The following is a 144,179-nucleotide window of genomic DNA, read 5'->3' as shown; positions in this document are numbered from 1 at the left end:
AATCGCTTATTAGTCAATCATCCATTATGTCCACAGCCTGTAAAAAGTGCAAGAACTATGTTAAGAGGTAATATTTCAAACAATGGATTTGTTGAAATCCTCTGAAGTAAAGCTGAAAGTCTACTCTTCAGTTACATCTTTATGGCTTTGTTTCATATCCATTGTACTGGTGTACACAGGTGAAGTAGTGATAAATTGTCACTGTTTAAAGGGCACCTGTCATCATGCTGCCCAAACCACCGGTAGCATAACCAGATACTGACTGCTCTACTTCAGTCAGTTGCCACATGTCAGAGGAAACATACTTTGAAAAGCCGGCCAGGGACCATGTGTCTCAGCTAACTAGTCTGAGGCATGTCCCCGGTGGCTTCTCCATGACCTGGATCAGTTGACCAACATGTCCCTTCCTATTAGTCACAATGATAAGGGTGGGGAGAAGCCAGTGGCAAGTTGCCTCAGACTAGACATTTTAGGCATTGTCCCAGGCTGGCTTTTCCAAGTATTGTTGCTCCTTGTAGTTTTAAAGTTATTTGCTTTACTAGTGATCATGTAATAGGTTTGTTTAGTAGATCCGCTTATGCTTCCTAGTGTCTGCATTTTGCTGTTCTTGCTCATGTGCTGTAACAGTAATATTGCCCACATGACGCAGAACTAAGAATTTGTAGGAAGGCAGCATCACGTGTAGAATAATCCACTCACAATTGCGAGGGATCACATGGAAACATAGACATTTATTCTTATCAGTATTTCTATTTATATTCTATTAGATAACCATAACAAATTCACTTTGTGGCACTATCCCTTTAAATTGGTGTGATTTATTTTTAACAAAACTTAAAGGGTTATTCCCATCTCCAAGATCCTATTCCAATATGTCATAGCTGTAATATTAGCAAATACCTCCAGTTAGAAAAGTAGTATAGTTCTCCTGATATATCCATGTCTGTTGTCTCATGTGCAGGCATTTTAGCCTTAACCATTGATACCTAAGCTATGTCCATACTAGAAAAAGGATTTTTCTTAAGAAATTTCTTAAGAAAATTTCTTGAGAGTGAAGGATTAGCGCACCTGCGTTAAAAAACGCACCAAAAACGCACCTGCGTTTTTACCGCGATTTGGTGTGTTTTTTGATGCGTTTTCGGTGCGTTTTTACCGCTGGTTGCTCCCTGCGTTATTGTGCCATTATCTATGGTAACTAACGCAGTTAGCTGCAGAAAAGAAGTGACATGCTCATTCTTTTTCTTAAGAAAATTCTTTCAGTAGATTTTCGAAAAAAAAAACCGCAGTGTGCGCACAGCTAATTTTTTTTGCCATAGGTTTGGCTGGGGAATGTCTGCAGAAAGGTAACAAGAATTTCTCAAATTTCTGCAGCAAAAACGCACCAAAAACGCAGGTAAAAAATGCAGTGTGTGAACATAGCCTAAGACCACGAGCACCTAAGTACCTGTCACTATTTGAGTGGTCATAACCATGCATACCGAAGCTGCAATGCCCTGCACATGATGTAAGAGACATGTCTATATCAGGAGAACTATACTACATTTCTGATTGGAGGTATTTGCTAATATTATTATTACTCCTACTACAGATTGGGATAGGATCTTGGTAATAACCCTTTATCGGGGAAATGCAAGCTTAAGAGTCCTTTGAAGTTTCACCTCCAGTTATAGACTGTTAAACCCCGTCAAGGGGAGCCTGTCACTAGATTAAGATCAATACATATAACCTCGCATCACCAATAAGGTGCTCAGGAGAAATTAATAAACAATAAGTAGACAAAGTACTCCGGCACTCACAAATGTCCCAGTAAGAAAACCAACAAGAAAAAAATTGTGTTCAATTTTTGTTTTTATTCTGTGTGATAATTATGACAAAGTCCGAAAAACAAGTCTGACGTTTCGGCCCCTGGCCTTTATCAAAAGCCGGACTATCAGATGGACCAACAGAGAAGACCTCATTTCCTGGGACTGATTTCTCCCTTCAGCTGTCACATGCTGCTTTACTAATAGGATTCTTGTTACCCAATTCCCTGTACATAACGGATTTATAATAAGACATTTTCCATTACTATTGCTATGTGATGATTACTTATCCAGACATCTTGGGCACCAGTACCCATTGAACATTAAGGCATTAGAATCCCCGGCTCCTCCCCGTTGGATTAAAACATATACCTTCACTGACCTATTGCAGGCTCGACTGATACTCTTGTGAACCAATCCCCATTTCTTACCTTCTCTGTTGGTCCATCTGATAGTCCGACTTATGATAAAGGCCAGGGGCCGAAACATCAGACTTGTTTTTCGGACTTTGTCATAATTATCACACAGAATAAAAACAAAAATTGAACACAATTTTTATCTTGTGGGTTTTCTTACTGGGACATTTGTGAGTGCCGGAGTACTTTGTCTACTTATTGTCACTAGATTAATGCTGCCTAAACCATGCCTTAATTGCAGCAAGGTATGTCTTTCTCTGAAATGTTGCAGAGAAAACAGTTAAGCGATCTGGCTGGGTACCGAAGCCAGAGATTAGACTAAGGGTACTTTGCACACTACAACATCGCAGGTGCGAAATCGAAAGTGACGCACATCCGGTGTCGCTGTCGACATCGGAGTATGTGAATAGTTTTTACTACGATTAACGAGCGCAAAAGCGTCGAAATCATATGATCGGTGTAGCGTCGGTCTTCCTGCGGCAGCACACATCGCTCTGTGAGAAACCGCAGGAGCGAGGAACATCGCCTTACCTGCGTTCCGGCTCCAATGAGGAAGGACAGAGGTGGGCGGGATGTTTGTCCCGCTAATCCCCCCCCCTCTTCTTCTATTGGCCGCCTGCCGTGTGACGTCGCTGTGACACCGCACGACCCGCCCCCTTAGGAAGGAGGCGGTTCGCCGGCCAGAGCGACGTCGCAGGGCAGGTGAGTGCATGTGAAGCTGACGTAGCGATAATGTTCGCTACGGCAGCTATCACAAGATATCGCAGCTGCGACGGGGGGCGGGGACTATCGCGCTCTGCATCACTACCATCGGCTTGCGATGTCGTAGTGTGCAAAGTACCCCTAAGTCCGACGTGGAACTTGCTGGTTTTTCCTGCATCGCTTAAGATTGTCATGTCTTGTTCTACAGTAGAGTCTTATCAATCACGTGGAATGGGAAGAAAGGGAGTCTAGGACTAGTCTCGTCTCACCTTGTGGTATTCAGTCTACGTTTTTTATCATACAGCCATGCTCTCTCTGATTCATGCTTTCCATGGTTTGGGCGGCATGAATCAACTGACAAGTTCCTTTTCATAGTGCAGCTTACAAAACCGTAATATCCTTATGAAATTGCCCTCTACTTAGCAGTGATCATAAAATATTAGATTAGTGGGTTGGAAGTCACCAAACGCTTTTAAAGTTACAAAGCCGTTTTTTTCCTGAAAAAAATGTAGGAAAAAGAAAAGGATTTGAACTGCAATGTTTTTTCATGTGTATAAATCTATACATACAGAAAATATCTGTATTATCAATGGCTGTAGAACAGTGAGTACACACTAATGAGGCTCTGTAGTGCTCCACAGCGCCTTTGCTAGGTTTAAAAAGTTCTGCAATACAATCATTTACTTGGCTGTTAGAAATGAAAATGACAGCATGAATCCATCTGGAAAATAAGGCTGCTTTCACACCTCCGGTTTTTCCTCTGCGGCACAATCCGGCACTTTGCAGGAAAAACGCAACCGTTTTTTTTGCTGCCGGTTGCGGTTTTCCTGCATAGACTTTAATTAGTGCCACATTGTGCCGCATGGGCTTGCGTTCCGTCCGTTTTTTGCCGCATGCGGCAGATTTAGCCGATGCGGCGGCCGGATGGAACGTTGCCTGGCACGTTTTTTTGTGTGGCAAAAAAAACGCATCGCGCCGCGTCCAGCCAATGCGGCGCATTTTTCAATGCATGTCTATGGACGCCGGATGCGGCGCGATGCGGCAAAAACCGCATCCGGCCGCCACATGCGGTTTTTGCCACTGCGCATGCTCAGTAGCATGCCGCAAGCAGCAAAAACCGGACGGGCCACATTTAAAAAACTTATTCAAAGGATGCGGCTTTTTCGCTGCATCCGTCATATCGGTTTTAGAGCCGGACTGGCCGGCTCTGCACCTACCGGATGTGTGAAAACAGCCTAAGGAAACTCTCTTCAGACAGGCTTTCACTTGCAGCCTTGTAATGAAATGCAGAGTAAGCCCGATAGAAATCCCTCTGTCTAAATAATGTCTTTGCCCTCTGACAGTGCACAGTTGCATTCAGGTCCTGGAAAGTTTATCAGTTTATGGATTCCAATGATATCAGACTATTAAATTGACCCTATGCCACTAGAAAGACGCTCAATTCTTATTAGGTCCTAATTGGCAATGCAGAACAGCATTTTTCTAATGGACTACGTCTGCTCTACATCACCTTAAGGGGAGTCACAGGCGCTTTGTGAACCATTGGCCAAAAAGTTCAGTGCATCGTACTACCTACTTGCTGTCTTCTCATCTTCTTACTTGATTGACAGCTCTGGCTTCATAGATCCTGAGGAGGACAGAGATAGATGGAAAGATGCACTGAACTGTTTGATCCAAGGGTGTACTGACCTTAGCTAAGTTTGAACAGTCATTTTGTGCTGACCGTGTCCCTTTAACATTACCAAGGTTTCTCCTTATCAAGTGCTGTAATTAAGAATAATATTAAAGCATGCAGTGTCAACACTTACGGCTGTAGGAAATCCCCATTATATTAGTGTATTATTCCAAAATGAATCCATAACCAGTGCTAGGTACTAAATATTTGTGAATATTATAAGCTTTGCTTGATATTTAGCCTACAATATTGTACTCTGCAATTTCAGTATCAAATTATGTTTCGTGTAGCATTTTATGCTCAAACGGGGATCAAATAATAAACATTTGGGTGTGACTAAGAATATCCCCCATTATTTGGTTTGATCTAGTCACTGTAGAGCTGATTTTTGCTATCCTTGCTTATGATCTAGTGGGTAATGTGTGCTCACTGGTGACGATGGTTGGATTAACACCTATACTGACCTCCGCTGCGAGCACCATTCCAGCAGCACTGGTTCTCCCAGGGCTTGTGTGACATAATAGCTGTGGCCAATCAGCGGCCACTTTACTGTCATCTCCTTCGGACAAATCCAACCTCTGGAGAAAGTCAGAGAGCAGCCCCTGCGCTCAATTCCTCTGGATGTCTGGTTAGTCTGAACGATGGGGGCATGAAGTAGCTGCTGAGTGACCTCAGGGGTCCTGTGACGTTATGAACCAATGCCAACACTGCTGGAGCCGCCCACACCGGAGGTGAGGAGTATCTGTGTTAACCCCTATGCGCCCCCCGAGTAAAATATTATTGGACTATTAGACAACACCCGTACTGTGGGCACCCCTATTAATGTTTTTAGATACTAGCTAGTAAATTAAGAACCCTGAAGTTTTAGGGTTTTGTTTTTTTGTCAATATCAACTCCGCTATTTCCGTAATTTCTAGTGCAGTGAAGGTTTTTGAGCCCTGGGACCAATAGAATGCTCTTCACTTTACAGGGTTATAGGGAACCTATTATCAGATTCATGCTGCCCGAACTATGGCCAGCATGACTTCGACAATTTGGGGGCAATTCATAAAGGCTGTCAGAGTACATGTGAGTCTTAATAAGCGCTTGCTGGAGTACACTGACCTGATTGATACCCAGCGTGCACGGTCGCTAGATTAGCCACATAGCTGTTCAGGACCGGCAAGTAAACAGTACAAGTCACAATATTATTGCACAGCTTCCAAGGTGCCTAATAAATATTTCAGCTTAAGGTGTTTGCGCCAGATTTCTGGTATAAGCATATTAAGGAATCCGCTCCTATGACTGTGTCCCATTTGACTAGTCCGAGGTGAGGGGCCTTCTTTAGTAAGAAATTTTACAGAGTTGCTTATTGTCATGTGTGCTATTGATTTATTAAATAAAAATCAGAATGATGGTTACCCTTTAAAACTTCAGTTTATTCACATTCTTGGTAAGACCATCAAAATAAAAGTACTCTACATGTTTCACACCGTTCTTTAAATATAGCACCAATGGAGGTTTAGGTCTGCACTTGGTTGTGGTCCACAACTTCTATCCACATTGAGTCTTTGGTGCCCCAGTGAATATAAATACCTAGTGGCATATCTTTACATAGAAACAGTAAGCTTAAAGGGAATTCGTCACCAGGATTTTTTTTTTTTTACCTGAGAACAGCATGATGTAGAAGTAGAGTCCCTGATTCCAGTGATGTCATTCACTTTACTGGTTTCTGCAATTGTGATAAAATCACTTTCATCTGCTGCAGATCTACCACTTCCCTGAGAGTGAGCGCTTTATAACCCCGCCCACATCACTGATTGTCTGCTTTCTGCCCATGCGCAGTGTATATAGAAAGCAGCCAATCAAGTGTTGGGGGCGGGGTTGGACTTCATGGGAAGGTTTACTAGTCCTCAGTCCTATTTTCCTGCTGTTTCAAACAGTAATGTTATCAAAACTACAGCAAGCAACACACTAAATGACACATCGCTGGAATCGGGGTCTCTGCTCCTATATTGGCAGTGGCAAAAACGTAGTGACAGATCAAAGACTGTCTGGCTCCTGAAACCCCAGTGATCAAGTTTTATCTCTGGGGAACTCTTGTAGCAATGGTTTGATTCTTCTCCAACCCCGTCATGAGGAATTCATCATTAGTAGTGTTGAGCAGATCTGGACCGGCAAAATCCGGATCCGCACAGTTTGATCGGCAGATCTGAGTCCGACCCGGACGCGGGATTCCGGGTGCACGATCCGGAATTTTTTTTTTTCTCTTCTCTTCTCTCTCTTTCTTCTCTCTCTTTATTCTCTTCGCTCTCTCTTCTCTCTCTTTTCTTCTCTCTTCTCTCTTCTCTCTCTTCTCTCTTCTCTCCTCTCTCTCTTCTCTCCTCTCTTCTCTCTCTGCTCTCCTCTCTTCTCTCTACTCTCCTCTCTTCTCTCTTCTCTCTTCTCTTTCTTCTCTTCGCTCTCTTCTCTTCGCTCTCTTCGCTCTCTTCTCTCTTCTCTCTCTTCTCTCTTCGCTCTCTTCTCTCTCTTCTCCTCTCTTCTCTCTCTTCTCTCTCCTCTCTCTTCTCTCTTTTCTCTCTTCTCTTCTCTCTTCTCTCTCTTCTCTCTCCTCTTCTCTTCTCTCTTCTCTCTCCTCTCTCTTCTCTTCTCTCTTCTCTCTCCTCTCTCTTCTCTTCTCTCTTCTCTCTCCTCTCCTCTCTTCTCTTCTCTCTCTCTTCACTTCTCTCTCCTCTTCTCTTCTCTCTCTCTCTCCCCGGATTCCGCTTCCCATTGCCATTTATGACCCCGGATTTCGTATCGGATCCGGACTTCTTTGTCAACCCGCCGCTGATCCGCCGGACCCGGATTATTCACAGACCACTCAACTCTATTACAAGATGCCCATTGACATGAATTGGTCCTCTGTGTAATGCATGAACATACTGGATTCTGTTTGTAGTACTTCTGTCCTAGTGGTACAAGCTGTGTCCTGTGCACAGTATTGACGATTGCTGGCCTACACGCTTGTGCACATGGGCGCTTTTTCGCATGGACTGAATAAAATTGTAGTATGCGTTATTCTCATCCATTTTATGGACAGAATATTGCATGTATTGACCGGCAACTCCCGCATCCATCTACGATGTGGATGAGCACACGACCCAGTCACATTCATGATTTACAGATGTCACTGGCCAATAATGACAACTTCACCTTAAGGTAGCCGTGCCTGACTCCGCAGTGCCCAATGAGATACAACTGATCACAAGGCCTCTTATCTGCAGGACTCCTTACAATCCGCCCCTTTATTAGTATTGTTTCCGTATCAATTTGCGGTAATAGTTATTTCTAGCTTTTTATCCTTTTCTATTTCACGATCACTGATATTTAGGTCCTACTGTGTTGTAGATTCATGTGGGGGTTTTTTTGTGTTTGTTTTTTTTACCTAAGTGGATGTGTAACTTTCTCTGTTTCCATTTTTTTTTCTTTTTTACATGTCATCTAGTGAGAAACTCAAATTTCTTGTGTTTGTACTTCAGTTTACTATGTAATTTACACATTAGACTGTTGTATCCATATTAAGCTGTGTAATAACATAAGTAAAACGACTGCTATAATGCTTTTCTGTCCCTTTAGATGGAAGAGGATAAGGGTTCAGTCAGCTCAGCATTTGACTTTGCTGAAAACAAGCGCAGAGAGTCGGACAATAGGCAATTGCTAGCTGATGCATCAATCCAGCATTGAGCAGACTAGGTAGTACTCAATCTGCACTGTGATCTCTAGTCACCCGTGGTCCCTTGTGTGACATGCACTTAATTCAGTGCTGGCATGTATTTGTCATGGTAGAAACACTGTGTTCCAGCCACATTTAGTCATTTTAGAGAACATTACCTCCATATTTGTGAATTCATTCATTGGTGGACTTGTGCTCCCTAACCACATTGTGTGCTTTAACATCTAGACAGCATGTCGGACTAACAGTTTTCTGTGTAATACTGAAATGTATTGTATACGGTTTGTTAGTAATTTTTGGAGGTTTTTTTCATTTGGATTATTTTGAGATTTTCACACATTTTCTAAAGTTTTTTTTAAAAATGTTACTGACTCCACAACCTTTACAGTATCATTAGTGTTTCTTAAATCGTTAAATAAAATCCTTAGGGTGCGTGCCCACGATCAGTGTTCGCAGCATTTTGGATGTAGCATGTTTTCGCTGCATCCAAAACGCTCCATTGTACAGTACAAGCACAGTGGATGGATTTCTAGAAATCCCGTGCCCACTGTGCTTGTTTTTTCCGCAGCAAACATTGACCTGCGGATCATCTTTCCAAGCTGCAGTATGTCAATTGTTTGCTGCGGAATCGCATGCGTCCTCCGTAGGGAGAACACAAACAAAAGACCACTGAACCCTGATTGTGGGCACAGGCAGCTGCGGTCTCCTGTGCTCTCCTGCGGAGGTAACTCGCGGCCCTGCAAGTCAGGACCCGGTGTGTCCAGGACGCAGTGAGTCCTGATCGTGGGCACATGGCCTTATTCTGGAACTCCTGTCTACATCATGCACAGACGTGTGTGCGGTTCCCTGCTAAGACGTTATTGTGGATCCATTTATGTAGCATGTGTATATATAGAGCATAGATTGTAGGCTCATCCTTTATAAAGCCACAATTGCTGGCATCATTTTTATTCCCTTGGAACATTACTTCAGCACAATCTCTTTACAAAAGAAGGTGGCATTAAAACTTGCTGTCCAGATTAAAGTTAGCTAACAGTTCATGGAATTAGATATGACCTTAGTTAGGTCATCAGTATGTTATTGGTGGTCTTACACCCGACACCTCCACTGATTAGCCGATAACTGCTTTTAATGGTCGGGTGTAAGCCGTGTACAGAGCTAAACAACACAGATCCGTACATTGTTTACCACTCGCTCGTGAGTACTGCACCTAATTTCCTAATGCAAGTATTTGGGAGATAAAGTACATTTTTTGGCAATGGCCACTAAACACCGTTTGCAACTTTGGTGCTCCACTCTGTGCATTACTCATTTTGGGCCATTGCTGGAGCCGATGCCAATCTTATATCTCCCATGGATACATCATCAATCTGTGAGTTCTGGACAACTCCAAGATAGAAAAGTAATTTGATAGCAGGTTTTTGCTATGCAGTCTGTCAGCACCATGAGGTAGGGACAGAGACCCTGATTCCAGCCATGTATCACTTAGTATACTGGATGCAGCAGTTATGAGAGTCCGTTTTTTTCTGCTGCAGATCTAGCAGAGCACAGTTGTTGAGTTGTGTATAACTCCACCCACACCACAGATTTCTGTGTACATTGTATAGTGACAGAGCTGCTAATCAGTGGTGGGGAGTGGTTGGACTAGGATGCACATGCCAAGTTGTCCTGAAGTGCTTAGTCTCCTACTGATAAAATACTGATTGTATTGATAAAGCAAAACACAGCCCAGTAAGTGACACATTGCTGGAATCAGGGTCTCTGCTCCTACATTATGCTGCTCTCAGTTTACATTCAAAAACCTGGTAAGACATTCCTTTAATAAATTGGCCATATACAAAAGACTCCTATGGACAACAGCTATCTCCCCTGCCCACATTACGAATACTTTCCCAGCTGAGCTTAAGAAAAGGTAAGATAAAAGAATAAAATGATTAGATGTTTAACATTTACAATGCCCAAATCATTCTTCCCCCAACACAGTCTGTCACGGAAGAGTCGGTCACAACTAAAGGTACCGTCACACTAAGCGACGCTCCAGCGATCCCACCAGCAACCTGACCTGGCAGGGATCGCTGGAGCGTTGCTACACGGGTTGCTGGTGAGCTGTCAAACAGGCAGATCTCACCAGCAACCAGTGACCAGCCCCCAGCCAGCAGCGAAGCGTGGAAGCGCTGCTGCGCTTGGTAACTAAGGTAAATATCGGGTAACCAACCTGATATTTACCTTGGTTACAAGCGCACAGGGAGAGCCAGAGTACATATCGGGTTAATCACCCAATGTGTAGTCCAGCTACTATGTAGGGAGCAGGGAGCCGGCACTGACAGCGTGAGAGCCGCGGACGCTGGTAATGAAGGTAAATATCGGGTAACCAAGGAAAGGGCTTCTTGGTTACCCGATATTTACATTGGTTACCAGAGTCCGCAGAAGCCGTCTCCAGCTGTCTGCACGTTCAGTTGTTGCTCTGTCGCTGTCACACACAGCGATGTGTGCTTCACAGCGGGACAGCAACAACTAAAAAATGGTCCAGGACATTCAGCAACAACCAACGACCTCACAGCAGGGGCCAGGTTGTTGCTGGATGTCACACACAGCAACATCGCTAGCAACATCGCTGTTACATTACAAAAGTCGTGCCTCAGCAGCGATGTTGCTAGCGATGTTGCTTAGTGAGACGTGGCCTTTATACATGTCACATGATCAGCCTGTCCCATCAAATAATCAGTTTTGGCTTCCTTTATTCCTTGTCTGGTACCCCCAAAAAGTCACTAGTTGTACCAATCTGCATAGGGTCACATTGACCCCATGGTACCAAACAAGGGGTAATGTGGATGGGGACTCTTACAAGCACATTAATATATAAAGTGTAAAGAAACAACCATAAAATGGAAATTGTGTTTACAATCTGTAGAAGGGCTGTTCATCTCTAAACACGTTCCCACTAACGGTTCAGGGATTTTTATTTATTTTTTTAATACACCTATCTAGCCATGTGAAGTGATTTTGCCTTGACTGAGCCATGAATATTCCCAGATTGCTCAGAGTTGATTTTGATGTCTTCCTAGTGTTGTTGCTGCTGTGGAAAGAATGATCTCTGGCTGGAATTGGTTCAGTTTCTGTAGGAGCATCACCTATACGTGTACTGTGTGCCTACTATCATCCGCACACACCGTACACCCCAGGTCACGCATGGTGCTGCTCGGTTACTGCCTGTTTTATACCTAGAAGAATGGCTTACGGCCATCAGGAGCGTACTTTATACTAAATGGTCCCTTCCATCTTCTACAATGAGTCCCGCCGTTGACTTGCTGTGGATTTTCTTTGCTGTTTGTCCTGAATTTCCAAAAAAAGAGGCTATCTAATTGTTTAAGGAGCCTTGTCTAGTGAATGACCCGCGCCTGACAGCATGGCTGCCGGTGCTGTAATAGTATGCTTGTTTGTTTTAGTTTTTTTTTACCTTTTTGTGTGCTATTTGCTCTATGGAAAATGTGTTTAAAAGTCTATTTCCCTTTGTAGGTACTTACGCCATTATTTTTGACTATGACTTAATGTGATTGTAAGATGTGTATTTTGTGAAGCTTTTATTTCCCTTTCAGACATGATTTCTTATATGTTTCTCTAGCTGATGCCAGTAGAAGTGCACTTGTAATGGCCCACTGCTGTCACATTTCTATCTCCTCCTCAGCTTACTGAGACAGGATCAGGTATCAACTGCTTGGACTCAATGTGCTGCTACACAGGCGGGGAGACGGCGTGCGTGTCTTTTAGAAGACTGCTGGACCGAGAGATGGGGCGATGCACTGCGCCACGGGTCACCAGGTGTGGAACCTCTCTAAATAGCCTTTGCTGCCAACGCTTCTCCTATAAACTGGAAACTGATGAACCTGCAGCTTTAGATGACTGAGGGAAATCTCTCTTGGGGGTTTAATGAGAAATTCAATGCTCATAGTATTGATAGCAAGGTGGAGCGACATGGGTTGGTGAACTGTTCTTACTCTTCTTTCATTTCTGATGTCTTCTGTCCCATTGTTATATCTGAGACATCTGTGCTGTGTGTCTTTCCATTGTCTGACCTTGTCTTTCTGTTTTGCTGGCACCTTGGCATATTTCTGTAATGGGCAACATCTCTGTGACTCCTGGGATTCTCAATTGAACATTCGTGGCTTTGGCTCTTGATACACAAAAAGATTTATTTCTTCTATCAATATGAAAAGCTCTTGATTTGGTTCAAAAAGCGCAAAATACATAGAATAATGTCCGAACGGCAAATGTAAAGACATATTATGAAGTCTTTTGTGTACCTTCTTGGTGTATAGTCCATATCTTATTCCCTGCTTAAATATGATGTTTGTGATTCAAGAAAATAATGTTGGTTAGATCTGTTACGGTAAGTGATATTCACACTATAAGTTACTGCGGGGTTATACCATAGTTAATTTAGTCAGTGTTTACCTACTGTACACAACATATCTGTCCCAGGGATGATATCCAAAGGTGTCAGCGTAGGGTTATGTTCACACGGCTTACAATGGGATGCATTTTAAAACGGCACATTTCTGAAGCAGACTGTTGGGTTTCTGTCCCATATACGCAGCATAGCCACACAAGAATTGGCCCTATTGACATTCAATAGATAATTCCTTGCATTTCTGACTTAACTAACGTAAATGTGTCTGAAAAACGGGGGAAAAAATCTGCAATTTGGACTTCCAATGGAAACTCTTCAAAGGCCTATGGACTGGATGCGTAGGATATGGATTTTACATGCTCAATCAATGCTGTGTGAACATAGCCTAATGCTGCCCAGAAATTTCTAGAGTTACATTATTCAGATGGGGAACACGTTAGTAGTGGTCTTATTGACCTCAGCATCCAATCAGGCTATGCTTTAAAGTTGAACCCCGATTGGTTGTTAATAGCATGAAAGCCATTTTTAGCCTGAGTTAAAGGGAATTTGTCACTAGGTTTTTGCTCCTCCATTTGAGAGCAGCATAATGTAGAGACAGAGACCCTGATTCCAGTGATGTCACTTACTGGGCTGCTTGCTGTCATTTTCATGATATCTGTTTTCTAGCATCATTTGAATGTAGAGCAGGGTTCTAACGAGCTCATGCATCTGCTGGAATACCTGGCAGCACGCCAAGTAGTCCTCTAATGATAATCCCCTGCTAATTAAACAGTGATTTTATAAAAACTACACTGCGCAGCCCAGTAAGTGACACATCACTGCAATCAGGGTCTCTTTTCCTTCATCACGCTGCTCTCAGATTAGGTGGCAAAAACCTGGTGACAGTCCCTTTAGTTGGTGACAGCAGTTTTAAGTTTCTATGTTCAGCCCGTGTGTAGAGGTCAGGTTTACTGTCAATTCTGTCTGTCGATGTATGTTTCCAATGAGCAATATGCAAATGTATTTTTTTTGTTTGTTTTATATTTAGATCATTACATGTTATAAAATGCATATTTTTATTTTCCATGACTATATGTGTAGCTCAACATCAGCAAGAGGAAATATTTATATAAACATGTTAAAAACAAATTGTAATTTTTTTAGTATTCTTATCTTATATCTCCATTTTCATAAATAAATTCATCTTTACAAAGTCGCAAATGCTGTTTTGTTTGGCCAAATGGAAAAGCGGTTTCCGGTGGTTTGTGAACATTTGCTTGCAACATTTCAGTCTTTCACTTCTGGCTTCTAATTCTCTGATTTCTCATGAGGTCTTACACTTCTTTATGGTTCCCACAGAGCTGTTATTCTGAGCCTATTTACCTTTTCTGGTGATGTCACTGCAGATTTGACTCGATTATTTGCTGCAAGCGTCCCATTGGTACATGGTACACGTAAATCTAATACACAGAATGGAGGCTGTATAGATCCATACAAACCTATGCTGAAAACTAACTGCAAGTCCAGAATGAATATTCGTCCCTGCTCCACTTTCTGTATAAAACGTGCCTTCACCAGACCGGCGTAGTATAACTACTCTGTGGATTCTGTAGCGTTACATTGAAATGGATCATCAAAACTGGAAACTATTTTCTGTGTAGTGTCTTACTACTACAGTCCAGGGTCCACCTGTCTAAAATATCAGAGCAATGAATGTCAATTATCTGCATGGCTTTCACAGACACAGATTTCACTGGAAATATTCTTTTACAGAATCAATTATCTAGGGCGCTCATTGATTTAAGGTGTAATACTCTTTCCTATAGGCTGAAACATACATGCAGTCTGGAATAGATTTTTGAGCCAATGCTGAAAGCGGGTCCAGCAGGAAGGAGGAGTAGATGTCCATCCTTCATACATTGTTTGCCATTCTCATTATTAGGGTATGTGCACACAATCGAGACCTTCTGTATCCTGGACGCAGTGTGTCCTCTCCTGCAGGGCCGTGAGTGCTCTCCGCTAAGAGAGGGTCCAGCAGGAAGGAGGAGTAGATGTCCATCCTTCATACATTGTTTGCCATTCTCATTATTAGGGTATGTGCACACAATCGAGACCTTCTGTATCCTGGACGCAGTGTGTCCTCTCCTGCAGGGCCGTGAGTGCTCTCCGCTAAGAGTGGGTCCAGCAGGAAGGAGGAGTAGATGTCCATCCTTCATACATTGTTTGCCATTCTCATTATTAGGGTATGTGCACACAATCGAGACCTTCTGTATCCTGGACGCAGTGTGTCCTCTCCTGCAGGGCCGTGAGTGCTCTCCGCTAAGAGTGGGTCCAGCAGGAAGGAGGAGTAGATGTCCATCCTTCATACATTGGTTGCCATTCTCATTATAAGGGTATGTGCACACGATCAGGACCCTCTGTGTCCTGGACGCAGTGTGTCCTCTCCTGCAGGGCCGTTAGTGCTCTTCGCAGGAGATCAAGCTGCTTGTGCCCACGATCAGGGTTACAGGCCGCTGCAGTCTATCTTCTGTTCCCCCTCAGAGAACACTTGCGGCTCCACAGCAAACAATTGGCATGCTTGCGGCTCCGGAGGCCGCACCACGTCATTTTACTCTGCGGGCAGTGCACTCACATTGGACATGGGATTTCTATAAATCCCATCCACTGTGATTGTACTGTACATTGTACATGCTGCGTCCAAAACGCTGTGAACCCGGATTGTGGGCACGAATCCTAACTATTGGCTCCAAACTGCTTGTGTGTTTTTAGCCACGTGAATGCTTGCTTTTGCAGAATTGGTGTTGGGAAGCTTTTGACTATAATGATGTGGTTCAAGAAATTTATACAAATTTTTTCCTGTATCATGTTGAACAATATCTTTTATTTGCATACTACATAATAAGGTTCAATCTAGTCTAAAACCATGCTTATACTGGAGCAGCCGACGCATCTTTCACCCACAAATGATCTGTTATATAGTATGCAACACTTGGGTAACTTTCTCTCTGGTTGCATGGATGCCACCCTGTTTTTAAAGGACAATTGTAGTGCTTTATAAATGGTCCACTCCTAGAAAATTAGGTGAATTAGCTGGTTACCTGAATATGTTTTTGTAAGTCCAGAAACTGAAACATGAAAGAGAACATCTTACCAACCCTTTTCCTTAGTAGAAGGATTACACTTCAGCTATTCAACAGCTCTGGCTTATGATTTTATCATGACACCTGCACTATACGAAACTGGGTAAGATTTTGCCGATTCATTCCTTTGAAAGCGCTAGGTGGCAGGAAAACTTAGAAAATGGCTTGCACTGATTCTTTGAAAAGAGCCTGTCACTTAGCATAAATGTTTATTTTGTTCACCTATTCTAAAGGCCACTGGCAGTTTTCTTTTTTTTTGTTCCTGCGCCTCTGGACACCCTCTTCCTTCTTTGCCAATTTATTTGATGATGACATCACCCTCGTTAGCAAGATGAGAATTATGTACAGGACAGAAAAAGGATGATAAAGCAGGAAAAAAAATGTAGTGTAAGTGACAGGTCCTCTTTAAATTCAGGATGAGCCTGTTTTCCACCCTGGCTTACAATGCATGTATTTTCTCATTTTAAGTGCCTGCATTAAGTTTTTGTGACTCCAAAAGAATAGTGTGCCTCTGGGAACAGATCCTACACCTCTAAGTGGACTTTTTACATGCATTACAGTTGTCCTTTATTGTTCCATTTGGTTACCAGTGCATTTGAACACTTGACATTACCAGTTTCTTGTATTATAGCATTTTAGATGATTCCACTGACCTTTTCCTTAGGTATAACAAGGAGGCATACTCATGACTTTTATAGCCTAATGTGTTCAACCCCTTATAGCTCCACTCTGAATGCCAAAATATATGGAAATCTGTTTTGTCTAATGAATAGAAGTGACGTGGTACATTGCAGAACTGGACCACTATCAAAAATTCAGAAGGTCTGTATCGCCTTAAAGGGGTCGTCCCGTGAACAAAGCACATTTTAATCAAAAGATCCTAAATAAAAATACGCTCCACATTTGGAGGTGTTTAAAAATAAAGTAACTGTGCTGAGATCTTATATTTATTTTACATATATATATATATATATATATATATATATATATATATATAGTGCTGTGCAAATTGATTGGGACAAAGCATTTAAGTAAAATTGTAAGTTGGTTACCAGTCAGTGATTCAAACCTGTTTTAACTGCTTTGAACAGGTGTGAGTGTACAATCTTGAGTAACAAAATGTGGTTTGACTGGTTTTAGTCACAAAATAACAGCTAGCTGCCCCCTCAGCTTCAGTTGCGAGCTTGTTTCTGTGACGAGTGGTTTAGTGTAGTTTTTCTCTGTGTGATTTGTGCCTATAAAAATGGATGTTACTCCACGGAAGAGGTCTAGAATTATTACTCTTAATGAACATACAAGTCTGACTCTAAGATACCGTTTGTATTGGAAAATCTACCGTTTCAAGAATAACTCGCACACATAATGAAACTGGATCGTTTTCTCCAAAACAAAAAGGGAAATGTGGAAGAAAAAGGAAAACGACACCAAGAACTGATAAAACATTTATCAGAAATAGTAAAATGAATGCAAGAAAAACAAGTAAAGACCTCCAAAGAGACTTATTTGCTGCAGGTATTGATATTAGCGATTCGACTGTACGGAGCAAGCTTCTGTAAGTTGGTCGGAGGGCAACAAGGCCAGTAAAGAAACAACTTCTGACATCTCCAATGAAGGCAACACAACTCGCATGGGCAAAAAAGTATAAATCTTGGACAACTAGCCAGTGGAAAAAGGTAATTTTCAGTGATGAAACCCATCTTTTTGTTCAAGGGTACAGAGCAAGTGTTGTTAGAAGAAGCAAAAATGAACCATTGCGAGCTGATCAAATTCAACAAACTAACACACCCTCAAAAACAGATGTTTTGGGGCTTTTTTACAGCTGATGGTACAGGGAGCTTATTTCCTGTTGATGGTATGATGAATTCATCCAAATACATAGACATTTTAAAACGTTTTATTGTGCCATTCATGCGTAAATTTGAAGGGACATTCCAACAAGATTTGGCTCCATACCACAATTCCAAGTGTGTGAAGAAGTTCCTGGAAGAAAATAAAGTAAAAGTGCTGGACTGGCCTGGCAATTCACCAGACTTAAACTGGGGTCACACTAAACGACAGCGACAACGACGTCGCTGTTACGTCACCATTTTCTGTGACGTAGCAGCGACCTTGTAAGTCGCTGTTATGATCGCTGCTTAGCTGTCAAACACAGCGACGCAACAGCGATCATAACATCGCTACATGTGCAGAGAGCAGGGAGCCGCGCACACTGAGCGCTGGCTCCCTGCTCTCCTAGCTACAGTACACATCGGGTTAATTACACGATGTGTACAGCCGCGCACACTGCTTAGCGCTGGCTCCCTACTCTCCTAGCTACCGTACACATCGGGTTAATTACACGATGTGTACTGCAGCTACATGTGCAGAGACCAGGAGCCGGCACTGGCAGCGTGAGAGCGGCGGAGGCTGGTAACGAAGGTAAATATCGGGTAACCACCTTGGTTACCCGATGTTTACCTTGGTTACAGCTTACCACAGCTGCCAGATGCCGGCTCCTGCTCCCTGCTTGCTTCATTTCGTCGCTCTCTCGCTGTCACACACAGCGATATGTGCGTCACAGCGGGAGAGCGACGACCAAAAAATGAAGCTGGACATTCAGCAACGAGCGGTGACCTCACAGCAGGGGCCACCTCGTTGCTGGATGTCACACACAGCGACAGCGATGGGACGTCGCCGCAACGTCACAGAAAATGGTGACGTAGCAGCGACGTGTGTGACACCACCTTTAAATCCTATAGAAAATTTGTGGAGCATTGTGAAGAGACGTCTTGGCAAAATGGACTGTACAACCAAAGAACACATGATAAACCGTGCCATACAATTGTGGTTCCTTGATGAAGAACTGAAGAATTTATGCAACAACTTGGTAGAATCATTGCCAAAACACATTGAAAATCTCATATTTGCCAAAGGGAGGACATATTTCTTACTGAAATTGGCATGTAACAGTGCATTATAACATTTTATTATTAAATATTCAAAAATGTGTCTTTTTGCTTTGTCCCAATTACTTTGCACAGCAGTGTGTGTATATGTGTATATATATATATATATGTATATATATATATGTATATATATATAATATGCGTCGCTGCTATGTACCGTGTAATGGCTGTTTGGGACCGTGCAGGGACATATTTCGACCCCACATGTCTTGTCCAGGGGAGAACGCAAAAGCATATATAGTCAGGACAGGATAGAATTCGAAGTTACTGTTTTCTCTGAAGTAAAAAATTTTCCTGCCTTTTTAAAAACTTTTTACCTTACAGAAAGAATCAGCTGCTATCCCATGCAGTTCTGTCTATTTTATGCTTTACTTTGTCCCCTAGTCAGGAGCTGTGGTGTGTGCCAACCATGTTCCGGTGCACATTTATCGCTGCATAGAAACCTGTGTTTTTCAACACATTCAATTGTGGAACTTATTATTATTATTATTCCAAGATTAATTTATTAAAATGTACTTTGTTTATGGGACAACCCTTTTAAGAACTTAGAACCTTGACCAGCTTTGTAAATTCTGTGCCTTTTCAGCAGTTTTCTGGTGTTGACTGCCATTTAGAACGTTCACCATTCTGATAATCATAACTATTAGCTGTCATGATTAGTCATTACTAATGGCCTAGCTGAGCTCCATTACTGTAGTGGTACAGATTACAGCGCTCAGTCTGATGCAATGATTATATAGACCTAGCTCTCTACAGACAGAAAGCTGTGGACAACAATACAGGCTAAAATGCAAAAGCAATACTAGACGAATATTATATGCAGCTATACTGTCATGGCCGAAAGTGTGGGCACCCTTGAAATTGTTCCAGAAAATTAAGTATTTCTCCCCAAAAAATTCTTGCAATTACATGTTTTGCTGTGTACATGTTTATTTCCTGTGTGTGTACTGGAACAACCTGAAAAAAATAACAGGAAAATAAGGGCAAACTGGACATTATTTCAAACAAAACTCGAAAAATGGACCTGACAAAATTGTTGGCACCTTCAACTTAAAATTTGGTTGCACACACTTTGGAATAAATAACTGCAATCAGTTACTTCCTATAAATGTCAACAAGTTTCTTACACCTCCCACCTTGAATTTTGGACCAATCATCTTTTGTAGACTGCTCCAGGTCTCTCATATTTGAAGGTTGCTTCTCCCAAAACAATTTTAAGATCTCTTACAGGTGTTTAATGGGATTTAGATCTGGACACATTTCTGGCCACTTTGGAACTCTCCAGCGCTTTTGTTTCCATCCATTTCTTGGTGTTTCTTGATGTACGATTGGGGTCATTATCCTGGTGGAAGACCCATGACCTAGGACGCAAACCCAGCTTTCAGACACTGGGCACTTCATTGTGACACAAAACCTTTGGTAATCTTCAGATTTCATGATACCTTGTACACAAGTCATTGCATCTAGTGCTAGAGGCAGCAAGACCTCTTTGAACCTCTGTCATATTTGACTGTTCTTTTCTTTGTAGGCCTCAATTATTTTTTGGTAAACAGTAGAATGAAGTGCTACAACAAAAAGCTTTGTCTCGTCTGCCCACAAGACTTTCCAGTAGAATTTTGGTTTAAATACATTTTGGCAAGCTTCAGTCTAGCTTTTTTATGTCTCTGTCAGCAGTGGGGACCTCCTGGGTCTCCTGCCACAACATTTAATTTATTTCAAATGTCGATAGGTTGTTCCGACACTGATGCACCCTAAGCCTGACAGACAGCTTATATTTCTTTTGAACTTGACTGCTTATCTACCACCCGGACTATCCTGCATTGCGACCTTTCATCAGTTTTTCTCGGCCATCGACATCCAGGGAAATTACCTACAGTGCCATGGGCTGTAAACTTATGTTGCGCACCTTGGTCAAAGGAACATTAAGATCTCTGGAAATGGACTTGTAACCTTGAGATTGTTTATATTTTTCAACAATTTTGGTTCTCAAGTCCTCAGACAGTTCTCTTCACACAGAGCAAAGATTGTCAACTTCTCACTTAATCTGATTTCAGGTGTGATTTTCATATTAGGCTAGTTTCACACTTTTTTTAAATGGCATCCGTTGCATTGCGTTGTGTGATGGATGCAACGGATGTGTTGCATATAGTGGCGCAACGGATGCTGCAAAACAATGGAATCCATGTTTTTTTGGCTTTTTTTTTTTTTTTTACCGGCGGCAGACTATTGTGAACGATCAGCTGATCGCTCCCAGTAGCCGGCCGCCGGGTGATCAACTGATCGCTCCCAGTAGCCGGCCGCCGGGTGATCAACTGATCGCTCCCAGTAGCCGGCCGCCGGGTGATCACCTGATCGCTCCCAGTAGCCGGCCGTCGGGTGATCAGCTGATCGCTCCCAGCGCCGGGTGATCAGCTGATCGCTCCCAGCGCCGGGTGATCAGCTGATCGCTCCCAGCGCCGGGTGATCAGCTGATCGCTCCCAGTACGGGGGCGGTAAACTGATCGCTCCCAGCACGGGAGGGTAAACTGATCGCTCCCTCCGCCGGGTGATCAGCTGATCGCTCCCTGCGCCGGGTGATCAGCTGATCGCTCCCTGCGCCGGGTGATCAGCTGATCGCTCCCTGCGCCGGGTGATCAGCTGATCGCTCCCTGCGCCGGGTGATCAGCTGATCGCTCCCTGCGCCGGGTGATCAGCTGATCGCTCCCTGCGCCGGGTGATCAGCTGATCGCTCCCTGCGCCGGGTGATCAGCTGATCGCTCCCTGCGCCGGGTGATCAGCTGATCGCTCCCTGCGCCGGGTGATCAGCTGATCGCTCCCAGTGCCGGGTGATCAGCTGATCGCTCGGCCGCCGAGAATGGGGGCGGAGTGCGGAGTGGGTGGGGCCATGGCGCTGAGGATAGGTGAGTGTGTGTGTGTGTGTATATGTGTATATATATATAGATATATATATATATAGATATATATATATATATATATATATATATATATAGATATATATATAGATATATATATACATATACATACGGAGTGGAGTGCGGGAGGGGGCGGAGCCAAGCGGGGAAGTGTCGGGCTCCCTGCACATGTGGCCAGGGTAAATATCGGGTAAAGCACTTTCCTTGGTTACCCGATATTTACCTTGGTTACGGGTGCAGGGAGCCAGAGAGAGCATGCGCAGTGAAATCCTAAGGATTCCGCTGCTCAAAAAACGTTACATGCTGCGTTCCTCCCGCTGGGCGGAAGCAACGGAGCGTCGCCCAGCGGAAGCAACGCAGGTCCTTTTGGCACAATCAGTCATCCATACAAGTCTATGGGAAACGGATTCCGCTGTTTTCCAAAAGGGCGGATTGTGACGGAAGGAAAACAACGCAAGTGTGAAAGTACCCTAAGCCACACTTGTTACTTACAATAGGTGAGTTTGAACGAGCATCACATGCTTGAAACAAAGTTATTTATCAACAATTTTGAAAAGGTGCCAGCAATTTTGTCCTCCCCAATTTTGGGGTTTTGTGTAAAATGAAGTCCAGTTCTCCTTTTTTCTCTGTGTTTTTTTTTTTTTTTATATATATACAATACACATTCGTGAAATAAACATAAATATAACAAAACGTGTAATTGCAATAATTTTCTGGAAGAAATACCTAATTTTTTGGAAGAATTTTAAGAGTACCAACACTTTCAGCTGTGACTGTACATGTACAGAGTTACTAAAATTTTTATTTATGTAGAAAGTTATGCTTATATTTAGAAAATGTTGAATATTTTAAAGTTTTTTACAATTTACTACCAACTGCTTAAAAATGTGTGTACATTCACTGCAATGAATGCATTGATTTATGGTTCCTTATAAATTAGAAGAATAACGCTATCATGGTAAAAAATGTTTCCAGCACTTAATTTCAAGAGTCCTTCTCCAATGAAGACGACAAAGACATTTTTTTATTCACAGGTTTCTAGATTGCCCATTTGTTTCTTTTTGTTGCTTTAGATCTTGGAGTGAAATGGACCCCTACTATTCAAATGACAGAAGCATCTTGACACTTTCGGCCGTGGATTCGACTACATGCTAAAGAGCAGATCTTATTGGTACAAATCTTGCCAGTCCTGTAAATAACCGCCTTATATTTATTACATCTGAAATATGAGCTAATATGAAATAACACATACCTCTATTACATGGAATACCATTAGTGCTTGTGTAAACTTGCACTGGTTATCTGACCTTACAATAGGGGGTTCCATTGATGTATCTTTTGCACTTTGATGAAGAACGAGGACAGCCATATATTGCTTATTTCATACATTAAACAATATATACGGTACATGCCATCATGTTTCCATCTGACAGTGATCAAAAAGACTACTTTTTGTGTTCTATTTCTACGTGGTGAGCTATCATATTTATGTGCAATATGTGTGGACGTGCTGTATGCAGGCATATTTATTGATCTGAGGTTTTTTTTTTTTATAAAGCCAAATGTACTGTTATTGCATAACCAAAAATTCATTAAGGTAGATATATAGTGCCACTATGTTTGCTGATAAATTCTTTACTGTAAACAACACACAAGGGAAATAAGTTTTCTCTCAATTTATTTTACAGATTGGCTCACTATGTAATTGGGATAGTTTCACATGGCCCTCATGAAGCTAATTTTAGTGCTGATATTACACCTGCAGTACCTATATCTCCTGTGGGTAGTCTATATCTAGAACCCTGTTGTGGTCCAAATTTGGTTTAGTTGAACCACAGTTTGCCTAAAAGTTTCAGCTGTAAAGACCTGAAATGTGGCTTTATTACATTTGTATGAAGGCCCCTAATGTACTCGCAATGTGGACAGGACCCTGTTTTGTTCTCTTCTTAAATGTTACATTTAACGACTGTCTGTTGTGTAATTTGGACAGTTCTTTTCACAAATTCATTAAGCAGTGTTTCTCCTGGCATCATAACACTGACCATGTACTAAGTAGACATGCAAAGAAATCTTCATATAATTATGTGATACTTAAAATCAAATAATACAATGAATCCGGCATTGTCATTTTGTCCTTGACTTTGTGTTACACTGTAACAAAGCAGATACAGTCGGTATGGAAAGTATTCACACCCCTTTAAATTTTTCCCTCTGTTTCATTGCAGCCATTTGGTAAACTCAAAAAAGTTCATTTTTTTTATCATTAATGTACACTTTAAACACCATCTTAACAGAAATGTAGACATTTTTGCAAATTTAATAAACAAGAAAAACTGAAATATTACATGGTCATAAGTATTCAGACCCTTTGCTCAGTATCGAGTAGAAGCAGCCTTTTGAGCTAGTACAGCCATGAGTCATCTTGGGAATGAGGCAACAAGTTTTTCATACCTGGATTTGAGGATCCTCTTCCATTCTTCCTTGCAGATCCTCTCCATTTCCGTAAGATTGGATGGTGAACGTTGGTGGACAGCCATTTTCAGGTCTCTCCAGAGATGCTCAAATGGGGTTAGGCCAGGGCTTTTTCTGGGCCAGTCAAGAATGGTCAGAGTTGTTCTGAAGCCACTCCTTTGTTATTTTATCAGTGTGCTTAGGATTATTGTCTTGTTGGAAGGTGAACCTTCGGCCAAGTCTGAGGTCCAGAGCACACTGGAAGAGGTTTTCTTCCAGGATATCTCTGTACTTGGCCGCATTCATCTTTCCTTCAATTGCAACCAGTCTTCCTGTCCCTGCAGCTGAAAAACACCCCGATAGTATGATGAGCAGCAGTGCCTGGTTTTCTCCACACACACACCGCTTAGTATTATCACCAAAAAGTTCTTTCTTTGTCTCATCAAACCAGAAAATCTTATTTATCATAGTCTGAGAGTCCTTCATGTGTGGTGTTTTTTTGTTTGTTTTTTTTTGCAAACTCCATGCAGGCTTTCATATGTCTTGCACTGAGAAGAGGCTTCCGTCAGGCCACTCTGCCATAAAGGCCTGACTGGTGGAGGGCTGCAGTGATAGTTGACTTTGTGCAACTTTCCCCCATCTCCTTACTCCATCTCTGGAGCTCAGCCACAGTGATCTTGGGGTTCTTCTTTACTTCTCTCACCAAGGCTCTTCTCCCACTATTGCTCAATTTGGCTGGACGGCCAGGTCTAGGAAGAGTTCTGGTGGTCTCAAACTTCTTCCATTTAAGGATTATGGAGGCCACTGTGCTCTTAGGAACCTTGAGTACTGCAGAAATTCTTTTGTAACCTTGGCCAGATCTGTGCCTTGCCACAATTCGGTCTCTGAGCCTCCTTGGGAAGTTCCTTTGACCTCATTATTCTTATTTGGTCTGACATGTACTGTGAGCTGTGAGGTCTTATATAGACAGGTGTGTGCCTTTCCAAATCAAGTCCTATCAGTTTAATTAAACACAGCTGGACACCAATGAAGGAGTAGAACCATCTTAAGGAGGATCACAAGGAAATGGACAGCATGTGACTTAAATATGAATGTCTGAATACTTATGACTATGTGATATTTCAGTTTTTCTTGTTTAATAAATTTGCACAAATCTCTACATTTCTGGGGGGGGGGGGGTTCTGTCAAGATGGGATGCAGAGTGTACATTAATAATAAAAAAAAATAATTCAAAGTTTCTTTTTTTTATATATATATATATATATATATATATATATATATATCAAATGGCTGCAATGAAACAGAGTGAAAAATTTAAAGGGGTCTGAATACTTTCTGTACCCACTGTATTTCCCATTGTAGTCAGACTTAAGGGGAATCTGTCAGGTGATTTTCTAATAAAAAACTAATGGTATTCTGAAATAGGGCTTGGGCAGACCTTTCAAGATCAATAACTATTATTGCTCTAACTTATCCTGTTATCTTGCTGTAAGCCCCAGTGTGTTCAGGGTCACAGGCCAGCTAGTCAAGCATATGTAAATCTAACTGATTCTGAGTATTTACTGCTCCCCATGCCCACCTCTCCCATGCTGGCATCAGTGATAATAAAAATCTTCACTATCATTTACTATCACTGCCGAGAGGTGGGCATGGGGGAGCAGTGTATATTCAGTTTGGATTTACATATGTTTGACTAGCCGGCACTCAACACTAAATTTTATTAAACTTACAGCAAGATAACCGGATAAGGTAGAGCAATAAAAGTTACTCTTCCTGAAAGTGCTGCCCAAGCTCTTTTCCAGGATACCATTAGTTTTGTACTAGAAAATCAGCTGACAGATTTCCTTTGCTATTCAGGGTCTGGAAATATCTGTAGACCCTGTTATCACTTACTGCCTGTCACCATGAGGTCATCAGTTAGACCAAGGTAATTCAGAAATGGTTGACTGCATAGCATACAAAAGGGAAACTAGCTAGGGTTTTGGGTTGTTTTATGTGGTGCTATTTACGAGTTCTTTGTTGTAATCTTTATATTATTATTTTTTTTAAATCATATGATATTTAGCAATTATCAGGACCTTTTCACACTGTATTCAGTAGTACCCATCCAAAATTTCCCTTCTGAGACCTTAGACCTCTGTCATAGGTTCACATATTAAAAATATATTACACGTTATACATTACTTAATGCCTCTGTATTATAAAGCACAGTCTACTGTGCTATTCCTTAACGTAGAAAAACAGTGACTTCAATATATAAGACCAGACATGGGCCAAAAGGGTGTTTAGTGATTGGAGATCTATGCATATGCTTTGAGAAAACTCCACATCAAAATGACACCCCAAAATACAGTGTGAGAAGTGCTTCTGTTAGCTGTAACCATAATATATACTAAGCAAGGATATTATTTTTTTTCCCTTTTTAAATCCTTTTTTTTAGTGTGTCATAGTATGTCACTTTCAAAAGCCAAAGAGACAAATTCTTCCATTCTGATGGTATAGACATCTTTTGAATATTTTATTTTTATAATATAGTAACCAAAACCTTTACTAAGGCTCAGGTAAAGCGGTTTAATTATTTTATTTCAATAATTATTCTTAATGTATTAAATATACTAAACATTGTTGTTTTTTTTGTTTTTTTCTCCTCAAAGATTTACACTGTTTGCTGCATATAATTTTATTAAAATGTTTACAGCCTCAACGAGCACACCACTTTTTTGTATGTTCTTTTTCATTTTTTATTTTACTATGTGCCAGATCAAGTTTGTATTAACTAACTGACTTTTCTTGTGTCTGAAATATGTTCTCAAGCTACATTAATTTTTGTTTGTGTATGTATGTTTGCAGGAATTTGTGATTACTGTATATTGTGTAGACAGGCAGATGTCACCAGTCATTTTTCCATTAATCTGCTTTTCAACAGAAACTGCTGACTCCAAACCATTCTTTTCATCCGCTACCAATCGTTTTAAATTACCTTTCGATTTGTTTTGGCTACTCTTCTTTGTAGAATGCTTCCTAAAATACATGGGGCCATGAGCAAAAGTTTTAAACAGGGAGAGAGACATGTATTGTGACGCATACATAGTAATTGTGCCCCTATTGAAGCCCCTTTGTGTTCTCAGCCAGGAAACCCCTTTCATGGCCATTATAGAGTTTGATGCTCTTAATAATGCCCCCATATCTTTCAATATGATGGCCCACACTCAGTATGATTCCCCTATAACCATCACTCAGGATTATACCCTCCATACAGTATCATTCCCCCACATCCCCCCCAAACAATATGATGGCCCCAGGCAGTGTATGAGCCCCCTTAGTATTATTCCTCACAGCCCTCCCCACCCTACATAGTCTCATGATCAACACAGCCCCTTACACAGTATGATTACCCTTCAGTATGATGCTCCCACGTCTCTTTGCTCAGTGTGATGGTCTCCACAGCCCACCCACCCCACTCAGTATTATGGACCCAATGCAGCCACCACAGCCCCACTCTGTATGATTTCCCCAACAGCATACCCCCTTACTCAGTATGATGACCCCCACTGCACAAGCAGTCAGAATTATGTCCCCCACTGCCCTCCAGTCAGTATGATGTCCCACAGCTCATCCATCACTCATTATGAGGGTCCCAACATCCCTACAATTACTATTACTCACCCCATTAATCTAGCACGCTGCTTTAGTCTGGGCATTAATTCTGAGGAAGGAACAATATCGTGACGTCATCGCACCCTCAGTGCACAGAGTTGGAGACACAGGCCGATGTTGGATCCAGCATTCTATTCAACAGTATCCGCATCCTGAGAATACGGATGCCACTGAAATTGGGATGATGGGAAAGTGAGAGGGCCTAGTGCCAGGCTTCCCAGCTTATGACCCCATAGTAGCTACATAGTCTGCAGCTATGGGTTGAAGGTTGCTGTCTATCATAATAGTCTAAAGGCTGAAGATTTATTAAAAACTTTTAAGCAATCTATGATTGATTTTGAAGTATTTCTTAGATTGTTTTTTTTTGTTATTTACAATATAACCTCTCATAATCTTCAGTTTCTTCACTGACTGTGGTACACGGCTTTTCAACAAATAGATTTCCTTATTGCTGTAAACACTTTAGCAGTTTTTGATGCAGCTTAAATAGGTTATCCACTACGTTTACATTGATAGCCTGTTCTTAGTATAGGTCATCAATGTCTGATCGGCTTGGGTCTGACAACCGGCACTCCCGCCGATCAGCTGCTATAGGTGGTGGCGGCGGAAGCAGGCAGCCAGAAATGTTCAGTTCTGGATCTGCCCTTCAACTGATAGCATCCGGGTACTGCACATCTGCCTCCCATTCAAATCAATAGGAGACAAATGTGCAGTACCTGGCCACGGCTGCTTTCAGAAGACGGGGCAGCTGTGAAACTGAGCATTTACTGATGCTGTTGCCGCCGGCACCTGCACAAGCTAATCGGCGGGGTGTCGGACCCTGGCCGATCAGACATTTATGACCTATACTAAGGATAGTAGTGGATAACCTTCTTAAGTCCTCATTCAGATGTTCGTGTGGTACATACATTTTGTATCTGTGGATTTTTTCTGGATACACTTGCCCATTATAATCTATGGTGCTATTCACATGTCTATGTTTTCACACAGACTGTATGTTCGTGCAAAACATAAAGAACCATGTTCGTTTTTTTCTGGACCCCTGGAAGACAACAGCCAATACAAGTCTATGGTTCCGTGAAAAATACATACAGCACATGGATGGCATCCATATACTCTACGTATTTTACATGGAAAAGGATAGGAGAAGCTTTGTAATTAATTTGTTGACCCATCCTTGAAAAGCACTGATATTAAAACCAGACACATGGATGTCAAACTGATGCAAAACACTGATAGGCCCAGTACCATTTTTTCACATGCATGTTTAAATACGGATATGTGACTAAGGCCTAGGATGTAGCTTTTTGGTATAAAGTCAGGTGTATCCAACAAAATGCAGAAGTAATTTTTCTGAATTTACTATGCATAACTGAGTCAAATCTTTTGGTTTTGAGTACCAAAAAACCCCCACAAAAACTGCACCACAACCTACATGCATGATTAGAACATATAACAAATTTTAATGTAGGTAATGCAATTCTCACTTTCGCATTGTACTTGTAATATACATTGGTGTAAATACATACCAACAGCAACTATGGAGCGGAACGAAGACTAAGCAGGCGTTATTCAAAAGCCATTATATTGAGCCCTCCTGTCATATTTTGAAGTGACATGGTGTCTTCTGAGAATAAGGGAAGGTACCAGTAGTGATGGGAGAACCTGAACTGTAAAGTTTGCGGTCCATTCCGAATACACAGTGTTCGTGCACAAGGTCCTGAATATGAGTTACATATTTCTGCTACATATTTATAATGTTTGCCGCAACTGATGGGCAGGCACAGTTGCAGCAGACATTATAAATATGTAGCGTGAACATAGGTGGGCACCCCCTTATGAAGAAGGCGCGCTCGAGCCTTTGAAATGCATTGGGACGTTTTTTGCCCCCCACAGAGTTCTGTGACATCACACGCTCTCCTTACGCGTGCGTTCGGGTATCCATGGAAGCCGCCGGCCGGGGCTCCTAGATACTGGCGCTAGCTTTTTGCCACACACCGCTTATCCTGCTGGGTAGGGGAAGCCTCGACCTCCTGAAGCCCTCTCCGCAGAATATCTACACACTTTGCATCTGCTGCCAGCCTCGCAGTTAACAACTTTAGTATAGACATTTACGCCATCCAAGCCTCTGCAGTACACAACGGACCTCCAGGAGAGTGCACGCATTCATCTACTCATCCAGCCCGGGGTATCCTACAGGCAAGTCTTTTGTCCTCATTTCACTCCTCTCATGTTACAGATCACCGGTATGCATAACGCTGTTATGTGAGCGCTATAGTTCATTGTGTATCGTTATTTATTAACTATTTTGTGTGATATAACTCTCTGGCAACAAATATCCTAAAATTACCACTGACATGAAGTCCAACATGTCACAAAAAAGCAGTCTTGGAATCACTGGGATCCGTTGAAGCGTTCCAGAGTTATAACCTCATAAAGTGAAAAAAAAATTGGCCTGGTCATGAAAGTGAAAAGGGTTTAAACATTTTTTTGATGAGGTTGTTGCTGACACATTTCCTTCCACAGGCTAGAAATAAGCGTGCATTCCCACGATCATTGTTACTCATGTTATGAGCCCAGCATATTTTCATTGCTTTCAAAATGCAGCATTTTACAGTACAAGCAAACTGAGTGGACAAGAGATTTCTATTAATCCCATCAGCTTCTTTTTTTAATCTGTTTAAACCTACCTGCTGTGCGTTTTTCCAAGATGCAGAATGTCAATTTCTCTTGTGGGAACGCTTGTGTTCTGTTTGGATTTTTCCTATAGACTTACATTAGATACTAAAAATGTGCAGGTAAGACACGTGTTTAGTGCATTTACGCAGCAGAAAAGCATAAAAAATGCATGTAATCTGCACCCAAGGTTGTTAATTCAGGAAGTTTAAGAAACAAAACCGCTTTATTTAGAGGATGACGCACCAAATAAAAAAAGTAGCATCAAGTACGAATGGAAAAGTAAACTCACTATGTAGCGTCAAAAACGGAACTCATCTTTATTGTGGGAACATAGCCTAAGGTTCATTCACTTGTTTTAGCAGGGTTATCCAGGCTCACATACTGATGACCACCAATACGTAGGATAGGACATCAATATCAGATAGGTATAGGTACCTGATATTGAACCTTCACTTATCAGTTATTTCTATCGGTGGCGATCGGATGTAAATAATATATGGAGCTGTTACAAAGCTGTTTCATAAATTGGTGAGTGGCCACTCCAAGGTACTACACGTTATTTCCTATTCAAGTGAGTTGCAGAGTATTCAATCGGGGTTCCGGTTGAATATCTGAAAACACTGTTCTTATTTGCCCTTTGGCATATCCTTTCATTTTAATGAGGTAAATAGATTCCACAAGAGGAATCTTTGGACTCTATTTGACCTGCTTTGGACACAAAACGATGTTCGGTGATAATTACACAATTGTTATTACACAGTTATCCTTAATATTGCAAATTAATATACTTGACCCCCCCTATGCAATACTAAGAATAAAGCATAACCTTTGAGAAAAGAGGCCTAATTAATTCTCACTGTTCTTGAAGACTCCACTTTTAATGAAAAAAAATCATTAAAAAGAAAAGTCTTTTTTTACAGTTTATATTGTGATATATTGAATAAAGATCTCTTTTTGGGCTCCTTCATTTATGTCTGGTCGACACAGAAAAATTTTCATTTATTCACAGATTTTTTTTAAATAAGTGAAAACGAAATGGAAAATGAAGACAAGACTGTGAATTGTGAACAAAATGTAATATGAAGACGAGACTTTGTGAATTTTTTGTGTCCTCTTGACTACATGCATCTAGAGAAAGAATTGATCATACCTGATAACCAGTTTTTCATTCTTGTGAACAATTGACTAAAGGTCAACTGTATACACTAAAGTCGGACAATCCTTTTAAATATCGTAACTTATATTAGTTTCCATTGTAACTATGTTCTTCTATTTCAGACCAACCTTTCATTTATTTATATAAAACAGATTTATGCCAAGAACTTTACTGTTTTTTTTCTGTCAGGGTCACAACCTCTTTTCCTTTAGGTCCAGGATGTCTTAAACCTACACTACAGAAGCCATTTTTAATAGATATAAAGCTGTACCTTTGTTACTTTTTTCAGGGTCCTGAAAGGGCAAATTTTTTCCATCGTTTATTTATATGACACGCTTTGTTAGGTTTTATATTAAAGGAGTTGTCCAATACTCGAACAACTCATTCTTAAATACTGTATTTCCCAGTGTAAAATGAGAACAGCCGATACCTACCGTACCAGTGCCATTCTGGTGATTTTGATGCTAGGTCTCCTAGTGCTGGTGTGACGTTAGCTGCGGTTCTCGCACTTCCTTTTGAATTACCGGATTTACCTGAGGAAATTGTGACAACTGCATTTGCGGCAATTGATTGTCATATGGCATAATGTCTGGCGAGCGACAGGAGACCCAGCACAACAGTGTTGAAACAGCGCTGATGTGGGAATTGAGTTTCTGTGTTTTGTTTTTTAAGACCTGGGAATACAATGTTATGCAACAGCATTGATTGTGATATGTTAATGACCCTCTGTTCCTGCTCTGCTGCTAGCATGAGCAGAGTGTCATGCAACGGTGATGCGATCCTGCGATCCGATCACAGCTGAGGAGGAGAGGGAGAGAGTGCTCTATCTCCTCAATTGTCAGCCTGTGCATCCAAGTACAGTTTGACGTTTGACTCTCACCCATAGACTTTTAAGGGTGCGAGTGATGAGAAACTCACAGCATGCTGCGATTTTTTTTTTTTTTTGACTCAGTCCAATTAGTGCCAACAAACTCACAGATCTGAGCTGCAATAATGGAGCCGAGTGCAATTCAAGATTTTCTCGCATTGCACTCCTGCAATTCATACGCCAGTGTGACTCTAGCTTTAAACAAATAATTATCTGGGTGTAGTGGGCAACCCCATTAAATTCAAACCGGTGGTGCCATAACTAATGTGGCCTGTGAGTGGAAAAGTTCTGAAAAACAGGTAAGACATGATTATTTTTTTTTTCTACAAAATCATATTGCTCTAATTGTGTCCTGTGCTTTTACCGTATTTTCCGGCATATAAGATTAATTTTTATCCCCTGAAAATCTTCTCAAAAGTCGGGAGTCGTCTTATACAGCGTATAATTAGGTAAATTATAAGCCATCCCCGTTTCCAAGACTCTGCCTCTCAGATCTCGCAGTGAGGCTCCCACAAAAAAATATTCTCACCTGTCCTCCATTCCCGCGGTGTAGTCAGCTGCTTCTTGTAGGCCGCTGCAGGCTGCCATCATGGCTTTATTGCAGTTGAATGCTTTCCGCTGGGCGCAAAGCATTCAACTGCAGTAAAGTGCTGACAGCAGCGGCGGCCCTGCGTATTGGATGCAATCATGGAGGGGTCTATGTGCCTGCGGTCTGCAAGAAGCACCCCTTGATGATCACGTCCGGTGCATGGAGCCGCCGCTGCTGTCAGCGCTTTACAGCAGTTGAATGCTTTGCTTTGGTCGGCTTATACTCAAGTATATACAGAATATCCTAAACTCTATATTTTAACTGGAAAAGTTGGGGGTCGTCTTATATGCCCAGTCATCTTATACGTAGTATAAGTCGTCGTATAGTAGTTTTATACAAACTGTAAACCCATCATGATATGAAAAGTCCTATATGTCATAGTTACGATTCAGAAATTCTATTAAAGTGGGCACTGTTCATTCTATGTACAATTATGAAGCACATAGTGAAGGGGTCCCTCTGTTTGCAGACAGAGCCGTAGCATTTTTCTGCAGGTGCCATTAGAGGACGCTCATGACATGTAGATTAGTTTTCAGCTCCTTTTGAGTTATGTAGGATCTATGGAAATATTTGTTCATTGAGCGCCCACTGATATTGGCCTGAGCCAAAAGCTGGACCAGAGGTGTTTTATTTGCCTTCTTTACTTGGCATTGTAACTTGAAGCTCACTGGGTGGACCACTTCCTAAGTTTTGGCAAATGGAATGAAAAATATGGCATGCCCCATTTATAATGCACCAGTACCGCTAGCAAAAAAAAATGAATACACACCTAAGTGAGACTTGCCAGTTGTGCCCAATTAGCAATTTTCCCTCCCTGTTGTCATGGGACATATTGGTGATATAAGGCCTCAGTTGTGGATGGGGAGCAGGTGTGTTAACTTTGGCATTATCACTCACCAGGGTCGGCTGCAGGTTTTTGTAGGCCCTGGCCGAAAGTCTGGGCCTCATCCACACGCAGACACGCACATACACAGATACGTACACATACAAACATATGTAAACATACATATTTAAAGAGAGATTTAGAAAAACACAAATAGACATAAATCTATACACATTTATACACACTGACATACATAGATATACACACAGACACATTAGAGATATTTTTAATATGGGGAAGCTGGCAGCAGCTTCACTCACCTTCCCTGCTTGATCTCTGTCTAGCTCCTCCCAGGCATGTCGCTGTGCCGCGCTGATTGGTTGCCATCACTGGCATGGCTGCACACTGACACTGCTGTGACACAACTGTATATGCATCACAATAGTGGCTGGGGGCATACACATTACTGAGGAGAGGCGGGCGGGCGGGAATACAGCTCTAGAGAGGGGCATTAGGCTCTGGGGTGGGAGACCATACAGCTCTTGAGGTATAAAGCACTGGGATCTATGGGCAAACAGCGCTTGGGGGTTATACAGCACTTGGGGGTTATACAGCACTGGGGTGGGGGTGACACGCAGCTCTGGGGGTGCTATTCAGCACTGGGGTGGAGGGGACATACAGCTCTGGGAAGTATAGTAGTATGCAGCCCTAATATTCCTCCATATAGTATAATGCACCCAAATTGCTCCATATAATATAATGCAACCTCATATTCCTCCATATAGCATTATGCAGCCCCCCATATAGTATTATGCACTCATGTAGTAGCATACAGCCCCCATATCATTTAATGCTCCCCTATAGTCCTCTGGCCACCGTGATTAAATACATACTTCTCGTTGCTCCGGTCTCCTCAGCATGTGTTCACTGTTCTACCGTTCTGCACAGCGTGAAAATAGTGATATTACGTTTTGCTGTCCTGAGATGTTAGTGCGCAGACACACACCAGGAGAATGATGAGGGAGCACTCTGCTCCCTCTCATCATTGCTTTTGATTGTATCGGCATCTGAAATGCCGATACAATTAAAAGTGCGATCCTCAGTGGGGGGCCCGGTGCCAGCACTGGCACTGGGCCCCCCCTGACTCACGGGTCCCATAGAGGTTGTGTGGCCTGCCGCCATTAGCGGTATACCACTGGTCCCTGCTGACTGCGAGTGGTCCCCCCTGGTGGTCCAGGGCCTTTGCACTTACCCAGGTGCGTGGGGTGCTGACTCTGGCCCTGTCACAATTTCACGCTGCTCACTGGATGTTCAACATGGCACAGAATTTTCTGAGGCTCTGATAAAAGAATTTTTTTCTCTACATTAAAGATGGACTAATCTATAAGATGTTTGTGAACATCCTGAAACTGAGCTGCAGCACGGTGGCCAAGATCATACAGTGGTTTAACAAGACAGGTTCCTCTCAAATCAGTCCTTGCTATTGTTAACCAAAGAAGCTGAGTGTATGTGCTCAGCATCATATCCAGAGGTTGTCTTTTCAAAATAGATGTATGAGTGCAGCCAGCATTGCTGCAAAGGTTGAAGAAGTGAGGGGTCAGCCAGCGCTCAGACCATATGCCACACACTGCATCAGATTGGTCTGCATGGCTGTGGTCCCAGAAGGTAGCTTCTAAACATGATGCACAAGAAAGGGAGGGAATAAGTGGACAAATGTTTCCCAGAGCAATCACACATGGTAAGTTCCCCAGCCAATGGTTAGGTGTTCACCAGTCTGGTGCTTTTTTATTTTATTATTTATTAACAATGTGCACAAGTCAAGAAAATAGGAATTACTACTTACCGGTAATGATGTTTCCAGGAGCCATCATGACAGCACGGTAGGAGTTGCTCCTTTTACCTTTACAGGGACAGGAAACGCAAGAGTTTAAAAGCCCCTCCCCATCTCCCTCTCAGTGATTTTTCAAGTACCACACCAGGATGGGAGATAACCCCATAATATTAATGCATAATCTTACAATAGACACATAATAGAACAAGAAGGGAGGGAAACAATAGTGCTGTCATGATGGCTCCTGGAAACATCATTACCGGTAAGTAGTAATTCCTATTTTCCAGGACGCCTCATGACAGCACGGTAGGAGAATGCCAAAGTAATCCCTATGAGGGGGGGACCACAGCCTGCAAAACCCTCCTACCAAACAACATGTGCAGAGCGTTGAGAAGGCCCAGTGTATAATGCGTACAAAAACGTGTGGGGACCCGACCACGTTGCCGTACGACAAATCAGTTCCAAGGAACCCCCCCGCCCTCTCCGCCCAAGAAGAGGACAGAGCCCTGGTGGAGTGGGCTCTAATGCGAGTTGGGGAGTCCCGACCCGCGGACCGGTAAGGAGCTGAAATAGTGGACCTAACCTACCGAGACAGAGTTGTCTTAGACACCGTCTGTCCTCTGGTCATTCCCGCAAATTGCACAAAGAGGGGAGAAGCTACGCGCCAGCTCCGGGTAGCCTCCAAATATGCCAGAACCGATCGTCTGACGTCCAAAGAGTGAAGGTGCTCTTCATGTTGGGAATGAGAATAAATGAGGTAGACAGCCCATACTACAGAGACCAGAAATAGTGAGATATACCCGAAATGGGTTAAATGAACATACACAACACCACAACCAAAGAATAGATGATAAAGTCCTTAACAGCCGATCAAGGAACGAATAAACCACAGACCGATAGAATGACCACCGTCTTAGACCAAGAATAAACTTGTCCGTGCTTAATAAACCAGGTCAGTACTGTCATCAGCTCTCCTAGGTTCAAACGACTACCCCTGGTCACAGACCAGCCCACCGTACCACCAGAGTTCACAGTCTGGCTCCAGAAGCCCAAGATGTCAATGCAGAAACTACGGGATCTCGAGAATGAGAAGGACCGTCATGAAACTAAAGACATGAAGAGTTGGAGTCTGGAAGGCACGACTTCCGATATTAGCAAGCCAAGTACAGCATCCGACCACTTGAAAGAAGCATCATTCCCAAGATGCAGATGTCAAGGACAGCGGGGCATGGAATCTGGATGTGAGGAAAATGTCCCAGAAAATGTAGGTGGCCAAACCTCATAGATACACTGTATACAGTAGATATAGTGGAATTTAAAGAAGTGGTTTGTCATATCCGTGGCTGCTAATACAGGAGTCAAGTGTTGCCCTGAGCTGGTATAAAGAAACCACTACCACCTGGACAGACTACCCAACTAGAAATGCACTATACTCCATTAGCATGTAATTACCACTATATCGGACTCTAGCGTAAACATACCACACAGTCTTCCAAAGTGACCAGGGAACATCTTCTAGAGGAGTGAGAGCCTCTAATAATCACAGAGTGATATTTCATTTGACCGTGGTGAGACCCTGGATTTTATCCCCTGAGAGCAGTGAGCCTATGAGGGAGACTATGGAGCTCCCGGCCACAAGATGTTGGAAAACCTCACAGGTTATTCCCGAGATTCTGTATGTTGAACAATGGTCCAGAAAACCAGTCCAATTGCCATCAAAGGACCCGTCACAGTAAAACGGGGCTAATACCATGATCTGCTACATTCAGTTCTTTCCACTATAGGATGAACTCGATAAACATTTCTCTTTAGTCATAAGTTACAAATGAAAGACCAGAGCTAAGCAACTAAGCACCGCTGAATACTACTGATTAGAAAGGAAGGACCGTAGCTGAACTTAGATTCCAGTTCCGAAGCCATAATAAGAATTACTAGGCCAACGCCAACATGGCAGCCTAGCACGCTAAGCCAAGTGCAGGTCCAGAAGTGTGAGGCCCCTCTAACCAAAGCCGATGCTAGAGACTCAAGATGCGAAGTATGCAGCCAGAGGCGCAAGGAACGAGACCATTGCAAGGCCCAAGGCGCAGAGGCGCAAAGCCCATGGGGCAGAGGCGCAAGGGGCAGAGGCGCAAGCCCAATGCCAGACGCGCAAGGCCAGAAACATGAAGCGCAAGGCGCAAGCCCGGAAGCGCAAGGCCAGACGCGCAAGGCCAGAAGCGCAAGGCGCAAGGCACAATGCCAGAGGCGCAATGTCAGAGACACAAGGCATAATGCCAGAGGTACAAGGCGCATTGCCAGACACGCAAGGCCGGAACATGAAGCGCAAGGTGCAAGCCCAGAGGCGCAAGGCACAATGCCAGAGGTGCAAAGCACAATGCCAGAGGCACAAAGCCAGTGGCGCAATGCCAGAGGCGCAAGGCCAGAAGCACAATGCTAGAGGCGCAAGGCCAGAGGCGCAAGGCACAAGGCGCAATGCCAGAGGTGCAAGACCAAAGGCGCAAGGCCAGAGGCACAAGGCGCAATGCCAGAGGCGCAAGGCCAGAATCATGAAGCGTAATGTGCAAGCCCAGAGGCACAAGCCCGGAGGCACAAGTCCTGAGGCACAAGGCACAAGCCCAGAGGCACAAGGCACAAGCCCAGAGCACAAGCCTTGAGGCACAAGACACAAGCCCAGAGGCACAAGCCGAGAGGCACAAGGCACAAGCCAAGAGGCACAAGGCACAAGCCCAGAGGCACAAAGCACAAGCCCAGATGCACAAGCCTAGCGACACAAGGCACAAGCCCAGAGATACAAGGTACAAGCCCAGAGGCACAAGCCTAGAGGCACAAGGCAGAAGCCCAGAGGCACAAGCCTAGAGACCCAAGGCACAAGCCCAGAGGCACAAGCCTAGAGACACAAGGCACAAGCCTAGAGACACAAGGCACAAGCCCAGAGGCACAAGCCAGAGACACAAGGCACAAGCCCAGAGATACAAGGTACAAGCCCAGAGGCACAAGGCAGAAGCCCAGAGGCACAAGGCCAGAGGCACAAGCCTAGAGACCCAAGGCACAAGCCCAGAGGCACAAGCCTAGAGACACAAGGCACAAGCCTAGAGACACAAGGCACAAGCCTAGAGACACAAGGCACAAGCCTAGAGATACAAGGCACAATGCCAGAGGCACAAGCCTAGAGATACAAGGCACAATGCCAGAGGCACAAGCCTAGAGGCACAAGCCCAGCACGAGCCAGTGATGCCAAGCCATGAAGGGCAAGGCTGAGAAACAGTAAGACCAGACGTCAAGCAGGGAGGCCTTGACAGTGCCAAGCCAGCTTGTGGTCAGAGCTGTGTGGCGTGTGGGCCGAGGCCAAAGCCGTGAGGCGCGATGCCGGAGCCCCAAGTTGTGATGAACGAGCCAGGAGGCCGGAGCCGTGAGGCGCGATGCTGGAGCCAGGAGGCCGGAGCAGTGAGGCATGAGCCAGAGTCATCACAAGGCCAGAACCCTGAGGCGCGAGGCCAGAGTTGTGAGGCCCCATCAGTTACCTCTAAGAGTGTAATTCATCTGTGAACTTCAGGATACACCTACTGCATGAGTGGTATCCTAAATGCCAAATTAGTCACACCTGAACCAATTAACTCACCTTGAGGTTCAGCTGGAGGGCAAGTTCCAAATGCGAGATAATGTGTTATATCCGCAATTTTCCCTCCTATAGAAGGAGTAAATCAGACAAAATCTGGTCTGGTGAGATAATAGTGGAATCAAATGTGTTATTAACCACAACAAGAGGATCCACATAAGGTTCCATCAACAGGTAAATTCGGAACTTAAACATGAGGTCTGCTGATCCCAGCAAAACATGAGGCAGCAACCTCACCATGCAGCATAATCTACTTAGAAAGTTTCCAAGGCTAAATTTCTAATTTTAGTGCAGGACAGATGTGAATGACAGACTAAAAGGAAGGGGAGACTGAATCAGGCTCTACCCACACCACTACAGGTCAGATTCCTGACGCACCTGCACTTACGTGACACTGGGCTCGTCAGGGGCAAGCATCTGACCTGTCACCTTCATCCATTGTAAGAAGCAGTGAGTAGGTCGTTATACAGAAAATAGTGTGCACATTTCCCCGTTCCCAAGGTTTTATACCTGTTTGGGCGACGACAGGGCCCGTTCCCGCCTCCAGTGTTCCGTCCCGGATCACACGCCGCCTTCCAGGGCGCCGCCATATTCTGATCAGGAAATGCGGAAGTCTTTGCACCGCATATGCACCAGCGTGTCAGGCTGGAACGCATGGCGCGCGCACAACCGGAAGTGCCACATGGCCGCGGCAGACAGCGGGATGCCGAGAGCCCTCATCTGAGGGAAGCGGCTTTTGCCGGGAACTCCTGCTCCCCCGGCCGGCTGAGGGACCTCTCCTTTAGAGGTGTCGGCCAGGGGCTGCTTGACAGGCCGGAACGAGAGAGCAAGCCCCCCCGATCCGCCTGGACCCCGTACATCCCGACGGTAAGACTTGCGTCCGTCCTGTACAGGGACAGGAAAAACACTGAGGAGAGGGAGATGGGGAGGGGCTTTTAAACTCTTGCGTTTCCGGTCCCTGTAAAGGTCAAAGGAGCAACTCCTACCATGCTGTCATGAGGCGTCCTGGAAAACTAATTTTCAACCTCTGCTGTACCAAGCTCAGTAGGGGCCAGACCACTACCAGCCTGATCACACAGCCAACTACAAGAACAGAACACCTGGGTCCACAATCATTGTCTGCGGTTGACCCTATTGCCTCTTCCTCTGTGCTTCGGGCTGGTCAATCCCCTGTCCAGGACACAGGCATGGATGCCTCCCACCCTGAAGTTTTTGCACGTTTGCAAACACCATCAATAAGCACATCCACTTCCCTGTCCCAGCTCAGCATCCAGCGGTCTAGCCAGGCCTTGGAATGCAGCGGAAGTATTCAGTCACCCACCCACAGGCCCAAACACTAAACGGCCACATTTCCAGATGGCCTTGGAAATAACGTTTTAACTTGTGGACATGAGTTTTTCTACAATCTGAGGTTGTTAGCCATCTCAGTATTCGGCTTCCAGCCATCACTATTTCTCCTGGTGTGCCATCCCCACCTTACACAAGCACGTGGTTCCATGACATCACCCATACTCTCACCAGTGCAGCTACTGGCAAGGTCCCCTTAACCACAGACACGTGAACAAGTGCTTCTGGCCAAGGACACTACATTTCCCTGATGGCACACAGAGTGGACCTTGTGGAGGCAGGAAATGAGTTGGAGCCTGAGCCGACACAAGTGTTACCACCATCTAGAATTTCCGGCCATAGTTCCATTAGAGTCGCCTCCACCTCCTATGCCAGATCCTGCACCCCCTCTTCATCCTCCATCGCTGATTTGTCATCCCTATCAGTCGCAAGCTAGAAGCACTGCAGCACTTACTTGGTGAGACGGTAACAGGTTCTGCTGAAACTCATATCTTTAGGTGACAATGCACACTGCCACAGTTATTGAAAAGTCTAACAGACCAGACAGGTCTGAGGCTCCGCTGAACTTCCAACCAGGAATGATCATGTGTGATAATGGCCACAACCTGGTGGGGGCTTTGAAGCTTGGGAAGCTGACACATGTACTATGTCTGGCCCATGTGATCAACTTGGTGGTTCAGTGTTTGTTTTTTTTTTTTAAAACCTACCCAGATTTCTCTGAGCTACTTGTAAAGGTACGCCACATGTACACCCATTTCCGCAACTGCTGCCGCCAGACTGGCAAGTGCCAGCTCACTAACTGATTTGCAACACACTGGAACTGGTGCAGTGGCAATCAAGGTAATAAGGAGTTAATGGCAGCAGCCCATAGCTGCCACTAACTCCTAGGTTAATCATGGCAGGCATCTATGAGACACATTCCATGATTAACCTGTACGTGAAAGTAAATAAACACATACACCCGAAAAAATCCTTTATTTGGAATAAAAGACAAAAAAACCACCCTCTTTCACCACTTTATTAAAATCCCCAAATACCCCTCCAGGTCCGGCGTAATCCATACGAGGTCCAGCGACGCATCCAGCTCTGCTGTATGAAGCTAACAGGAGCAGCAGTAGAACACTGCTGCTTCTGTGAGCTCCACGCAGCAACTGAAGTGAATCGCGCTGTCAGCGGAGATGTCACTGAGGGAATACCTGTGTGTGTGCCGTGATGATGAGTGCGGTAGTGCCTGCGTGTGCGGTGATGATGGGTGTGGTAGTGTGTGCGGTGATGTAGGCGGTAGTGCTGGGGTGTGTGCGGTGATGATGTGGGCGGTAGTGTCGGGATGTGTGCGGTGAACATGAGGGCTGTAGTGTCAGGATGTGTGCGGTGATGATGAGGGCTGTAGTGTCGGGATGTGTGCAGTGAAGATGAGAGCTGTAGTGTCAGGATGTGGGCAGTAATGTTGGGATGTGGGCGGTGATGATGAGGGCGGTAGTGTCGGGATGTGTGCGGTGATGATGTGGGCGGTAGTGTCGGGATGTGTGCGGTGATTATGTGGGCGGTAGTGTCGGGGTGTGTGCGGTGATGATGGGGGTGGTGGTGTCGGGATGTCTGCGATGAAGATGAGGGCTGTAGTGTCGGGGTGTGTGCGGTGATGATGTGGGCTGTAATGCCGGGATGTGTGCTGTGATGATGGGGGTGGTAGTGCCGGTGTGTGTGCGGTGAAGATGAGGGCTGTAGTGTCGGGGTGTATGTGGTGAAGATGGGGGCTCTCTCGACTAAAGAAAACATAACGCAACGTGTTATTTCACTTGAATCCGTGGCCTTTATTATCACACTTTTTGCAAGGCATCCGTCACATGCGTTACACAACGCATTGTGATGGATGCCGTTCAACGCAAGTGTGAAAGTAGCCTAATTCAGATTACTCTCCTCCTGTTCCCATCAGATATCGCACCTGGGATTTATAGGGGGCCAATTCATTAAGACACTGTATCAGTCTTAACCCCTTAAGGACGAAGCCAGTTTTGTACTTAATGCCCAGGCCATTTTTTGCAATTCTGACCAGTGTCCCTTTATGAGGTTATAACTCTGGAACGCTTCAACGGATCCCCGTGATTCTGACATTGTTTTTTCGTGACATATTGTACTTCATGATCGTTATAAATTTAGAACGATATTTTTTGCTTTTATTTGTGGAAAAATCGGAAATTTGATGAAAATTTTACAATTTTCAAAATTTTAATTTTTATGCCCTTAACCCAGAGACTTCAGTCACACAAAATAGTTAATAAATAACATTTCCCGCATGTCTACTTTACATCAGCGCAATTTCTGAAACAAAATATTTTGGGGTTAGGAAGTTAGAAGGGTTCGAAGTTCATCAGCAATTTCCCATTTTTTCCAACAAAATTCACAAAACCATTTTTTTTAGGGACCACATCACATTTGAAGTGACTTTGAGAGGCCTAGGTGAAAGAAAATACGCAAAGGTGACACCATTCTAAAACCTGCACCCCTCAAAGTACTAAAAACCACATCCAAGAAGTTTATTATCCCTTCAGGTGCTTCACAGGAACTAAAGCAAAGTGGAATGAAAAAAAAGCAAAAAATAAAATTTTACCTAAAATGTTCCTCTACTCCAAATTTATTCACTTTTAGTAGAAATAACACAACAAATGGACCCCAAAACTTGTTACTCACTTTCTTACGAACGCGCCAATGCCCCACATGTAGTCAGAAACCTTTGTTTGGACAAATGGGAGGGCTCGGGACAGAAGGAGCAATATTTGAATTTTGGAAAGCAAATTTGGCTGAAATAGATTGCGGGCACCATGTTGCATTTACATGTCCGCTAAGGTACCTAAACAGCAGAAACTCCTCACAAGTGATGCCATTTTGGAAACTAGACATCTCAAGGCTTCTATCTAGGGGTATAGTGAGAATTTTGGACCCACAGGTACTTCACAGATTTTGATAACGTTACATTGTCATATTGAAAATTTTCATTTTTTTTCTCAAAAAATGTTGCTTTAGCATCAATTTTTTCACTTTTTCAAGAGGTAATTCCAAAAATTTGACCCCAATGTTTGTTACGGGGTAAATAGCAGTATACCAGGATAAGTGGATCCACAGTAATTAACCTAATTAGCTGGATCAGACTTGTACAAGAAAAAGACTAACTTAAAATGTAACTTTTAATAAATATGCGGATAAAAAGTGAGCAGTAGCTCGCCGGTTAGAAACATAGGTGGCTAACATCCACCCAATATACACAAATGTAGGGCTGTAAACACAAGCCCAAGACAATATGCCTCAGTCAGGTAAATCAATGCAACAAATTCCACAAATGTGGTATGATGGTCCTATCTGAAGCAAAGACACACAAGAGTACTTCAGTCAAAGCCCCATCAAGGGGAGAATATACATCTGTGTGTCACAGGCAGAAATTCCTAAACCATTAGAACCGTACATATAATGAATCCCACACCAAGTGGGAACGGTCTTACCAGGTCCGGAGATTACACGGGCATTGCAGAAGGTTGTCGGTTCATGCAGGGGGCTGTTTAAACAGCGTATCCAGATCCCTCAGATACCTAAACCAAGTCAGGCATGTAGTCACAGTGCCCACTCCCAACGTTTACCCCCTTTTGGCACTTCCTTAAGTCTCTCCCCCCACACTAACTCCCCCCCTCCCTTTCCAAAAAATCTGGACACCTTCTATGACCACTTTAGGTCCATCCTTTTAGTCATCCGCTGTATTAGTTTGACCATCGCCACTATGTATGTATACCGGCACGTTTATGGACTTGTACCTACGTGCCCTTTACTACTTGATTGCTCGCGGCTATTATACAGGGCGCCCATGTCACTATGGCTACGCCCTGCTCTGTCCTAAGTGATGAACTAGCTTGCGTTCCATTTACCCGGATGTGGTTACATCAGGTATGAGCTGTGGCGGCGACGCGGCGATCGATGGCGTGTCACTTCCGGTCCGGAGGCATTCTGGGAGTGAACGTCACCGACGCGGTGATCGATAACGTGTCGCTTCCAGCCCGGAGGTATTCTGGGAGCGAACGTCACCGATGACGGACCTATTTGCGCATGCGCCTAGCTATATATGGAGCGGCCAGCCGGACGCTAAGCGCAGCATTTATGAATTTGGGTCCTGATGTACGCCATGATGCAGTGAGTTTAGAACCTATGGGCATAAGACATATGGCCTGACTGGCAGCCTTAGGGCTTATTTTATGTATTTTTCTCTATAGTGACCTGGGCATCTTTTGATTGTCATCCGGTGAAGATACCGTTTGACAGCGTCTTGTTCCCATTGGAACTCCCCTGATGATCTGCTTTTTGAAACGTTGGGAGTGGGCACTGTGACTACATGCCTGACTTGGTTTAGGTATCTGAGGGATCTGGATACGCTGTTTAAACAGCCCCCTGCATGAACCGACAACCTTCTGCAATGCCCGTGTAATCTCCGGACCTGGTAAGACCGTTCCCACTTGGTGTGGGATTCATTATATGTACGGTTCTAATGGTTTAGGAGTTTCTGCCTGTGACACACAGATGTATATTCTCCCCTTGATGGGGCTTTGACTGAAGTACTCTTGTGTGTCTTTGCTTCAGATAGGACCATCATACCACATTTGTGGAATTTGTTGCATTGATTTACCTGACTGAGGCATATTGTCTTGGGCTTGTGTTTACAGCCCTACATTTGTGTATATTGGGTGGATGTTAGCCACCTATGTTTCTAACCGGTGAGCTACTGCTCACTTTTTATCCGCATATTTATTAAAAGTTACATTTTAAGTTAGTCTTTTTCTTGTACACGTCTGATCCAGCTAATTAGCCCAATGTTTGTTACCCACTTTTTTTTATGAGCGCGGTGATACCTCATATGTGGTCTGAAACCTTTGGAAAAATGGGAGGGCTTGGAAAGGAAGAAGCAATATTTGAATTTTAGAAAGGAAATTTGGCTGAAAAAGATTGCGGGCACCATGTCGCATTTGGAGGACCCCTAAGGTACGTAAACAGCAAAAAAAACCACAAGTGACCCCATATTGGAAACTAGGCCCCTCAAGGAATTTATCTAGATGTTTGGTGAGTACTCTGAACCCCCAGGTGCTTCACAGAAGTTTATAATGTTGAGCTGTGAAAATAAAAAAATATATATTTTTACCACAACATTGTTACTTCAACCAGGTAGCTTTTTTTTCACAAGGGTAACAGGAAAATAATCACCATGAAATTTATTGTGCAATTTCTCATGAGTTTGGTGATATCTTGTATGTGGTGGAAATCAACTGTTTGGGCACATGGCAGGGCTCGGAAGAGAAGGAGTTCCATTTGACTGCAAAATTGGCTGGAGTCAATAGCGGACGCCATGTTGCATTAGGAGAGCCCCTGAGGTGCCTAAAAAGTGGAGGTCCCCCACAAGTGAGCCAATTCTGGAAAATAGACCCCACAAGGAATTTATCTAGATGTTTGGTGAGTACCCTGAACCCCCAGGTGCTTCACAGAAGTTTATAATGTTGAGCTGTGAAAATAAAAAAAATATATATTTCTTTGTCGCTCCATTGGGAGACCCAGACAATTGGGTGTATAGGCTATGCCTCCGGAGGCCGCACAAAGTATTACACTAAAAGTGTAAAGCCCCTCCCCTTCTGCCTATACACCCCCCGTGCTCCCACGGGCTCCTCAGTTTTTTGCTTTGTGCGAAGGAGGCAGACATGCACGCATAGCTCCACAGATTAGTCAGCAGCAGCTGCTGACTATGTCGGATGGAAGAAAAGAGGGCCCATAACAGGGCCCCCAGCATGCTCCCTTCTCACCCCACTCTTGTCGGCGGTGTTGTTAAGGTTGAGGTATCCATTGCGGGTACGGAGGCTGGAGCCCACATGCTGTTTTCCTTCCCCATCCCCCTTAGGGCTCTGGGTGAAGTGGGATCCTAACGGTCTCCAGGCGCTGAGACCGTGCTCCATCCACAGCTCCTGAGGACCCTGCTGGATAGGAGCCGAGTATCGTTCAGGGACATGGCCCTGCTACTTTGAGGTACTCTGTGTCCCCGTGGGGACCGCGCACAGCAACACTCCAGCATTGCTGGGTGTGCTAGTGCACCGGGGACCGCGGCGCTGACCGCGTTTGTGCCATTATACACTGCAGCGTCGCTGAGTGTGTTTGTGTATGGGGACTACCGCGCTGACCGCCGCTGCCATTGTTATTACTGAGGCGCGGCTGGGACTGTTAGTGCGCCGGGGACTCTGCGCCGGCCGCGCTTATACGGTGGCCGCGCTTATAACTCGAGTCCCCGGCTTTTGGGCCTAGTCTCTTTTTCTTCCCGCCCCCAGCCCTGCCAGTCAGGGGAAGGGCGGGACGCTGTACAGCACGGCAGCACTGAGGGCTGGAGCATGCTTTGCATACTCCACCCCCCTCACTGTGCACAGTGGGGCACCAGTTCCCGCACTTTCTGGGTCACGCCCACGGCTCCCTCCTCTCCTCAGGACGCCGGCAGCCATTCCTGTCAGCTCCTCGGACGCTGCAGAGGGGAGACAAACTCTGGGGGACCCAGGCAGGGATTCTGGTGGCCACACAACCGCTTTAAGCGGGCGGTAAGCAGCACCTGAGGTGCTGGCCCCACTTGTGCAGAAGTGTAATTATAGTTTATATGTTTACAGGCTATACTTTACACTGTATGGTGCACAGTTGATTTCTGGCTATATACCCTGTTGTGTTGCTCAAAGGAGACAACAACATGGCGCCCACAAGAAGCAGGGGTGCCAAAACACAGGCTTACTATGCTGCCTGCGCCGCATGCACAACCTTGCTACCGGCAGGTTCCACTGACCCTCATTGTGTGCACTGCTCGGCCCCTGTGGCACTTACTCAGCCGGAGCCTCTGCTAAGGGGGGCCCAGGGGGAACAACCAGCTAACACTGTCCAGGTGACAGGGACGGAGTTTGCAGTTTTTACTGACAGACTTTCTGAGACTATGGCTAAGATTCTAGAAGCTTTGCAGTCCAGACCGGTATCTCAGACCATGGGCACTGTGGAATCACTGCCCCCTGGTTCCCCTCAGTTGGAACAACAATGTTCCCCCGGGGTGTCTCATAGATCCCAGGGTGAGGTCTCTAACACGGACCGCAGTCCCAGACCGCCTAAGCGAGCTCGCTGGGAAATCCCCTCGACCTCATCACATTGTTCAGGGTCTCAGAGGGATGACTCTCTGTATGATGAAGCGGAGGTAGCTGATCAGGATTCTGATCCTGAGGCCGCTCTGAACCATGATACTCCTGATGGTGACGCCATAGTGAATGATCTTATCGCGTCCATACATCAAATGCTGGATATTTCTCCCTCGGCTCCTCCAGCGGAGGAGTCAGCCTCTCAGCAGGAGAAATTCCGTTTCAGGTTCCCCAAGCGTACAACGAGTATGTTTCTGGATCACTCCGATTTCAGAGAGGCAGTCCAGAAACACCGAGTTTGTCCAGATAAGCGTTTTTCCAAGCGCCTTAAGGATACACGTTATCCCTTCCCCCCTGACGTGGTCAAGGGCTGGACTCCGTGTCCCAAGGTGGATCCTCCAATCTCCAGACTGGCGGCTAGATCCTTAGTTGCAGTTGAAGATGGGGCTTCGCTCAAGGATGCCACTCACAGACAGATGGAGCTCTGGTTGAAATCCATCTATGAGGCTATCGGCGCGTCTTTTGCTCCAGCATTCGCAGCCGTATGGGCACTCCAAGCTATCTCAGCGGGTCAAGCGCAAATTGACGCACTCACACGTACGTCTGCGCCGCAAGTGGCGTCCATAACTTCTCAAACGTCGGCATTTGCGTCCTACGCTATTAATGCTGTCCTGGACTCTGCGAGCCGTACGGCGGTTGCAGCCGACAATTCGGTGGCAATACGCAGGGCCTTGTGACTACGGGAATGGAAGGCAGATTAGGCTTCCAAAAAGTCCTTAACCGGTTTGCCATTTTCTGGCGACCGTTTGTTTGGTGAGAGACTGGATGAGATCATCAAACAATCCAAGGGAAAGGAAACATCCTTACCCCAGGCCAAACCAAAATTACCCCAACAGAGGAGGGGACAGTCGAGGTTTCGGTCCTTTCGGGGTGCGGGCAGGTCCCAATTCTCCTCGTACAAAAGGCCTCAGAAGGATCAGAGGAACTCCGATCCATGGCGGTCTAAGTCACGCCCTAAAAAGACCGCTGGAGGTGCCGCTACCAAGGCGGCTTCCTCATGACTTTCGGCCTCCTCACACCGCATCCTCGGTCGGTGGCAGGCTCTCCCGCTTTTCCGACATTTGGCTGCCACAGGTAAAAGACCGTTGGGTGAGAGACATCCTGTCTCACGGTTACAGGATAGAGTTCAGCTCTCGTCCTCCGACTCGATTTTTCAGAACATCTCCGCCTCCCGAGCGAGCCGATGCTCTTCGGCAGGCGCTGGGCACTCTGAAGGCAGAAGGAGTGGTGGTCCCCTCTTCCTCTTCAGCAACAGGGTCACGGTTTTTACTCCAACCTGTTTGTGGTTCCAAAGAAGGACGGGTCTTTCCGTCCTGTCCTGGACCTAAAACTGCTCAACAAACACGTAAAGACCAGGCGGTTCCGGATGGAATCCCTCCGCTCCGTCATCGCCTCAATGTCCCAAGGAGATTTCCTTGCATCGATCGATATCAAAGATGCTTATCTCCACGTACCGATTGCTCCAGAGCATCAGCGCTTCCTGCGCTTCGCCATAGGAGACGAACACCTTCAGTTCGTGGCACTGCCGTTCGGCCTGGCGACAGCCCCACGGGTTTTCACCAAGGTCATGGCTGCAGTAGTGGCGGTCCTCCACTCTCAGGGACACTCGGTGATCCCTTACTTAGACGATCTGCTGGTCAAGGCTCCCTCTCAAGAGGCATGCCAGCACAGCCTCACCGCTACTCTGGAGACTCTCCAGAGTTTCGGGTGGATCATCAATTTTCCAAAGTCAAATCTGACACCGGCCCAATCGCTGACATATCTTGGCATGGAGTTTCATACCCTCTCAGCGATAGTGAAGCTTCCGCTGAACAAGCAGCGTTCACTAAAGACGGGGTGCAATCTCTCCTTCAGGGTCAGTCACACCCCTTGAGGCGCCTCATGCACTTCCTGGGGAAGATGGTGGCAGCAATGGAGGCAGTCCCTTTCGCGCAGTTTCACCTGCGTCCTCTTCAATGGGACATCCTACGCAAATGGGACAGGAAGCCGACGTCCCTCGACAGGAACGTCTCCCTCTCTCAGGCAACCAAAGCTTCCCTTCGGTGGTGGCTTCTTCCCACTTCATTATCGAAGGGGAAATCCTTCCTACCCCCATCCTGGGCGGTGGTCATGACGGACGCGAGTCTGTCAGGGTGGGGAGCAGTCTTTCTCCACCACAGGGCTCAGGGTACGTGGACTCAGCAAGAGTCCTCACTTCAGATCAATGTTCTGGAGATCAGGGCAGTGTATCTTGCCCTAAAAGCATTCCAGCAGTGGCTGGAAGGCAAGCAGATCCGAATTCAGTCGGACAACTCCACAGCGGTGGCTTACATCAACCACAAAGGCGGAACACGCAGTCGGCAAGCCTTCCAGGAAGTCCGGCGGATTTTGATGTGGGTGGAAGCCACGGCCTCCACCATCTCCGCAGTTCACATCCCGGGCGTGGAAAACTGGGAAGCAGACTTTCTCAGTCGCCAGGGCATGGACGCAGGGGAATGGTCCCTGCACCCGGACGTGTTTCAGGAGATCTGTTGCCGCTGGGGGATGCCGGACGTCGACCTAATGGCGTCCCGGCACAACAACAAGGTCACGGCATTCATGGCACGATCTCACGATCACAGAGCTCTGGCGGCAGACGCCTTAGTTCAGGATTGGTCGCAGTTTCAACTCCCTTATGTATTTCCTCCTCTGGCACTGTTGCCCAGAGTGTTACGCAAGATCAGGGCCGACTGCCGCCGCGTCATCCTCGTCGCTCCAGACTGGCCGAGGAGGTCGTGGTACCCGGATCTGTGGCATCTCACGGTCGGCCAACCGTGGGCACTACCAGACCGACCAGACTTGCTGTCTCAAGGGCCGTTTTTCCATCTGAATTCTGCGGCCCTCAACCTGACTGTGTGGCCATTGAGTCCTGGATCTTAACGTCTTCAGGATTATCTCAAGAGGTCATTGCCACTATGAGACAGGCTAGGAAACCAACGTCCGCCAAGATCTACCACAGGACGTGGAAAATATTCCTGTCGTGGTGCTCTGCTCAGGGTTTTTCTCCCTGGCCATTTGCCTTGCCCACTTTTCTGTCCTTTCTTCAATCCGGATTGGAAAAGGGTTTGTCGCTCGGCTCCCTTAAGGGACAAGTCTCTGCGCTCTCTGTGTTTTTTCAGAAGCGCCTGGCCAGACTTCCACAGGTACGCACGTTCCTGCAGGGGGTTTGTCACATCGTCCCTCCTTACAAACGTCCGTTAGAACCCTGGGATCTGAACAGGGTGCTGATGGTTCTTCAGAAACCACCACCACAGTTCGAGCCAATGAGGGATATTTCTCTCGCACGCCTTTCGCAGAAAGTGGTTTTCCTAGTTGCAGTCACTTCACTTCGGAGAGTGTCTGAGCTAGCAGCGTTGTCATGCAAAGCCCCTTTCCTGGTGTTTCACCAGGACAATGTGGTCCTGCGTCCGGTTCCGGAATTTCTCTCTAAGGTGGTATCCCCCTTTCATCTCAATCAGGATATCTCCTTACCCTCTTTTTGTCCTCATCCAGTTCACCAATGTGAAAAGGATTTGCACTTGTTAGATCTGGTGAGAGCACTCAGATTCTACATTTCTCGTACGGCGCCCCTGCGCCGCTCGGATGCACTCTTTGTCCTTGTCGCTGGCCAGCGTAAAGGAACACAAGCTTCCAAATCAACCCTGGCTCGGTGGATCAAGGAACCAATTCTCGAAGCTTATCGTTCCTCGGGGCTTCCGGTTCCCTCAGGGCTGAAGGCCCATTCTACCAGGGCCGTGGGAGCGTCCTGGGCCTTGCGGCACCAGGCTACGGCTCAGCAGGTGTGTCAGGCAGCTACCTGGTCGAGCCTGCACACTTTCACGAAACACTATCAGGTGCATACCTATGCTTCGGCGGATGCCAGCCTAGGTAGGAGAGTCCTTCAGGCGGCGGTTGCCCACCTGTAGGACGGAGCCGTTACGGCTCTATTATGAGGTATTATTTACCCACCCAGGGACTGCTTTTGGACGTCCCAATTGTCTGGGTCTCCCAATGGAGCGACAAAGAAGAAGGGAATTTTGTTTACTTACCGTAAATTCCTTTTCTTCTAGCTCCAATTGGGAGACCCAGCACCCGCCCCTGTTTTTTTGTGTACACATGTTGTTCATGTTGAATGGTTTCAGTTCTCCGATATTCCTTCGGATTGAATTTACTTTAAACCAGTTTATAATTTTTTTCCTCCTTCTTGCTTTTGCACCAAAACTGAGGAGCCCGTGGGAGCACGGGGGGTGTATAGGCAGAAGGGGAGGGGCTTTACACTTTTAGTGTAATACTTTGTGCGGCCTCCGGAGGCATAGCCTATACACCCAATTGTCTGGGTCTTCCAATTGGAGCTAGAAGAAAAGGAATTTACGGTAAGTAAACAAAATTCCCTTCTTTTACCACAAAATTGTTACTTCAACCAGATAGCTTTTTTTTTTTTTTTTAACAAGAGTAAAAGGAAAAAAATCTGCATAAAATTTATTGTGCAATTTCTCCTGAGTATGCTGATACCTTATGTGTGGTGGAAATCAACTGTTTGGGTGCACAGCAGGGCTCGGAAGGGGAAAAAGTGCCATTTGACTGAACAATTGGCTGGAATAATTAGCGGACGCTATGTCGCATTTGGAAAGCCCCTAAGGTGCCTAAACAGTGAAGGTTCCCCACAAGTGACCCCATTCTGGAAACAAGACACCTCAAGGCTTTTATCTAGGCGTATATTGAGCATTTTGAATCCACAAATACTTCACAGAATTTGATAAGCTTAGGTTGCTATATTGAAATTTTCATTTTTTTCACAAAAATGTTGATTTAGCATCAAATTTCTCACTTTTTCAAGAGGAAACAACAAAACATGGACCCCACAGGTTGTTATCCAATTTCTTGTGAGCGCAGGGATACCCCACATGTAGCCAAAAACCTCTGTTTGGATAAATGGGAGGGTTTGGAATGGAAGAAGCACCATTTGAATTTTGGAAAAGTTGAAATAAATTACGCGCACCATGTCACATTAGCAGGGCCCCTTGGGTACTTGTACAGCAGAAACCCCCCCACAACTGACCCCATTTTGGACACTGGACCCCTCAAGGATTTTATTCAGGAGAATAGTAAGCATTTTAAATCCACAGGTACTTCACAAAAATGTTGCTGTAGCAACAATATTCTCACTGTTAGGCTATGTGGCCATGATCCAGCGACATGGCGCCTAGTACACAGTGCCAGCCTTCCTGCAGAGATGTGAGTGTTGTCCACGAGAGAACACAGCTGCCCATGCCCACGATTTGGGTTCAGGTTGCTGTGGACTTTAGCTCTATTCTACCTACAGAGAGCACTCTTGTCTCCGCAGCATAAATTGACATGCTGAGGCTCAGGAAGCCGCGCCACAGGTCGGTTTATGCTGCGGAGAAAAGCAGCACAGTGGGCATGGGATTTCTAAAAATCCTTCCACTGTGCTTCTACTGCACAATGCAGTGTTATGGATGCAGGGAAAACACTCTGCGCCCAAACACAGCAAACCCTGATTGTGGGCACACAGCGTAAAATGCTACAGTGGATGAATGGATAGATGTCAAACATATATAACGTCCCACCCCCTGCATATTCTAAGCTGGCACCCTTTAGTGCCTTTCATGTGGCACTAAAGGATGCCTAGCCTTTTATTTAGCCCAAAAAAAAAATAAATTAAAATAAATGACGTGGGGTCCACTCTAGTTTTGATAGCAACCTAGGGTAAAGCAGACAGCTGTAGCCTGAAAACCACAGATGACAGCTTTCTCTTGGCTGGTGATTAATTTGGAAGGCTCCCCAGGCAGTTGTTTTGTTTTTTTTTTTTTAATTATTTATAAATAAGAAAACGTGGGGTCCCCCCAAATTAGATCACCAGCCAATGTGAATCTGACAGCTGGGGTCTGGTATTCTCAGGGTGGGAAGAGCCATGGTTTTTGGACTCTTCCCAGCCTAAAAATAGCAGGCCGCAGCTGCCCCAGAAGTGGCGCATCCATTAGATGCGCCAATCCTGGCGCTTCGCCCCAACTCATCCCGTTGCCCTGGTGCGGTGGCAAACGGGGTAATAAATGGGGTTGATACCAGATGTTTAATGTTACCTGGCATCAAGCCCAGCAATTAGGTATGTCACGGCGTCTATTTGATACCAGACATAACTAGTTGACAGTAATAAAAAAAAAAAAAAAAAAAAATTGAAAAACATTCCCCAAATCATTCCCTCTTTCACCAATTTATTGAAAAGGAAAAAAAAAATCGGGTCCCCCTGTAATCCATTTTGGAAGTCCCACGACAATTCTGGACCTTCTAGAATATGGGGGGCACGCTCAGGGAACGTATCCCCCATTTTCTAGGAGTGAAGACCCTTCATGTGAGGAGTGTGGGTGCAAAGAATCTGCACCCACTCTCCCCGAGTCACAGCTGCAGAGTGCGAGCAGCAGCCAGCATTTCTGAAGGCAGGAAGCAGAGCTGTAAGCTGCTCTGCACATGTGACCGGCGTGCACTGTGAAGGAGGAGGGGGCCGCGGGGGATCAGAGCTGCGACAGGTACGGGGGACACCGGGGGGGAATAGGGGGTGACCTGGCAGGGCCTGGGGAGCAGTTTTCTGTTGCATGTGTGATGGCACATGCGACTGAAACCAGAGGAAAAGGGTGAATTCGGCCGGTGCGCTGCTGTGCATGTGGCCATCTTGAATTTTCGGGAGGGGGGGGGCACTTTGGGGGGACCGGGGAAGATATTTATCTCCCATCTGACATGTTTGATTATGCCAGATGGGAGATAATTTTTTACCGGCGCTGTCATTTACTGTAACGTGATAATCGGTATACGGTGTATACCGGTGATCACGTGAGCGGGGACCGGAAAAACCGGCCCGAATCATGATCTCCAGGGTCTCAGCTACCCCTGGTAGCTGAAACCCCGGAGATTTTCTGACTCTGGAGGGCTCTATACCCTTTTTTCCGACCACCGTAAAAAAGCGGCGGATCGGAAGAAGTACCCTTAATTACCGCCGTTAAAAGGCGTATCGGCGGTCGTTAAGGGGTTAATGAAGGGGCATGGTGAGGTAAGATGTGTCTAAATCATTGTGAAGCATACCACTAAATTAATTTGGCTCATTATCTCAGTAGTGTACACCTCACCAAAATTACTACTTGAGTCAAGGAATAGAGTAACATTTCTGGCATAATTACTTATTAGCCGGAACTGGCATGAAAACAGCAAGAACGTCAGTTTTGGACTAACTTTGAAACCGTGCTAAATTTTTTACACATCCAGTTTTGGCATTAATACTTTAATGAACTGGCCCCATAGTTTTTTTTCTATTGGCTTGAACATGCATTTGTGCTGTTGTCACTACAACATGCAGGTGGCTATTATGTTTGTCTGCTTGGTTTAGCCAGTGTTAAACAGATGTCAGCCTTTGTGGCAACAATCTAATCTATGCATAAAGGACCGTGTGGACTCACTAAAAATAAAACAAAAATCAAGAGTACAACAACTGTGTAAAGAGTTCATTCTTCTTGAGGTTTTGATTGGTTGCAACTTTTCCACTATATAGCAGTAACGTGCTTCCATTTACTGACTTATCATTTAAAACATTTTACTATGAATCATTTCTGTTCTTATCAACACTAATTCCACTTACGCTGAAAATGAGTCTGAATATGTGACCGTTCTAAAGGGCCATTTACACGCTGCGACATCGCTAACGATATATCGTCGGGGTCACGGTGTTAGTGACACACATCCGGCGTCGTTAGCGACATCGCAGCGTGTGACACCAAGGAGCGACGTCCAACGATCGCAAAAATCGTGGATCGTTGAAACGTCGCTCCTTTACCAAATATCGGTGGTGCATGCCGCTGTTTGTTCCTGGTTTCTGCGGAATCACACATCGCTATGTGACATCGCAGGAGCGACGAACATCTCCTTAACTGCGTCCAACGGCAATGAGGAAGGAAGGAGGTGGGCGGGATGTTACGGACGCTCATCTCCGCCCCTCCTCTGCTATTGGACGGCTGCCGTGTGACGTCGCTGTGACGCCGCACGAACTGCCCCCTTAGAAAGGAGACGGTTCATCGGCCAGAGCGACATCGCAGGGAAGGCAAGTCCGTGTGACGGGTGTAAGCAATGATGTGCGCCACGGGCAGAGATTTGTCCGTGATGCACAACCGCCGGGGGCGGGTACGCTCGCTAGCGATATCGATATCAGTGTGTAAAGTGCCCTTTACTCTGCATTATCAAACCAAATCTGTATATACAGGTCAGGTAATACATCTGTGTTACGGTGGGGCTATCTATTTGGGAAAAAGGTGGTATAATACAAATAGTCAGGGTCCACTGTGCAAATGTAATATCTTGCTGCTGACTAATGGCCGATAACAGAGAACAGCAGCTGTAACACCGAGGGGGTAGTAATGTAGTGTTACAGGTCACACCACATATAGAGCTGCCACTCTTACTTCAGAGTAGTTCTGTTAGAGCAAGAAGCCGTTACGCATCACGGAGATCCTAATACTAAAGCCTCTGTTTCCTCACAGAGGTTATAGTATATATATTTACACAGTATATATATAGTGTGCCTAGATCACACACAAAGTGTATAAAAGGATAGCAGGGCACAGTACTAACCGTACTGCCCTGTATGGTGGCTCAATGTAACCGCACTGTATAGCGATATGGAGAAAGATCGGCTGCCCTCTAAAACAACAGCCACAGAAGAGAAGAGGATAGAAAAGACGCCATGCAATTGGTCTAGCCTGATAGTATGTGTGCTAACCACACCTAAGCCCTACGCTCAGAAAGTATATGCCTAACCAGCAATCATAGAGCAATGGGCAGATAGAACTCGCTTAACCAGCGGACACACACAGGCTATAGACCGGACTGCGTCTATAATGCTTATCGCTATAGTACTCAGGAGGAGAGCACATGCATGGGCGTCTACCACATGCATGGACAAACGACTGAGCACTCACGTGCGTGCTCCAGGACTTTTTATAACTTGGTCACCGCCCACAAGATGGTGGCGCCCATAGCCAGCCCGAACCTCGGCTAATAGCGCTACAGAGCGTCATCGGTGAGGTCACCCACTACCAATAAGGAGATAGCATGTCAGTAGGATGTCACCTCAGCCAATCAGCTGCTGCCATGTGGCGAGCATGCTCATTGAGGCCTATTCTGGACTTCGCTTGGAAACAGCATTGTTTTCCTGCACATGTGCAGTAGCTGCTTTTTGGAACTTAGTCCCTGAACCATAGAAAGTTCTCCCCACAGACTGAAGCTGCCAGACGACTATAACGTCGCAAGGAAGGGCCAGATGAGGAAGAAGACGACCGAGGCACGGCAGCACCTCGGCCCGTAACACATCTGTTCATTCTCATTAACACACAGTAGACTTTCAATGTATTTTTACATGTTTATTCATATTTGGCAAAAAAAAAACATTGTACCTTTCTGCTCAGCTTGGAAAATAAGATGTGATGAGTGGAACAATGAGAAAACAGCACAGTTGAGGTTAAAGTTATAAAAAATATGAAAAGGTAACAGATTACACAACCAAGCGTTATCAACACAAAACATTTGCTGAAAAGATAACATTTTTAAAATACGTTTCACATGTTACATTTCAGGTTGTTGCCAGCTTCAAAATTCAGTCATGGCTTCTCAGCTACACACTTCACATAAAGGATTATTGTAATTACACAGTAATTGTAATGTGGATTGAACTTCTGCTGCATTATCTGGTATTTTAAGTGAAAATGAAAGGGGGCTCATTATCTTCTGCTGTAAATAACATTTTTTTCTATGAAGTGGAACGCATATCACAAGGTATTTTTGGTTTATTTAGGATTAAACTGAAAAGAGCCTTACTATTCATATTTATGTTGTGGCATTAGTCTATAATGGGATGCTGTTCTCGACCGGTTACACAACAAACCCCATTGCCTTATAATTAGGTCCATTGTTTTCACAGGAAAAAAGAAAAAAAAAATACACGGTATGCAGCATTATTTTGCTATAAAAAAAAATGATTGCTTGTTCACGACTACACTGCAGCTTTTGTCATAACCATGAATGCATGATCGATACCACCAGTAACTAACACACCTCCTTCATTTATAGTGGGATCTATTGTATTGATGGGAAGAGCGCTATTCTACCTTTCCAATATGGCAGAATCTGTAACAACAGTTCCTGATTAGGCTCTCACATATGAAACAATCTTGTATGGTTAACTTCACAAATCATGAAACACTGTGTTCAATTTCTATCATAAAACTATAAACTTTGAAAATGTGAAAAGGGCATTAGGAAGTCTGTGGTTTTAGTCAATTAAATAAAAATAAAGTGGAATGGCATGATTTACTTCACAAATTTAATTAAAGATTCTTATGTCCCGAGAACCTGACCGGACATAGCTGCCGGCACTATGGAGTACAGTGGCAGATGCTGAGCAGATTGGAATGGTTTTGTGGAGAAAGAACCAGCTTCAGATTTGTAATCTATTAGTTTAAATCCCTACTGCAGATGTGATCCCGCAGGATGGGGTCTTACTGATGGGCAGCCCTTCTAGTATGGACATATAGGAAAAGTAGGAGAAACGTTGCTGTGAATAGACTGGAACTCAAGAGTTTGAATCCATATGTTCAATATAACAGACATACTGCCCAAAAATGTCTCTCTCTAAAATACCACGGTCTTTCTGAACAAATAATTTGAAAAGCCGGTTGGTGCGGCCCCAGCCGGCATCATCCCACTCAAGATGATTGATAGGTTTTTCCCTATGTACATACATCAGAGAAAGCTGTCCATTAACTGGAGCATGGCAGGGAAAAGCCAGCCGGTCTGGTCAGTTGTCTGCCTATATTCCTCAGCCGGTTTCTCACACTACAGTATGTTTTCTCTGAAACACTGCAGCATTTCACACAGACATTCTTGACTCCAATTTTGCAGCCAGGCTTGGATCCCTGTTACCTGTTGTTTAGGCAGCATATATCTAATGGCATGTTCTAAAAACTAGTTATACAATAGATTTACTAACTTGCATTGACCTAATGTAATATACATGAAGCCAGTATATGGCCATTTTGTTGCAGCTTGGGCTTGAATAATATTTGCCTAGGTGTTTAGAACAGCTCTCAGCTATATTCTGTACTGGTACAAATTAAAGATTGATAGTAGTCTGAATACTGAAATGGCTGAAAACTATGACTACATCGAGGTGACTATAATGCAAACACATTATACACTTCTGATACTGACCTTACCTATGTTAATGCAGAACTAGTGCAAGACTGAAATGGTCTTCCAAATCTACATGAATGACTTCTAGAAGACGTTATGCTGGCCAAACCCACAAGGTCACTGCTGAGCCAATGATCATCTATCTGGCTTATTCCTAAATGTGTGTTGAAATGCAACATTTCTCTCAATCTAAGCTGTTAGGGGTCAGTTTGGCTTTTACCGTACACATAGGCCTTTCATGCCACATATCACTGTTCACAGACATCCATGTGCACAGATTTCAAAACAGGATCAGATGATATTCCGAAATCATATATTACATCATTGACAGCCCTGAAGTCTAAATACATTGTACTCTTAGATACTTTTAGACCTCAGAAATTAATCTGTGACATTTTTTCATGATTTTCTGTCTTTAGTTCTTACCACATAGAAATTCCTCAATTAGTTCAAAATGAATCTGAAAATAGAGGTGCAGTACATAAGCACCTACATATTAGTGCTATTGTCTAAACGTCGCTGATCAATATAATGCTCAGCCCATTTGGATTCACTCAGATTTCGCTCAAATGCATGTGTGATTCTAGGCTTTAAACAGAGAGTGTGAACTGCCATAGGCTGATGAACATGGCATTTCTTGACAGTCTTCGGTTAAGCAACAGACCCTTCTCTCAAAGTAATGAATGTTGGAAAGACAAAATATTTTTGTAGAAACCCCGTCATTAGCTTATTTGAATTAAAAATAGTTTTACTCATCATCTCTTGCTGCTCCACTTTTTTTGACAGGCCGCAGCCGTGACGTCAGAACTACAGCACGTGTGTCTGCTGCAGCTTGTCAACAAGGGCGGGAGCAGCAGCGGAGTGTCAGTGCTGGAAAGAAAATGGACGATTTTATTAATTTTAACTATAACAATGTGATAAACAGTTGTCCACTTTGTCTTTAACAAGAGATGAGATGTTTTCTTGACAAACATAAAAACAGATTCAGCTCTGATATCTTTTAAGTGCAGCCCTCTTGTTAGTGCAGCCTTTCTCACAGCACTGTCTTTGGAATTCCAGTTGATGGAGGAACACATGTGACCAGACCAGTCCTTGGCTTCCTCCAATTACAAAAAATGGCTTTCACATGTGTATTGTTTTCAGCTGGAGCAGGCTGGTGAACAGATCTAGTCAAGCACTTCTCCAGGAAAGGGGTTTCCTCTTTCAGAAAAGTGATCTCCAAACACTATAAAGTAACAAATCAGAGCAGATACTCACCCTCCCTGGGTCCAGCACCGGGTACCCGCTGTTCCTCGGATCTCTGCTTTTTCTGCAGTGGTGACATTATGTAGACAGCCAGCATTACCGCTGTAGCCAATCACTGAGCTCAGTGGCTCATGCTATTTGCGTCAGTACAGCCACTGAACTTAGTGATCAGCCACAGTGGTGATGCACGCTGATGATGCGACGTCACTGCTAAAGCAAAAACGTCAACGCTCGAGCACCACGGGGAGCCGGTGATGGACCCTGGTGAGTACTTCTCTGTTATTTTAGATATCAAAAGCATTTAAGGTCCTCTTTCCTGAAAGTATAAACCACTTAACTGCCATTTTGAGAACAGGAGAGCTGTGCAGTCGGTGAGGTAGGCTGTATTAGCAAGTAGGAGAGCCTGTAATACTTATATATTAGTGTAACTAAATCATAGTCTTAACATATTAAAGGCATTTTGATTCTCCTATTGTTAGTAACCCTAGCTCAAAATACGATGAAAATATAAATCATACCGTGGGATCCAGCCTAATATTGGCAACAATTTATAACTGTAAATAAGGAGGAAGCAGCTGCAGAACGATACACAGATGACTTTGTTGGCCCTACAAAGTTGTTTGTGTCACTCCAGAACTGGATTCACTACCTCACTGTTCAGTACCATTGTATCATGTCTTCCATGCTGCTGTTTCTGATAAAAGCACTACAAAAAGATAGGGGAGATCCTGATCCCCATCTGTACTGTGCATGGGAGCAATCAGAGCAGTTAGTCACCACCTACTAGCTGAGGGACAACTGTTAGAGAAAGACTGCAGAGGAGTCTGTATACGTAATTCCCCTCACACACAAACAGCCAATTCTGTACAAAAAAAACCCCACCTGAAACAATGTATATGCTTAAAAACACAGAAAAATTAGCACATGGTGTCATGTAGACATTTTCCATTAACACTATGAACATAATTCATTTTTTCATTTATTTTTTTCTTTTTACTTCAAGAATATTTGCTTAGAGAACACTATTGCCGCAAATTAAAATGATTGTTGTCTAAAATACACATGCTTAATATTTTTGGGGTTAAAACCAGGCTGCTTCATTCTTGAAAAATACTAAACTTTTAACATGCATTGTTTCAGAGAAGAGGAGTTTGGGCTACACACCTAATAATTTTATGGGTTTTATTCACAGATCACAGCCGTTTTTTTTCAGGTCTCCTATGATAATATTTGTAAGAGTAGCATTTAGAAGAGGGAAGGTAATGAGATTGGGGATGTAAAGTTTTGTATTATTTCATACAAACTTTTCATGTAAAAACATAAATGGTGACAGGATTCCTAGAGAAAGCCTGCAAGTCCTGCTTCACCTGTCCAAACACCATGATTGACAGCATTTCTATTAGGAGCTTGTGTGTGGGCTGTCAATCATTGGTGAGAGGGGAGCAGGACTCGCAGCCTTTTTTTGAAAGGAGGCAGGAAGAGCATGACTTGCGGTCGATCTGTAAGCATCTGGTCAAATAGAACTAAAGAACTTTCTCCATGAGAAGGGTGGAAGAACAGGGCTCAGAAACTTTCTTGGAGACCCAACAGCATTTGCAAAATGAAGTTGTTTGATTTTTCTCACATTCTGATTACTTCATATTATTTGTTATAAATAAAACAGATTAAGGCCTATTCACTCAAATATCATGGCTTTCATTTTTAATTGCAATGCTGATTTGTCCATCCAAAACCAACAGACATTAACACACGTGAACACAGCCTGAGACAGCATGACAAGAAACGTAAGGCATAAAAAATCTGTCACGGCTTTCGCATTATACCCAGAACAGAGCAAAGCACTGATCTTACTGCAATAGTGGAACATTGATGCTTACCAGAATTATTTTTAACCATGGTTGGTTGTTGAAGCTTGCCATAGTTCATTACTAACCAATAACGATTCACTTATACAAAGACCTCGAGCACATGGTTGCACCCAACTTGTAAAAGTTCCAGGTTGTACAAAGCTATACTGTGCCGATGACTTTTGTATATTTAGCCATACAGAAGGTTTACTCACTTTCATACAGAATAAAAAAAAAATATATATTGTTCATGCTCCACTGTATGCTGTGAACACCTTTAGTGTGTTGTACAGTCACGAAGTATCGAGGAGAATATGGACCAACATGAAATCTGAGTACCTCCCTGTATAAACCTCTGCCATGTACATGAGAAGCCTAAGGTGGCTATGAAAACTAGCTAGATCTTAATATAATTAGGTCAGGGTAAATCTTTCTCTGCTGCATTACTGATGGAACCAGAAATGAGGTGTAGTGTTCTTTATTACCACAGCATCCTACTGCATGTAGAAAATAAAGGATTACAAGCCCTACCAATTCAGTTCTGTGCTTTCTTGGTGTGACATTTCAATAGCAGACAAAACGCCAAATAACCAACAAAAAAACCGTTTATGCTTATATATTATCGTAAAGTTGAAAAAGAAACTGTGACATTTAGGCTAGGGCTACATGAAAACTTTGGCCGAATGCATTACGAGACCAAGATTTACTCTGTGCCAGTCCTACATCACAGTGCAAAATAAGTAGAGAGTCATTCTGACATCAAGGTACTGGCACAGGCAAGTCACAAAAAAAAGAAAAAAATCTGATATTGGATCTCTTGCGATTTGGTTGTCACTGCGGCAGCACACAGCGAACCATGGTGGCAAGACAGTTGACGTGACCAAGGTAACCATGCAGCCCTAGTCTTAGGACGTAAAATGACAAGCAACGCTGTTACTTTTTCAATTTTATGATGACATAAGCGTTAAGTTTGGCTTTACTTCTGCTGTCTTGGACCGCTAGATATTAAATTCATACTCCATACTCTTTTCATTTAAATTTTAGAAATTAAAAGCCATCAATAATCGGCGGCACACTAACTGTCAAGAATAACAAAAGAACAAAAAGCTAAGAGGGCTGAGAAAAGTGTTAATTAATGTGACACCAAAAATACATTAGTCAAATATTTTATGGAAACCGCCAGGTGTAAAGAGGAAAGAAACAGATACTGAGCTTGGCATTCTGGAGCGGGGGTCTCATTTCTTAAAATAATTCATTTCAAATGAGCCATTACATTGCGTGTGACCCCAATTGAACTAGTTTTTGTCATTATCTGAAATGTCCACTTCTCTAGTGCAGATATGTTTTCCATGTTTTCATGAGATACTGTTTATTTATTCACCTTCTGTAAAAATTCAATGCCGAAATAGACAGATGAATGTTTGATAATACAAAGGACATACTATACTGAAGAGTGCTCTGACAAGCAAAATGATCTTTACCCAAATAAAAATGAAGAAACGTGGACGTTCTCCTTAAATACCAACAATACAGAAGTGTACTGACACCAAGCACGACCACCGACTCGAATACAAACCTTCACGTCCGCTGTACCTAAAGTAAGAAATAAGTGCATTTTTTTGTTTCTTGAAAATACAGAATATCTTCAGTAAATGATCCAAAATCTACCATGGTGTTAACAATTTACCGACTTATATGGATGAAGGGCAAAGTTCATGTATGATCACTGAATTCAATGTTCTCCCACTTCAGTCACCACTTTGGGATTTCCAAGCAGTTTACCTTTGTGTTGCCGAAATCCACATCTGGCCATGAACAGCACTTTGCTTTGACCCTTATAGAGAAACCGCACTCGAATTGATGGGGTGCAACCTACATAGGCTGTGAAACTAACAAAGGCTTCACCAAGGCCATGATGAAGATAGCAGATGAAGGCTCCATTGTGCTTCATGTGAATGTGAAAACCACAGAATTCATCTAAAATGTTATGAGTTAGCAGACTAGGATATTCCACAGATATGTGATGAAATCCACAATATGGAAACATGAAGTGGAAATTGCGCTCCGGGACTAGAAGAAAGGCCCAAACCACCACCAGAAAAATAAAAAAAAAAAATAAGAAATAGGATATGGTCTTAAGATGTCTCCAAATGTTTGTCTCAACCCTTTGAGAGAGCTGATCTTCACTTTAGTCCAGTCAGAAGAATTTGACTGCAATTTTCTGTTGTGTTCCTTTGTACAGACTATGTACATTCTACAAGGTTCCTTAGTGCTACACTGTTGTACTTTTTGTCCCTGCGATTTGAGGACGTGCAAACTCCACAAAGTCATCAATGAGAACTGGCCATGCTCCTGCGAAAGGAAATAAGACCAAATTAGGGAATTCCAACAGATGACAACAGGAATACTGTTTAATCAGAAAAAAAAACAAAAGGCTGCAAGAATTTAAAGAAAATCTGTCAGCGAGCTCAACCCCCCCCGCCCCCTGACCGCTTATATATTCATGCAGGTCTTTAAAATGTAAAATGTAAACGCATTCACACACTTATGAGGGGCGATCCAAAAGTAATGATAATCTGTTATTTCTATTGCACACAGGAATTAAAATAAAATGTTTTCTTCTCTCTTAGGTACCCACCAGTCCAGGAAAAAAAAACAAAAAAAAATCACTTAAATAGGCCACGATTCTAGGGAGCAACATTCATTTGAATATGAACTGCCGAGGAGTGAACATCAAAATGGAAAAAAAACGAGCTCAGAGCTGTCATCAAATACCTCTGCTTCAAAAAAATGACTACCAAAGACATACACAGCGACTTCGTGGAAACATTGGGGGACTCTTCTCCTCCATATTCCACAGTTGCACGCTGGGCCAAGGAATTTAAGCTGGGAAGAACATCGACGGAAGATGAACATCATGAAGGACGCCCATCCACGTCCCTCAATGAAGAAAACATGAAAAAAGTTGAAAAAGTTGTATTGGCAGATCGAAGAGGGACTATCAGGCATGTAGCTGAGGTCACAGGGATATCATATGGCAGTATTCAAAGAATCCTTGCAAAAGAATTGCATATGAGAAAGGTCTCCATGCGTTGGGTGCCAAAAATGTTAACCGACGAGCAAAAGAAGAAACGAGTTGACATTTCAATAGCAAATCTCGAAAAGTTCCAAGCAGACAAGGAGAATTTTTTGTCACATTTTTTGACCATGAACGAGACCTGGATCCACCACTTTGATCCCGAAACTAAACAACAATCGATGACATGGAAACGAACCGACGCCGAAGAAATTCAAAGTGTCAAGCTCAGCAGGGAAGGTTATGGCGTCCGTTTTTTGGGACGCTGAAGGAATTATTATGGTGGACTATTTGGAGAAGGGAGCCACTATTACAGGCTCCTACTACGCAGAACAAATAAGAAGATTGCGGGAGGCTATCAAGGAGAAAAGGCGCGGCAAACTGCGGGCTGGAGTGCTGTTTCACCAAGATAACGCGCCGGCTCACAAAGCTGCAGTTGCCATGGGAACCATTCAAGAAGCGGGCTTTGAACTGGTGGAACACCCCCCCTATTCGCCAGATCTAGCCCCCAGTGACTTCTTTCTCTTTCCTCGCCTCAAGGAACACCTCCAGGGCAAGAAATTTGACAATAGCGACGTGATAACCGCTGTTGAGGATTTTTTTGAGGGTCAAGATCAAGAATTTTTTTCGAAGGGAATTCTAAGTTTAGAAAAGAGATGGACTAAATGTATAGACTTGTTAGGAGACTATGTAGAAAAGAAGGGAATTTTGTTTACTTACCGTAAATTCCTTTTCTTCTAGCTCCTATTGGGAGACCCAGCCAATTGGGGTGTATAGCTTCTGCCTCTGGAGGCCACACAAAGTATTACACTTTAAAAAGTGTAACCCCTCCCCTCTGCCTATACACCCTCCCGCGCATCACGGGCTCCTCAGTTTTGGTGCAAAAGCAGGAAGGAGGAAACTTATAAATTGGTCTAAGGTAAAATCAATCCGAAGGATGTTCGGAGAACTGAAACCATGAACCAAAGGAACAATTCAACATGAACAACATGTGTACACAAAAGAACAACAGCCCGAAGGGAACAGGGGCGGGTGCTGGGTCTCCCAATAGGAGCTAGAAGAAAAGGAATTTACGGTAAGTAAACAAAATTCCCTTCTTTGTCGCTCCATTGGGAGACCCAGACAATTGGGACGTCCAAAAGCAGTCCCTGGGTGGGTAAAAGAATACCTTGATAAAAAGAGCCAAAAACGGCCCCCTCTTACAGGTGGGCAACCGCCGCCTGAAGGACTCGCCTACCTAGACTGGCATCTGCCGAAGCATAGGTATGCACCTGATAGTGTTTCGTGAAAGTGTGCAGACTAGACCACGTCGCTGCCTGACACACCTGCTGAGCCGTAGCCCGGTGCCGCAATGCCCAGGACGCACCCACGGCTCTGGTAGAATGGGCTTTCAGCCCTGAAGGAATCGGAAACCCAGAAGAACGGTAGGCTTCAAGAATCGGTTCCTTGATCCACCGAGCCAAGGTTGACTTGGAAGCTTGCGACCCCTTACGCTGGCCAGCGACAAGGACAAAGAGCGCATCAGAACGGCGCAGGGGTGCCGTGCGAGAGACGTAGAGCCGGAGTGCTCTCACTAGATCTAACAAGTGCAAATCCTTTTCACATTGGTGAACTGGATGAGGGCAAAATGAAGGTAAGGAGATATCCTGATTGAGATGAAAAGGGGATACCACCTTAGGGAGAAATTCCGGGACCGGACGCAGAACCACCTTATCCTGGTGAAAAACCAGGAAGGGGGCTTTGCATGACAACGCTGCTAGCTCCGACACTCTACGGAGCGATGTAACTGCCACTAGAAAAGCCACCTTCTGCGAAAGACGTGATAGAGAGACATCCCGCAGCGGCTCGAAAGGTGGTTTCTGAAGAGCCCTTAGCACCCTGTTAAGATCCCAGGGTTCCAGCGGCCGCTTGTAAGGTGGGACTATGTGGCAAACTCCCTGCAGGAACGTGCGGACCTGCGGAAGCCTGGCTAGACGCTGTTGAAAAAACACGGAAAGCGCCGATACTTGTCCCTTGAGAGAGCCGAGAGACAAACCCTTCTCCATTCCGGATTGAAGGAAGGAAAGAAAAGTGGGTAAGGCAAACGGCCAGGGGGTAAAACCCTTATCAGAGCACCAGGATAAGAAGATCCTCCAAGCCCTGTGATAGATCTTGGCGGACGTTGGTTTCCTGGCCTGTCTCATAGTGGCAATTACATCTTGAGATAACCCTGAGGACGCTAGGAGCCAGGACTCAATGGCCACACAGTCAGGTTGAGGGCCGCAGAATTCAGATGGAAAAATGGCCCTTGAGACAGCAAGTCTGGTCGGTCTGGGAGTGCCCACGGTTGACCCACCGTGAGCTGCCACAGATCCGGGTACCACGACCTCCTTGGCCAGTCTGGAGCGACGAGGATGGCACGGCGGCAGTCGGACCTGATCTTGCGTAACACTCTGGGCAGCATCGCCAGAGGAGGAAATACATAAGGCAGTCGAAACTGCGACCAATCCTGAACTAATGCGTCCGCCGCCATAGCTCTGTGATCTTGAGACCGTGCCATGAATGCCGGGACTTTGTTGTTGTGCCGAGACGCCATGAGATCGACGTCCGGCGTTCCCCAGCGGCAACAGATCTCTCGAAACACGTCCGGGTGAAGAGACCATTCCCCTGCGTCCATGCCCTGGCGACTGAGAAAGTCTGCTTCCCAGTTTTCTACGCCCGGGATGTGAACTGCGGAGATGGTGGAGGCTGTGGCCTCCGCCCACAGCAGAATCCGCCGAACTTCCTGGAAGGCTTGACGGCTGCGCGTGCCGCCCTGGTGGTTGATGTACGCGACCGCCGTGGCGTTGTCCGACTGTATGCGGATCTGCCTGCCCTCCAGCCACCGATGGAACGCCTTTAGGGCTAGATACACTGCCCTTATCTCCAGAACATTGATCTGAAGGGAGGACTCTGTCGGAGTCCAGGTTCCCTGAGCCCTGTGGTGGAGAAAAACCGCTCCCCACCCTGACAGACTCGCGTCCGTTGTGACCACAGCCCAAGATGGGGGCAGGAAGGATTTTCCCTTCGACAGAGAAGTGGGAAGAAGCCACCACTGAAGAGAGGTTTTGGCTGCCAGGGAAAGAGAGACGTTCCTGTCTAGGGACGTCGACCTCCTGTCCCATTTGCGGAGAATGTCCCATTGGAGTGGACGCAGATGAAACTGCGCAAAGGGGACTGCCTCCATTGCTGCCACCATCTTCCCCAGGAAGTGCATGAGGCGCCTCAAGGGGTGTGACTGGCCCCGAAGAAGAGTGCACCCCTGTCTGCAGCGAACGCTGTTTGTCCAGCGGTAGCTTGACTATCGCTGAGAGAGTATGAAACTCCATCCCGAGGTAAGTCAGTGATTGGGTCGGAGTCAATTTTGACTTTGGGAAATTGATGATCCACCCGAACCTCTGGAGAGTCTCCAGAGCAACAGTCAGGCTGTGTTGACATGCCACCCGGGAGGGTGCCTTGACTAGGAGATCGTCTAAGTAAGGGATCACCGAGTGGCCCTGAGAGTGTAGGACCGCCACAACGGATGCCATGACCTTGGTGAAGACCCGTGGGGCTGTCGCCAGGCCGAAAGGCAGTGCCACAAACTGAAGGTGTTCGTCCCCGATGGCGAAACGCAGGAAGCGTTGATGCTCTGGTGCGATCGGCACATGGAGATAAGCATCCCTGATGTCGATTGATGCTAGGAAGTCTCCTTGGGACATCGAAGCGATGACTGAGCGGAGAGATTCCATCCGAAACCGTCTGGTTCTCACGTGTCTGTTGAGCAGTTTGAGGTCCAGAACGGGACGGAATGATCCGTCCTTTTTTGGCACCACGAACAAGTTGGAGTAAAAACCGCGACCACGTTCCTGAAGGGGAACGGGGATCACAACTCCTTCTGTCTTCAGAGTGTTCACCGCCTGAAAAAGTGCATCGGCTCGCTCGGGGGGCGGAGATGTTCTGAAGAAACGAGTCGGAGGACGAGAGCTGAACTCTATCTTGTAACCGTGAGACAGAATGTCTCTCACCCATCGGTCTTGGACATGTGGCCACCAGGCGTCGCAAAAGCGGGAGAGCCTGCCACCGACCGAGGATGCGGTTTGGGGAGGCCGAAAGTCATGAGGAGGCCGCCTTGGAGACAGTGCCTCCGGCGGTCTTTGGAGGACGTGACTTAGACCGCCATGCATAGGAGTTCCTCTGGCCCTTCTGTGGCCTGTTGGACGAGGAGGATTGGGACCTAGCTGAGGGCCGAAAGGACCGAAACCTCGATTGAATTTTCCATTGCTGAGGTCTGTTTGGTTTAGACTGGGGTAAGGACGAGTCCTTTCCCTTGGATTGCTTAATAATTTCATCCAATCGCTCGCCAAACAATCGGTCGCCAGAAAATGGCAAACCGGTTAAGCACTTCTTGGAAGCAGAGTCTGCCTTCCATTCGCGTAGCCACATGGCCCTGCGGACTGCCACCGAGTTGGCGGACGCTACCGCTGTACGGCTAGCAGAGTCCAGGACGGCGTTCATGGCGTAGGATGAAAATACCGACGCCTGAGAAGTCAAAGACGCAACTTGCGGAGCAGAGGTACGTGTGACCGCATTAATCTCAGACAGACAAGCTGAGATAGCTTGGAGTGCCCACACGGCTGCAAAGGCCGGGGCAAAAGACGCGCCTGTGGCTTCATAGATGGATTTCATCAGGAGCTCTATCTGCCTGTCAGTGGCATCCTTGAGCGATGAACCATCTGCCACTGATACTACAGATCTATTATTATGGTTCTGCTTTTAACTTTATCTAGGAGGCCGCATGGCACATGAAATACAGAATGTAGAGTAGGACCCCCCTATTGAGATTTGCCGTGACGTTGGCAGGGGTGGCTCAAAAAATTGATCAATTATTTGCTAAAAATCTCATTTTTTTTTTATTGTAGTACAGTTGGAATAAATCTGTGAATTTTCACTTTTTATATGATGCATGCCAATTTCAGATCGTGCTGGCTCCCCTCTCTCTCAGATCTAGCCGCCAGTCTAGAGACTGGAGGATCCACCTTGGGACATTGAGCCCAACCCTTAACTACGTCAGAGGGGAAGGGGTAACGTGTGTCAATAAGGCGCTTAGTAAAGCGCTTGTCCGGAAATGCTCTGTGCTTCTGGACAGCATCTCTGAAGTTAGAGTGATCGAAAAACGCACTCCGTGTACGTTTGGGAAACCTAAACTGGTGTTTCTCCTGCTGCGAATCCGACTCCTCTATAGGTGGAGTTGGGGGAGAAAGATCTAGCACCTGGTTGATGGACGCTATAAGGTCATTTACTATGGCGTCCCCTTCAGGTGTATCAAGATTGAGAGCAACGTCAGGATCAGAGCCCTGAGCTGCGACATCCGCCTCATCCTCCAGAGAGTCCTCAAGCTGAGACCCCGAGCAGCGTGATGAAGTCGGGGAAGATTCCCAGCGAGCCCGCTTAGCCGGTCTGGGACTGCGGTCCGTGCCGGAGTCCTCCCCGTGATATCTAGGTGCCACCCCAGGAGCACGCTGCGGCGCAGACCGAGAGGGGCCTGGGGGCGATGATCCCACAGTGCCCGGGGCCTGTGTAAGGACCGATCTGGACTGCAAAGCTTCTAGTATCTTAGCAGACCATCTGTCCATAGACTGAGCCATGGATTGTGAAAGCGACTCAGAGAGTTTCTCAGCCAAAACTGCAAACTCTGTCCCTGCCACCTGGACAGGGGAAGCAGGCGGTTCTGCCTGAGCCGAGGGTCCCACCAGTGCCCGAGGCTCCGGCTGAGCGAGTGCAACAGGGGCCGAGCATTGCTCACAGTGAGGGTAGGTGGAACCTGCAGGTAACATAGCCGCACAAGAGGTACAGGTTGCAAAATAACCCTGTGTCTTGGCACCCTTGCTCCTTGTGGACGACATGCTGTTGTCTCCTAGGAGAGTGATCACTGAGGGTATATAGCCAAAAGCAAAACAATGCGGCCGAACAGAGAGAATGTATACAAAATATATATATATATATATACATATATACATACACACTTCGGCACCCTAGGGGGACCGGTGTGGCTTACCGACCGCCCAAAGCGGTTGTGTGTCCACCAGATTCCCTGCCTTGGGCCTCCCGGAGCTGTAGAGCTCGTTCCTGAAATCCTCCACCGGCAGAATGTGATTGTAAAAATGGCTGCCGGAGCTCTCAGGGGAGGAGGGAGCCGTGGGCGGCGACTAATAAAGTGCGGGAATCTGGTGCCCCTCAGTGATCAGTGAGGGGGGAGGAGGACACCTAAAGTATGCTCCAGCCCTCACTGTCGACGTCAGGTCGACCATCCCGCCCTTACCCCTGACTGGCAGGCCCGGGGGCGGGAGTTATAGTACTAGGCCGCATGAAGCCGGGGACTAAATTTAATACCGCGGCCGGCAAAACAGGCGCGGTCGGCGCGGTAGTCCCGGTCGTCACAAAAAAACAGCAGCCGCTGCAGCGTCTGTGACACAAGCGCTCCATGCACCGTCCCCATGGGGACACAGAGTACCTTTAGATGCAGGGCCCTGTCCCTGATGATACCAAGTCTCCTGTCCGGTAGATTCCCACAGGGGCTGCGGAGGGAGCCCGGTCCCAGTGAATGGATGACCGGTTAGGATCCCACTTCTCCCAGAGCCTCTAAGGGATGGGGAAGGAAAACGGCATGTGGCTCCAGCCTTTGTACCCGCAATGGGTACCTCAACCTTAACAGCACCGCCGACTTAGTGGGGTGAGAAGGGAGCATGCCGGGGGCCCTCTTTTCTTCCATCCGATACAATCAGCAGCTGCTGCTGACTAAAATGGGAGCTTGAGTGAATGTGTGCCTCCTTCAACACAAAGCATAAAACTGAGGAGCCCGTGATGCACGGGAGGGTGTATAGGCAGAGGGGAGGGGTTACACTTTTTAAAGTGTAATACTTTGTGTGGCCTCCGGAGGCAGAAGCTATACACCCCAATGGAGCGACAAAGAAATATATATATATTTTTTTTAATATATTCATTGTGTTTATTATCGTTACTTTTGAATCGCCCCTCGTATATCTTCTATTTGTTGTTCTATTAGGATTTTCATTCATATACAAACGAGTGTTGGGTGCCCTGAACCTGGCAGAGCACTTAAGGAGCCAATGCCTCCAGCGCTTATTTCCCCTGCTAGTACCAACCCCTTTATCTTCATTGATGGCTGTTGATTTCCTTGTCTGGCATCACACAGGCAGTGTGAGGAAGCACATGTAGTGAAATGAATCCATGCAACCTTTCAGCTGCAGTAGGCTTTTCTCAAGCATAGTGATAACGCTGGAACCCTGGTTTCTGATCTTTTATCATTCTGCTCTTAGATGGGGGTAGCAAAAACTGGTGACAGATTCCCTTTTAGGGTGAGATTGGTGGGGTCTGATCTCTGGGCCTCTGTTGATCATCACAGTGTAGGGGCTACAGCTCTACCAGGTTCCTTTGCCATGCAATTCTGCCACGTACATTATAGCTCATCCCATTCACTAAGCTGATCAACAGTGGATCCTCTGAACGCTACGAATGAAACATTCCTTTTAATTAAATTCCTGAATGTTGTGTTCCTGAAGAACCATTTCAACACTTGTATGATCACTAACATGTGGGACATGAAGTCTACATTACTTTCTGTATCTTCACATATCACAACCTTTAAATTGACAAAGTCATGGACTACAGACTGACATCTGTACCTACCTTCTTCATCATAGTTAGACATATCATCTGCTATCATTGTGCTGAAATCTAGTAAAAGGTTCCACGTGTCCTTAGGTATTGATCGTTTATGATGTTCCTTGGTACAAGAAGAAAGAGGTTTTCAGGTACAAGCTTCACAGAAATAAAAACTATATGCAATAAAAGTCTATTTATGTGACAACTGATTGGTCACAAGCAAATTATACTGTTTTAAATGTAATATATCCAAATATGACAAAAGATAAGGAGAGCTGAGCACTAGAGACTTGCAAGAGTCCCCTCTATTGTCATGTGCAGAGCCTACAAACTTAATATAAGCTTTGTTTGATGCCTCAAATTTAGGACACAAATTTCTTTCCTAGAAGAAATACTATTCGGTGAGAAATCCTTCATTATTTACGTGTTATTTTATTGTGTATTAAATGCATAAGCCTCCATTTGAAGTATGATGCTACATATATCTAACTGTAAGGTGAAGTGCAGAAGACCACATTTGCGCTGAGTGAGGTCCAACAAAACATCAGATCACACTCAGACCAATGTTATTCTATGGGGCCATACACAAGTGTGATCTTATTCTCAGACCGAGAATGTCAGAGGAATAAAAAAAAAAGTAAAAAGAATTCCAGCATGCAAGAGTTTCTTCCTTAAATCGCATGCTCTTGGCCATGCAAGTCAATGGGTCCATGGAAGGCTCAGATGACATGCGAGTCTGGTCCACTTTTCACGGACTAACAGAATGAACATGACTTTTTTTTCCATCTTCTCCACACCTGAGAAAATTGGACCACCATCCAACCCTCCATCAATTAAAACAATAATATGTCATAAGGTTCCAACCAACCTGAGGGGGAAAACGCCCTAAAACAGCTCTGCAGATAAGACATTGACTTGCAAAGCTAACTCCAATAAGTGGCGCCAGCATAAAAAATAACAACAGAATGTAACAAAATAAACTTACCAATAAAAACTTGTTCCATAAGTCTAGGAATTTAAATCTTCCATTTAGTACTAAATTCCAATAGGCAATGGCCATTTCTAAGTCTGCAAAGTGATAACAGGGTTTTGAGTGCCTGATGTCGGGTGTAACACGTTATTTCAGTTCAGCATAATGTAGACATACCTAGACCTTTTTGCCCTGGATTTTTTGCAAAGTTGAATGTAAACTGATAAAAGTCCTTAAATCGCCCCGCCTCTTTTAATTCTTGCTCCATTTTCGGTAGCTGTGCTTTTAACTTTTCTATGCTGTCACACCTGCAATAAAGATGGATTTTGGTTTTCTTTTTCTTACAATAACTTTCTTACCTGGAGAGCCACATTCTGTTCTGAAAGAGGGTTGCAAGCCACATCTAGCCCTACCCCCACCAAGAGTAGCGACACCCAAAGCCCCCATTACCAGCATAATGAAAGGCAAAGCTTTCCCATAGGAATCCCACTGAGACAGAATACTTCCACACAGGGGTTCCCACCTTATTCTTGCATTAAGAGCTCCCACCTCACCATCACATCCAGCGTCAAGCACCTCCCCGCCTGGCAGTCTCACCCCATCTCCAAATTACTACAGAATGTATCTCTAAACACTCTAAGGCAGAATATTAGCATCTAGATTTGTTTTTCTTCAAGAGGCCACTCAAAAAAGTCATCATTTGGAGATTTGCTCTTCATTGCTGTTTAATGAAGCAACACTGCAGAAAAAAAATGCAATAGGGTCTTAACCGGTAAAACACTTAAGTGTAGATGTCAGGATCACTCACATATAGCGGTTGTGTAAGTTACAACCCCTATTTTAGTCGAATATGAAGTGGTCAGCTGCAGGTCCCCGAGGTTAATGCATGGAGGTGTATAGGAGAAAGGGTTTTTTGCCGTGCTCACACCACACTGCTCAATTGTATTAAATTTATGTCTTTTTATTCCATTGTAGGCACAGGTCAACGCGTTTCGAGGGACGCAGCCCTCTTCATCAGGACAGCAAGCCAAAAGAACATAAATAAATATAACATATGACATTTATGTTCTTTTGGCTTGCTGTCCTGATGAAGAGGACTGCGTCCCTCGAAACGCGTTGACCTGTGCCTACAATGGAATAAAAAGACAAATTTAATACAAATCGAGCAGTGTAGTGTGAGCACGGCAAAAAACCCTTTCTTCTATACACCTCCATGCTTCATTGCTGTTTGTCATCTGAATGCATTGGCACCAGGTGTAGCAGACAGCCCCACACATCATAGGCCCGCTAGCCGCATGTTGCCCCCGAGAAACAGGATTGGGACCCCTGCTCTATATAATGACACAAAACAGCATATACATATAAAAGCATTATGATGTTTTCTAGAATCGGCAAACATCATGAAGTTCCACCTAATCTATAAAAAACAACTCCTAAAACCTCAAATATCCTGAAAAGCCCTGGATGAGACAGGCATATATGCATGTTGCACTGGTTCTGAATACTTAGGGCTGTATGTGATAGTGGGTGATAAATACTTTAAAGCAGGTATCCGGGAATAGGTACTTATTACCTGTCTGCGAGATGGGTCATCAGTAGCAGATTGGTGGGGGTCCCACACCCTTCATCCTCACCATTCAGCTGGTATTTGCGAGGGCAGGGGTCAGAAATATACACTGTGAATGGCGCTGCTGAGTGTAGCTTAATTCAAAGTTTAGTGGGCATTGCCGGCTACTGCAGCACACCTTCTATTAAAAGCGGCCACTATACTTCAGAGCTGCGCTCAGCAACTTTGTTCAGTGTTCACATCCAGCCGCAGTCTGAGAAAATAACAGCTGATCAGATGGGAGAGCCATGTGCACTCGAACTCTCATTGATCTGTTTAGGTGGATCATCCAAACCATGGGATCATGGACAACCCCTTTAATAAGTGACGCTATATATTCAGCATCATATACCCGACCTACCTATCAAACCAATCTCAAGAACAGGGCTTTGAAACCTAAAGACTGCACTCTGTAGAGCTCCATTTTAAGTGATGCAGAGGTGGGCATGTTTGACCTCTTTTACATGCATTGTCGACGGGACAGTCAAACAGTCCCATCGACAATGATTGGAACAAAGAAGGTCTCTGCTCCGTTCAAGATGGAGATTTCTCAATTGTCAGATCCCTAGAGGTCGGTGAATTACTGCCTAAAATAAGATGGGAAATAAGTTTGTATGCTGGGAATAACCCTTTCACTATGTTCTTCAGTTATATACACAATGTGGGCACTGAGAATAATAGCTTTCTTATCAAACATTTTAAATGGTTAACAGTAAAGTCTTTTGTTAATTCCTTTCTATTAAATTGCAAGAAGGGTGTCTAGATTGTCTTTCACTAAGGGTTAATAGCACATCCAGCACTTACCCTAACTCGATCATCCCGTCCATAAACTCCTGCTTTGAGAACTCGCATTGTGTGGCTGCTCTGAATTTCCATGCAATAATTAATACACTGACGCTGGCAGGATCGAGAGCCAAATCATCGCAGAACTGCTGGATACCATCTATTCCAATCTTATTTTCATCCTGAGGGTCTGCACCGCAAAAGGGAAGAAGGTAGGAAAGTGTTTATATAACCAGCACGCACTGCAATCACTGCCAAAGGGTTAATAAAGTGTAATAAAATAAACTAAATCAAAAATCATTCTTATAATGTATGAAAATAAAATGAATATGGAGCAACTTGTCTACAAAAATCTAGAATAAGTCACAGGAATAGACAGTTGTGTGTTTACTAAATGTACGCAGCACCTTGTACAAGGAGATCTTCATGAATGCAGACGGTATGAGAAAAGTGAAAATCCTGCTCAAACGTTTTTTGTTTTTTTCTGAATTTGAGCAAGTCCCCTCCAGATCCTGCAAGCCATCCACTTCTGCATAGGAGAAGCCTCACTACACCCTCCATGACCTTTCATCATAAAGACACCATTTTTTTACCCGCGTTTTTGGTGCGTTTTTGCTGCAGAAATTTCTTGAGAAATTCTTGTAACCTTTCTGCAGACATTCCCCAGCAAAACCTATGGCAAAAAATATTAGCTGTGCGCACACTGCGCTTTTTTTCTTAAGAAAATTCTTTCAGTAGATTTTCTTAAGAAAAAGAATGAGCATGTCACTTCTTTTCTGCAGCTAACTGCGTTAGTTACCATAGATAATGGCACAATAACGCAGGGAGCAACCAGCGGTAAAAACGCACCAAAAACGCACCAAATCGCGGTAAAAACGCAAGTGCGTTTTTGGTGCGTTTTTTAATGCAAGTGCGCTAATCCTTCACTCATGAAATTTTCTTAAGAAAAATCCTTTTTCTAGTGTGCACATAGCCTTATGCAGTTTACACTGTGACTGGCAGAATAAAACAAAGGCAAGCAGCCCCTCCATCACCATCTTTTAGATTATTGATGCCCTGTTTCTGTCAGAAGTCGGCAAACAGAAAGACGGCACATGATTATTAAGAAGCACCAAGACTGCATATTTGGTTATAGATATACAGTAGCTCTCATACTATATGGTGTTAGGGAATTAGAAATGGTCATGCTGCTCACTAATATATAACTGAAGAGTGGGACATCTAGTGGTCACAATGCTGAACTGCACACTAAGATTGTAACCATTTATAGGCTGTTCTTTCAATATAGCCCAGGACAAATATACAGCACTGCCAATCACTAACCTTTGCTTAAACCTACCATTTATATGTGTACGATATAGCGCCAAGCTCCTACTGGAAATTATTTCTTATAACTTTTGTAATATATAGAATATCAGTTGTTTGAAATGAACTAGATATTCTATATATCTAGTACAGCAGCTGGTGTAAATAACCATCAGTGGCAGCCATCATTATTTTTCACATATTTATACAATTTCATTAAAACTTGGGACAAGTCTAATGGGGATTGTCTATTATACCAGAGTGTGTAAATATAATCATTGGGACCACAGTCTTTAGTGTTATCCTTCCTATAGTACTAATAGTCAACAATATATGTTTACTTTTAAAACTGAATTAATGCATAAATAAAAGTTATATTTTAATCAGCTACCCTTCCCCCACCCTACATGATATATAGTCACTATTAGTGGTGTGATATGGAGGTATAGCTTTACTGGTCCAGAATGAGGGGAGCAGCATTTGACTTTTATGAAATGCTGAGTACGATTCTTACAGACCCCAAGTTGTCAGAACTGAAACACCCATAGATTGAGCGCACTTTGGAAACTGCACCCCTGGAGCACTTTGCTGAGCATTTTGGGAGTACTTAGACCCCTCCAGGTTTGGATGGTTTGATGCAAAGTAAATGAAAAAAATTAGATTAGCATTTTTTCAATGAATGTCACTTCTATGACAGACTTGCTCATACAAAGCAAAGGAACGTAGGGAAATGCACCATAAGTGTTATTGTACTGTGTGTTTTCTGTGTTCAGAAAAAAACAAATGTGGACCTAGTGTTGTTCGCTGATGCACAGCGGGGTACTGGCCCATCTGAACTCATAAGATATTCATCTAGGGGTGAAATGAGAAATTATGGGACGTTATCAGCTAAAAAATGCTATTTATCCGCAGGTATAGTGGTAATGTGAAGGTAAATAGTGCTATATAGAGAGGAGTTCAGCTGACAGTGTAATGGCTATAGGAGCCGATTGTCAGATGATTGTTAGAGGAGGTAAGGATCTGGCAGATCCTTTGTGCTTGAAACAGTAAGTTGGCCCCAGGGATGTTTGACAGCGACTCTCTCATACAGAACATAGTAAGGCGCGGGAGAGTAAACACTCCTATGTAGGAACGAGACGGCTGATAGCTGCCGGTTGAACGATTATTATCCAAACCATTGTTTGCCTAAAGTATTTGGTAGAATTTAGGCATTCAACTGCCACAGAAACCCATCAGCACCATGTAAACGAGCAATAAGACTAATGCGGGCGTCACACGGTACGATATATCGGGCGATATGTCGTCGGGGTCACGTCGATAGTGACGCACATCCGGCATTGTCTGATATATCATAGCGTGTGACAGCTACGTGCGACGGTGAACGAGCAGAAATACTCACCTTCTCGTTCATCGTTGACACGTTGCTCAGTTTAAAAAAATCGTTCCTCCTTTTGTGCGCCGGTTGTTCATCGTTCCCAAGGCAGCACACATCGCTCCGTGTGACATCGCGGGAACGACGAACACAGCTTACCTGCGTCCCGCCGGCAATGCGGAAGGAAGGAGGTGGGCGGGATGTTTACGTCGCGCTCATCTCCGCTTCTATTGGCCGGCTGCCGAGTGACGTCGCTGTGACGCCGAATGTCCCTCCCCCTTCAGGAAGTGGATGTTCGCCGCCCACAGCGACGTCGCCCGGGAGGTAAGTACGTGTGACGGGGGTTGAACGACTTTGTGCGCCACGGGCAACTAATTGCCCGTGACACACAAACGAAGGGGGCGGGTACGATCGATCGTGCAATCGCACGATAGATTGTCTCGTGTGAAGCCCGCATAAGGCTATGTGCGCACTAGAGCTTTTTACCCGCGGATTTGCCGCGGAAATTTCTTGAGAAATGTCTGCAATCTTTGTGCAGACATTTCCCAGCAAATTCTATGGTAAAAAAAAATAGCTGTGCGCACTGGTGCGGATTTTTCTCAAGAAATTTCCTTGAGAAGAATTTCTCGAGAAACTTTCTTGAGAAAATGAACATGTCCATTATTTCCGCAGGTACCCTGCGGATTTCGGCAGTACAGCCTGCAAAAATCCGCAGGGAACCACCCGCGGGAAAATCGCGGCAATTCCGCGGCTAATCCGCGGCAAATCCGCATGCGGATTCGGTGCGGATTTTTTCCGGAGGTCCGGAAATCTTTCACTCCCAGAAGTTTCTCAAGAAATTTTCTTGAGAAACTTCACATTTCTAGTGCGCACATAGCCTAAGGGTGGTGGTGGTGATGGGCAGACTGAGGGAATACGCCCTGTCAAACTGCTCATGTGCCGCTGTCACTATGGGCCGTGGCTTAGAAGGGTTAAATTGCCTTGGTTTCGGAGATCCTTGAAGTTTCAGCTGGCGCCTGGTTTCTTATATTAGCGAGGGTCCTGCAGCTGACAGCAAAGGAGCTGTACCCGTGCAATCACCATAATGTGTCTAATATATACTGTATATACACACATATATACAAACAAGAGTAATTAAGGTGCCCATAACAGATATATTAGTCAGTGAGCGTTAGGGCATGTTCCTATGGCGTCCTTGAGACTTCGGAGGAAACAGGTTTCCAAGGCAGAAACAATGCAGGAAAACGCCAACAATCTTTTTCCTGGTGTCCTCAAGTCATTTTTCTTGCAGCTCTGCTGTCTTCGCTCTGTACTCTCGAGTGTAGAGAGCGGGTGTCTTCCAAATGAAGCAACCTTAACAATGAGCATGTTACTTCTTTTAATCACTTGAAGTTTCCAAACCCTGAAGCAGGTAAAAGACGGAACATGTGCATAGTAATATCGTTTTTACATGGTTGTGCATTATGTTCCTTTTTATGCAGTTGTTCTCTGGTGGGATAGGAAAAACAAAAAAAAAGGCGTGTGCACAAACCTATAAAGGGGTTAATTTATGCCAAGTGTCGGATGTAAACCGCAGCCTATAATCCACTTGATTTGTAGGGGTTGTTCCTAATTAGTGAATGGTGAGGCTCTAAATCCATACTAGTACTACAAGGCAGCCCTGGTCAAGAGACAGTGCCATAGTTCGGCTCATTAGTTTGATCCATAAATTGATCCGCACACATCACACACACACAGATACCCTACCTAAACACCAAAGTGTTCATGTTGGAAAGCCTTTCTGTGATGTATACAGTGGGTATAAAATGTCTACACAGCCAAGTTTAATTGTCAGGTTTTAGTCCCTTAAAAATATGATACCAAAAGGAATCATTTCAGAAATTTTCCACCTTTAGAGCAACTAATTGTCTGTACAATTCAATTGAAAAGAAACTGAAATCTTATCGGGTGAAAAAAGAAAGAACTAAAATAATGTGGTTGCATAAATATGCACACCTTTAAACTAATATTTTGTTGAATTACCCTTAGAATTTATGACAGCATTCAGTCTTTCTTGGTAAGAGTATCGGCATAGAATTGGTAATATTTGCCCACTCTTCCTTGAAGTAGTGTTCCAGATCATGGAGACATCTCCTGTGTACACTGCCCTCTTCCTCTCAAAATACAGATTTTCAACTAAACTCCAGTCCGGGCTCTGGCTGGACGATTGCAAAACTTGATTTTTTGGCAAAACCATTATTTTATGGATATGGAAGTATGCTTAGTATAATTATTGTGCTCAAAAAGGTTACATTTCTCTTTGTCTTCAGCTTTTTAGCAAAGGCCTGAAGGTTTTGTGCAAAACTGACTAACTGCAAAATAACACACTTCATAATTTCCTTCATCTGGACTACAGCCATAGTTCCAGTTGCTGAAAGACAGATCCAAAAGCATAATGCTGCCTCCACTATGCTTCAATTAAGGCTGCTTTACACGCAGCGACATCGCTAGGGATGTCTCTGGTGAAATCACCCGCCCCCGTCGGTTGTGCGTCACGGGCAAATCGCTGCCCGTGGCGCACATCGCTCGGACCAGTCACACGTACTTACCTGCCTAGCGACGTCGCTGTGGCCGGCGATTCGTGTAGCGTCATAGTGACGTCACACGGCAGACATCCAATTGAAGCGGAGGGGTGGAGAAGCAGCTGAAAGAAAGTGACGCCCGCCTTGTTGCCGGAGGACGCAGGTAAGGAGTTGTCCCTCGTTCCTGGGGTATCACACATAGCGATGTGTGCTGCTGCAGGAACGACGAACAACCTGCGTCCTGCAACAGCAACGATATTTGGGATTAGAACGACGTGTCAACGATCAACGATTAGGTGAGTAATTTTGATCATTAGCAGTCGTACGTTTCACGCGCAACGACGTCGCTAATGAGGCCGGATGTGCGTCACCAATTCCGTGACCCCAACGACTTCTCGTTAGCAATATCGTTGCGTGTAAAGCCCCCTTAAGGGTATGATGTTCTTTTGGTGATGCGCAGTGTTGGCTTTTGAAATAATGACCAAACAGTTCAACCTTGATCTCATCAGACCATAATACATTTACCCATATTTTTCGCAAACTTAATGTAGACTTTGGCAAAACATAGTTGGGCTTGGATGTGTTTCTTTGTAAGAAAAGGCTTCTTTTTTACCTCACTACCCCACGTGCCAAATATATGAAGAATACCAGAATTTGTTATCACATGCAGTACACAACCAGTACTTGCCAGAAATTCATGCAGCTCTAGGCAGCCTCGCGGAGCAATTTTCTTCTAGTCTTTTCATCTTTTTTGAAGAAGGTTCAGTTCTAGATAAGGTCACTGTTGTGCCAAATTTAAACCACTTCTAGATGAGTGTCTTCTCAGTGTCCCATGGTATGTCTAGTGCCTTATTGCCTGACATAACTTTCAACAATGAGATTCCTTTGCGGTGTTGTAAGCGGTTTACGGACCATGGCTTGTGTTGTGAAATACAACTAATGAAAGCTAAACTTTATATGGCGTTAATCAGAATCACTGTAAATGATGGCAGCTGTGTACTAACTACTATAAGATGACTTAATTTAACTGAGAAAAAAGGGCAATGAATCCAACACTCCGTGCTTCAATAAAAACAACTTCTTTATTCAAAGTGTCATAAAAAAAAGGATAATAAAACCCCATGAAATTGAGGTTTTATTATCCATTTTTTTATGAAGTTCTGAATAATGAAGTTGTTTTTCTTGAAGAATGGAGTGTTGAATTCATTGCCCTTTTTTCTGATTCTGTCGACCCCAGCCGCATTAAGCTATGCACCTGTGAAGCCATCGAATATAATGAAGAGCTTAACCCACTTGCTTTTTCAGTTACATGTGATTGGCTAATTATGAACACAACCAAATTCCCAAATATAAAAAGTTGTTTCACTAAGGCAACCACATTATTTTAGTTTTGTCATATTTATTTTCATCCTCAAAATAGTTTGCTTCTCAACTGAAGTGTACAGATTATGGTTAACATTAAAGGAATTGTACAGCCTTGCGGTACAGTGTGCAGTGCACACGCTGTCAGGATTCTCTGGAGCGGGAGGTCATCTGACTGCAAGTATGTGGTTTGCAATGATTCCGATTAGGCATATTTGGCCTTGCTCAATTTACTTGTATTGACGGAGCCCACACACGTCTAGTTGGCAGGTGACCGCATGTATGTAAATCGCCTACTTGTGGTCATGTGCCCGCCTGCTCCTTCCGCTGGCAATGGAGGATTCTGACAGAGTGCAAGGATTAACAAATCTGCAGTTACACAGTGACTGCAGACTTGAACCCCAAAGTCAGACAACCCATTGAAAAGTTGAAAAATGTTCTGAAATTATATTTTTCAGTTTCATTTTTTTCATGAAAAAAACAAACAAAACAAAAACGTACCCTTTAAAAAAAAAAGAAGAGGCGTGTGGACTTTATATATCCACTGTTCAATAATCGCTTAGAGGCCGAGAAACAATGTTAAGTTGAATAACCAAGCCCCATTTTTCAAATCTGACACGTGTCACTTTACTGTGTATGTGGTAATAGGTCTGGAACGCTTCAACATATCCCAGGAATTCCGAGATTTTGTTTGTGACACACAGTACTTTATGGTGGCAGTAAATGAGTTAATAGGTTTTTATTTTAAAAAAAATTCCTGAAATTTGATTAAAATGTAGAAAAATTAGCAATTTTTTATACTTGAAATGTTTATATAAAAATATCAGATAGTCAAACCACAAAAATTAGCGAATAAATAACATTTCCAATGTGACTATACGTCAACATCATTTTTCAAATGTCCTGTTATTTGGTTACGATGAAAGGGTTAAAATTTCACAGCAATATTTCATTTTTTCAAGGAAATTAACAAAACCAATTTTTTTTTTTACAGACCTATTCAGTTTTGAAGTGACTTTGATGGACCAATATATTGGAAAGACCCCAAAAATGACATCATTTTAAAAAAATTACACTCCTCAAGTTATCTAAAAACTGCTGTTAAGAAATTTAACACTCAATGTACTACACAGCAATCAAGGCACAGGGAAAAGAAAAAACAAAAAATTAAATGCATTTTTTTTCCACTAAAATATTGCTTTAGCTCCCAAATTTTCCATTTTCACAAGGGAAAACAGGAGAAAATGGACCCTTAATTACACAATTTATCCCAAACATGGCAATACCCGATAGGTGGTCAAAAACTACCGTATTTTTCGTTTTATAAGATGCACCGGATTATAAGACGCACCCCAAATTTGGAGGGAAAAAAAAAAAAAGGTGGGGAAAAAAAAAAATATGGGGTCAGTTTATAATCTGGTGGTGTCTTACCAGAGGCTGGGGCCTGCAGAGGAGTGGGGAACACAGGAGGCAGGGGCGGTACTGGAGTACTGCAAGTAGTATAGAGGGGGGCCCAGAGACTCACTGCAGGTGCTGCTCTGTGCGGGGCCGGCGGCGCCGCTCTGCTCTGTGCGGGGCCGGCGGCGCCGCTCTGCTCTGTGCGGGGCCGGCGGCGCCGCTCTGCTCTGTGCGGGGCCGGCGGCGCCGCTCTGCTCTGTGCGGGGCCGGCGGCGCCGCTCTGCTCTGTGCGGGGCCGGCGGCGACGCTCTGCTCTGTGCGGGGCCGGCGGCGACGCTCTGCTCTGTGCGGGGCCGGCGGCGACGCTCTGCTCTGTGCGGGGCCGGCGGCGACGCTCTGCTCTGTGCGGGGCCGGCGGCGACGCTCTGCTCTGTGCGGGGCCGGCGGCGACGCTCTGCTCTGTGCGGGGCTGGTGATGGAGCAGCCGAGCGCTGAGCAGGACAAAGCGGCCGTGCACAGAATAGCCGAGCAGGACGGATCAGCCGAGCAGGACGGAGCAGCCATGCACAGAGCAGAACAGAGCGGCTCCAAATAGAACAGAGCAGCGCTGCCCAATGCACAGAACAGCGTTGCACAGACCAGCAGCGCCGGCAGCACAGTGCATTGCTCGGAGCATCTCCCTGCCTCCTTTGACCCCTCTGCACAACCGCCCGGTAAGTTACATTCGGATTTTAAGACGCACCCCTCATTTTCCTCCCAAAGTTTTGGGAGGAGAAGTGCATCTTATAATCCAAAAAAATACGGTACTTTTGGTCATACTGAATGGCTAGGAAGGGAAAAAGCCCTAAGTGATGTTTGGAAACTAAATTTGTCTGGAATAGATTGTATCCAATTTGCAGAGCCTTTAAGGTACCAAAACAGCAGAAACCCCTCAAAACTGACCCCACTTTGGAAAGTAGACCCCTCAAGTAACTCATCTAGGGGTGTTGTGTGAAGATCTTGAACCCACAAGTGCTTTGCAAAACTTAAAAATCTGGATGTGAAAATGAAAATTGTTTTTCTGCTAAATTCTTGTTTCAATCCCAAGATAGTTATTTTCACAATAATTAAGAATGGACCCCATAATTATTATGCAATTTCTCCTAAACCTGGTGATACCACAAGTGGTCAAAAAAATGAAGTTTTGTCACATGGCAGGGCCCCGAAAGAAAGAAACGCCATTTGAGTTTAGGAGCGCAAATTTGTCCAGAATAGATTTTTGCCATGTTACATTTGCAGAGCCCCTGACATGCCACAGCAGCAGAAACCTTCCACAATTGATCCCATTTTGGAAAATAAACCGGCCAAGGAATTCATCTAGAGCTGTGCATTTTTAACCCACAGGGGATTCACACAACCATAACATTTAAATGTGAAAATTAAACATTACATTTTTTTTTTACAAGTAAAATACTGGTTAAGCAGAAAATTAGCAATTTTCATGAGCGGTAATAGGAGACAATTAATCCCATCATTTGTTATCCAATCTCCCCCATTGCGGGGATACCCTATATGTGGTCATAAACTAATGTTTTGACACATAGCAGAGCTATTTAATTTTTGGAGAACAAATTTGGACACCATGTTGCATATGCAGGGTCCCTGAAGTACCAAGAAAGTAGAAAACACCAAATGCAGTCTCCCACAAGTGACCCTATTTGGGAAACTAAACCGCATACAGAATTCATATAGAGGTGTGCAGATCATTTTTAGCCCACAAACATCACAGAATTCTATAATATAGCAGTGAAAACTAAAAAATTAGGGACTTTCTGCTAAATGTTACTTTCGCTTCAAAGTTTTAATTTATATGAGGGTGAACGAGCATGCACAGGTCAATTTATTATGCAATTTGCACTGAACGTGGCAATATGTGGTTGCACGCTAATGTTCGTGCACATGATGGGGATCGGATGGGAGGAGATCCATTTAGGTTTTGGATCATATTTTGTCTGCACAAATTGTGGGCGCCTTCATCCGCTTTTTGGGAGGCAGAATGAAAAAATAAAGTGCATTTGAAGAAGTGTTTTTTATTTTTTGCCATGCTCTATGTGGTAAGGACAGCTTTATGCTACAGGTCAGTACAATTATAGTGATAACAAATTTAGGCAAGTTTCACACTTGCATTGAACGGCATCCGTTGCATTGCGTTGTGTGACGGATGCAACGGATGTGTTGCATATAGTGGCACAACGGATGCAACGGATCGTACAAAACAACGGAATCTGCTTTTTTTTTTTTTTTACAGTTAGGCGGCAGAGTATTGTGAACGATCAGCTGATCACCCGCCTGCCGGGTGATCGGCTGATCGCTCACAGCAGCCGGTGGCCGAGTGATCAGCTGATCGCTCACAGCAGCCGGTCGATCAGCTGATCGTTAAGCCGCCGTAAAATGTGTGCGGGGGGCGGGGCCATGGCGCTGAGGACAGGTGAGTGTGTGTGTGCGCGTGTACGCCTGCGTGTGTACATGCGGAGTGGAGTGCGGGAGGGTGCGTGCGGAGCCAAGCGGGGAAGTGTTGGGCTCCCTACACACGTAGCCAGGGTAAATATTGGGTAACTAGGCAAAGCACTTTGCTTGGTTACCCGATGTGTACCCTGGTTACGGGTGCAGGGAGCCAGAGAGAGCATGCGCAGTGAAATCCTAAGGATTCCGCTGCTCAAAAAAATGTTACATGCTGCGTTCCTTCCGCCCGGCGGAAGCAACGCATTGTCGGCCAGCGGAAGCAACGCAGGTACTTTTGGCACAATCCATCATCCATACAAGTCTATGAGAAACAGCGGAATCCGTTAACGGATTCCGCTGTTTTCCAAAAGAGCGGATTGTGACGGAAGGAAAAAAACGCAAGTGTGAAAGTACCCTTATACAGTTTTGTTTTCTAATTTATTGATACTAAAGTTGCTATAGTTTTATTTTTTGACACAGAGCTGTATGAGGACTTATTTGCAGAATAATTTGAAGATTTTTGTTGCACCTTTACGAGGAGCACATTTTTCTAAAGCTTTTAATTCTGATTTTTCAGACGCAGAATAAACAAAAATCAGCAATTCAGTTATTGATTTTATAGTTATATTTTGTGGTTTATTGTGTAGTAAAAGTAATAAGCCCGATATATTTTTTGGCACACACACAGTTCTAGAGATACCAGATTTATATATCTTTTTTATACTTTGCTACTTTTGCACACTAAAACAATATTTTACAAAAAAATTATTTGTTTTACATTGCCATATTCTGAGAGTTGTAAATTATTTTTGATGATGAAAGCCTTATTGGGGGGCTTGGTTTTTGCAGGATGAATGAGGTTTTCATTGAAAGCATTTTTTTCTTTTATCACTTTAATTTTTTTGTGAATCTGCATGAGGAAAATGCAACATTTTTGGCATGTTTGATAATTATGATTTTACAGTGTTCGCCTTAAGGAATAAACAACATGACAATTTTATAGTTTAGGATTAGTGATGAGCGAGCATTACCAGGCTCGGGGGCTCGGTACACGTTAAGGACAGTTGGACGCTTAGATGGGTGTGACTCGAGCATCAGAGTATAAAGCAATGGGGGACTTAAGAGAGTTTTTCCAGAAGATTTCCTGGAAAAATGCTCGAGTCCCCCCATTGACTACCATTGCTGCTCCCCTGGGCGTTTTTCTGGTTTTTGCTCCCCTTCCGAGATTCGTAACTTTTTTATTTTTCCGTCAATCTTGCCATATGAGGGCTTATTTTTTGTGGGACGAGTTGTACTTTTAATGAAACAATGAGTTTTATCATATAGTGTACTGGAAAACAGCAAAAAAATTCCAAGTGCGGAAAAATTGCAAAAAAAAAAAAAGTGCGACCACACAATTGTTTTTGGGATATTGTATTCACTGTGTTCAGTATATGGTGTGATTCCTCAGGTCAGTACCCCAAAACATGTACAGGTTTACTTTTATCTAAGGGGTTAAAAAAAAAAAGAAAAAAATCACAAATTTGTCCAAAAAAGTGACGCATTTTTCGAAACCCGTAGTGTTCTCATTTTTCAGGAACTGGGCTTTCGTGACAACTAATTTTTTGCGTCTCGAGCTGACGTTTTTTTAATGGTACCATTTTTGCGCAGATGCTACGTTTTGATTGCGTGTTATTGCATTTTGCTCAAAATTTGCAGAGACCAAAAAATTCAATTTGGGGGTTTGGAATTTTTTGCGTGTACGCCGTTTACTGATCATATTAATTCTTTTTTTTTTTTTAAATTCTTTTATTTATAAAGTGGAAACCTTTAACAGTACACGTTACATTCTTAAGATCAAATGGACCTTTGTAAGATACATTCCATACATCAAAAATAGAAAACAAGGCACAATTTACAATTTTTACATCTTGACAGGATAAGTTCCCGCAAATGCCCCTTTCCAGTTGCATAGACAATCAGGGTTCCATCTTGTTTTTTCATAGAATAAAATTCACATTTAACAGGTAACATAAGTAACTCACCAAGAATAGTAAGAAGCGAAAGAGAGAAAAACCGGAGAGAAAGCAAGAGAAATAAAGCATAAGAAATCGAAAAGAATAAAGAACTAGAGAAAAGGGGGAGGGGGAGGGGGGGAGGGACAGGGAGGTGGGGAGGCAAGGTGGGGGTAAGGGGGAGGGTGGGGTCGAGAGGTGTGGGGGGGGGGGGGACTCGCCTACGTATTGCCTTTTGTATTTCCTTCAGCCTCTTCAGCGCCGCCCACCAGAACACCATAGTCTTCCGAGTGCTGGAAGTCCATCCACTCCCTCCACGTGGCCCAAAATTTCTCATATGAATCGTGTAATGATGAGGTTAGATCCTCCATGTACATGAGGTCATTGACCTTATTGATCCATTGAACCAATGTGGGAGGTGCCGTGCTCCTCCATCTCTCAGGGATGCACACCCTCGCCGTCATGATGAGGAATTTCCTCAAAGATTTTTTGTATGTTTTTTCAGAAGTCCCGCAGTGATTTAACAGGGCGGAAGCAGGTCCCAATTCCTCTTCCCCACCAGTTACCCTTGAAATTACATCAGCCACTCCCCTCCAGAAGGGCCGGATCGCCTCACATTCCCAGAACACATGTAGAATGTTGCCCTCTGCCGTGCCACACCGCCAGCATATGGGATCAACCGATGGGAACATCGCATGTAACCTCGAATGAACTCTGTACCATCTGGTTAGCAGCTTGTAACTGGCCTCTTGAAACCTGGAGCTGATGGAGGATGTGTGTGCCAGTCTGAAGACCCTTTCCCACTGTATTGGTGTCAGTTGGATTCCCAAATCCCGTTTCCACTGTGAGGCGAAGGGGGGGATTTGTTGGTCCGGGGGCGAGGATAAAATCGAATAAACTGCGGAAAGAGAGTGCCGTATCGTGCCTGTTCCCATACATATTTGTTCAAACTGTGTCTTGGGTCGTTGAAAAAGGGATCTGGCAGGAAGGCTACTGAAAAAGTGTGCCAGTTGCAAGCTTCTCCAATGACACAGTGAGATGGGGTCCCGTTTAGCTGCCAGACCCTCTACCGATGGCCAGGTGTCCCGGACACCAAAGTCTTCTACCCGATCCACCCCGCCCCGAACCCAAGACTGAAAAACTGGATCCACTCTACCTGGTTCAAAGGCAGGATGGCTCAAGATCGGCGTCAAGCTCGATTGCTTGGGTAACATTTCTGATTGCACCCTCCCCTTATTACAATATGTCACAGTTGACCCGATAGTTGGATGAGTTTTCCAGCTTACGGGGACCTCAGAGAGCAACCATGGCAATTTGTTGAGAGGAATTGGGGAAAAGGACTGCTCGATTTGTACCCACGCTTTTTGAGACCCGTTCCTGCACCAGTTAATCATTCTAGTTAGGTGTCCCGCTAGATGATATCTTCTCATGTCTGGCAGCCCAATCCCCCCGCTACCCTTGGTCCTATGCAAGATAGCTCTTTTTATTCGTACTGATTTACCTGCCCAAATGAAGGAGGACTGAACGGACTCCAGAGATTTGAAAAAACCTGAGGGTATTTTGACTGGGAGCGCCTGCAATAGATATAGAATTCTGGGTAGGACATTCATTTTGTATATCTGGCTTCTGCCAAACCAGGAGAAAAATGACTGTCACAGTCTCGCCTAATGGAAGTCAGCAGAGATGGGAAATTCTGAGAATAGAGCAGGCCTAGATCGCTAGTCAGCTGTATCCCCAGGTAGTTTAGAGATTGGGATGCCCATCGGAAGTTAAACGATCCCTTCAACTCTTCCACCTCTTTGGGTGAGAGATTTATATTAAGAGCCTCAGACTTCGTGAAAATTATCTTGAAATTTGATAAACTGGAGTACCTCCGGAACTCCCCCATTAAGTTGGGCAGGGAGATCCTGGGAGCTGACACGAAAAACAGGAGATCGTCCGCGTATGCTGCTACTTTGTGGGTAACTTGGCCCACTCCAATACCCGCAATATCTGGGTTGGCTCGTACGTGTCTGAGGAAGGGTTCTAGCGTCAAGATGAAGATTAGGGGAGACAGCGGACAACCTTGACAGGTGCCGTTAGATATTTGAAATAGGTCTGACAGAATCCCATTTACTCGGACTCCAGCCGAGGGTACAGAGTATAAAGACATGATCCAACCCATCATTCCGCTGCCCAACCCCAGACACCCGAGCGTAGCTTCCATAAAGGTCCAATCCACTCTATCAAAAGCCTTTTCGGCATCGGTTGACCGTAGGATAGAGGGCAGACCCCCAATTTTAGCTTTATGTATCAAATTGATGGCTTTAACTGTGTTATCGCGTGCCTCACGACCCGCCATAAACCCCGCCTGGTCCGGGTGGATTATCTGAGAGATCAGGGGTGCCAGACTGTTTGCTGAGATTTTGGCAAATAATTTTGTATCCACATTCAACAAGGATATCGGGCGATAGCTAGCACATTGTGTTGGATCATTCCCCGTCTTAGGTATTACCGTGATGTGTGCTCTCAATGAGTCTGCGTTGGGAACCGAACCCTCTGAAGCCCTAGAATTAAAAGGTGACAGAAGGTGTGGGGATATTATCTCCTTAAATTTTTTGTAGTATACAAGGGGGAGTCCATCAGGCCCTGGCGCCTTTCCCGATTTGGATGACACTATTGCGTCCACCAGTTCTTGCTTTGAAATTGGAATTTCCAATGCGGCTATCTGGGAGTCTTCCAACCGTGGCATTTTTGCTTCTTTGATGTACTCTGAGATTTTACTTTTGAGAGATGTTTTTCACAGCGTGAGGTCGTGTGTCTCTAAATTATATAAGGATGCATAAAATTTTTGGAACGTCTCTGCAATTTCTACCGAAGAGTGTAACATTGAGCCCTGAGGGTGTGTAGGGGAAATTTTTGATATAAAGGTTGTCGCCTGTTGTTGTCTAAGTGCTCTCGCTAATGTCTTGCTACACTTATTTCCGTATTCATAAAAATGTCTACGGCATCTGTTAAGGACCCCTTTTGCCTTGCTGTTAAGTAGTTTCCGTAGTTCGTCCCGGACTTTGAATAAGGCTCCCCCCAACTCCGCCGAGGGCATCTGCTTGTGTTGTGTCTCCAGATCTCTCAGCTGTGTTAGCAGTCTGTTAACCTCTAGTTCCCTTTCCCTCTTTCTTCTTGCCCCTTGCTGTATGAGAACCCCTCGAATAACACATTTGTGGGTCTCCAAAACCGTCGTTGGAGCAGTATCACCACTCGCATTCAGCGTAAACTCCGTAAAGTATTCTGTCAGAGAGTTCTGTACTGACTGAAGGCTTTCAGAGTCCTCCAATAGGGAAGTGTTCAGTCTCCATTGCCACTGTTGTGGAAACGGAGACTGTAACATAATAGACATCGTACAGAGTGCATGATCAGAGAAGGTTATGCTATCTATCTGAGCCTTGGAGATCCTGTCGAGGTTTTTGTGTTTTACAAAAAAGTAGTCCAGTCTAGAGTACACACCATGTGCGTTTGAATAGAAAGAGTAGTCCCTGTCAGACGGGTGTAACAATCTCCAAGTGTCTACGAGCTGCTGCTCATGTAGCAGGCTCCACAGCCTACGAAGGGCTGACGTAGGATGTGCCGAGACCCCCGAGGAGGTGTCCTGAGCTGGGTTTAGAGCGATATTAAAGTCATATTAATTTATTTTATATTTTGATAGATCAGGCGTTTCTGAAGCAGCAATACCAAATATGTGTATGATAATTTTTTTTAACCCTTTAATTTTCAATAGGGCAAATGGGGGTGATTTTAACTTTTAGGTTTTTGTGGATTTTTTTTATTATTATTATTTTACTAGTCCCCCTAGGCTTGAACTGCCATACTCTGAATTTATCTCACACCTGAGCTCCTCCCATTTCTCCTTCTAGGACACACACTCAAGTTTTGTTATCAGCTCAGGTGAACAGCCCCAGCAAGGGAATGTATGCAAATGTGTGAATGTGGGGAACAGCAGAGAAAACCAAATCTCATTAAAGCTGGCAATACATGTTATACATATTGAAATACATATGTAGCCATTCTTTGTGGCAACTCAGGCACAGGGTTGCATGATGTGTACAGGCACCCCAGGGAGAGCCAGTCGCAGTCTCTGAATGGCTCTAACTGGGGTTAAAGCAACGTTTTCAGATGTAGTATGTCAAAAGAAAAAACGGAAATGCTCTGTTTATGGCAGGCTGTATGTGGGCGGAGACCCGAACTGCCCAATCAGTGACTTCCATAACACTTGTTACTCAAGTTGAGCACTTTCAGAGTGGCTGACCTGCTCGAGTCGAGTACCGAGCACCTGAGCATTTTAGTGCTCGCCCGTCTCTACTCATCACTATTTAGGTTGCTTCGGATGCAGCAGTAAAAATTATACCGTATATACTTTTTTTTTTTCTTTATTTTTGCTTATACGCAAAAGCTTCGTTTTTAGGGGGAATACCGCTTGTTGTGATTTTTTTGTGGGTATTTTTGTTTTTTTTACATATTTTACTTAACTTTTTTTTTTTTTTACTTCATCCCACTGTGGAACCTGAATATTTTGTACTTTGATTGCTGGCCTGATACACTGCAGTACTCCTGTACTGCAGTGTATAAGACCTGTCAGTTCTTCACTGACACAGCCTCTTTGGCCCTGCTCATAATGCACGCACTGTGTAAGGGAGTATTGGAGCTGGAAGCGGGCGGTCATGTGTCATGCGAAATGCATACTTCTGGCCACTTACCAACTAGACTCAACCCAATCTCGCTCAATACTATCTAGTCGGCACGTGACTGCATGCAAATCACATACTTGCGGTCACATGCCCACCGCTGGAGAATCTCTATAACGCAGAGTGAGCACAATGTGAGGATTCACAAGTTTTCAGTCACTGCATGCTTGTAGCCTAATACCATAAACCCCTTTAAAAATGGAGTAATTTCTTTCTTTAAACCATACAGATGCCGCTGTTACAATTGACAGCAGAATTTGCGGGGTTAATCAGCCCCGACAAATTCCAAACTACTCAGTACTGATGCCGCAGGGTGTCAGCTATCATAAACAACTGGCAGCTGTTGCATTTCCATCCACTGGGGGCGCTATCAGCTCACTTGTCAGCACCGCTCTTTCACGTCCCCTTAATGACTGCCGTGAAAAGGTGTATCAGTGATCATTAAAGGGTGAAGCAAACAAATAAAAAAAATACGTAATTACTTACCGGTAATGTGTTTTTTCTGAACCCATGACAGCACCACGAGAGAGGGGATCCGCCCTTCAAGGACAGGAAACCTCCAGGGTAAAAAGGGGCGGCACCTCTCCTCGTATCAGTTGGTTTACAGAGCATGAAAGGACCTCCGGAGCAAGCAACATTATAACATAACCAGCACCAACCTGAACCACGTGCAGCTAAAAGACAGCCAAATCATCCACATGCAGGGAGGGAATGTAAGGGTGCTGTCATGGGTTCAGAAAAAACACATTACCGGTAAGTAATTACGTATTTTTTCAGCACCCATGACAGCACTATGAGAGAATTACATAGATAGAGGAATAAGCCAAGTGGGGGGAATCACAGAGCACAGAACCGATCTCCCCAGGTGAAGTCAGTAAGGATAAGGCCAACCTATAGTGCCTATAGCGAGTGAAAGGGGAAGACCATGTGGCCCCTGACAAGCTGCTCCATGGTGACATACGATCTTGCAGCCCAGGAGATGTCATTGCCCTTGTGCAGTGAACTTTCAGACCTGCAGGCACATACCTACCACAAGCCGAGCAGGCGAAGAAGTGGCTTCGCTGATCGACCCACCAAGTGGATTTTGAAGCCTTAAGCGTCTAGCTATTACCCTGAAAGAAAACAAACCAGACCTGCCTCTGCTGCATACAGATATTCCATAAGGAACCGCCAATGTCCAGGCAATGCCCCCCCTCCTCTTCCTGATCTTGCAGACTATCCAAAAGGATGGAAGAACAATTCCCTTTTGAAGTAAGAAAATTATGACATAGTATCAGGAGGCAAGGAGGGGCAGGGTTCAGGACACCTTATCCTGGAAAGCTGAGGAATGGTGGAACGAAGATAGGGCCTGGAAGTCACTAACCCTATAAGCTGATGTGAAGGTGTTAGGAAGTCTGTTTCAGAGACAGTAGTGAAATGACATGGACTCCAATGGATCAATGGGGCTTCATCAGGGCAGATAGGACGAGAATAAGGCCCCATGGGGCAGTACACATTGCGCAGAGGGCTAAACCATAGCCGAACGAACCGGGAGTCTAGCGGACTCCAGACAGGACACAATGGTACCAGGTTGCAAGGGCCCATATTAGAACTGTCAGTGAACGAAATGACAGACCCAGTGTCAACCCCTTCTGGAAAAACTCTAAGATTACCGCAACAGTCGTCGGTCCATCAAGGCTCACCCCTTGGAAGACAAGAATATCATCCAGGCCCTTTTTTTTTTTTTTAACCGGCTTACTACTCCGAATAAGAGTAGGGACTAGAACAAGAGAAAAACCAGATTCGTAAGGTGAACTTTCAAAAAAGACCACACGGCAAGATGCAATAAGCCTGACCCCCGGCCTGGAGAACGACAAGAGACCAGGCAATAGAATCATGGTAAGTCTGGCAAAAAATGGTGCCATCAGGATCATCACTGCCCTGTACTCCAGGATTTTCTTCAACACAGCTGGAAAGAGGCTATGAGTGGGGAGGCATAACAAGCTCACATCTCTATTCAAACAACAGGGTGTCCACCGCATGAGGTTGATCCCGAGGAGTTAGAGAACAGAACCAGTGAACCTTATATTAGTTCACAAGAGGTCTATAATCGGAACACAGGCAACGTATATCGAAGTGACGATTGACTGACGGAGGACCCGTTCCCCATCTCAACCGGCTGCTGCTGAAAAGTCCAAACCGATTTCTTTTCTCCATATAGGAACTGACGACCAGACAGGGAGGGTAAGGACCAGCCCACCGCTCATTCTACAGCCAGCCATATCCTGGTAAGTCTAAGAAAAGAAAACAAAACAAAACATGGGATGCGCTTCCAGACCACACACCTCAGATCAGGTGACCCCCGAAGGCGGGCTCCTCTTTGAAGACTTGCAGCAAAAGTAAGCACCTTAGGATCTCAGGTCATACGAAGCATGGCCTTTACTGTACTGGTTCAACCAGCAACGTAGGGATTCGAGTGTACTGGAGTGCAATGATCCCCAACAATTGCTCGAGTCTCCAATACGTCCCACTGAAGGTCACTTCAGTGTGCGCCTGGTCCCACCGAACCATCACAATGGCAAATGTAAGGGAACCCTGTAGGGACATAGCACCTTTGAGAGACAACCTTGGTGCCTCTGGTGCCGGATCTATTAGGACCGGAAGATTCTCCAGCATGGATTCCGGAAGACGAAATACCTGAACTTCTGAATCTAAGTGAGCCCTAAAAAAAAATGTTGGCTTTCCTCGGACACAATCCTGATTCTCCCAGTGTAAGAGCCATTCCCGTTCGAGCAGGAAGAACGCCGTCCCGCCGAAAGGCGGCACGATGACAGGCAGGCCTGCCATCAAACAAGAAGTTGCCGAGGTAAGGGATGATGAGCACTTCGCTGCACTGCAACTTCTGAAAATCTTGCGAAGACTCCCAGACCATCATCATCATCATCCCTTGGAAGGGTTGCATACTGGAAACGGCGAACGGTTCCTTCCATAAACAGGCTACTCTGAGGAACTCTGAACTACATCGAACTGGACATGATAGTATGCATCCGTCAGATTCACTACTGGTATGTGACCGCCTGGAATAAATGTTTCACACTGGACCTCCTTGACACTATTCCGAACAAGTGTATGATGAGAGAACTGGTTGCCAGTCTGGTTGAGGCCGCAGATGCGACTAAAAGGAACGCTGCCGCCCCTTGGTAGAAGAGGAGTGGGGACATGAACCGTCTAGGGAAGTGATGGCGAACCTATGGCACGCGTGCCACCAGGGGCACGATGAGCCCATTCTGCTGGCACGCGTGCTGTCGCCCGATCCTGCAGCTTTGGTCTGCTAGTGCAGTCGCGCCGGCAGATCAAATCTGTGTTGGAGCGGAGGAGACATTTCTCCTCCGCTCTGACACTCCTCCTCCCCCAGGCTGCAGGTGTGTTGCCTAGGAGACGGAGGAGCATCAGAGAGCGGCGCCGGCGTCGTCTGCTGGCCGCGTGGGAACTGAGGACCCAGCAGCGCGCAGCGGGGGAGCGTGTGCAGGTAAGTTGTGTGTTGCTTTTTTTTTTTTTTTTTTATAACTCGTGTACGGCTGTGCCAAGGTGGGGATGGGGAGGCAGCGCCAGCGTGGGGTGGGGGAACGCACTTGGCAGCGTGGGGTGGGGGGAACACACTTGGCAGCGGGGGGGTGGAACGCACTTGGCAGCAGGGGGGTGGAACGCACTTGGCAGCAGGGGGGTGGAACGCACTTGGCAGCGGGGGGGTGGGGGGGTGGAACGCACTTGGCAGCGGGGGGGGGGGGGTGAGGGAACGCACATGCCAGCATGGGGTGGGGGAGGGGGAACGCACATGCCAGCATGGGGTAGGGGAGGGGGAACGCACATGCCAGCATGGGGTGGGAGAACACGCATGCCAGCATGGGAGGGGGGGGGGACATGCATGCCAGGATGGGGAACAATGTATGCCAGGGTGGGGAACAATGCATGCCAGGATGTAGAAGCATGCATGGCAAAATGGGGAAACATGCATGCCAGGATGGGGAAAACATACATGCCAGGATGGGGAAAACATACATGCCAGGATGGGGAAAACATACATGCCAGGATGGGGAAAACATGCATGCCAGGATGGGGAAAACATGCATGCCAGGATGGGGAAAACATGCATGCCAGGATGGGGGAAATATGCATGCCAGGATGGGGGAAATATGCATGCCAGGATGGGGGAAATATGCATGCCAGGATGGGGAAAATATGCATGCCAGGATGGGGAAAATATGCATGCCAGGATGGAGGAAACATGCATGCCAGGATGGGGGAAAATATGCATGCCAGGATGGAGGAAACATGCATGGCAGGATGGAGGAAACATGCATGCCAGGATGGGGGAAACATGCATGCCAGGATGGGGGAAAACATGCATGCCAGGATGGAGGAAAACATGCATGCCAGGATGGAGGAAACATGCATGCCAGGATGGAGGAAAACATGCATGCCAGGATGGAGGAAACATGTATGCCAGGATGGAGGAAACATGTATGCCAGGATGGAGGAAACATGTATGCCAGGATGGAGGAAACATGCATGCCAGGATGGAGGAAACATGCATGCCAGGATGGAGGAAACATGCATGCCAGGATGGAGGAAACATGCATGCCAGGATGGAGGAAACATACATGCCAGGATGGGGAAAACATACATGCCAGGATGGGGAAAACATACATGCCAGGATGGGGAAAACATACATGCCAGGATGGGGAAAACATACATGCCAGGATGGGGAAAACATACATGCCAGGATGGGGAAAACATACATGCCAGGATGGGGAAAACATGCATGCCAGGATGGGGGAAAACATGCATGCCAGGATGGAGGAAAACATGCATGCCAGGATGGAGGAAACATGCATGCCAGGATGGAGGAAAACATGCATGCCAGGATGGAGGAAACATGCATGCCAGGATGGAGGAAACATGCATGCCAGGATGGAGGAAACATGTATGCCAGGATGGAGGAAACATGTATGCCAGGATGGAGGAAACATGCATGCCAGGATGGAGGAAACATGCATGCCAGGATGGAGGAAACATGCATGCCAGGATGGAGGAAACATACATGCCAGGATGGGGAAAAGATACATGCCAGGATGGGGAAAACATACATGCCAGGATGGGGAAAACATACATGCCAGGATGGGGAAAACATACATGCCAGGATGGGGAAAACATACATGCCAGGATGGGGAAAACATACATGCCAGGATGGGGAAAACATACATGCCAGGATGGGGAAAATATGCATGCCAGGATGGGGGAAATATGCATGCCAGGATGGGGGAAATATGCATGCCAGGATGGGGGAAATATGCATGCCAGGATGGGGGAAACATGCATGCCAGGATGGAGGAAACATGCATGCCAGGATGGAGGAAACATGCATGCCAGGATGGAGGAAACATGCCACGATAGGGTACATTTACCAGGAAGGGGTACATTTACCTAGATGGGGGTAAATTAACCAGGATTGGGAACATTTACCAGGATGGAGGACACTTACCAGGAATGGGGGAACATTTACAAGGATGGGCAATATGTCAGGATGGGGTACATTTACCAGGATGGAGGACATTTACCAGGATGGGGCCGTGATGGGGACAAATATACCAAAATGTAGGAAATATATATCAGGATGGGGGACATGTTTACCAGGAAGTGGCCGAGGAAGGGGACAGAACTACACAATGATGGGGAGGGGAGCCACTCGTGCGTCTTTATGGGATTTCAAGATGTTCAGACTTTGAAATGTAGATGTGGATTACAGGGTGAAATCTGATTGCATTCCAGACTAAAATCTCTGTCTAATATGCTGCAATTTTTTCCAGAAAGATCAATCCAACTGCTGTGTCTGGAAAGGGCAGGGGCTCAGCTTCAATGTGTGGTAAGCACGAGCGTGATGCCCCCTGCTGAAGAGAAGACGGCAAAGGTAAGATTAAAATCAATTCTTTATATAATAGGATTGGTTGGCACTTCGGAAAAAAAATTGGGTTTAGGGCTACAATTTGGGCACTCGGCCTGTAAAAGGTTCGCCATGACTGGTCTAGGGGCTCTCTGGCATGGCTGATCCTTGATGTGGTCAACTCGTACTGCCAGGGACTCCGTTGTGTAACCAGCTAGATTAGCTGGTTGCAAGCCCCAGCTGAAAATTCCCAGGTATTTGAGGAAGTGGCGTTATTTCCATCCTAGAATGCTGTAAGGCCTTAACTTCCTCCTTATTCACAGAACCGGGAATTGGCCGCCAATCCCTCCAGCTGTCGCTTGTCCAGTCTCAAACTGTAGAGCCGCGGTGAGCTAACAAGGGCAGGCACAAGCAGCCTAGAGTGGTCGATGACTATTTGAAATCTTGATAGCAGCGACAGTCAGCTGAAGGGGCCCTGCAACAGAAGGAACAAGCTGCTTCCTCAAAGGGCAGTCTGGGTTGGACTTTGCCTATCCACTTGTGTCCCTTATATAGCAATGAGGGACTATACATTATCAACAAACGGGAAGTATCACGGTTTCCCTCTTCGAGGCCACAAACATACGAACTTGAGACATTTTTTGGGTGCCACTTCAGGGATGCCCGTAGTGGGCCCGACCACAGTCACACGAGTGTCACATTGTTCCCCATCGAGAAGTCTGAACAACTTGAGATACTGTCGGACATTGATGTGGAAAATGAAGAAGTCCACTCACCCTCGGACCGTCAAAGTCCCCATAAGCAGGGAAAGCAGGCCTGAATTTCTGAAGGCCATGATGCCGCAAAACTGTCAAGCCAACATTGGGCTTGTCAGCACTAATCCAAGACCTCACCTGAAAGGTTTTGCCTAATACCCTTCTGGCACTGCTTCTGAGACCAGGTAACAGACAGCTCCCGATTAAAGGAAGAGTGGTCCAGTTATTGAAGTGTATCCATTGAGTCTGTCCCAAAAACAGGCAAGAGTGGCTCTGAACAAGCGAACGTACCACTGATGCAGAGGCGGAACCGGGGTAGAAGGAGGAATGATTGCATCTGATCAATCACCTCTACAGGCTCTGGACATCGGTCCTGCTGGAGTTCAGACACCACTAATTGAACCAGGTGCCGATCCTCCCAGAGTATCACATGAGCTAGTATACCCGTTCGCGTCGAGGCTTGCAGTCTTGCTGCCCTAGCAGCTTGCCAGCCTGCGCTGTGTGGTAGGAGCAGAACTGGAGATTGCCGCAGTGAGCCCCTTTGTTTGGTTTTTTTTTTTTTTTTTTTTTAATGTCATGAATGATCACATCTAAAGGGTTATCAGCCATTTTAGCGCGACCGACAAGGGCCATATGAGTGCAGCAACTGCCAGCAACCAGCCCCCTCAGTCCCCCAGCAGTCAACACAGAGCTGATACCGTGTACATAGCAGTCTACAAGTACGGACTGAAACTCATAACGTTATAGAAGCCATGTTGCTAACCGTGGAAGCCGACCCACACTAAGGGCATCCAACACCAGGCCCGCAGGCCACATGCAACCATGGAAGCTGCGTCCAGCAGCACTGGGACTTCTGTATTCCACCGGAGGGGGTTAAGCCTCAGTTCGTCTCACTTCAGCTGAGTCTCAGTACACAGCCGGTGTCTCTTCCGGGAGGTGACGTCAGCTGAGCGACATGCGAGAACCCAGAGAAGATCCCGGGCCTGCGCGCACACACACACCATGCGGCAGCGGCCATTCTCAAGATGGCGTCCCCCGTTGTCGCTCCAGCCCAATCGCACGGAGTGGCCGGGCAGATACATGCGAGGCCCTGCACTGCGGAAACACCACCACTGACCTCTGGGCAGGTAAGACAGCGTCACTGCCCCTGTATCATTGGAGCGTGGGAGACACCGTCATTCACCGGCATAGCCCCCGTGGGCTGCTGTGGTGCGTCCTCAGACCTGCTGCTGGTAGGCGCCGCTACTCCCAGGTGAGAGCAAAGAAACAGGCCGACTCCAACACACAGGTACAGCCCCCGTGGGCCTGCAGCCACGAGGACGCCACCGCAGGGAAGCGCAGCAGCAGCCACCTCTATCCCAGCCCCTGGCGCCCTGCGGGAAGGAGAGGGAAGGAGAGGGGGGGGGGAGGGGGAGCCCACGCGCAGAAGGAACCCCCGTGGGTTTGCTGCGGCGGGAGAGCACTTGCGGCCGACTGGACCTTACCTGGTTCTCGCAGGCTCCACACCACGTCCTCGTGCCTGGAATCTGTCCTAGCGTCACCGGAGGACGGTGTGCCGCACGCAGGCTTGACCCCAGTGGGTCCGCTGCAGCAGCTCCACGGCACCTCGGCCGACCGCAGCAGGACCCGTGCCGCTGCCAGAGCCGGCCGGGCGCCGGATTTGAATCTTCGGCCCATCAGGACCATCCTGGATCTAGTGGATCCCTGGTGGCTCCCTGTTCAAGAACAGGAAACCAACTGATGCGGGGAGAGGTGCTGCACCTCTTTATCATGGAGGTTTCCTGTCCTTGAAGGGTGGATCCCCTCTCTCGTGGTGCGGGAAAAATAATTGATTTGTTAATAAGTCCCAATATTTTCCAGACACTGTACAGCCTAAAAGGTGGCTCAATGGCATGTGTGTGCACTTACTATTTAGGCTACTTGCCTTATACAGTTAGCCATAAATCTATGGTGATGGCACAGCAGCTGTTCTTGCTGCAACTGCAGTGGGTATACTAGAGGAGACATTCTGAACGAAAGGCTTGCATCAGCGATAGCCTTCAACAGGGAAAGTGGAATCTAAGTAGTTAAAAAAGGGAAAGAAGGTTCACCTGTCTACCCATGGGCACCCCTCCAAACAAGCTTAAAGGGCTATTAATTTTCCGCAGCTCAGAGCTTTCCCATCTCCTTATTTCATGGTTTCTGGTAGGATGGGCTCTTCTCATTGACTGGCAGTTCTGGAGGACAGTACAGCTGTATTGTTAGTAGAAGTATAAAACTCAGCACAAGTTGTGCTGTAACACATTCAACTATCAGTGTTTTGTTCTGAGTCTATACAGTTAGGCTATGTGCGCACGTGTGCGTAATTCATGCAGTTACGCTGCGCTTTGTAGCGCAGCGTAACTGCATGCGTCCTGCATCCCCTGGACAATTTATGGAGATTGTGCAGGGGCCGTGCGCACGTGGCGTCTTAGAGCGCAGCGCTTCGGCTGCTGCCCGAAGCGCGCGTTCTAAGAAGTGACATGTCACATCTTCCGTGTGCTTTGCCGGCAGCCCCTGCTCTGTCTATGGTAGGAGCTGCAGGCAGAGCGCACGTTCTCTGCCGGCACCATGCGCTTCAGAACGGAGCTTTTCAGCTGCGCTTTGAAGCGCACCTTTTAGGTGCGGTGCAGAGCGCACACGTGCGCACATAGCCTTAACACTGAATTCACAGAGAGATAACATATCCTTTGAACAAGCACACAGTTCAGGAGAGTGAAAGATATGTTTAGGAGACCTGTTCTGAGAGAAGCTGATGCTGCGGGCTGGTGGTTTAGCAAGATTTATAACAGCAGTTTGTCAGGAGGTGAGAGGGATGGCGAGGCAGATGAGTATCCAACTGTTGTACAGAAATCAATTGGCTGGGAATAGGTGGCTGGTTGGTTAAGCATTAACTCCTCTCCTGCAATGTAACTATTGCAACACATGGAAACCAACTGTACATTTGAAAGAAAATAAACTCTCATTGCAGGAGAATGACAGCAGTTAGAAAAGCTAGTCAATTGCAAACTTGCTTGTTTTCATGTTAACAAATTAAAGGAATTTAATAAATGCAGAAACACCCTCTAAAGGTTTACTAAGGAAACTGGAGTAAAGAGAGCCTCTAGATCTGCTCTGTGCATGCCTATTAGATCCAGTCTGTTTCAGCACCTAATTGACACTATTTATCCTCACAATTAGGCCGGGGCCACACAGGGCACTAGTGCGATGCTCGCATGACACTCGGCTTGCGCAGGCAGCACAGCAGGAGCCGAGTGTCATGCTAGTATCCATGCGACTAAGGTCCAACCGTGCAAGCAGACCTCAGCTGCGGGGGGCGGGCCGCCACAGAGGAGGGGAGGGAGGGATTTCTCTCCCTCTCTCCTTCGTAGCCGGCTATTGCGATTCTCGCTCTCCTCTCGCGGTACACCGGTGTACCACGAGTGCAGTGCGATTTGTCTCTCGCCCCATTCACTTGAATGGGTGCGAGAGAAAGTCTCGCATTACAGTCACAGCATGCTGCAATTGTTTTCTCACTCCGATTAGGGCTGAGAAAATAAATCGCTCATGTGCGCTGACAGAGGCTAATATTGGTCCGAGTGATATGCGAGGTTTTATCGCACTCCACTCGCACCGATTTTCTCGCCATGTGGCTTAGGCCTTAATACCATAAAAGATTTAAAGCAAATACAAAAAAAACCAACACATGTGGTTTCAGATTGTGTCAGCATAAAATTAAACAAAAAACATTTTTGAAAGAATGCAAAATGGTGGAAATGTATAAAATAACAGCAAAGCAGCAACACTGGCGAGGAAGCGTCAGATTCATCAGCAAAGTAACAAGCCTTTCATTACCGTATGCAAATGATCAAAATCAACTTCAAGTGGCTACTACAGACAATAGAGGACATAACGTGAGGATGCGGCTGGACAGACGCTGCACGCACTTACCCTTGTATCGGTTATAAAGCTGCTCTAACTTTTTCCTGTCCAATGCTCCTTTTACGCTTTCTCGGATATAGAGTTCGGGGTTCTGAAAAAAGTTGTCTGTGGCAACATCTAACTTCCAGTCATTCTGTGACAGGCAACTCACTGCGGTCTTCTCACTAGATTGGGTGAAGATCATAAACTGACGAACTTTATCTTTCTGCGAGGATTTCAACTTGTTCTGTGGACAAGAAATTTTTTTAAATAAATATGTACAATAAAATAATACTGTGGTACTGTGTTTTGCCAGAAAATTGTATTTAAATACTTTTATGCAGAATAAAAAAAAAAACACAAAAATATTCTAGGAGTGATACCTTTATTGGCCAATCAAAAAAATTATACTATAAAACCTACATACATACATATTTACATAGTAGCGGGAATGGTATACAGGAATATCTGTACACCGTATGGGCTAAGTCCCACCAACATCCAGGTGGGAGACGCCAGAAAAAGTGGTGGAGAATGAAAGGGCTAAAATCCTGTGGGACTTCAAGATCCAGACGGATAAGCAAGTGGTAGCTAACCAACCAGATATCGTGATAGTAGACAAGGGTCAGAAGACAGCAATGATAATAGATGTCGCAGTGCCTAATGACAGTAACATCAGAAAGAAGGAATATGAGGAGCTGGAGAAATACCAGGGCCTTAAAGAACAACTGGAAAAGATATGGAAGGTGAAGGTAACAGTGATTCCAGTGGTGATAGGAGCCCTTGGAGCAGTGACCCCTCAGATTCCAGGAGCAACATCTGAGCTCTCTGTCCAGAAAAGCGCAGTGCTGGGAACAACTAAGATCCTGCACAGAACCCTCAAACTCCCAGGCCTCTGGTAGAGGACCCGAGAATGAGGAAGGACAAAAGGTGAGAAGGTAGTTTTTTAATTTTTCGGGTTAGCCAATAGGAGGTATTACTCCTAGAATAGCTTTGCCTTTTTTGGGAAATAAATATCCAACTGTGATCGGAGAATGAAGAATCAATGTAATTGTCTCTTCGCCCAAGATACCGTAGAATGTCAAGGCCTGTTAGGTGGTGTAAAGACACAAACTACAAATGCAGGGAATGTGGTTTCTAAAACGCCATCCATATGCAGCGGTTATCAGCTAGATTATTTTATAAGCCCTTCCCATGGTGAACAGTTTTTTTCCAGAGCCATAACTTTTTATTTTTTAGACCTCATATAAGTAGAGCTCTTTTTTTGTTTTTTGCAGGTACAAGTTTTGATTTTGGATTACACCATTAAGGCTATATGCGCACGCTGCGTTTTTTTGGTGCGATTTTGGCTGCAGTTTTGTTGTCAGAACTTTCTGACATTTGACTTCCCAGCAAAGTCTATGAGAAGTCAGATTTGTCATGCGCACATTGCAGTTTATTTGTCAGCGTTTTATTTGTCAAAAGTTTGTGTCAAAAAAAATGCAGCATGTTCATTCTTCCTGCGTTTTGTCAACATTTGTCACAAAAACGGAGCAAAAATGCATGTTGTGAAAAACGCACCTACAATTACAAGCATTTTTTGTGACATTTCCAGGCTCTGTCTGACAACATGCAGTTTTGGCTGCAGCTTGTGAACACAAAAAGATGCAGCGTGCGCATGTAGCCTAATATTACTAATCAAAATACTGGAAAAAAAATCCAAGTTCAGTAAAATTGGGGAGAAAACAAAAAAAAAAAAGTGTAATTATGCCAGTTTTATTTATTTTACATTGTTCATTGTCTAATAAAAATGACTTGGTGTTGTGATTTTCCAGTACAAATACAACAATTTGCAAACTTGCCCCGTTTTTTCTCTGAGAAATTAACAGTGGCATTTAAAGGATATGGGCTGCCCGATCCACGCCGGCTGTCACCAGCAAAGCACCCCCACACCATCACACCTCCTCCTCCATGCTTCACGGTGGGAACCAGGCATGTAGAGTCCATCCGTTCATCTTTTCTGCGTCACACAAAGACACGGTGGTTGGATCCAAAGATCTCAAATTTGGACTCATCAGACCAAAGCACAGATTTCCACTGGTCTAATGTCCATTCCTTGTGTTCTTTAGCCCAAACAAGTCTCTTCTGCTTGTTGCCTGTCCTTAGCAGTGGTTTCCTAGCAGCTATTTTACCATGAAGGCCTGCTGCACTAAGTCTCCTCTTAACAGTTGTTCTAGAGATGTGTCTGCTGCTAGAACTCTGAGCGGCATTGACCTGGTCTCTACTCTGAGCTGCTGTTAACCTGCGATTTCTGAGGCTGGTGACACGGATAAACTTATCCTCCGCAGCAGAGGTGACTCTTGGTCTTCCTTTCCTGGGGCGGTCCTCATGTGAGCCAGTTTGTTTGTAGTGTTTGATGGTTTTTGCCACTGCACTTGGGGACACTTTCAAAGTTTTCCCAATTTTTTGGACTGACTGACCTTCATCTCTTAGGCCCCTTTCACATTGCGTTTTACCTTCCGCTCACAGGTCCCGTCGGTGCATCCGTCCGAACTGCCCCTCCCCCACTCTGCCAAGCGTGTTCCAGACGCATGCGCCCGGCAGAGCCATTCACTGCTATGGAGCGCACTGCGTAGGTGGACTACGTTCGGGTGTCCGTCTGCAGAAACGTATATGTGCACAAAATGGCACAAAACCGAGCACACGCTAACGCAGTGCGCTCCATAGCAGTGAATGGCCCTGCCGGGCGCATGCGTCTGGAACACGCTTGGCAGAGTGGGGGAGGGGCGGTTCAGACGGATGCTCTGACGGGACCTGTGAGCGGAAAGTAAACGCAATGTGAAAGGGGCCTTAAAGTAATGATGGTCACTCGTTTTTCTTTACTTAGCTGCTTTTTTCTTGCCATAATACAAATTCTAACAGTCTATTCAGTAGGACTATCAGCTGTGTATCCACCAGACTTCTGCACAACACAACTGATGGTCCCAACCCCATTTATAAGGCAAGAAATCCCACTTATTAAACCTGACAGGGCACACCTGTGAAGTGAAGACCATTTCCGGTGACTATCTCTTGAAGCTAAATCAAGAGAATGCCAAGAGTGTGCAAAGCAGTAATCAAAGCAAAAGGTGGCTACTTTGAAGAACCTAGAATATAAGACATACTTTCAGTTGTTTCACACTTATTTGTCAAGTATTTCATTCCACTTCTGTTAATTCATAGTTTTGACTCCTTCAATATGAATCTACAATTTTTAGAGTCACGAAAAAAAAAAACCTCTTTGAATGAGAGGGGTGTCCAAACTTTTGGTCTGTACTAATATATATTAATGTTATAAAATGGAAGAAGTTTGGGACCATCAGAACTCTTCCTAGACCTGGCCGTCTGATCAAATCAAGGGAGAAGAGCCTCGGTGAGAGAGGTAAAGAAGAACCCAAAGATCACCGTGTCTGAGCTCCAGAGATGCAGTAGGGAGTTGGGAGAAGGTTACACAAAGTCAACTATCACCGTAGCCCTCCACCAGTCAGGCCTTTATGGCAGAGTGGCCCGATGGAAGCTTCTCCTCAGTGCAAGACATATGAAAGCCCACATAGAGCTTGCAATGAAGCATGCTTAGATCGGTCAATCATGTTCTATCAGGAGAGTGCGAGGTACTGAAGTAAAGAGAGGCGACTGAAGATAAGTGTGGCATAGTTTTAACACAATCTCATAGTGGTGATAACTGTAACTGTTTAATTTCATTAGGGACTTGTTGTCTGTGTTTGTCTGGGGTACTGTGAAAAAGCAAAAAAAAAAAAAAAAAAAAAGTGTGTCTAGTGATTTAGTCAGTAGTATTAGCCACACCTGTTTCTAGAAGCTTCTAGCAGCTTCTAGTAGTCCTTGTAGAACTATATAAACCAGCCAGAGCTAGCGAGGTGCTGAGAGTGCGAGGTACTGAAGTAAAGGGAGGCGACTGAAGATAAGTGTGGCATAGTTTTAAACACAATCTCATAGTGGTGATAACTGTAGCTGTTTAAGAAGAGAAGAGTCGCCGTAAGCTGATCGATTGCTGGGACTTGCCGGGTCTCGCTGTTTGAGGACATCGCAAAACCGCGCGCCTAACGGCGCGCGACTTTCGCCTGTCATACGCTACATCAGCATTATGGAAGAGAAGAAAATCCACATGGTCACCTGCAACACATGCTACATGTTTACGGATCTGCCGCACAAGAAATTCAACTTCACCTGTCAAAAGTGCAAACTTGTTGCCCTCTTAGAGGAAAAGGTGCGGGGACTGGAAGAAAGAATAGCAACTTTGAAGCTAATTAAAGAACATGAGGACTTCTTGGACGAGGCAGAAGCAACAATTCAGGATATGGAAAGTGAGAAAAGCTTCAGAACACATACAGAGGCTGAAAAGTGGACACATGTGACCAAAAGAAGCCAGCGGATCAAGTGGTCGGCACCACCCACACAGCTTAGCAACCAATATGAAGCCCTCATGCTGGAGAACGAAAATGGCACAGCTCAGGATGATACCGTCTCTACAGGAGAAGACACAGTATCATCAAAAGAAGTTACTTTGTCAACAAAAGCAGAAACAAAAGACACTCAAAAGCACTCAGGAGCAACAAGCAGTGCATCCAGAAAGAAAAGAAGAGTGGTAGTTATGGGCGACTCACTACTAAGAGGCACGGAGGCAACTATCTGCAGGCCGGACATAACCGCACGAGAAGTATGCTGCCTCCCTGGAGCAAAAATCAAGGATGTGGCCAACAGGATACCAACTATCCTCGGATCCAAGGACGAATACCCGTTCCTATTGATACATGTAGGAACAAACGACACGGCAAGAAATGATCTGCCAACTATTTGTGAAGACTTTGAAATTCTGGGGAAGAAAATAAAGGAACGGAACGTACAGGTTGTTTTCTCATCAATCCTCCCAGTCGATGGCCATGGTGTCAGAAGATGGAATAGGATACTAGATTTGAACAACTGGCTACGACGGTGGTGCAGGCAGCAAGGATTTGGATTCTTAGACCATGGAGTGAATTACCTCTACGATGGACTTCTCGCAAGAGACGGGATACACCTCACAAAACCTGGGAAACACACGTTCGCCAGAAGGCTTGCCACACTCATCGGGAGGGCTTTAAACTAGAAGAAGAGGGGATGGGAGAAAAAACAGCAGACAAGAACATGCAGCAGAAGGACAAACTAATCAAGGATACCAGATGCCGTAAAGAGGACCCAAGACAGGGTAATCAGAAGGAAGCTGAGAAAAGGGGAGCAAAACTTCTTTCCTGCATGCTGACCAATGCAAGAAGCCTGACCAATAAGATGGAGGAACTGGAGCTGGTAATGTATGAGGAGAAATACGACATAGTAGGAATAACTGAGACATGGTTAGATGATAGTTATGACTGGGCGGCTAACCTGCAAGGATATGAATTGTTTAGGAGGGATCGTAAAAAAAGGAAAGGGGGTGGAGTCTGTCTATATATAAAGTCCAGTTTAAAGCCCAGACTAAGAGAAGATATTCAAGAGGGAAATGAAGAGGTGGAGTCTCTATGGGTGGAGATACAAGGAGGGAAAACTAATAAAATCCTCATAGGGGTTTGTTATAAGCCACCAAATATAACAGAAACCACTGAAAATGTATTATTGAAACAAATAGACAAAGCAGCAAATCACAATGAGGTGATTATTATGGGGGACTTCAATTACCCCGATATAGACTGGGAAACTGAAACCTGTGTATCTCAGAAAGGAAACCGGTTTCTGTCAGTAACTAAGGATAATTATCTGTCCCAACTTGTGCCGGGCCCAACTAGAGGGGCAGCCCTTCTGGACTTAATTTTAAGCAACAGGCCAGATAGAATAACAGACGTACGAGTGGATGGGCACCTAGGGAATAGTGACCACAATATAATACAATTCCACTTGTCCTTTAGTAAGGTGCCTTGGAGGGGGGTTACAAAAACGCTGAATTTCAGGAAAGCAAAGTTTGATCAACTTAGAGAAGACCTTCGCCAAATTGATTGGGACAATGTCCTCAAAAATGGGAGCACAGAAAATAAGTGGGAAATTTTTAAATCGGTATTAAACACCCACTGCGAGCTAGCCATACCATACAGAAATAAAAGGGCTAGGAACAGGAGAAAACCAATGTGGCTTAATAAGGATGTAAAAGGGGCAATGAATAATAAGAAAAAGGCATTTAAAAAGCTAAAACAAGAAGGCAGCGAGGAAGCATTAAAAATATATAGAGAAAAAAATAAAATGTGTAAAAAACAAATATATTTAGCAAAAGTAGAAACTGAGAGACTCATTGCTAAGGAAAGCAAAACAAATCCCAAACTATTCTTTAATTATATAAACAGAAAAAAGATTAAAATTGATGGTGTTGGCCCTTTAAAGAATAATGAGGGTAAAATCATAGAAAGCGATGTGGGAAAAGCAAATGTTTTAAATACTTTTTTCTCAACTGTGTTCACACAGGAAAAGCATATGCCAGGGGAAATGCAGAGTGATCATGTAAATGCCCCATTAAGTATGACCTGCCTAACCCAGGAAGAAGTGCAGAACCGACTTAGTAACATTAAAATTGACAAATCACCAGGCCCTGATGGCATTCACCCTCGGGTATTAAGGGAGTTAAGTAATGTGATAGACAGGCCTCTATTCCTTTTATTTAAAGACTCTATAGAAACTGGGTCTGTTCCACTGGATTGGCGGCTAGCAAATGTGGTACCAATATTCAAAAAAGGGTGCAAAAGGGAACCTGGAAACTATAGGCCGGTAAGCTTAACATCTGTTCTGGGTAAAATGTTTGAAGGGTTTTTAAGGGATACTATTATGGAATGTCTCAATGTTAATAACTGTTTAACTCCATATCAACATGGATTTATGAAGGATCGCTCCTGTCAAACTAACCTGATCAGCTTCTATGAGGATGTAAGCTCTCACATGGACCGAGGAGAATCATTGGATGTCATTTATCTCGACTTCGGTAAAGCATTTGACACTGTCCCACATAAAAGACTGCTAAGTAAAATGAGAAAGCTTGGGCTCGGGGAAAATGTGTGTAGATGGGTAGGTAGCTGGCTTAGTGGTAGAAAACAAAGAGTGGTTATTAATGGTGCATACTCAGATTGGGCCAGGGTTACTAGTGGGGTGCCACAGGGGTCTGTATTGGGCCCCCTACTATTTAATATATTTATTAATGATCTGGTGGATGGTTTACAGAGTAAAATATCAGTATTTGCAGATGATACAAAACTATGTAAGGTAGTTAACACAAAGGAGGACAGTTTGCAACTACAGATGGACTTGAGTAAATTGGAGAATTGGGCTGAAAAATGGCAAATGAGGTTTAACACAGATAAGTGTAAGGTTATGCACATGGGAAGGAGAAACAGATGCTACGATTACTTACTAAATGGGAAACTGCTGGGGAAATCAGACATGGAAAAAGACTTAGGCATCTTAGTGAATAAGAATCTAAATTGGAGTGCCCAGTGTCAGGCAGCAGCCACCAAAGCAAATAGGGTGATGGGATGCATTAGAAGAGGTCTGGGGGCACGAGATGAAAACATCATTCTCCCTCTGTACAAATCACTAGTCAGACCACACTTGGAGTATTGTGTGCAATTTTGGGCGCCGGTGCTGAAGAAAGACATTACTGAACTTGAAAGGGTTCAGAGGCGGGCTACTAAAATAATAAATGGAATGGGTGCATTACAATACACGGAAAGGTTATCAAAATTAGGTCTATTTACTCTAGAAAAGAGAACACTTAGGGGAGACCTAATAAATATGTACAAATATATCAGAGGGCCATATAGAGATCTCTCCCATGATCTGTTTGTACCAAGGACTATGACAAGAACAAGGGGGCATTCTTTTCGATTGGAGGAAAGAAAATTCCTACATCAGCATAGAAGAGGGTTCTTCACGGTAAGAGCAGTGAGGCTCTGGAACTCTCTTCCTGAGGAAGTGGTGATGGCCAACTCACTGAATGAATTTAAGAGAGGAATGGATGCATTTCTTGTTAGCAAAAGTATAGAAGGTTATAAATAGCATAATCTTACAGGTAGATAGAAGAGCGACAAAGATTATTAGAGGAATGGGGGGGGCTGCAATACCAAGACAGGTTATTAAACTTGGGGTTAGTTAGTTAGGAAAAACAAAGGCTTAGGGGGATCTAATCACAATATATAAATATATGAGGGGACAGTACAGAGACCTTTCCAAAGATCTCTTTACACCTAGGCCTGCGACTGGAACACGGGGGCATCCGCTACGTCTTGAGGAAAGAATGTTTAATCATAATCACAGATGAGGACTCTTTACTGTACGAGCAGTGAGACTATGGAGCTCTCTGCCGTATGATGTTGTATTGAGGGATTCACAAGTAAAATTTAAGCAGAGCCTGATCGCATTAATTGAAAAATATAATATTACCAGTTATGTATATTGGATTTTATGACAGGGTGTTGATCCAGGGAACTAGTCTGATTGCCGTATGTGGAGTCAGGAAGGAATTTTTTTCCCCATTGGAGCTTATTTGACACATTGGGGTTTTTTTGCCTTCCTCTGGATCAACATGTTAGGCTACGGGTTGAACTAGATGGACTTAGAGTCTCCCTTCAACCTTAAAAACTATGAAACTATGAAACATGAGACCATGTCCGTATGGCTGAACTTTAATCCTCCCGGCAGTGTTCGGGTTTCAGCCACGGGGTGGCGCTGGTTCGGGTTCAGTCACCGCTTAATGAATTGAGAGTGTCAGCTTTAACTGCGCATCTCACACTGACTGACAGCAGATTCTGATGCTGAGCAGCTGTCAGCCACTGCGGAGGCTGCGGTTACAGCCACCACTCTCCATACACAGAGCAGTGACTGAACCCGCACCAGCGCCACCCGTGACTGAAATCTGGATGCTGCGGGGAGGATTAAAATAATTTCTCTCTCGGCAGTGGGGTTTTGAATTGCAGGAGCCAGGCAGGTTACAAGCATTATTAACCTGAAAATTAACCCAATATCTGCAGGATATTAGTAGTTTTTTGCATATTACAGGTTCCCTTTAATTCAATCACCCAGCCTAGGTACAAAGTGCCATTCATTTAACCTCTCTGCACTGCAGAGGATGAAATCTGTTTTAATAATCTGCAGAAAGAAAAGATGTGCTGTGTTTTCAAAAATCTGCGCCATATGTCAATTTTCGAGAGAAAAATCTCTAGTCTATGAAATAAGCTAATCTGACCCGTAGCCTTAGCCTTCATAGTGGTCAGTCCCTGCCTGCAGCACCCAGAAAAGAGCACTATGCCCTCCAGTTATTAGCCTTTACACTCTACAGAGAGGAGAGTGCGGTACAGCAGGACCTATAATGACCTGTAATATATGCACTGATCCCAGATATACTCTGCCTCTCCAGCTTTCCTACCGCAGCCATAACCACCATTAATCAGGTCACTCTCGGTTCAACAAACTTTGCATAAATCTATAGCACAGGCGAATGTAAGAAACTTTGAAATACATCTTTGTAAATATGATTCTCATTCTTCACATATAAGCTATTACAGCTCAAATCCATCTTGGTAAAAGCCAGAATGACTGCCAGCTCACTGAAGGAATAGACTACAGCTGCCTATTGGAGTCTGCGGAGAGTAGAATGGGGAGCAGAGAGCCAGGAACACACACGGACCACTGCAGCTGCTTATAGGAAGCTTTTATTTCAGCCCAGAGCTGGATTCACATCTTCACTGCTAGGTACTACTATATAATGCCTTCCAGTCTACTGCTGCTTCTCAAATGTGCTACATAGAGGTCCCGAGAGGAGGAATCCCTGTTTCTGTGTGCTCTCTATGGGAAACAAAACAGAAGCTAGTCTTCACCCATTAGCTCAGAGGTAATTAAAAATTAGGTCTCTCCCACACGTCCGTGCAAAACACACACGCTTTGCACAATCGTGGTGTAGGCGCGTATGCGTGTGTGTGCTCAGCATGTGCTGTCAGTGTGCTAGCAGTGTGATGTCCAGATAGCACACAGCCAGCATGAGTGGATTACATGGGACCTGGAGGGGTATTTGGGGACTTGAATAAAGTGGTGAAAGAGGGTGTTTTTTTTGTCATTTATTTCAAATAAAGGATTTTCGGGTGCATGTCTTTATTTTCTTTAACTTACAGGTTAATCATGGAAAGTATCTCAGGGAGACGCCTGCCATGATTAACCTTGGACTTAGTGGCAGCTATGGGCTGCTGCCATTAACTCCTTATTACCCCGATTGCCACCGCACCAGGGCAATTCACGATGAGCCGGGTACAGTTCCAGGACTGTCACATCTAAAGGATGCAGCAATTCCAGGCAGCTGCTGGCTGATATTGTTAGGGTGGGGGGGCTCCCCATTACCAGCCTCCAGCCGTATGGCTTTACCCTGGCTGGTATGAAAATTGTGGGGAACCGCACGCCGGTTTTTTTAAATTATTTAATTTACTGCACGATATAGACCCACCCACCGGCAGCTGTGATTGGTTGCAGTGAGACAGCTGTCACTCAACGTGGGGGCGTGTCTGACTGCAACAAATCATAGGCGCCGGTGGGCGGGGAAAGCAGTGAATACTAGATGGAATAATGAGTGGCTGGCTTTTTCAAAAGAGGAAAAGCCGCCGGAGCTTTGTGACAGCCGTGCAGCGCCGCGGTGGTCATCGGTGATTATGAGAGAGGGGGGGAGAGGGACAGACCGACAGAGAGAGATAGGGACCGAGAGAGAGACCGACAGACAGAGATAGAGATTGACCGGCATCGACAGACCTCACTCATTTCCAGTGTTTTCTGCAACATGCGATAAATGTATTTAGAAAAACGCATGTCACTAGGATGGTGTGTGTGCCGTCCGTGTGACATTTGTTTTTTTTCACGCACCCATAAACTTTCATTGGAGTGACTCGCACGTGAAACTCACCAAAACGCAGCAGGCTGCGATTTTTTTTCTCAGTCCGATTTGGACTGAGAAAAAAATAGCAGATCGGAGCTGCCTCATTGATTAACACTGGTCCGAGTGCAATGTGAGATTTTCTCGCATTGCACTCGTGCGAGTTAATCGCAAGTGTGACTCCAGCCTTAGAGAGAGCATACAGAGAGGAAAATGTACACACATTACAGCTTATTCTGAAAAGTTACCTGGAACGATAGCTATGCCCTAAACAGCCCATCTCACTGTTCCTCATTATCTTATTAACATAGGTAGCATCTTGTGATATCTTACACCATTAAACACACATATAAAACAGTACATAAGATGTCAGTCTCCACCTCATCTCAATAGCCCTAACCATACAGTTTGTATATACCTGCTTCTAAGTATTGATAGTGGAGAAATCATTATATTCATGAGTTATAATACTCGAGCATTGCACTTGTATAGTTGCCAATTCACCTGAGCATTCACTCTCATGATTCTAAAAGCCAGGGCTGTGGAGTCGGAGTCGTGGAGTGCGAGTCGGAGCTCATTTTGGTGGAGTCGGAGTCGGTATAAAAATGCACCGACTCCGACTCCTAAAATATATAATAAATTGGGGACAGTAGTGCAATGCAGAATGTGCGGAATATTTTACTAAATAATAACATTTAGTATAATGCTTATACAGTGCCCACAAGTAGTATTCAACCCCCTGCAGATTTAGCAGGTTTACACATTCGGAATTATCTTGGCATTGTGACATTTGGACTGTAGATCAGCCTGGAAGTGTGAAATGCACTGCAGCAAAAAAGAATGTTATTTTTTTTTTTTTTTTTTTTTTTTTAAATTGTGAAAAGTTGATTCAGAGGGTCATTTATTATTCAACCCCTCAAACCACCAGAATTCTGTTTGGTTCCCCTAAAGTATTAAAAAGTATTTCAGGCACAAAGAACAATGAGCTTCACATGTTTGGCTTAATATTATCTCTTTTTCCAGCCTTTTCTGACTAATTAAGACCCTCCCCAAACTTGTGAACAGCACTCATACTTGGTCAACATGGGAAAGACAAAGGAGCATTCCAAGGCCATCAGAGACAAGATCGTGGAGGGTCACAAGGCTGGCAAGGGGTACAAAATCCTTTCCAAGGAGTTAGGCCTACCTGTCTCCACTGTTGGGAGCATCATCCGGAAGTGGAAGGCTTATGGAACTACTGTTAGCCTTCCACGGCCTGGACAGCCTTTGAAAGTTTCCACCCGTGCCGAGGCCGGGCTTGTCCAAAGAGTCAAGGCTAACCCAAGGACAACAAGGAAGGAGCTTCAGGAAGATCTCATGGCAGTGGGGACATTGGTTTCAGTCAATACCATAAGTAACGTACTCCACCGCAATGGTCTCCGTTCCAGACGAGCCCGTAAGGTACCTTTACTTTCAAAGCGTCATGTCAAGGCTCGTCTACAGTTTGCTCATGATCACTTGGAGGACTCTGAGACAGACTGGTTCAAGGTTCTCTGGTCTGATGAGACCAAGATCGAGATCTTTGGTGCCAACCACACACGTGACGTTTGGAGACTGGATGGCACTGCATACGACCCCAAGAATACCATCCCTACAGTCAAGCATGGTGGTGGCAGCATCATGCTGTGGGGCTGTTTCTCAGCTAAGGGGCCTGGCCATCTGGTCCGCATCCATGGGAAGATGGATAGCACGGCCTACCTGGAGATTTTGGCCAAGAACCTCCGCTGCTCCATCAAGGATCTTAAGATGGGTCGTCATTTCATCTTCCAACAAGACAACGACCCAAAGCACACAGCCAAGAAAACCAAGGCCTGGTTCAAGAGGGAAAAAATCAAGGTGTTGCAGTGGCCTAGTCAGTCTCCTGACCTTAACCCAATTGAAAACTTGTGGAAGGAGCTCAAGATTAAAGACCACATGAGACACCCAAAGAACCTAGATAACTTGGAGAAGATCTGCATGGAGGAGTGGGCCAAGATAACTCCAGAGACCTGTGCCGGCCTGATCAGGTCTTATAAAAGACGATTATTAGCTGTAATTGCAAACAAGGGTTATTCCACAAAATATTAAACCTAGGGGTTGAATAATAATTGACCCACACTTTTATGTTGAAAATTTATTAAAATTTAACTGAGCAACATAACTTGTTGGTTTGTAAGATTTATGCATCTGTTAATAAATCCTGCTCTTGTTTGAAGTTTGCAGGCTGTAACTTATTTGCATCTTATCAAACCTGCTAAATCTGCAGGGGGTTGAATACTACTTGTAGGCACTGTATTTAAGTGAAAAATGTATTGTAGTACAATGTGAACATCAGACATTTAATAATTTTTATGATACAATAATCAAGATATTTGGATAGAACATAAAATATATTTATTGGAATACAACTTTAGAACACAAACTGTAATAAATTGTAAATATGTAATATACAGTAGATTACATATATATCTTGTGTGTGTATATATATATATATATATATATATATATATATATATATATATATATACACACACACACATACACACAAGATATATATATATATATATATGTAATCTACTGTATATTACATATTTACAATTTATTACAGTTTGTGTTCTAAAGTTGTATTCCAATAAATATATTTTATGTTCTATCCAAATGTCTTGATTATTGTATCATAAAAATTATTAAATGTCTGATGTTCACATACACATGTTCATGTATTACAATAAATTTTTCACCTAACTATAAGCAATATGTGTAGGAGTCGGAGTCGGTGCAAGAGAAATTGAGGAGTCGGAGTCGAAGGTTTGGTTTACCGACTCCACAGCCCGGCTAAAAGCCCAATCTTTGTTAGACAAACGTCACACAACTACTATGGTTACATGTATAAAAAGTGTGAACAAGGCCAAGGTTTACACTATGAAGTCTACAGTACTGGATGCACATATGCCACCCAGCAACTTTATAATATCTGCTTTCTATATTCATATCAAAAGCTTCATGCCAGGAATTACAGCACGTACACAAGTGATCAGTGATATCAGGCATTACAGCACGTACACAAGTGATCAGTGATATCAGGCATTACAGCACATACACAGGTGATCAGCGATGCCCAGCATTACAGCACGTACACAAGTGATCAGTGATGCCCGGCATTACAGCACATACACACGTGATCAGCGATGCCCGGCATTATAGCACATACACAGGTGATCAGTGATGTCAGGCATTACAGCACATACACAGGTGATCAGCGATGCCCGGCATTACAGCACATACACAGGTGATCAGCGATGTCTGGCATTACAGCACATACACAAGTGATCAGTGATGTCAGGCATTACAGCACGTACACAAGTGATCAGTGATATCAGGCATTACAGCACATACACAGGTGATCAGCGATGCCCAGCATTACAGCACGTACACAAGTGATCAGTGATGCCCGGCATTACAGCACATACACACGTGATCAGCGATGCCCGGCATTATAGCACATACACAGGTGATCAGTGATGTCAGGCATTACAGCACATACACAGGTGATCAGCGATGCCCGGCATTACAGCACATACACAGGTGATCAGCGATGCCCGGCATTACAGCATATACACAGGTGATCAGTGATGCCCTGCATTACAGCACATACACAGGTGATCAGTGATGCCCGGCATTACAGCACATACACAGGTCATCAGTGATGTCCGGCATTACAGCACATACACAGGTGATCAGTGATGTCCGGCATTACAGCACATACACAGGTGGTCAGTGATGCCCAGCATTACAGCACATACACCGGTGATGTCCGGCATTACAGCACATACACAGGTGATAGTGATGTCAGGCATTACAGCACATACACAGGTGATCAGCGATGTCAGGCATTACAGCACATACACAGGTGATCAGCGATGTCCGGCATTACTGCACATACACAGGTCATCAGTGATGTCCGGCATTACAGCACATACACAGGTGATCAGCGATGACCAGCATTACTGCACATACACAGGTGATCAGCGATGCCCGGCATTACAGCACATACACAGGTGATCAGCGATGCCCGGCATTACAGCCGATACACAGGTGGTCAGTGATGCCCAGCATTACAGCACATACACCGGTGATGTCCGGCATTACAGCACATACACAGGTGATAGTGATGTCAGGCATTACAGCACATACACAGGTGATCAGCGATGTCAGGCATTACAGCACATACACAGGTGATCAGCGATGTCCGGCATTACTGCACATACACAGGTCATCAGTGATGTCCGGCATTACAGCACATACACAGGTCATCAGTGATGTCCGGCATTACAGCACATACACAGGTCATCAGTGATGTCAGGCATTACAGCACATACACAGGTGATCAGCGATGACCAGCATTATTGCACATACACAGGTGATCAGCGATGCCCGGCATTACAGCACATACACAGGTGGTGTCCGGCATTACAGCACATACACAGGTGATCAGTGATGTCAGGCATTACAGCACATACACAGGTGATCAGCGATGTCAGGCATTACAGCACATACACAGGTGATCAGCGATGCCCGGCATTACAGCACATACACAGGTGATCAGCGATGCCCGGCATTACAGCATATACACAGGTGATCAGTGATGCCCTGCATTACAGCACATACACAGGTGATCAGTGATGCCCAGCATTACAGCACATACACAGGTGATCAGCGATGCCCGGCATTACAGCACATACACAGGTCATCAGTGATGTCCGGCATTACAGCACATACACAGGTGATCAGCGATGTCCGGCATTACAGCACATACACAGGTGATCAGCGATGACCAGCATTACTGCACATATACAGGTGATCAGCGATGCCCGGCATTACAGCCGATACACAGGTGGTCAGTGATGCCCAGCATTACAGCACATACACAGGTGATGTCCGGCATTACAGCACATACACAGGTGATCAGCGATGTCAGGCATTACAGCACATACACAGGTGATCAGCGATGTCAGGCATTACAGCACATACACAGGTGATCAGCGATGTCCGGCATTACTGCACATACACAGGTCATCAGTGATGTCCGGCATTACAGCACATACACAGGTGATCAGCGATGTCCGGCATTACTGCACATACACAGGTCATCAGTGATGTCCGGCATTACAGCACATACACAGGTGATCAGCGATGTCAGGCATTACAGCACATACACAGGTGATCAGCGATGTCAGGCATTACAGCACATACACAGGTGATCAGCGATGTCTGGCATTACTGCACATACACAGGTCATCAGTGATGTCCGGCATTACTGCACATACACAGGTGATCAGTGATGTCAGGCATTACAGCACATACACAGGTGATCAGTGATGTCAGGCATTACAGCACATACACAGGTGATCAGCGATGACCAGCATTACTGCACATACACAGGTGATCAGCGATGACCAGCATTACTGCACATACACAGGTGATCAGCGATGTCAGGCATTACTGCACATACACAGGTCATCAGTGATGTCCGGCATTACAGCACATACACAGGTGATCAGTGATGTCAGGCATTACAGCACGTACACAAGTGATCAGTGATATCAGGCATTACAGCACATACACAGGTGATCAGCGATGCCCAGCATTACAGCACGTACACAAGTGATCAGTGATGCCCGGCATTACAGCACATACACACGTGATCAGCGATGCCCGGCATTATAGCACATACACAGGTGATCAGTGATGTCAGGCATTACAGCACATACACAGGTGATCAGCGATGCCCGGCATTACAGCACATACACAGGTGATCAGCGATGCCCGGCATTACAGCATATACACAGGTGATCAGTGATGCCCTGCATTACAGCACATACACAGGTGATCAGTGATGCCCGGCATTACAGCACATACACAGGTCATCAGTGATGTCCGGCATTACAGCACATACACAGGTGATCAGTGATGTCCGGCATTACAGCACATACACAGGTGGTCAGTGATGCCCAGCATTACAGCACATACACCGGTGATGTCCGGCATTACAGCACATACACAGGTGATAGTGATGTCAGGCATTACAGCACATACACAGGTGATCAGCGATGTCAGGCATTACAGCACATACACAGGTGATCAGCGATGTCCGGCATTACTGCACATACACAGGTCATCAGTGATGTCCGGCATTACAGCACATACACAGGTGATCAGCGATGACCAGCATTACTGCACATACACAGGTGATCAGCGATGCCCGGCATTACAGCACATACACAGGTGATCAGCGATGCCCGGCATTACAGCCGATACACAGGTGGTCAGTGATGCCCAGCATTACAGCACATACACCGGTGATGTCCGGCATTACAGCACATACACAGGTGATAGTGATGTCAGGCATTACAGCACATACACAGGTGATCAGCGATGTCAGGCATTACAGCACATACACAGGTGATCAGCGATGTCCGGCATTACTGCACATACACAGGTCATCAGTGATGTCCGGCATTACAGCACATACACAGGTCATCAGTGATGTCCGGCATTACAGCACATACACAGGTCATCAGTGATGTCAGGCATTACAGCACATACACAGGTGATCAGCGATGACCAGCATTATTGCACATACACAGGTGATCAGCGATGCCCGGCATTACAGCACATACACAGGTGGTGTCCGGCATTACAGCACATACACAGGTGATCAGTGATGTCAGGCATTACAGCACATACACAGGTGATCAGCGATGTCAGGCATTACAGCACATACACAGGTGATCAGCGATGCCCGGCATTACAGCACATACACAGGTGATCAGCGATGCCCGGCATTACAGCATATACACAGGTGATCAGTGATGCCCTGCATTACAGCACATACACAGGTGATCAGTGATGCCCAGCATTACAGCACATACACAGGTGATCAGCGATGCCCGGCATTACAGCACATACACAGGTCATCAGTGATGTCCGGCATTACAGCACATACACAGGTGATCAGCGATGTCCGGCATTACAGCACATACACAGGTGATCAGCGATGACCAGCATTACTGCACATATACAGGTGATCAGCGATGCCCGGCATTACAGCCGATACACAGGTGGTCAGTGATGCCCAGCATTACAGCACATACACAGGTGATGTCCGGCATTACAGCACATACACAGGTGATCAGCGATGTCAGGCATTACAGCACATACACAGGTGATCAGCGATGTCAGGCATTACAGCACATACACAGGTGATCAGCGATGTCCGGCATTACTGCACATACACAGGTCATCAGTGATGTCCGGCATTACAGCACATACACAGGTGATCAGCGATGTCCGGCATTACTGCACATACACAGGTCATCAGTGATGTCCGGCATTACAGCACATACACAGGTGATCAGCGATGTCAGGCATTACAGCACATACACAGGTGATCAGCGATGTCAGGCATTACAGCACATACACAGGTGATCAGCGATGTCTGGCATTACTGCACATACACAGGTCATCAGTGATGTCCGGCATTACTGCACATACACAGGTGATCAGTGATGTCAGGCATTACAGCACATACACAGGTGATCAGTGATGTCAGGCATTACAGCACATACACAGGTGATCAGCGATGACCAGCATTACTGCACATACACAGGTGATCAGCGATGACCAGCATTACTGCACATACACAGGTGATCAGCGATGTCAGGCATTACTGCACATACACAGGTCATCAGTGATGTCCGGCATTACAGCACATACACAGGTGATCAGTGATGTCAGGCATTACAGCACATACACAGGTCATCAGTGATGTCCGGCATTACAGTACACACACAGGTGATCAGCGATGCCCGGCATTACAGCACATACACAGGTAATCAGTGATGTCTGCACAATACAAACCTGTCAGACTGGTCCTGACATATTCATAAACCAGGACAGGAAACTATTTAATCGCTGTACATTCCAGCATACTTGAATACAATAATTGCACATACAGGAGGATAATGAACTTGTTGCCGCTTTACAACACATCTGATTTTCTCACAATTTTCCAGGTCCCCCATAGACTGTACCCGTGTCCTAGAGCAGGGGGGCAGTGTGATAATGTAGAAATGGGAAAGTGGCTATTCCACTATTACATTCAGCAGACCAAGAGACAAAGGATTACAGATTAATGTTAGTTAAGAAGTTGTTCTCACTCATTAGAGGGACAAAATCGCTGCTAGGAGCTTCTATGAGGCCAAAATGATCAGATATGCTGAAATCCAACATGCCCAACACTTCTCTCCCAAACATCTGCCATCAGGGTGAGAATAAAACACACACACATTAGATGGTTGGGTGGTCCTGCCAGAATCAGTGGGCCTTCTGTGACCATCCTCGTGGATATACATGTTAGGCTGCTTTCACACTACGGTTTTTTAACATGCGTCATGAATGTTTGTTTGCTGTAAAAGCGGATCCTGCTTTTACAGCAAAAAAAACACATGCAAACGCATGTGTTATTTTGCAGGATCCTGTCACTTTAAGTTTATGGGCGGGCATTGGAGTCATGTGATCGGGAGTCAGTGGAACTGAATGTGATAGACTGGGAGCCGGCTTCTGACAGCTGCAGAGGCTCGTAACCAAGGTAAACATTGGGTAACTTGCTTGGATACCCGATGTTTACGTTGGTTATGAGCATCCGCAGGTGCTAGGAGCTGGACTCCCTGCACACGTAACCAATGTGAACATCGGGTAACTAAGAGAAGCGCTTTGCTTGGTTACCCGATATTTATCTTGGTTACGAGTGTCCGCAGCTCTCAGGCGGGGGAGAGGGAGAGGAGAGGGAGAGGAAGAGAGAGGCAGAGAAGGAGGGGGAGAGAGCGACTGATCACCCGAGGCTGGTTTCTACTTTCTAGGCATTCTCAGTAGAGAAAGCAGGATCCTGTCTATCAGCATGCCAGGGTTAGGCTGCTTTCACACTACGTCTTTTTAACATGCGTCCTGAACGTTTTTTTGCTGCAAAAGCGGATCCTGCTTTTACAGCAAAAAACGCATGCAAACGCATGTGTTACTTTGCAGGATCCTGTCACTGGATGTTTAGGGGCGGGCATTGGAGTCATGTGATCGGGAGTGAGGGGAACTAAACGTGCCAGACTGGGAGCCGGCTTCTTACAACTGCGGAGGTTCGTAACCAAGGCAAACATCGGGTATACTTGCTTGGATACCCGATATTTACTTTGGTTACGAGCGTCTGCAGCTGCTAGGAGCAGGGCTGCCTGCTCCCTGCACACATAACCAACGTAAACATCGGGTAACTAAGATAAGTGGTTACCCGATATTTACCTTGGTTACGAGTGTCCGCAGCTCTCAGGTGGAGGAGAGGGAGGGGGAGAGACAGAGAGGGAAGAGAGAGGGACTGATCATGGGGCTGGTTTCTGTGCATGCTCAGTAGAGCAAGCAGGATCCTGTCTATCAGCATGCCAGCGTTCACATACGTTTGCGTGCAGTTTAGTCAGGATCCAGCAATTTGCAGTATTTGGACGCAGCTCAAAAACGCTACATGTAGCGTTTTTGAAAGATGTTAAAAAACTGCAAGTCGCTGGATCCTCACTATAACGCATGCAAACGCAGATGAACGCATGTTAACGCGAGTCCATTGCAAATGCATTGAAATGAAAACGCATTTGCACTGGATCCGTTTTTGCCTTAAAAAAAACGTTCAGGACGCGTGTTAAAAAGACGTAGTGTGAAAGCAGCCTTAACATACATTTGTGTGCAGTATAGTCAGGATCCAGCAATTTGCAGTATTTGGACGCAGCTCAAAAACGCTACAAGTAGCATTTTTGAAAAATGTTAAAAAACTGCAAGTCGCTGGATCCTCACTATAACGCACGCAAACGCAGGTGAACGCATGTTGACGCGAGTCCATTGCAAATGCATTGAAATGAAAACACATTTGCACTTGATCCGTTTTTGCGTTAAAAAAAACGTTCATGACGGATGTTAAAAAAACGTAGCGTGAAAGCCGCCAATGCTGTATTCACACTGGTCAATATCAAGCCAGTGTCGAGTGACTATACGCACGGTTTCTGGCGATCGTTTACAGAAACAGACAAGCAATAATGGGGACAGACTCCCTAATTACGACTTTTATGTTCCCATTCAGCGTCACGTGTCCTTGTACATGGGATAAAGTGCTGCCGATAACATTGATTATTATTTTGCCGATAAAGCAATCTGATCGGCCCGCAAACAAGCGTTTCGCTCACTTGTCGGTTGATTGCGGATGTGTTTACATGGAGGGACTATCGGACAATGGAAAGAAAAGTTAACCTGTTCAAGACCAGGTCATTCTCCTTCAATCCTGGCGGGGCACAATTTTAGGTAACTCTTACATTTTTCAGTGATACGTTGGGTCTAATTTTTGTTGTTTTCATTTTTATTTGCTGATAACTTGCAATGTTGGGGAAGGGGAAGGAAATGTGTGTTTTTAAGATTAAAAAAAAAAAAAAAAAATCACCACCAAAATCTATTTTAAATTTTTGTTCCCCTTTCCGTGGCAATTATTTGTATATATTGAACATATGTTTTATTTATTTTTTCCTTATGAGGGTGGGGCTTGAATTAGAAGTTCAAACTCGCAGAGTTTTGCTTTTTGTTTTTTTATTAATTTCCCACATTGTGCTCCAAACATCAGGTCATAAAAGACCTTTGGGGGACATTTTCACATTTAAATAATATATAAAGGATTTCCCCTGTAACTGGAGCTCTTTCATTAGCCGCAGTTACAGGGTAAATTCAACCTCCTCGCTGCACTGCACAGCTGATCTGGGTCTCTTCAGACTCAGCAGCTCCTGTGCCATCTGGTCGCTGGGTCCAGTGGAGGAGGAAGCACAGACAGCACTTCCTATACTGTATATAAAAGCACTTGTTCAGCGCTTTGAATACAGGGATCAGAAAGGCAGATACAATGAAAAACCAACTCTGCCTTCTCTATGGGGTGTTTGACAGCCAGCTCCACACTACTGTTCGATCTTTATGCAACTGTTAACTCTGGAATCACATTTCTAAAACGTGAAGTAATAGGAGACCGCCTGGACATCTTAAAGGGAATTTGTCACCAGATTTGGCGACTATAAGCTGCGGTAACCACCAGTGAGCTCTTATATACAGCATTCCAGAATGGGGTATAAAAGAGCCCAGGACGCACTGTAGAACGTAAAAAAAAATCACTTTTATTATACTCACCTAAGGGGCGGTCCAGGCCGATGGGTGTTGCTGCTCTCCAGTACGGCGCCTCCTCTCTGCGGTGGTCGCCGTCCTCCCTCTACTCAACCATGAATAGATGACATGTCCTGTGCAGGTGCACTTTGATCTGCCATGCTCAGGGCAGATCAAAGTATTGTAATGCGAAGGCGCGAGGAAAGGTTAAAGACCGCCCGTGCATGAGCACTACAATACTTTGAGCTGCCCTCAGCAGGGTAGGTCAAGATGTGCCCGCGCAGGACACATCATCCATACTCGGCTGGGTAGAAGGAGGACGGCAATCACAGCTAAGAGAAGGTGGCGAACAGGAGAGCAGAGACACCCATCGGACCGGACCGCCCTCTAGGGGAGTAGAATAAAAGTGTTTTTTATGTTCTGTAGAGCAGCCTGGGCTCTTATATACAGTATTATGGAATGCTATATACAAGAGCTCACTGGTGGTGGCTGCAGTTCAGAAGGAAAAAACCTAGTTTCAAGTTCCCTTTAAGTCTAGAGCCAGTTCTGAAGTAGATAAAGTGCAAAAACGTGTGGTAACATAGTTAGTCATATACTTACATGGAAAATAAGGGTTCCTTTTAATGGATTTTGTTTGGTATAGGCTCGGGGTTTCCATAATTACTCTGTATTTTTCCCCAACATACACAATTTATATAATATATTTGGATGTCGGATATACTTTTTCAATTTTCCTTTTTTATCTGAGCCCTTTATTGGGGCAGGTTACTTTATTCAATACTTTTTAAAGAATTGATATATATGTAAACTTGTAAAACACATGCCGAAACCACACCAAAATCCATGTATGTAATTGCCCCAAGACAGCCTAACAGTCTGTGTACCTGTTCTGATGAAACAACCTATAGTTCAGACATACGGGCCAAGCCGGATGTAAACAGAGCCTTAGGCACTGTTCACAAAGTAAGCCATGACCCTGCATTCATCGCACAAGAAATGCAGACATCTCTGGACAGCCATTGTCTAATCTGAACGGTTTCCATAGTTCGGATGCATGTTGGGATTTTTGTAGCAGCTTCGAGGTTCGGAAACCCTGAAGCCGACATGGAAGTGACATGCACGGTCTTTTTTTCCCCACTAGGCGCTTTTCACCCTAAAGACTGACCGTATGACCAGCACACAGGGGTTTTATAACTGAAAGGAATAGGAAGAGTGTTATAAGCATTTTTAGAGCCATTTTTCAAGCATCTTCTGTTAAATTACCAATGAGGCCTTCCTTGAGGATTTAGGAGCACAATATCGCAATCTTAGGCTGCTTTCACACATTTGTTTTTTGCTGAGCGGCACAATACGGCGCTTAGCAGAAAAAAATGCAACCGTTTTTTTTTGGCGCCAGTTGCGTTTTTTCCCGCATAGACTTGCATTAGCGCCGTATTGTGCCGCATGACCTTGCGTTGCGCCCGGTTTTTGCCGGATGCGGCATATTTAGCCCATGCGGCGGCCGGATGGAACGTTGTACGGCGTGATGTGGCGCGATTTACAATGCAAGCCTATGGACGCCGGATGCAGCGTCCTGTGGCAAAGAGCGCATCCGGCCGCCGGATGCGTTTTTTTGCACTGCACATGCTAAGTTTCAAGCCGCATCCGTCAAAAAACGGACGGTCCACATGGAAAAACTTATGCAACGGATCCGTTTTTTTCGCCACAACCGTTGCATAGGTTTTTGAGCTGGATTGAGCCGCACTGCAAAAACCGGATGTGTGAAAGCAGCCTTAGTATTGTGCCGCCAAACCCACCATTCTGACCTAATCTAAAAGGCTCACATACCACCAGCAACAAGCGCATATCCAACTATGTACAGACAAGTTTAAGGGGTTAATTAGTGCTGATTTTAGAGCAAATAACAAAATGTGTGTGGGGGGGGGTATTTCCACATGACACAGTTTAAGGTTTTTAACAGAAATAATCTACAACAATTCATGTCCACTTTTGAGCCCTAAGGACGTGTTCACACAGAGTCTTGTTTGAGTTTTTAAACTGGGTATGTGACCACGAAGAGCCCTTGTAGTAAAAGCCACTTCAGGAGGGATAGTCCCATCTCCAAGATCCTATCCCAATATGTAGTAGGTGTAATAATAAGAATAATATTAGCAAATACCTCCAATTAGAAATGTATATAGTCATGTCTATTACTTCATGTGAAGGGCATTACTTATTAGGTAACCATGGTTACGGCCACAACCAACTAACTGTCACTATGAGTGGCTGTAACCATGGATACCTAAATTGCAATGCCCTGCACATGAGGTAAGAGATATGGCTATATCAGTAGATGTATACATTTCTAATTGGAAGTAGCTTCTGCTGATATTATTATTATTACTACTACTACTATATACTACATATTATCATAGGGTCCTGGAGATGGGAATACCCCTTGTCTTTTGTGAGGAGAAGGAGGGGGGTTGGTCATTACCTGAGCATTTTTTTTTTTACTTTTTTGGCTACTGGCATTTTTTGGAGGGTTCCTCCATGGTTTTATGACTTTTTTTCCCCTTCATTCCATTGGATAATGAAGAAATCTCTATGCCTTTTTTAAAAGTAATGTGAAAACACTCAAAAAAAAAAAACAAACACCCGAGCGTCTCTTGAGCTTTTCTATTGACTTGTAGAGTGCAGAGCGCCCGACAGACGGAAACCCCCAGAAGAACGGACCCGTCACTTATTTTTTATCACTTGGCGATTTTAGCAGCCTGAAGGGGTTAGAAGACGGGGAGCCTGAACAGTAATCGTCTGCACAGAAAGGCGACAATCACTCTTTACAGGCATTTTCGGAGGTGGAATCCACAGGGAAAAAAGGACATTGTGACAAAGTTTTTCTTTCTTTCAAGCACTTTCATTCCAAAAACTCAGTGAAAAGACTCTGGACACAAGGTACGCCGGGTCCACACGGCACAGATCTGCCAGAAACAAGACCGGGCCTGGTGGAGCAAGCCAGCCGCCACCGCAGACTAGCACTTTACATACTGTGCGGGCATTTCCCGGAGTCTGTGCACATCCTCTATTCTCCAGAATCACTGCCAGCATTTACATTGTGCAAACGCGGACGGTGTCTCTGGGACCTGACGTGTGCACAGGAGCCGCCATAGCTTCCTATACAATGTCTCAGTTTCCGCCATACGTCCCTATACGATGTCCCTTTCCGCCATACGTCCCTATACGATGTCTCTTTCAGCCATACGTCCCTATACAATGTCTCTTTCCGCCATACGTCCCTATACGATGTCTCTTTCCGCCACAGCTCCCTATACGATGTCTTTTTACGCCACAGCTCCCTATACGATGTCTCTTTCCGCCATACGTCCCTATACGATGTCTCTTTCCGCCATACGTCCCTATACGATGTCTCTTTCCGCCATACGTCCCTATACGATGTCTCTTTCCGCCACAGCTCCCTATACGATGTCTTTTTACGCCACAGCTCACTATACGATGTCTCTTTCCGCCATACGTCTCTATACGATGTCCCTTTCCGCCATACGTCCCTATACGATGTCTCTTTCAGCCATACGTCCCTATACAATGTCTCTTTCCGCCATACGTCCCTATACAATGTCTCTTTCCGCCATACGTCCCTATACAATGTCTCTTTCCGCCATACGTCCCTATACGATGTCTCTTTCCGCCATACGTCCCTATACGATGTCTCTTTACGCCACAGCTCCCTATACGATGTCTTTTTACGCCACAGCTCCCTATACGATGTCTCTTTCCGCCATACGTCCCTATACGATGTCTCTTTCCGCCATACGTCCCTATACGATGTCTCTTTCCGCCATACGTCCCTATACGATGTCTCTTTCCGCCATACGTCCCTATACGATGTCTCTTTCCGCCATACGTCCCTATACGATGTCTTTTTACGCCACAGCTCCCTATACGATGTCTCTTTCCGCCATACGTCCCTATACGATGTCTCTTTCCGCCATACGTCCCTATACGATGTCTCTTTCCGCCATACGTCCCTATACGATGTCCCTTTACGCCACAGCTCCCTATACGATGTCTTTTTACGCCACAGCTCCCTATACGATGTCTCTTTCCGCCATACGTCCCTATACGATGTCTCTTTCCGCCATACGTCCCTATACGATGTCTCTTTCCGCCATACGTCCCTATACGATGTCTCTTTCCGCCATACGTCCCTATACGATGTCTCTTTCCGCCATACGTCCCTATACGATGTCTCTTTCCGCCATACGTCCCTATACGATGTCTCTTTCCGCCATACGTCCCTATACGATGTCTTTTTACGCCACAGCTCCCTATACGATGTCTCTTTCCGCCATACGTCCCTATACGGTGTCTCTTTCCGCCATACGTCCCTATACGATGTCGCTTTCCGCCATACGTCCCTATACGATGTCTCTTTCCGCCATACGTCCCTATACGATGTCTCTTTCCGCCATACGTCCCTATACGATGTCTCTTTCCGCCATACGTCCCTATACGATGTCTCTTTCCGCCATACGTCCCTATACGATGTCTCTTTCCGCCATACGTCCCTATACGATGTCTCTTTCCGCCATACGTCCCTATACGATGTCTTTTTACGCCACAGCTCCCTATACGATGTCTCTTTCCGCCATACGTCCCTATACGATGTCTCTTTCCGCCATACGTCCCTATACGATGTCTCTTTCCGCCATACGTCCCTATACGATGTCCCTTTACGCCACAGCTCCCTATACGATGTCTTTTTACGCCACAGCTCCCTATACGATGTCTCTTTCCGCCATACGTCCCTATACGATGTCTCTTTCCGCCATACGTCCCTATACGATGTCTCTTTCCGCCATACGTCCCTATACGATGTCTCTTTCCGCCATACGTCCCTATACGATGTCTCTTTCCGCCATACGTCCCTATACGATGTCTCTTTCCGCCATACGTCCCTATACGATGTCTCTTTCCGCCATACGTCCCTATACGATGTCTTTTTACGCCACAGCTCCCTATACGATGTCTCTTTCCGCCATACGTCCCTATACGGTGTCTCTTTCCGCCATACGTCCCTATACGATGTCGCTTTCCGCCATACGTCCCTATACGATGTCTCTTTCCGCCATACGTCCCTATACGATGTCTCTTTCCGCCATACGTCCCTATACGATGTCTCTTTCCGCCATACGTCCCTATACGATGTCTCTTTCCGCCATACGTCCCTATACGATGTCTCTTTCCGCCATACGTCCCTATACGATGTCTCTTTCCGCCATACGTCCCTATACGATGTCTTTTTACGCCACAGCTCCCTATACGATGTCTCTTTCCGCCATACGTCCCTATACGATGTCTCTTTCCGCCATACGTCCCTATACGATGTCTCTTTCCGCCATACGTCCCTATACGATGTCTCTTTCCGCCATACGTCCCTATACGATGTCCCTTTACGCCACAGCTCCCTATACGATGTCTTTTTACGCCACAGCTCCCTATACGATGTCTCTTTCCGCCATACGTCCCTATACGATGTCTCTTTCCGCCATACGTCCCTATACGATGTCTCTTTCCGCCATACGTCCCTATACGATGTCTCTTTCCGCCATACGTCCCTATACGATGTCTCTTTCCGCCATACGTCCCTATACGATGTCTCTTTCCGCCATACGTCCCTATACGATGTCTCTTTCCGCCATACGTCCCTATACGATGTCTTTTTACGCCACAGCTCCCTATACGATGTCTCTTTCCGCCATACGTCCCTATACGGTGTCTCTTTCCGCCATACGTCCCTATACGATGTCGCTTTCCGCCATACGTCCCTATACGATGTCTCTTTCCGCCATACGTCCCTATACGATGTCTCTTTCCGCCATACGTCCCTATACGATGTCTCTTTCCGCCATACGTCCCTATACGATGTCTCTTTCCGCCATACGTCCCTATACGATGTCTCTTTCCGCCATACGTCCCTATACGATGTCTCTTTCCGCCATACGTCCCTATACGATGTCTCTTTCCGCCATACGTCCCTATACGATGTCTTTTTACGCCACAGCTCCCTATACGATGTCTCTTTCCGCCATACGTCCCTATACGATGTCTCTTTCCGCCATACGTCCCTATACGGTGTCTCTTTCCGCCATACGTCCCTATACGATGTCTCTTTCCGCCATAGCTCCCTATACGATGTCTCTTTCCGCCATACGTCCCTATACGATGTCTCTTTCCGCCATACGTCCCTATACGATGTCTCTTTCCGCCATACGTCCCTATACGATGTCTCTTTCCGCCATACGTCCCTATACGATGTCTCTTTCCGCCATACGTCCCTATACGATGTCTCTTTCTGCCATACGTCCCTATACGATGTCTCTTTCCGCCATACGTCCCTATACGATGTCTCTTTCCGCCATACGTCCCTATACGATGTCTCTTTCCGCCATACGTCCCTATACGATGTCTCTTTCCGCCATACGTCCCTATACGATGTCTATTTCCGCCACAGCTCCCTATACGATGTCTTTTTACGCCACAGCTCACTATACGATGTCTCTTTCCGCCATACGTCCCTATACGGTGTCTCTTTCCGCCATACGTCCCTATACGATGTCTCTTTCCGCCATACGTCCCTATACGATGTCTCTTTCCGCCATACGTCCCTATACGGTGTCTCTTTCCGCCATACGTCCCTATACGGTGTCTCTTTCCGCCATACGTCCCTATACGGTGTCTCTTTCCGCCATAGCTCCCTATACGATGTCTCTTTCCGCCATACGTCCCTATACGATGTCTCTTTCCGCCATACGTCCCTATACGATGTCTCTTTCCGCCATACGTCCCTATACGATGTCTCTTTCCGCCATACGTCCCTATACGATGTCTCTTTCCGCCATACGTCCCTATACGATGTCTCTTTCCGTCATACGTCCCTATACGATGTCTCTTTCCGCCATACGTCCCTATACGATGTCTCTTTCCGCCATACGTCCCTATACGATGTCTCTTTCCGCCATACGTCCCTATACGATGTCTCTTTCCGCCATACGTCCCTATACGATGTCTCTTTCCGCCATACGTCCCTATACGATGTCTCTTTCCGCCATACGTCCCTATACGATGTCTATTTCCGCCATACGTCCCTATACGATGTCTCTTTCCGCCATACGTCCCTATACGATGTCTCTTTCCGCCATACGTCCCTATACGATGTCTCTTTCCGCCATACGTCCCTATACGATGTCTCTTTCCGCCATACGTCCCTATACGATGTCTTTTTACGCCACAGCTCCCTATACGATGTCTCTTTCCGCCATACGTCCCTATACGATGTCTCTTTCCGCCATACGTCCCTATACGATGTCTCTTTCCGCCATGGTCCTTGTCCAGATGGTGCTGCAAGCAAGTCCGTTCAAAAGCAGTCAAGAAAGAGTCCAAGTCTCCATCCTTCTCCAGCACTGGGAAGTCCTCAACACGGACCTTTGGAAGTTTGGTGTCTCGAAGGTCACATATGGACAAGATGAGGAGCAGCTCACCCAAGGTTCCTCAACGAGCCAGATGCCAGCCCTCCGCTCTGAAAGGGACAGTGAATCGCCTAGCTCTGCAGCGTGCCGCAGATCACCACGTGCCATTCCACCGAGCCTGGGAGGCTCGGATAGCCTTCTTCAAATGGCTATGGCCCTTCTCCAGGCTGGACACCAGAAGGGCTACAAGGAACTCCTGGCAGAGCGCAGGGCAGAGCGGCAGGCAGCGCGTGACGCTGAGGCTGCGGAGCGGCACGCAGAGCGTGAGGCTGCGGAGCGAGAGCGGCAGGCAGCGCGTGAAGAGCGAGAGCGAGAGCGACAGGCAGACCGTGACTACCAGCTGCAGCTAGCTCAGCTCCGGCCCTCATCAGCCACATGTGACCTTCGAGACACCAAACTTCCAAAGGTCCGTGTTGAGGACTTCCCAGTGCTGGAGAAGGATGGAGACTTGGACTCTTTCTTGACTGCTTTTGAACGGACTTGCTTGCAGCACCATCTGGACAAGGACCAGTGGGCCAAATACCTGACCCCCCGTTTAAGGGGTAAGGCCCTGGATATCCTTGGGGACTTGCCTGCTGAGGCAGATCAGGGCTACGACACCATCAAGCGGGCCCTGATCCAACAGTACAACCTCACTCCAGAGTCCTACCGCAAGAAGTTCCGGAGCCTACAGAAGGGACCAAAGGACTCCTGGGCTGACCACCGGCGGGCACTTGCCCGAGCTGCCGACCACTGGACCCAAGGCCTGCAGCTTTCCACCGGACCGGAGATCCTGGACTTGTTCATCACGGAGCAACTCTTGTGGAACTGCCCTGAGGATCTCCGCCAGTTCATCCGAGACCAGAAGCCAAAGGGGTCCACGGCTACAGCTGCCCTTGCCAATGACTACACCAACAACCGGGCCCCTGAGGCCAGGAGAGCGGCCACCAGCAGCACCTGGAGAGGGGGTAAGATGAATTCGGCGACTGCCCCACCTGCCCCTAGACTGCAGGGGGTGTCCCCCTCAACTCCCCTCTCCAGGCCCGTGGCGGAACCAAGACGGTGCCACCAGTGCAACCTACCTGGACACTTCAAGGCCATGTGCCCTCAGCGTCCCAAGGCCCCGGCTCCGTCCCAAGGGCCGCCCAAGGTGTATTGTGTGGGTGGGGGTGGTGGTAGGTCCCTGGACAGCTTCCAACCTGTCACCGTCGGCCGGTCTGTGACCATAGGACTGCGAGACAGCGCCTCGGAGGTGACTCTGGTGCGGCCTGAGATGGTGTCCCCCCAAGACTTGATCCCTGGAAAAACCCTCGCTGTCTCCGGGATTGGAGGCATTGACCCGGCGCTGCCTGTTGCTGACATTTATGTGGACTGGGGCGCAGGGCGAGGGGTGAGAGAGGTGGGGGTAACTGATCGGATCCCTGCAAACGTGCTACTTGGGACAGATTTGGGGCAGATAACCTCCCAGTTTGGGCCCCCCCCAAGGGCTGAACCTTCAGCCCGTACTGACATGACTCCTAACAATGTTAATGTGTTATCTATGAATGATGTAAGGGAGGAGGGAGTGAACTCTGATATTTCTGCTTGCATAGACACCATAGACACACACTCAGCTGCAGCTGTGACAGGGGAGGGGGTCAGAGAAAGGTGTGACAATGCCTCTACAAGTAACCAGCCTGTGAGCTGGGATCTGTTGCCCTCTGCAGGGATAAGCAGAGAGCAGGGTGCTGCAGGGGGAGGACCAGTGTGTGGGGTGGGGGCTACCACAGCAAATGTGGGGTCCCCAGAGATTTCACAGCGGGGTTCTGTTGCTGCAGGAGGGGAACAGGCAGGTGAGATTGGGGCCGGTCCAGGAGCGGAAGTGCTCCCAGGTAAGATCTCGGTGCATGGTTCCCCCACAACCGGGGTGTCAGGAAGCCAGGTAGGTCTGCCTGAACCGGCGACTTGGTCAGGAACGGAGGAGGAGCAGGCACGACCCACGGTCGCAGCGGCTGTGGCCGCTGTCACCCGCAGTGGGAGTGCTGGAAGCCAAGGGGCCTCCCGGAGGTCCGATAGCTCTCCCCCTTCTGACCAAGTGGCAGCCGAGTCAGGTGGAGGCCAGGACACAGGTCCCGGGGTACTGACTGAAGATGTGACAGTCTCGTCGATTCTGGCCACATCTAGTCAGGGGTTTCAGGCAGCGTTAGAAGCTGACGACAGCCTGAAAGCTCTTAAGGAGCAGGCGGCACAGCCTCCCTCGGACTCGGACCCGGAGCGAGTGGTCTGGGACCAAGGACGGCTGTACCGGGCCACGGTCCAGCAGGGTTCACCGGAGGCGTGGCCCAGGGACCGACAGTTAGTGGTACCCTATCCGTTCCGGACGGAGTTGTTGCGGATCGCACATGAGATTCCGATGGCCGGACACCTAGGGATCGCTAAGACCAAGGCCAGGTTAAACCAGCATTTCTACTGGCCAAAAATGGGGGCCGATGTGGCTGCCTACTGCCGTTCGTGTGAAACCTGTCAGAGAGTGGGGAAGGCGGGGCCACACCCCAAAGCCCCACTGGTATCTCTGCCAATCATCGATGAGCCTTTCAGGAGGGTGGCTGTGGATCTGGTCGGCCCGCTGGCCATCCCCAGCAGCTCCGGGAAACGCTTCATACTGACGGTAGTGGACTATGCCACCCGGTACCCGGAAGCAGTGGCCTTGTCGTCCATTCGGGCTGACAAGGTGGCCACCGCATTGCTGGAGATTTTCTCCCGAGTGGGTTTTCCCCAGGAAATGCTCACTGACCGGGGGACCCAATTCATGTCCCAGCTGATGGAGGCCCTCTGTAAGCAAGTCCAGGTGCGACATCTGGTGGCCAGCCCGTACCATCCACAGACTAATGGCCTGTGCGAGCGGTTCAATGGCACCTTAAAGCAGATGCTTAAGATGTTGGTCGACTCCCATGGGCGTGACTGGGAGCAGTATCTCCCACACCTGTTATTTGCTTACCGGGAGGTTCCACAGGCCTCAACAGGATTCTCACCGTTTGAGCTCCTGTACGGGCGACGTGTGCGGGGCCCCCTGGCTCTGGTGAAAGAGGCTTGGGAAGGGGATTTGGCCACCCCTGGAGTGTCGGTTATCGAGTATGTCATGCGCTTCCGGGACAAAATGCAGGCCTTGACGCAACTGGTACACGACAATATGGCTCAAGCCCAGGCCGATCAGAAGCGTTGGTACGACCAGAACGCTTGTGAGAGGACCTACCAAGTGGGTCAAGAGGTGTGGGTACTGGTCCCCGTACCACAGGACAAGCTTCAGGCAGCCTGGGAAGGCCCATACCTCGTGTACCAGCAGCTCAACCCTGTGACGTACCTGGTCACCCTGGACCCTGCCCGTGGAAGGCGGAAGCCCTTCCATGTGAACATGATGAAGGCACATCATGAGCGGGAGGCATGTGCGCTCCCCGTGTGCAACCTGCCCGAGGAGGGAGAAGCGGAAACCCTCTTGGATATGCTAGCCCAGGTTAGGGCAGGCGGATCCATTGAGGATGTGGAGGTTGGCCACCAGCTCTTGGAAGACCAACGGTCCCAGCTGTGGGCCACCCTCCTCCCCTTCCGGGGGTTGTTTACCAACCAGCCCGGAAGGACTGACTTGGCTGTCCATCACGTGGACACTGGGGATCATCCCCCGATCCGGCGTTCAGCATATCGGGTCTCCCTGGAGGTGCAGCAACACATGCGCCAGGAGATTGACGAGATGCTGAAGCTGGGGGTGATCCAGGCATCCAACAGCGCTTGGGCCTCGCCTGTAGTCCTCGTCCCTAAGAAGGACCGAACCACTCGGTTCTGCGTGGACTACAGGGGGCTCAATGCTGTCACGGTCGCCGATGCGTACCCAATGCCACGCATCGATGACCTGCTCGATCAGTTGGCCGGGGCTCAGTACCTGACCATCATGGATCTGAGCCGGGGATATTGGCAGATCCCCCTGACTCGCAAGGCCAGGGAACGCTCTGCCTTTATTACCCCATTTGGACTATACGAGTCCACGGTGATGCCATTCGGGATGAGGAATGCCCCTGCCACTTTCCAGCGGATGGTCAACACCCTGCTCAAGGGACTTGAAGGGTACGCGGCCGCGTACCTAGATGACATTGCCGTCTTCAGTCCCACCTGGGAGGACCACCTAGAGCATCTAGCACAGGTGCTCAGGCGGATCCACCGGGCAGGTTTGACCATCAAGCCGGGAAAGTGTCAGCTGGCCATGAGCGAGGTCCAGTACCTCGGTCACCGGGTAGGTGGGAGAACACTGAAGCCCGAGCCTGAGAAAGTGGAAGCCATCGCATCCTGGCCCACCCCCAGGACCAAGAAGCAGGTGATGTCCTTCTTGGGGACCGCTGGGTACTATAGGAGGTTTGTTCCATGCTATAGTAGCCTGGCAAAGCCCTTGACGGACCTCACCAAGAAGAAGCTGCCCTCTGCAGTCGATTGGACAATGGACTGCGAGACAGCCTTCCGGGCCCTAAAGGACGCCCTGTCCAGCCCGCCCGTGCTACAGGCAGCCGACTTCACGCGGCCGTTTGTAGTACAGACCGACGCCAGTGACTTCGGCCTCGGTGCGGTGCTCAGCCAGGTGGACTCTGCGAGCCAAGAGCACCCAGTCTTGTACCTGAGCAGGAAGCTGTTACCAAGGGAAGTTGCCTATTCCACGATGGAGAAGGAGTGCCTGGCCATAGTGTGGGCCCTGCAGCGTCTGCAACCCTATCTATACGGGCGCCACTTCATCGTGGAGACGGACCACAATCCCCTCAGCTGGTTGCACACCGTCTCTGGGACGAATGGGCGATTGTTGCGATGGAGCCTTGCGCTCCAGCAATACAACTTCACCATTCGCCACAAAAGGGGCCGTGACCACGGTAACGCAGACGGGCTGTCCCGACAAGGAGAGGTCGCGGACGGGCGCACGGGGGAACACCGGAGTGTGCTGCCCCCTAGCGCCCTCAAAAGGGGGGAGGTGTGAGGCAAATCCCGGGATATGAAGATGAATTATGACTCCAGTCATAATCCCTCATCACTCCCTGGCAGTGCCCCCTCCCTTCTTGTCCTCAGTGTTCCACTTACACCTCCATGGCCATGTCCTGTGATATGGAAATGAGGTGGTGTGGGAACAATGGACACAGGATGACTCCCTGCCGTCACCCTGTAACAAGAGTTGTATCTCATTAGCAAGGCTATGGAAATAGCCAGACAGAACGACTCCAGTAAAAAATGGTTCATATCTCGCAAGCCATATTTCCGATAAATATGGCAACCATAAAAATGGTGTCTCCGCATGCGGACGATGCCGGCACACCCTTTTTATGGGAGCAGGACATTGGGAAATGCCCCAGGCGTGATATCAGCCAATGGGGAACTGGCAGACAGGTCATGAGTCCCCTCGTTCTGTAGCTAAATTCATAACTGTCACAATGAGAGCATTGGCGTCCGCCTACGACGCTCCCAGGCAAAGTTATGGCCCATATTCCATGTTGGGATATTGTCCATAACTCAAGCCAGGGGTGGAGCAGTGCTCCCTGTGAGGTCACTAAGGTAGGAGGGGACCTGGATCTGCCCAGGTTGATAACCCTACTTCGGCCATTTTCCAGTGTTCTTTCGCTGGGGGTCACGTGCAGGAAACATCTGCGGGAGTTCCTAGAAACCTGGTCTACAGCGCCCCCCTGTGGCCAGACGCACAAGGTAACTGATTGAATTGCATACCTGTTGTAAACCATGCTTTATCTGTAACTTTACTCTGACCTATGTATATTCTGTAGATTCCCTATTGTATATATTGTAGTTTCTAGTGTGCTTTAGGCTGATTAAATTATATAATTAATCTTGGGCTGTTCTGTTATCTCGATCTTGAATCCCACGTCTGTGTGTTCGGCTAATAGTTACCGTGAAGCGGTTGGTGGCAGCGAGTTTGTGCCAAGGATTATTGTGGGGAGGCCAGTGAGATTCGGGGAGATTTTATATATTCCGCCCGCGGAGGTCGGGGGAATATATACCCTACTCTCACCGGGGACCCTTCAATAATCGGCATAAGTAGTATAGCGGCCTCCTTGCTTATTGTCGGGCAATCCCATAATTGGCCTGACTATAAGAGGGGCGCTAGAGAGCGCGTCACGTGCTCTGTCTGTCGGTCGGGAGGTATAAAGGAGGGGTGACCCCCACTTGTTACCCCCCGATTGTGACGTACTGGTAGCCAGCGCGGGGGATTTCTGAGTGACCCCCCGGTGGTTTGTGACAACGTCCCTATACGATGTCTCTTTCCGCCATACGTCCCTATACGGTGTCTCTTTCCGCCATACGTCCCTATACGGTGTCTCTTTCCGCCATACGTCCCTATACGGTGTCTCTTTCCGCCATACGTCCCTATACGGTGTCTCTTTCCGCCATAGCTCCCTATACGATGTCTCTTTCCGCCATACGTCCCTATACGGTGTCTCTTTCCGCCATACGTCCCTATACGATGTCTCTTTCCGCCATACGTCCCTATACGATGTCTCTTTCCGCCATACGTCCCTATACGATGTCTCTTTCCGCCATACGTCCCTATACGGTGTCTCTTTCCGCCATACGTCCCTATACGGTGTCTCTTTCCGCCATACGTCCCTATACGGTGTCTCTTTCCGCCATAGCTCCCTATACGATGTCTCTTTCCGCCATACGTCCCTATACGGTGTCTCTTTCCGCCATACGTCCCTATACGATGTCTCTTTCCGCCATACGTCCCTATACGATGTCTCTTTCCGCCATACGTCCCTATACGATGTCTCTTTCCGCCATACGTCCCTATACGATGTCTCTTTCCGCCATACGTCCCTATACGATGTCTCTTTCCGCCATACGTCCCTATACGATGTCTCTTTCCGCCATACGTCCCTATACGATGTCTCTTTCCGCCATACGTCCCTATACGATGTCTCTTTCCGCCATACGTCCCTATACGATGTCTCTTTCCGCCATACGTCCCTATACGATGTCTCTTTCCGCCATACGTCCCTATACGATGTCTCTTTCCGCCATACGTCCCTATACGATGTCTCTTTCCGCCATAGGTCCCTATACGATGTCTCTTTCCGCCATAGGTCCCTATACGATGTCTCTTTCCGCCATAGGTCCCTATACGATGTCTCTTTCCGCCATACGTCCCTATACGATGTCTCTTTCCGCCATACGTCCCTATACGATGTCTCTTTCCGCCATACGTCCCTATACGATGTCTCTTTCCGCCATACGTCCCTATACGATGTCTATTTCCGCCATACGTCCCTATACGATGTCTCTTTCCGCCATACGTCCCTATACGATGTCTCTTTCCGCCATACGTCCCTATACGATGTCTCTTTCCGCCATACGTCCCTATACGATGTCTCTTTCCGCCATACGTCCCTATACGATGTCTTTTTACGCCACAGCTCCCTATACGATGTCTCTTTCCGCCATACGTCCCTATACGATGTCTCTTTCCGCCATACGTCCCTATACGATGTCTCTTTCCGCCATACGTCCCTATACGATGTCTCTTTCCGCCATACGTCCCTATACGATGTCTCTTTCCGCCATACGTCCCTATACGATGTCTCTTTCCGCCATACGTCCCTATACGATGTCTCTTTCCGCCATACGTCCCTATACGATGTCTCTTTCCGCCATACTTCCCTATACGATGTCTCTTTCCGCCATAGGTCCCTATACGATGTCTCTTTCCGCCATACGTCCCTATACGATGTCTCTTTCCGCCATACGTCCCTATACGATGTCTCTTTCCGCCATACGTCCCTATACGATGTCTCTTTCCGCCATACGTCCCTATACGATGTCTCTTTCCGCCATACGTCCCTATACGATGTCTCTTTCCGCAATACGTCCCTATACGATGTCTCTTTCCGCCATAGGTCCCTATACGATGTCTCTTTCCGCCATAGGTCCCTATGATGTCTCTTTCTGCCATAGGTCCCTATACGATGTCTCTTTCCGCCATACGTCCCTATACGATGTCTCTTTCCGCCATACGTCCCTATACGATGTCTCTTTCCGCCATAGGCCCCTATATGATGTCTCTTTCCGCCATAGGTCTCTATATGATGTCTCTTTCCGCCATAGGTCCCTATATGATGTCTCTTTCCGCTGTCCCCAGCTGCCAGGACAGGGGATGTTGCTATGTACACATCAATGGCACAGTAACATTGTGCCCAGGACTGCTATCAGCTCTCTGGGTGACACTGTGCCCACACACCCGCTCTGATGCCCAGGGCTGCAGACACCCGGGGGGTGACAGGAGCGGTACCCGGCCATGCTGGACAATACGCCGGCTCCCGGCAGCCACAGCTCAGCACTAGGCCCGGCCGCCCCGCTCTCCGGTAGCGCCCCGGCCGGCAACTGTACCGCCGCCGTCCGCTGCAGGCCGGGCTCTCACTCACCATGTTGGTGCTCGGCCTCCCGGGGAGTGTGAGTGGTGTTCTCCGCTCTCACGGGCTCTCTGCGATCTCGCTCATGCGCAATGATGCTGCGGCCTGCGGCACGTACGGCGGGATGAGGCCGGCACGGGAGGACAGTGCGCCGGGGACACAGCCGGAGAGGCCGCGGGAGACAGCTGCGACACAGGGGGCGGAGAGAGGGCAGTGTCAGTCACGGTGTCCGCACGATATAACCGCACTGGCCGCTCCATATATCCTGCTGCAGGGACAGACGCGATTCCCCCAGAACCAGGCACCCAGCAATGGGCAGGGCCCGCAGCACAGACTGGCCACCGCTATTATGTGCCACCGAGGCCGGCAGGCAGGAGTCTGGCGTCCCCCGGCGACCTGCAAACTCCAGACGGGCAGGAAACACCTCTGTGGGGGTCACGGGAGCACATTACCTGTTATGCTGTGGGGTGGGTGCAGACTTTGCTTGTGTGAACGAGGCCTAAGGCTGGGATTACAGGGACGTATATCACAGACCATATACAGCCGAAATGTCCAGACTGAGCGGGGGCTTCCTACCCCAACAATGTCCACATCGGGGGCTTCCTACCCCAACAATGTCCACATCGGGGGCTTCCTACCCCAACAATGTCCACACTGGGGGCTTCCTACCCCAACAATGTCCACACTGGGGGCTTCCTACCCCAACAATGTCCACATCGGGGGCTTCCTACCCCAACAATGTCCACATCGGGGGCTTCCTACCCCAACAATGTCCACATCGGGGGCTTCCTATCCCAACAATGTCCACATCGGGGGCTTCCTACCCCAACAATGTCCACATCGGGGGCTTCCTACCCCAACAATGTCCACTTCGGGGGCTTCCTACCTCAACAATGTCGACATCGGGGGCTTCCTACCCCAACAATATCCACATCAGGGGCTTCCTACCCCAACAATGTCCACATCGGGGGCTTCCTACCTCAACAATGTCCACATCGGGGGCTTCCTACCTCAACAATGTCCACATCGGGGGCTTCCTACCTCAACAATGTCCACATCGGGGGCTTCCTACCTCAACAATGTCCACATCGGGGGCTTCCTACCCCAACAATGTCCACATCGGGGGCTTCCTACCCCAACAATGTCCTCATCGGGGGCTTCCTACCCCAACAATGTCCAGACTGAGCGGGGGCTTCCTACCCCAACAATGTCCACATCGGGAGCTTCCTACCCCAACAATGTCCACATCGGGGGCGTCCTACCCCAACAGTGTCCAGACTGAGCGGGGGCGTCCTACCCCAACAGTGTCCAGACTGAGCGGGGGCGTCCTACCCCAACAGTGTCCAGACTGAGTGGGGGCTCCCAACCCCAACAATTTCTAGACTGACCAAGGGCTTCCTACCCCAACAGTGTCCAGACTGAGCGGGGGCGTCCTACCCCAACAGTGTCCAGACTGAGCGGGGGCGTCCTACCCCAACAGTGTCCAGACTGAGCGGGGGCTCCCACCCCCAACAATGTACACATCGGGTGCTTCCTACCCCAACAGTGACCAGACTGAGCGGGGGCTCCCGACCCCAACAATTTCTAGACTAACCAAGGGCTTCCTACCCCAACAGTGTCCAGACTGAACGGGAGATTCTGACCCCAAAAATGTCCAGACTGAGCTGGGGTTCCGACCCCAAAAATGTCTAGACTGACCGGGAATTCCCGACACCAAAAATATCGAGACTAACCGGGAATTCCTGACCCCCAACAATTTCCCGACCAGGGGCTTCCAACCCCAACAATATCCAGACTGACCAGGAACACCGGACCCCAACAATGTTCAGACCGGGAGCTTCCAACCCAACAATGTTCAGACTGACCAGGAACTCCCAATCCCAACAATGTCCAGACTGACTGGGGAGCTTCCCATCCTAACAATGTCCAGACTGAGCGAGCAATCCGACC

The 144,179-nt window shown here is 46.0% G+C and overlaps 2 protein-coding genes across 9 annotated transcripts in view; one reads left to right on the top strand and one right to left on the bottom strand.

Annotated features, from left to right (window-relative positions):
* The window catches only part of ATP11B (ATPase phospholipid transporting 11B (putative)), a 269,426-nt gene extending 243,911 nt beyond the window's left edge, over positions 1 to 25,515 (top strand). For 3 of the 7 annotated variants that reach the window (XM_075340573.1, XM_075340576.1, XM_075340572.1), the window contains 2 exons: positions 11,975 to 12,108; positions 22,747 to 25,515. In XM_075340573.1, the coding sequence (XP_075196688.1) occupies positions 11,975 to 12,108; positions 22,747 to 22,796 (184 nt within the window). In that variant the 3' untranslated portion in view covers positions 22,797 to 25,515. Of the gene's footprint in view, positions 1 to 8,192; positions 8,310 to 11,974; positions 13,886 to 22,746 lie in introns of those variants that run through there. The other 4 variants (XM_075340578.1, XM_075340577.1, XM_075340574.1 and 1 more) reach the window with 3 other exon arrangements.
* A 31,811-nt stretch (positions 25,516 to 57,326) lies between these two features.
* DCUN1D1 (defective in cullin neddylation 1 domain containing 1) lies at positions 57,327 to 142,701 on the bottom strand. Of its 2 annotated transcripts, none has more exons than XM_075340571.1 (7): positions 142,682 to 142,701; positions 104,194 to 104,410; positions 76,401 to 76,569; positions 74,168 to 74,298; positions 74,006 to 74,088; positions 73,045 to 73,141; positions 57,327 to 64,613 (listed from the first exon to the last, which is right to left on the bottom strand). In XM_075340571.1, the coding sequence occupies exons 2-7, from the start codon at positions 104,366 to 104,368 to the stop codon at positions 64,534 to 64,536; spliced, it is 735 nt and encodes a 244-aa protein (XP_075196686.1). In that variant the 5' UTR covers positions 104,369 to 104,410; positions 142,682 to 142,701; the 3' UTR covers positions 57,327 to 64,533. The 2 variants fall into 2 exon arrangements, with proteins under 2 accessions (XP_075196686.1, XP_075196685.1); XM_075340570.1 differs by lacking the exon at positions 142,682 to 142,701 and adding an exon at positions 142,242 to 142,517.
* Positions 142,702 to 144,179: the final 1,478 nt, after the last annotated feature.

The sequence above is a fragment of the Anomaloglossus baeobatrachus genome, chromosome 3 (assembly GCF_048569485.1).
Source record: "Anomaloglossus baeobatrachus isolate aAnoBae1 chromosome 3, aAnoBae1.hap1, whole genome shotgun sequence".
Taxonomy (NCBI): Eukaryota; Metazoa; Chordata; class Amphibia; order Anura; family Aromobatidae; genus Anomaloglossus; species Anomaloglossus baeobatrachus.
This window is presented reverse-complemented; position numbering and strand designations above follow the sequence as displayed.

Excerpts from the sequence above, each read along its gene's own strand:
- DCUN1D1 (XM_075340570.1), bottom strand. Across the intron at positions 76,570-104,193 it reads GCTTTATAACCGATACAAGG|ACCCTCAGGATGAAAATAAG; the intron begins GTAAGTGCGTGC and ends TTTGCGGTGCAG. Across the intron at positions 74,089-74,167 it reads TCCAGGGCAAAAAGGTCTAG|ACTTAGAAATGGCCATTGCC; the intron begins GTATGTCTACAT and ends ATCACTTTGCAG.